Genomic DNA, 144,179 nt, shown 5'->3' with positions numbered 1-144,179 from the left:
CTGGTGCTGACATGCTAAGCTACACTTGGCTCTACATGATTGATTACTGATTCTATCTTCAGAAAGTTCATAATCATTGGTCTTCTGATCAGGATGACCATTCTCCTGCAGACTTCTCAAACAATTGCTTGTAAAACATTGTCATTTTGGCTCAGTTCAAAGGTTTGGCCCAGTCCAAGCTTCAAGGAAGAAGACGAGCAAGCAGTTCCTCTGGAATGGCTGTTCTGGCTCTATTTTAAAAGGGTTTCACTTATGTCAATTTTTCACACTGGCATTATGAATTTCTGTTAAGTGCACTCCTTTTGCAGAATTTTGAATTTGAATAACCAGCTACAAGTGTTAAAGAGCTCTATTACAAACACAAGATCTTCCTTCAATGCTATAGAAGCAAATAGGATTCCCCAATCAAAAACTGATTAGACAGGGGTCAGCCCAGTGGCGTAAGGGGTTAACTGCCCGCGCTCTGCGCGGCCCAGGGTTCGCCGGTTCGGATCCGGGCATGCACCGATGCACCGCTTGTCAAGCCATGCTGTGGCAGCGTCCCATATAACGTAGAGGAAGATGGGCACAGATGTTAGCCCAGGGCCAGTCTTCCTCAGCAAAAAAGAGGAGGATTGGCATTGGATGTTAGCTCAGGGCTGGTGTTCCTCACAAAAAAAAAAAAAAAAAAAAAAAACTGATTAGACAGAAAACATTAAAAAAATCTCAATAGCTAAAGATTAGTAAGAGATACCAATTTTGCCTAGGTATTTTTACTTCTTAGAAGTTTACTATGTGTCATCATTAGTTTGACTATTGCTAAATTTAGATATTTTTATATTTTTCCATCTTCTTTCATGTTTGTAAAAAGAAAGTAAGACCATGATGACACTGGACTAGAGTCTCTACTGAATTGTTGCTTCACTGGGTGACTTTAGGTTGAGCACTTGAATATTCCAGTTTCCTTATGTGTAAAGTGAGGATGATGAAAACTACAAATACCACACCCATTGAGCCCTCTATGTAGACAAAGACAACAACATGAGAAAAGTGTTTAGTACTAAGTACATTACGTTTGCTAGTCATTTAGCTGTTGTAGAATTGGGAGGGGTTATAATCAATGACAAAGTACTTGGTTTTGGGATAGTGTCTATTACTTTCTTAAATCCAAAGAAGACAAATAGATGCTATTTTTCTTAATTCTTATTTTGCATTTTATTTCCAAGAGTCTAATATCCATCTTGGTATTAATTTTTATTTTCACTAAATAACTCAACAGATATTTATTTAGTGCCTACATTCCGTGGAACTGTATTGGGTACTATGAGATCATGCATCTTAATAATCACAGTCTAACTTCTATATCCTCTCCTTGCCTTGTGTTTTCTTTTCCTTCTTTAAATGGCTTCTCTGAAGGAGGGGTCCTCTCTACCCTTCTACCTCTCATCAGGCCTTCATCATGTTATCCACATCATAAATCATCTCCTTCTTCAATACAGCTAGAGTTAATTTTCAACTGTATATGCATTTGATCATGTCATTCTTGTCTGGTTTCATACAAGCTTTTCTCCATTTTCTACCATATAAATCCATACTCTTGATTGTGACTATCAAAAGCCTTTATAATCTCTCTCCAAATTCACTTTCAGATTATATTTCAAAGTTAACTCTTAGTGTCAAAACCGTCAGTACATTCCTTCATATTTTTGATTATTACAAAGAGGAAGAGAATGAGGAATTACTAAAATTTAAACAAAAAAAAAAAAAACTTCAGTAAAGATTCAACTTTCTCTCAAGCTAATGTGTATGTCTAATTTTTTTCCTTTGGGAAGCTCTATACCTTCTTAAAATCTAATCCGGGCCAGTGAGGGAAGGGAACTTTCATTTCTTCAGTGTATTCCTTCCAAACATTCGTTCTATCTGACCAAGATGGACTCGTTCCCTTTCAAATGGAATGATCACATTAGGCCCATTCATTAACAGAGTGATGTCTAATTGGCTTGGCCAGACTTGGGGGCCTGCCTAGCCTAGGTAATAACACACTGCTCATTTCTTCAACTAGTAGTTATCATTTCAAAAGCATTCATTCTTTTAAATAATGAGGTAACTCTTCCTGAGAATCACAAAAGCAATTCTTGCCAGCAGGCATGTGTCAGTGAGTAATATATCACCAAAGAGATTGGACGCTTTTGATGGGTGAGGCTAATACATCATCCAGATGAAATACTGTAATGATATATTGAAGAAGATCAGGATGTCTAAGAAAGAGATTGGATCTTTTCCTTTTTCAGACGGAGAAAAGAGGAAAAGGAGGGGGAAAAAAATCTTTAATTTATAAGAGTAACGAAGAACCTTGAGGATCTTTAAATTACAGCTGTGTCATTAGTGAAGTGTAATAAAGATGGTTAAAGGAATGAGGCAATTTTTCTTTAAAAAAGAATAAAAGTAGTATCTTTCCAATTGTAAAACATTATTAAGTGAATTTCTTTAATAAGCTAGCTATATGTTAATCCTGACTTTTTGCAAAGTTACCAAGCAATACTGAGCCTTGCCTTGATGTTATTAAGCAAATAAAACTGTGTGGAAAGGCAGCTTCATAAGCAAGGTGCTCTTTTACAGGAAGCTGAGACCTTTCACCTCTGGGGGATGGATGGGGAGGCATTGTTCTTACAGGCGGAGTATGTTTCTAACTTAATAGTAGATGAGGTCTCTAGTTGCCATGGTAATGGTAAGAGTAAAATTTTTCCCCATATGGAATTTAATAAAGCCTGCTTTTACCTGAAGAACAGGATTTCAGGATAACATGAGAATCAGTTATTTGAAAAAAAGCATTTGGTTTCCAAAACATCAGATTGTCACAAAATATGCACACATGCTTACATGTGTATGTGGGTGCACACACACAGAGCTACTCTAAACCACTTCAATTTGAAAAGTTCCTGGGTTCTTAAGAGTACCCCTCAGGGCCTTCTTCCTCACTAATATGTATCTTAGATTTTAAGTGTCCCCTGCAATCATGCTATTCTTGGAGACACGCATTATAAACATCAATAGCCTAAGAGAGCAGCCAGCTTCTACACAGAGGGCTGGTAAGACCCCAAGTAAAATAAGTCACATTTCCGATGGGTGGTTTTAGGTTTCCGTTGCTCTTATGTTGTAAATGTTATGTCTGATTATTAAAAAGTTTGAAGATAGTGCTTGGTAAGGTGAAAGAAAGCAACTTGCCACAACAACCAGTTAGATACCTTCTTGAGGGATCTGAATACCAAAAAGGTAGGGAAAATAGTGCAAGAAACTGACTGAGAGAGATGCCCAGTAACACAATAGTGAGTTTCAAGACCCAGGCAATTCTTTCCTAAGTGTGAGTATAGACTTGGGATAGGAAAAAGGTCAGAAAAGGAATTTAGTCTGAAGAAAAAATTAGAGAATAATAAGATAATTTGTTTCCCTTTACTCTGTATTTCATATCTGTTCATTTTCTTGCGAGTTCAGTACCAACCCAAATGAAAATATGTATTGAGTAGTGTTACTTGTCTGACACCATACCTGGTGTTGTGAATAAAGCACAGGCCTTTCTATAAAGAGTTTAAAATGGAGTGAAAAGTGGGTATTAGGAGCAGAAAGGAGAAATACATAAAAGCACAAGGCAGAGGGAGATAAGGCAAAGAAAGGAGTTAATTAGCAGGTGCAGCAAAAGTTTCATAAAGGAAATAATTAGAATTCTGCTATTTAAAAGCTAGCTTATTGTCTTATACATGTCGGTATTACTGGCACATAGTAAAGTAACACGCATTTGATGACATTAAATGTTTAAATGAAATAGTAAATAAAAAAGCCAGTGAATATATAAATGAGCAAATCAGAAATGACTTTTGTGTGGATGTCAAATTTTGTGCAAAGTGTAAGCTTCTCTCTTTGTATCAAAAATATATTTTTATTGGGCAGGAGGGGGAGTGCCAGAAGACCCTTGTACCATTCCGCCTTTATGAGTCAAAGTGTATTTTGGCCATTTGCCATGGGACAGTTTTTCCTTTATTTATAAACAGGGAATTTTCAATTCTCACTAGGGAAACAGAGAACAATAAGGCTTAGCCTATGCTATTGGTATTAGATTATTTATAAAACATATCAAAAGGGAAAGAGAACAAAATCTTATAAGGTCTTTAAATTTTGCATTAAGTTATGAGAACATTTGCATGACTGTTTCTTGGTAGAATCTCTGTAAGAGAATAGATCAAGGCCACGTCTCAGTGAGCCAAATGAGAAAGGAAAAGTTGTGGTTGGATGTCCTCACTGTTAATTATCTTGACCATAGAAGAGGGAGGCAGGTCAGCTCCAGGTGGACACAGTCACCAGGGGGTGTCACTGGATCTTGACCATGGAGATTTATAGATATAGATATATTTATTTATCTTTGCTTAAACTTGAGGAAAGAGGGCCCTAGAACAAAAGGACTGAGCAATCAGTGTTGGTAATATCAGGTATTATCTGCTTAGTAAACTGTTTTGAATAGAAAATAAAGGAATTTTGTTGACCAACTCCTTTTGTGTGGTATCTTATTTTGGAATTCTGAAAATTTTATTCATTGCTTCATAAAAAGATCTTATCAATTAGCTTGGAGTCTTAAAAAGGAGAAAGAAGGCTCCTTGATCTTAGCGGAAAATTCCTCTAAATAGTATGCTATGAAAACAAACGAACAAAAGGAATTGGAATGGCAGGAGGGAAGAGATTCCAGCCAAAAGAATGAGTAAGAGCAGAGATGTGGAGGCAGGGAATGTGGCTTGTGTTGAGAAAACAGGAAGCACAGAGCGCAGTCCACTTTGCCTAATGTCTAATCCTCAAATGTTAGTATACAAAACAAGTGCTAGGTACCTTACTGAAAATGAAAATTTCAAAGCCCCACACAAGAGAATCTATATAGCAGGTCTGGGTGAAGCCCGGGAAACTGCGCTTTTAACAAGTATCTCCAGGATGTTTTTTAAGCATTTTGAGAACAACAAAAACTTTACTTTCAAATTTAATGTAGAGTTTCTTTTGAATACGGATTAATATTAGACACAGACCATGTATGACAGTGGCCACAACCTCAGCTGTGGATGTGGGTCTAACAGTAATGCACACATGTGAAGCATGATGAGTGTATGACAACGGGATGTGGAGAGGCCAGTGCAAAGTTGGATGCTTCAGATTCTGGTTAAGAAAGCAGCCGTTACATAGTTCCAGCCAATTGTTGACATGGTTGTGATTAATTTCCTCATTTAAACAATTGCATGTGAGCCAAACCAACATGTCGGTGGGCTGGAGACGGTCCCTGGAATGTTTGTTTTTAACCTCTATCTAGAGCTTAGGTTTACTTAGATTTGGAGGAAAGAAGAGAGGAGGCTACGGAAATTGATGGGCCTCACGAAATTGCAGAACTCAATATTAGTACCTTAATTTGGAGTCAGTGGAGAGCCATTGAAGACTTGTGAGCTGAGAAATGACACAAACATTAGTAGTTTCTAACTTGGCAATTGGCTTTCCAATTAAGGAGGTAATTTGTTGTAATGCAATGCGCACTGGGTTTAGTGACAGACACAACCTCCTCTTTGTGTCCCACTCGTACCACTTATTTCTTGATTTAATGAAGGAATGCTACTTAATTTCTGTAAGCTTTATTTCCTCTCTGTAAAATGAGCAGAGGGCTGGCCCTGTGGCTTAGCGGTTAAGTGCGCACGCTCTGCTGTTGGCAGCCCGGGTTTGGATCCCGGGCGCGCACTGACGCACCGCTTCTCCGGCCATGCTGAGGCCGTGCCCCACATACAGCAACTAGAAGGATGTGCAGTTGTGACATACAACTATCTACTGGGGCTTTGGGGGAAAAAAATACATAAATAAAAATTAAAAAAAAAAATTAAAGTGAGCAGAATAAGTTTATTGCAAGAGTTGAACCATCTATGGCAAGGGATCTATAGTTTGTTAAGTAATATTTAAGTCTATTTTTCTAGAGTTTTAGGTCAAAGGGAAGAGAGATTGAAATATCAGAAATGCATTGAGAGCATACTGTAATGGTCCAAGGAAGAGAGGGTGGCATTAATATTTGCATAATAATCAGGCTGATGGCATAACTTGAGAGGCTAAGGACGATGAGCAAACTCTCTGGGAAACCTTCTGCCATACCACATGTGGTTGACAGAGGAGAATACATGGAAAACAGACTAGAATAACAGAAGATCATCTGCTCTACCATCTAGGAGTTGCTTCAGTAAGTTCGTGGGGGATTCAAGAGTGATTGGGAGCACAAGATCACTAACGCCCACCTTCAGGCTACTATGGGCCTTTTAGCTATCAAAGTGTCCACAGCAGTGTTACTCAGACATTCAAAACTTGGCCTATGATTCAGATAGACCTGGAGAATCTTGGCTCTGCCACTTATTAGCTTAGGAAAATTACTGAAACTCTCTAAGATTCAAGATACTCATCTGTAAAATGGGAAGAATAATAAAACCTGCTTTTCAGCAGTGTTGTGAGGATTAAATGAAATGATACACATAAAACATTTAGCAAAATGCCTGTCACAAGTACTAAAAATATTGTAGTTGTTATTTATGTTGGTGAAATTGCTCTTCCTAGTCTCATTTGCATAATTTGAAAACAAAATTTCTACACACGACACACACATTTACACTCACACACTCACACACATCAGCCTTTTAATGCTAGTTAGGAGAGTTTGGGGTATTAAAGAATCAGGAAATTGGGCTGATTCATTGATAAATTTAAAGCTCACCACAGCCATGGAGTTAAATTAAAAAAGTTGGACATATATATTTTTCTATATCTCCATTCCTTGGAGAAACTTCAAAATAAGAGTAGAGGGGCTGGCCTAGTGGCATAGTGGTTAAGTTTGGCACACTCCACTTCAACGGCCCACGGTTAGCGAATTCGGATCCCCGGTGCAGACCTACACTGCTCATCAAGCCATGCTGCAGTGGCGACCCACATACAAACTAGAGGAAGATTGGCACAGATATTAGCTCAGGGCCAATCTTCCTCAGCAAAAAAAAAACAACAGTAGACATGTGTTTTAAAAAGCTTAAACCTATATGGATAAAGAAAACGAAAGAGGAGGCAGCAGTAACAAAATACTGGAAGCCAGGAAGCAGATGGACAAATAGTAACCGACTCAGCAGACAAAGCAACAAAACAAAAATATGGAAATGATTCCAATAGTGATCTTGGGAGATTGCATACACAATCAAGGTGATTTTATCATAATGCCATAAGAGTTCAGAAATTGGCAGCCCCAGAACTTGCGAACGTGAGAGTGCAAGTGGGGCTGGAAAGATGCAGTGTGGATAAAAAGACCTGTGAGAAGCAGTTAGATGCTCAGATTCTTTTCTCTATCCAATGCTTCTGGATCATTGCTCTTTCCTCAACTAGACAAAAGATTGAAGGTTGTCCTCTAGAGACGTTGATCCAGAAACTCTGGACACCAGGCACTACTGTGAGCAAAGACTCCATTCCAGAAAAAGTGGTTTGAAGTAAAGTCTACAAATTAAATGGAGGGATCCACATTTTCCTTCCCTTAGTTTACTCCCATGTTTGTAGATTGGAGATACCGTTTCAGAGGAAAGTGATCAGTTCAAGAGAAAATAACTGAACACTGACATTTGAGGGACTCGAGGAAATTGACCAGTAGATCAGCTGTATCAAGTTTACCAGTTGAGAAGCCCCCTGCACACATATAGAGCTTCCAGTTAGCTTTTTAATGTCTCTGTTATTAACTATGAGTATATATCCAAAGATCAGTAGATATTTAAACAAAGTCTCTAATGTGAAAAATATGGAACCAAACTAACAAAAAAACAGGAAAAAAGAAAGAACATAGAGGAAATAGAGAAAATTCATGGAAAGTTAAAAAAATACTTCAAAAATTTTAATTAGTATCATTAGATAAGAGAAGTGCCCGCTTCTGTGAAATATAAAATGAGAGAGAGAAATAGAATAGTTGATGGAATTAATATCACCAGTATCAGCTCAATTATCCCCAATTCAGGACCAAGACAATGCCTAAGGTTGTGGAGTAGTCTGCCTTCCATCTTCCCCAGAAGATGTCTCCTTTGTACCTTTCCACCTGGGCCAGAGGGTGAATGTAAGAATTTGAAGGGACTCCTGTAAAACTTGGGAACGGCTGGATGGAATCCCTGAGAATATGGGTTATTTTCACCTGTGGCAGCCGGGGGAAGTCATTTATCCACATACGATGAACAGACTAGGAAGAGCACATGGTCCAAACCAGATATTGGCATGTACCCATCAAAGGAGCTCTCTCCACTTGTGGGGACATGCTTTGTGTGGAACTGAGCAAGGCTAGCATCTGCAATTGTACTGCAGGGCGGGGATGGGGGTTGGGGGGTGGCGAGAAATATCTTAACAAACCTTGAGAACTTCCTCCTAAATGTCCTTCTGTGCCTGTTATCTGCATGCCTTGCTTGGCCTCTGTTCCCAGAAATCCATAGCTGACAATCAATTAATTGACAATTTAATTGACAGGTGTTAAGCGGTATAACTTAATGGAGTATACCAGGTATCTGGGAGGCACTGAGAGTATAGTGATATCACTAGGAGAGGCTGGAATGGCTACTGGCTCTCCCTCCTGCTCTGTCAGACACCAGATGGAGTATCTAGCACTGTAACAGAATAGCAGAGCAGGCAGCTACCAGCGAAAGAAGCACCAAAAAAATTGGAGACAGCCCAGGAGACAATTGTTCTTGAAGGATTCAAATAGAAACAATTATTATGTATCTCCACCACAACCTCCCAAGGTTTCAGGTTTTCCCATCTAAATAGGCAAGGGACTTCTTCCTCCCATTGCCATCACACCTTCACTCACTTTCCTTCCTGTGCTGGTCAGAGTGCACCCATTTATACCCACACCGTGAGGGCCAGGTGGGCCAGCCCAGCGTCCACCTGGCAGAATATCTGGATAAAAAGGACAACATAACCCAGGGAGCAGAGTGAAGGCAATGGATGCGTTCCTGCTGCAGCGGGGCACAAATTCCCAACCAGAAGGCGGCAGCGATAACAGGTAACATCCACTCACATTCCTGGCACATGATGCTGCCCAAATTTCTAACGGCCTGAAACTGACTGAGTAAGAAGTGAAAGAGAACTGTGTGAAGGGGTAGCCATGTTGTACTGCTCTAGACAGTTTCCCACAGTATGACTCTTTGGTCACTTACAGACAGCTAAGAACAAACGGACCCCTGCAGGGGATGGCTGTATTTTGGCATCCACCCAGCTTTCCAGTGAGTGTCCAAAACCTGGTTAGAACAATTTGTTTTTGAGTCAGCTATTTTAACATTTTATTGTTTTCATTTTCTGCAGAAGATATAAGTGACAAGGCATAGCCATTAGATGCATGCTGGGTGACTTAGAATTTTGTGGCCAAAGATTGAAGGGGTTCCATTTTCAGATTGGACAATATCTGGCTATACCAATAGGAAGCAGAGTTGTCTCCCAAATCTAAGTTTTAGAAGGTGAGGGGGCATCCACAGTTAGTGACTTGTGCTTCTTTGTCAATGCGGAGGTTATCAGATGACTCTGAAGTCTGAGGAGATAGTTGACTAGTTTCATCCAAGGGCCACGTTTTTAGATTGAATTTTATCCTATACTAATCTCAAAAGGATGGTGTACAACTTTAGTGTCCCATTTATCTCTGACTTCCAAATGGTCCATTGTTCCTTTAATATTCCTTTTGTAAATGTACTTAGTTGTCACTTTGGTTGTGGGGAGGGTCTTTCACAATCTAATATTTTTTACGGAGTTGTATGGATCAATTCATTATACTCCATCTATCAATCTAAGAGTCATAACAAAAAGCGTTTGAGGGGCCGGCCCGGTGACGTAGTGGTTGGGTTGTGCACTCTGTTTTGGCTGCCCAGGGTTCGCAGGTTTGGATCTCAAGAGCGGGCCTACACGCCACTCGTCAAGTCATACTGTGGCAGTGTCCCATATGCAAAGTAGAGGAAGATTGGCACAGGAGTTAGCTCAGGGACAATATTCCGCACCCCCCCACAAAAAAGTGTTTTGAGAAGGGAGCTATTTGGGGAGGCCCTCCTAATGGTTTTGTTGGTTTACATGGTCTCCTGTGGGGATCTCCTTCAATGGGAGGGAGATACAGTCATATTGACCCAGTGCTTAGACTTCCCTCTTCCTTGCTTCCTTTTACCAGCGCTTTCAGTGCATGAGCAACACTGTACTGTCCCAATAGCAGAAGGAAGGTCAGGGAAGTTGTCCATTTGTTTGGTCCTGTTTGGATAAGTTTATCTAACACTTTTTGAGTAAGATGTGTGTTATCATGGATCATATGTTACCCACTAAAATTTTTAAGTTGCAATTTTATTAGGAGTGCTAGTTCAGTTTTCTCCTCAGTGGAATCCATCTTCTTTTGGACAATTCCCTCCAAGACTGTCATTAATAATCAGGAGACATTATCTCAGAAGATCCATAGTGCTTCGGAGAGATATTTCCCAGGGCCTGTGATGAATTGCCATTCTGATGTTTGAAGATGACTCACTAGGACACCATGAGCAGACTTTTCCCAACCCAAAGATGGGTGTATATCTCCTTGAACCTTGATATATTTCTAAAAAACCTTGATTTTACTTTCAGAAAGTCATGGTGGCTATGCGTCCTGATGTTCTGTTTCCTTAACCAATTTCCTAGCAAACCAGGGTTAATCATTAGAGCACACACACCAGGCACTTGCTAGAGAGTTTACTGGGGAAAACACATGAAGTTAGGAACATTAGCAAGTATGTGATTCACCATTGCCATTTCATTCCAGAGTGGAACACAGGGAAATATCTAATAGGGTCATACATCAGATTCTAGGAGATGGACCTCAGCTCTTGGACTGAGGAATGTTAAGCTACGTAATTGGAAAAGCATTACCCTTACTCTGAGATCAGGGGCTGGAATCCAATAGCAATATAAAAAGGGACCTTGGCCTTATTCTGCCACTTCATCATTTGTTGGTAGGGAGAATACTAGTTAGTTTCCTGGCGTAATCATGAAGTTGAAGACTCAAGGTTATAGCAATATAAAATGGCAGAAACACTGCCTCCCCTCCTGTTGCTCCATCTCAGCATTCATGATTGGGAGAGCACCAACTCCTTCCCCGCATGACCGAGGTGTCCAAGGCCTTGGGATTGAAACTACATGTTGTGGCAAGTCATTGGCTTCTTGCCTTCATCTACTGAAAAATTAATTGCCTTAAGCACTCGATTATAGCCAGTTTCCATAAAACTATACAGGATACCCAGAGACCAGGCTGCAGAGGATCAATCAAATTTTCCTTACTTCTCACTGTCTGATCTACATCTCAATCTCAGCATGTCCAAAACAGAAATCCTAAACTCTCGCCACTAAAACTCAGCTTCTCTATAGTCTTCCTCATCTTGGTTGCTTATAATTCTATCCTTTCAAAAAGCTTGGAGTCACCTTTGAGTTCTCTGTTTCTCTCACATTTCACATCCAATCCAATGGCAACTATTGTTGACTTCTCTTTAAAAATATATCCAGAATTCAACAACTGCTCACTGCTACCATCATTGTCTGAGCCACCATCATCTCTCACTTGGTATATTAGTTTTCTAGGGCTGCTGTAACAAAGGACCACAAACTGAGTGGCTTAAAAAACAGAAATTCATTGTCTCACAATTCCAGAGGATATCAGTCTGAGATCAAGGTGTTGGCGTGGTTGATTTCTTCTGAAAGCTGTGAAGGAGAATCTGATACATACCTCTCTCCTAGATTCTGGTGGATTATAGACAGTCTTTGGCTTATAGATGCATCATCTTGATCTCCGTCTTCATCTTCACAAAGTGTTCTCCCTATGTGCACGTCTGTCTCCAAACTACCCCTTTTATAAGGACACTAGTCATATTGGATTAGGGCCCACCCTAACGACCTCATCTTAACTTCATTACCTCTGTAAAGACCCAATCTCCAAATAAGGTCACATTCTGAGGTGCTGGGGGTTATAAGTTCAATATCTTTTTGGGAGACACAATTCAACCCATAACACCTGGATTACTCCAATAGCCTCTTAACTGGTCTCCCTGCTTCCACCCTTCTCCCTACTACCTATTCTTAAATCAGCGGCCAGAGTAAAGAAGTAATAAATTCAGTAACACTGTGCGCCTCTGAGTAAAATCCTCCAATGGCTCCCTATCTTCTGCAGAGTAAAGTCAAGTTATGATGCCCTCCAATTTCCAATGTGATCTGATGAGAAAATGAAACATTTGCCTAGTATAAAGGTTTAAAATCTCAATTAACAAAGGGATCATTAATGTTTTGCCCCTCTATGCAAACATTGTCGTCATTTTGTAGTTCTTTAATATAGATAGGAGTCATCAAACCATGGCCTGCAGGCCAAATTCAGCCCATCATCTGGTTTTGTAAATAAAGTTTCATTGGAACTTAGCCATGTTCACTTGTTTACATATTGTCTGTGGTTGCTTTCAGCTACAATGACAGAGTTAAATAGTTATAATGGAGATCATATGGCCCAAAAAGCTTAAAATATTTTCTAACTGGTCCTTTATGGGAACAGTTTGTTGACCCCTGACACAGATCTTCAATGTTTTACTGCACTGGACAAGCACAACAATCCCTGTTTAAATCTTAAGTATTTTACTGAACAAATATCAGTGACCTTGTTCCAATTTGTACTCTTCAAACACTCATTTGAAATGTGTCACCTTATGACTTTTTCTGCACTGCTGAGCATCATTGCACTTTCCCTCCCTAATTGTCACGTATCCCTTGGCCTTTTCTTCTCCTGATGATCGCAACGCAAGTCCTGAAGGAAGTCTTGAGTATATTTATATAAAATAAGGCCTATAGTTCTGAAGCGTTAAGAAATTGAGGTGTCACGATCTCTAGCCCTTGGCTGGTGAATATTTTTCTTCTTCCTTTTTTCAATGTAGTTCCTATAAAGAGCAAAGTCTCACTTTTAAACATTGGGTATGTGTCCCCCTCTTTTTTTTTTGACAACATAGTCGGTCTCAAGCAATACTTCTCTGATATTCTTTCCTATTAATCTTTTCCTTCCTCAATCCCCATCTCACAACTTTTGTCCTTGCCACACTTTCTACCTGGATCCCCTAAATAGACACATGGCCTGCTCCTCCCCTCCTTAAAGTATTTACTCCAATGTCAACTTCTCAAAACAGACTTCTCAACCACACTTAAAGCTGTCGTTCCCACACCTGTCTCTCCCAAACCTGTTTTATTTCAGTTCATAGAACTTATCACTGTAAAACATATTATACTGTTTGCTTAATAGTGATTAATTGTCTTCCTTCCTGGAGTATGAGCTACCTAGCGAACTATACACTGTTCCATGTCTAGAACAGTGTAAGGCATATAATAGGCACTCAGTACATATGACTGGTAGAAATTGGAATACATCCAATTTCACATAAAATACCACTCCAAACCAATAGAATTGGAGTTTAGGATTGGGGTGTGGCAAGAGTTAAAATTTTGTTGGCGTGGATCCCTCATAAAAGGAACAGTATTTACTGAGTGCCTGTTACATGCCTGGCACTGTTCTATGAAACGGAGGATGAACAGCCTGCTTTATTTTTTCCTCAGCATTGATCACTCCCTGACCTTATATAATAGATAGTTGTTTATTGTCTGCCTCCCCACCATTCCTCCAGAGGTACGCTAGCTCTGTGGAAACTGTCATTTCACCATTTTGTTCAATGCTCTATTCCCCTCTATTCCCGGGGAAAAGTACCTGGCACATAGTAGCGTGAGTTCAAAATGTAACTGAACTCATGAGATTTGTTTTTGAGTCCCTCCCATGGATGCCCTTTCATTCTCCTCCAAACTGTCAACACTACTCCCTTCGCTTGCTCTTTCCTTCTGCATCTGAGGCTTTTTGGTTGTTTAGTGTTGTGTAGAGGTGGAGAATCTTCACCCTTTGATATTTGCAATGGTATTTTTTACAACAGCAAATAACGTTTGGTGATGAATCATTAAATCTAGAATTCTTCTCAAACTTGATAACAGCAGTTTGTTCAAATGGAAGATACGAGTGTATGCAGCAGCACTGATTTTCTTATGTGGATTGTAACTGGCTCCAAATGCTAGGGAGAAACGACAAAGCATTCTTTATCGAGGGCCCGCTGTGAGTCAGTCACAACACAAAATTGAATTGTTAACTTGCATAGCATCCTTTTGAGCTAAATTCTACTATAGCTTTTTTACTCATGAGAAACTGAGGCTCATAGAAGTGAAATTCCTGCTCTCCAAACACATAGCAGGCGGCTGGCAGAGCTGCATTTGCACCGAGGGATTCCTGGCTCATGTCCTTCCCATCATCCTGCTCTCCAATTCAAAGTTCCAAAAGCATTGAAAACCCCATGAATGTGTGGAAATAAAGAGAAGCTTATTATGTCTAATAATAAGAGTCTCCATGTGGCTTTTAGGAAACAAAATTGGAGTGTCAAAATCAAAGAACAATAAGAAAAGAATAATCACAGCAAAAAATATATTAACATGAAGTAACATACATTACAACTACTCTGCTTCCTAAGAAGTGATCTGCATAGCAGCTGTGAGAAACTATTAAAGAGAGAAATGTAGCTCTTGTATTTTAGGTCAATGTATGTCAAACATAAACAATGTATATATCCTTTTTAAAAGGAAAAAAATAAATCACTCTCTGACCTCTAGTGTCTACTTGAATTTCCTTTATTGCAGTGTTACCTAAGTGTTCTTAAAGTGTCATGTTTATTTACTTTACACAACTGAAAATAATTTAAAATATTGCAAACCATAAAACTATAAAAATAAAACTTGGTATCAGTATTTATTTAATGTGGTTCACAATTCTGTTTGATTACAGTAAGCAGTTATTCCCAATATGAATATAACTCTGATGTTCAGAGTGTAGGGTATTTTATTTGTCTTGAATATAGTACCCAGTGCTATGTAATTATTCGATTATTCCTCAACTTTCCTCTTTTGGAACTATTGCATAACCTTTGCATAGTGGCTGATTTTCAGTAGGAAAAAATACAATATTTCCCACCAAGTCCTCTTGTTTTTACTAATGTTGTTTGATTAGTTTTTAGCCTGAGACAATTGAAATGGTACTAACTGGCACTCACTCTACCATAAATGCATTTGAAAATAGTCATTGAATACGCCATCACTGGGTCATAAGGTGATTATGTAGATGATCCTGATTATGCTTATATTTATTTTAAAAATTAATAAAATAAAAAAATTTAAAATTATTATATAAAACTAAAAAATTCTTAAGAAAATTATCTGTCCCACCCTTCCCCTTCCCCCGCCTGAGTATGTCAAGCCAGTTTACAAAATACAGTGATGGGCCATTCCCAGTTCAGTCTCCTGGGTACCAGCTGCACCCACTGTGCAAGAGCCTCCAGCTCACACGATGGGAGAATGAGTTATACAAACCCAGCTAGAAGAGACTCTGCTACTTCACTTCCAATGTCATTTGAGCAGGAAAGCACCCTAAAATGTGAGCATTGACATTCACACATATGCCTCCAATCCATATTTATGTCTTTGAGTTGTCTAGAAAACCATTTCCGAGTAATACTAATGAACATCAATCACAGAGTAAAATGGGACCTTTATGGTTGCAGTGACTAGGACGTATTGATTGCTCGGCCATAAAGGAGGCTGAGACACTAGCTGGCTGTACTCACTGGGGTCACAGGGAACAACGGGGTTGCACTGAGGCTTCTTATCACTTTCCTCATGGGCAAAGGACACTGTTCAAGTGAGTTCGGTGAGGGATAGCTTTAGAAACTAGATTAGGCATAATCGCTTAAGGATATTGTCAATAGTGTTCAGTCAGAAACTCCAGAAAGAGGAAATTTAGATGGCAGTTTTCTCTACTATACATAGACAGAGGAAGGAAGGCAGGATGGAAAGAATAAGGGGGCAAGAGGAGAATGGGCAGAAAAGTAGGGAAAAAGACATTGAGATGAAATATAAAGTTGCTCATGTCCGTAAACCACCAAGATGAAAGTCTTGTTCCTTCATACGTATAATTTATTAAGAAAAGAAGGTACTTTTGTGGTTAAGAGCTCAAGTTGCAAAGATGGAGGGAATTGGATTAAAATCAACGGCTTTACCAGGTACTGGTTACATGACTTTGGAAAAAGCGATTCATCTGAAAAATGACAATAAGAATAATATTATTCTCAAAATTTTATAAGGCAATTGTCCATTCACGGGGTTACTTCTCTTGGAGAAAATACTTGCACACCAGGATGATGCATCCGCTTACAAGGAATAAACACCAATAATAAGAAATGTAGTTGAAGTGGCAAGAATAGGGGGGTTATTTCTAAAATGATCTCTCTGTCTCTTTCTACCTTCCTAAAGGAAGATAGCACAAGCTTGGAACACTTTGTATGGAAGTTTTCAGATATTGAGACCCTATTAGGGATGGCTAAGGGAGGTAGTTAGAAGGACAGCATGCAGGGTGAGGTCGTGTGCTGAAATCAAGGCTGAGAGACTGAAAGTGGGGGTGGGGAGCAGGAGTATTGATTTCCCTGCTTGATTCTTTTTTTTTTTTTTCCCAGGACTAAAAACTTTAATTTGGTAATCCCAAAATACCTCAACATTTTTTTCTTTCCCAAGGAGATTATGTATAACAATTCACAAATCTATTTCTTTTTTGTTTTTTCAATAAACATTTGTTAATGTTTGGTATTTAGTAATCTTTTTATCTGACTCCAATATATTACACAATTACAATCCCACAAAGTCAGAAGTATTTCTAGTTAAGTTATAGAGCTAATGAAATCATAAGAACCTAAGAATGTAAGGAGTATAATTTTTTGTTCCTGTCCAGACTAAATTTACAGAAGCAAAATATACACAGGGAGGTAAAGGCAATTCTTTCTGTAATAAGTTGCTTCTAACTGACTAATGCCAGCTTTGTTTTATTTTATTTTAAGTGAGAAGAAAAATTTTGATTTATGCAGATATTACCAATAAAGGACTTGGTTAAGTTGTAGAGTAAAATTAGTAATGCACTGAATAAATCTATTGACACAAATTTCATTTTTATTACCCTCAAATGATTTATTCCAGTAGTTAATGATGTTTCGCTTAGTAACTCTTTTTTGTTTGTTTGTTTTTGTTTGTTTGTTTTTGTTTATTGAAGTAACATTGGTTTATAACATTGTAAAAATTTCAGGTGTACATCATTATACTCTATTTCTGCATGGATTACATCATGTTCACCATCCAAATACTAATTACAACCCATCACCACACACATGTACCAAATTATCCCTTTCACCCTCCTCTCTCCCCCCTTCCCCTCTGGTAACCACCAATCCAATCTCTGTCCCTATGTGTTTGTTTATTGTTGTTATTATCTACTGCTTAATGAAGGAAATCATATGGTATTTGACCTTCTCCCTCTGACTTATTTCACTTTGCATAATACCCTCAAAGTCCATCCATGTTGTCACAAATGGCTGGATTTCATCATTTCTTATGGCTGAGTAGTATTCCATTGTGTATATATACCACAGCTTCTTTATCCATTCGTCCCTTGATGGGCGCTTAGGTTGCTTCCAAGTCTTAGCTATTGTGAATGACACTGCAATGAACACAGGGGTGCATGTATCTTTATGCATTGGTGTTTTCAGTTCTTTGGATAAATACCCAGCAGTGGAATAGCTGGATCGTATGGTAGTTCTATCCTTGATTTTTTGAGGAATCTCCATATTGTTTTCCATAGTGGCTGCACCAGTTTGCACTCCCACGAGCAGTGTATGAGAGTTTCCTTCTCTCCACATCCTCTCCAACACATGTTGTTTCCTGTCTTGTTAATTATAGTTATTCTGACGGGTGTGAGGTGATATCTCATTGTAGTTTTGATTTGCATTTCCCTGATAGTTAATGATTTTGAACATCTTTTCATGTGTCTGTTGGCCATCTGTATATCTTCTTTGGAGAAGTGTCTGTTCAAGTCTTTGGCCCATTTTTTAATTGGGTTGGTAGTTATTTTGTTGTTGACATGCATGAGTTCTTTATATATTTTGGAGATTAAGCCCTTCTCAGATATATGGTTTGCAAATATCTTCTCCCAGTTGTTAGGTTGTCTTTTCGTTTTGTTGATGGTTTCCTTTGCTGTGCAGAAGCTTTTTAGTTTGATGTAGTCCCATTTGTTTATTTTTTCTATTGTTTCTCATGCCCGGTCAGACATGGTGCTTGAAAATATGTTGCTAAGACCGATGTCGAAGAGCGTACTGCCTATGTTTTCTTCTAGAATTTTCATAGTTTCAGGTCTTACATTCAAGTCTTTAATCCATTTGGAGTTAATTTTTATGTTTGGTGTAAGGTAAGGGTCTACTTTCATTTTTTTGCGTGTGGCTATCCAGTTTTCCCAACACCATTTGTTGAAGAGACTTTCTTTTCCCCATTGTATGTTCTTGGCTCCTTTGTCAAAGATTAGCTGTCCACAGATGTATGGGTTTATGTCTGGGCTTTCGATTCTATTCCATTGATCTGTGTGTCTGTTTTTGTGCCAGTACCATGCTGTTTTGGTTACTATAGCTTTGTAGTATATTTTGAAATCAGGGAGTGTGATGCCTCCAGCTTTGTTCTTTTTTCTCAGGATTCCTTTAGCTATTCGGGGTCTTTTGTTGTTCCTTATAAATTTTAGGATTCTTTGTTCTATTTCTGTGAAAAATGTTGTTGAAACTTTGATAGGGATTGCATTGAATCTATAGATGGCTTTAGGAAGTATGGCATCTTAACTATGTTAATGTTTCCAATCCAAGAGCACGGAATATCTTTCCATTTCTTTGTGTCTTCTTCAATTTCTTTCAGCAATGTTTTATAGTTTTCGGTGTACAGATATTTGACTTCTTTGGTTAAGTTTATTCCTAGGTATTTTATTCTTTTTGTTGCAGTTGTAAATGGGATGGTATTCTTAATTTCTCTTTCTGCTACTTCGTTGTTAGTGTATAGAAATGCAACTGATTTTTATATGTTGATTTTGTATCCTGCAACTTTACCATATTCGTTTATTACTTCTAAAAGTTTTTTGGTGGATTCTTTAGAGTTTTCTATATATAAAATCATGTCATCTGCAAATAGTGACAGTTTCACTTCTTCCTTTCCAATTTGGATCCCTTTTATTTCTTTCTCTTGCCTGATTGCTCTGGCTAGGACTTCCAGTACTTAGTTAAATAGGAGTGGTGAGAGTGGGCATCCTTGTCTGGTTCCTGTTCTTAGAGGGATAGCTTTCAGTTTTTCACCATTGAGGATGATATTAGCTGTGGGTTTCTCATATATGGTCTTTATTATGTTGAGGTACTTTCCTTCTATACCCATTTTATTCAGAGTTTTTATCATAAATCGATGCTGTATCTTGTCAAATGCTTTCTCTGCATCTATTGAGATGATCATGTGATTTTTATTCTTCATTTTATTAATGTGGTGTATTACATTGATTGATTTGCGAATGTTAAACCATCCCTGCATACCTGGAATAAATCCAACTTGATCATGGTGTATAATCTTTTTAATGTATTGTTGTATGCGATTTGCTAGTATTTTGTTGAGGATTTTTGCATCGATGTTCATCAGTGATATTGGCCTGTAATTTTCTTTTTTTGTGTTGTCCTTGTCTGGTTTTGGTATCAAGGCAATGTTGGCTTCATAGAATGAGATAGGGAGCTTCCCCCCTCCTCAATTTTTTGGAAGAGTTTGAGAAGATAGGTATTAAGTCTTCTTTGAATGTTTGGTAGAATTCACCAGGGAAGCCGTCTGGTCCTGGACTTTTATTTTTGGGGAGGTTTGTGATTCCTGTTTCGATCTCCTTACTGGTGATTGGTCTATTCAAATTCTCTACTTCTTCTTGATCCAGTTTTGGAAGGTTGTATGATTCTAAGAATTTATCCATTTCTTCCAGATTGTCGAATTCGCTGGCATATAGCTTTTTGTAGTATTCTCTTATAATCTTTTGTATTTCTGAGGTGTCTGTTGTAATTTTTCCTCTTTCATTTCTGCTTTTACTTATTTGTGCCTTCTCTCTTTTTTTCTTGGTGAGTCTAGCTAAAGGTTTGTCGATCTTTTCAAAGAACCAGCTCTTGGTTTTATTAATTTTTTCTATTGTTTATTTGGTCTCTATTTCCTTTATTTCTGCTCTGCTTTTTATGATTTCCCTTCTTCTACTGATTTTGGGCTTTGTTTCTTCTTTTTCCAGTTCCTTTAGGTGCATTGTTAGATTGTTTATTTTAGATTTTTCTTGTTTGTTGAGATAGGTCTGTATCGCTATAAACTTCCCTCTTAGAACCACTTTTGCTGTATCCTATAAATTCTGACATGTCATATTTTCATTTTCATTTGTCTCCAGGTATATTTTGATTTCTTCTTTGATTTCTTCGTTGACCCAGTCGTTGTTCAGTAGCATTTTGTTTAATCTCCACGTTATTTGTTGCTTTTCTGATTTTCTTCCTATAGTTGATTTCCAGTTTCATACCGTTGTGGTCAGAAAAGATGCTTGGTATTATTTCAATCTTCTTAAATTTATGGAGACTTGTTTTGTGGCCTAATATGTGATCAATCCTGGAGAATGTTCCATGCGCATTTGAAAAGAACGTGTACTCTTCGGTTTTTGGATGGAATGCTCTGTATATATCTACTAGGTCCATCTGTTCTAGTGTGTTGTTTAAGGCCAATGTTTCCTTATTGATCTTCTGTTTGGATGATGTATCCGTTGGTGTAAGTGGAGTGTTAAAGTCCCCTACTATTATTGTGTTACCGTCTATTTCTGTTTTTACGTCTGTTAATAATTGCTTTATATATTTAGGTGCACTTACATTGGGTGCGTAGATATTTACAAGTGTTATATCCTCTTGTTGGATTGTTCCCTTGATCGTTATGTAATGCCCTTCTTTGTCTCTTTTTACAGTTTTTGTTTTAAAGTCTATTTTGTCTGATATGAGTATTGCTACCCCAGCTTTCTTTTCATTGCCATTTGCGTGGAGTATCTTTTTTTATCCCTTCACTTTCAGTTTGTGAGTGTCTTTAGGTCTGAAGTGTGTCTCTTGTATGCAGCATATATATGGGTCTTGTTTTTTTATCCAATCAGTGACCCTATGCCTTTTAATTGGAGGAGTTAGTCCATTGACGTTTAAAGTAGCTATTGATAAGTATGTACTTACCGTCATTTTTTAACTTTTTTTTTTTTTCCTCAGTGTTTTAGTAGTCCTTCTCTGTTCCTTTCTTCTTCTATACAGAATTGATGGTCACTTTAGTTTGACCTCTGTCTGAAAGTTGTACTCTTTAACTCCCCTCCTCCTCCTTTTATGTTTTGATGTCATATCTAACCTCTTTTTTATTTGTATCCATTACATTCTTATCATGGAAATAGATAATTTTTCCTATTTGTGGTCTTCTCTTTTCCCCTTAAATCAGTCCCTTTAACGTTTCTTTTAGCACTGGTTTCTTGTTAACAAACTCCTTTAATTTTTGCTTGTCTGAGAAATTTTTGATCTCTCCATCCATTTTGAATGATAACCTTGCAGGGTAGAGTATTCTTGGCTGTAGGTTTTTTCCTTTTAGCACATTAAATATATCGTGCCACTCTCTTGTAGCCTGTAAGGTTTCTTTTGAGAAGTCAGCTGATAGCCTCATGGGGTTTCCTGTGTATGTAACTTGACTTTCTCTTGCGGCTTTTAGGATTCTCTCTTTATCTTTAATTCTGGACATATTGATTATGATGTGTCTTGGTGTGGGCCTCTTTGGGTTTATCTTATTTGGGGCTCTCTGTGCTTCCTGTACCTGGATGTCTTGTTTCCTTCCTTAGGTTAGGGGAGTTTTCATCTATTATTTCTTGAAATAGATTCTCTGCCCCTTTGTCTCACTCTTCTCCTTCCGGGACACCTATAACATGGATGTTAGTGCACTTGATGTTGTCCCAGAGGTCCCTTAGACTGTCCTCACTCTTTTTAATTCTTTTCTCTTTTAACTGTTCAGCTTGGGTAATTTCTTCTAGTCTTTTGTCCAGCTCATAGATTCGTTCTTCTGTATCCTCTACTCTGCTTTTGAGTCCCTCTAATGAATTTTTCATTTCCAGTATTGTATTCTACATTTCTGATTGGTTCTTTTTTATATCTTCCATTTCTTTGTTGACATTCTCACTGAGTTCATCTATTCTTCTCCCCAGATCAGTGAGCATCATTAACACTCTTTGTTTGAACTCTCTGTCAGGTAGGTTGCTCATTTCTGTTTCACTTAGTACTTTTTCTGGGGTTTTGTCCTGTTCCCTTACTTGGAATGTATTCTTTCGCCTCCTCATTTGCCTCTTTCCCTGTGCTTGTGTCTAGATATTAGGTATGTCAGCTATGTCTCCTACTCTTGGATAGGTGACCTTATATAAGTGATGCCTTAGGAGGCTTCCAGTGTCCTTCCCTCAGTTCTCAATGTTCCAGGGGTGACCCCTATGTGGGCTACGTGTGTCCTTCTGTTGTGGCCTGTTTGCTCTCCCTGTAGGCATCCAGGGAGGCTGAGTTATGCTCCTGGCCAGCTGTTGTAATGCTCAGCTGCTTGTAGTTGTTGTGGGCCCTTCAGTCTCTTTATCAGGTGTGGGGAGCCCCAGCACAGTAGGCTGCAAGTTCTAATACCACATTTGTGTTGCACTATTTCTTTTAAGTGAGTAGGCCCCCAGCGTGGCAGGTTGTTAGGCTCAGGGCCTTACAATTGCTATAACCCTCTAGCCTATTAGGTCTCTTGTCAGCTCTCTGAGGATTGCAACTGGGTGGGGCTGGCCTCAGGCACAGGAGCACCCAATTGTTTCAGGCTTTGGAAGGTGGGGCAACCCCCTATGTGGGTCTTTGAGAAGCACAAGTCTTCTGCATCTGACATGCCCTGCCGCCCACAGGTCCACACACACAGTCAACACAGTCCTGCCCCGTTTTGCGTGACCCGACCTCCCGAAGCAGACCCAGTCTCTCCGTGGTGGGAGCCCCACACACTCTGCCACCGCCCCACACTCTCCAGCCGCTCCTTGTGCACGCCCTGCCCTGCTAAAGTCGGCTCAGTTGCCAGGCTGCTGAGAATCCAGTCACCAATCTACGCAGGCCCACAAGTTGCCTGAGGGCTTGTTGTTGGATGGGGCCAGTCTCTAGGGTGGGCTGCCTGCCCTGGTTGAGCTGGATTAAATCGGTGCTCTAGTGGGTGGGGCAGACCTGGGCTAGCATGCCCCAGGGAGAACTCCAATGGCGTCTGTGTCAGCACGCCCACACCAGGCCACAACAATGGCTGCCACCAATGTCCCAGTCCCTGGAGAGGTCTCACCTCTCACTGAGATGCACTCAGGGCCTATCAGGTGAGTCTCTTGTCACCACAGCACTGTGCACCTTTCTTTCTGGTGATTTTAGGATGCTTTCTGAAACGGGTGAGTTTGCGCGTGGGCCCTTTAAGAGCCGGTTTTAATTTCTTTGTGAACCAGCTTTTCTGGGGGTGCTCCCCAATGTTTTAGTAGCAGGCAAAGTCAGATATTATGCCACTCGTCTCTATTGTGCTGGGTCCACAAAATGCCCACAGCGGGGGCGCTCCCGGCTCAGGGCCCCGCACCTCCAGGGAGGGCTGCGTACCTGTGAGATGCTCCCTGGGGCCGTGAGGCGCTGCGGCTCGTGAAGCGGCGTTTTTTCTCTCCAGAAGGGAGCTTCTGCTTCTTCCACCTCAGTTAGGATTGTCCGTTGTTGCAGTAGTTCCTCTTATCCAGTTTTCAGTTTTGTCTCAGGGGTAATTTTCCATGAGTAGTTGTAAATTGGCTGTGTCCACGGGAGGAGGTGAGTTCAGAGTCTGCCTACGCCGTCATCTTGACTTCTCTCCCCTGCTTGATTCTTTTACGTCAGTCACCAGCCACCCTCTCTACTTCTATTCTTCAATGATCAAGTCTTCATTTCTGTCTTCATATGATTTGACAAAAAAAGAGTATGGAAACCCAGGATCCAGAAACCCAAGAAGACTACTTTTGGAAGCTTGTCAAGCATTCTGATATAGTCGGTGTCCTTGGGATGGATCGCCCGAAAGCAGACATTGATACAAGGATTCAAATACAAGTAATTGATATAAAAATTGAAGAAAATCCCGGGAGTGAGATGTGGAAGTTCAACAGAGAGAGGAAGAATCGTAGTCAGGAAAGGGTGCACTATAAGCCGCCTGCTGCTGTGAGAGAGAGCTTACACCCCTAGGGAAACTGACAGCCAGTGTATGCCTGTCATCAGACTTCTGCCAACGAAGGCACAAGGAGCTCAGGGTATTTACACTCCAGCTTCTGTCCATCATTTGGTGAAGAAAGCACTCGAGGAAGGGGCGCGTAATTCACTGGTACTTCTGACCTTCTGCACAGGCAGATAAAGTGGGCTTCAGAGGGCAAAGTCAGTCATTAGGAAAGAAAGGCAGGTGCTGACAGCAGAAAGTTGGGCTGGTGTGCTATGAATTGTAAGGGAGAAGCAGCAGGAGTAAGCACCAAAGACATCTGCTACAGTATAGTCAGATCCACTTACATCGCATGTTAAGTTCACTCTGTCCTGTCACTGATTCTTTGAGGCAGTGGCCATTCAAAATTACTTAAAACAATAAACTTATAAAACTGAAGGGAAGATGGAGGGACGAGTTTTTTTTTTCTCTTTGCTGGACAACTGATACTCATTATCTGCTTTCTCTACCATCCGTTCTAGATTCTCCTCACCCTTAGTCGGCTTGCCCTGTGGAGTAAAGCAGACATTTTGATACCCAAGAGGCCCTGTTTACTGCACTCTTATAGACCATGGTTGCTGAAAATTTCCATTTGCAGATACCACTATGCATGGAAGCACCAAGAGCTTCTCCCATCCCGGTGATTCTCCTGAATTCCAGAAATACTCCTCCTTGCCCCTGTTATGTTGCAGCGGATAATCAGGGTTAATTTCCCCTGCCAATATAGTCACTCTCTTCTTGTCATGCTGGTCCTCTGACATAAGGATCAATCTAAGATTTTAAGTTTAGTGGAAATACCATTATGTCCCCTGGGAGAAGTGTCCCTCTCCCTGATAACTGGGAATCAGAAAGTATCTATTGCAACAAAACCTAAAGTTGTAGAACTAGGAAAGAACAAGGTCTCACCTGGATCACTAAGATAGGAGGTGAGGGTACACTTCCACCCCTTAGTTCACAGACTTGTGGCTTCCACCTCTCAGGTACACAGCATCATATATAGGCCATTGATTCAAAATATATTCCTCATTTGGAAGGACAGTGACCATCCTCACAGTGTCATGCCCACCTGAGAAGCCTTAGGTGCACCTTTAAGAGGCTATTTCAATGTTAACTTAAACTGACAACGAATGAGTGATGTGGTATATGGTAGAACCAATGGATCCCAGGCCATTTGCCCTTTGTCCTCATTATTTTATATAAAATGGACACCTTGATGTGTAGCAATGTTGTGCAACATTCCATCACCATTAATCACATTCTCTGTAAGAATCAGAATCAACCCTGGTAAGAGCAAGTCCATACTGTCAGATCCACAGATAGCTTCATCTCTGCTACCATGCCTCTGCTCTGTTCGTGGTGCTTTTGTGCAAACTCTGGAGTGGCAAAGACAGAAGCTTGTTGATCTCCACTAGACCAGTCATTCTATTCACTGAGGCATTCACTGCCTCTGCTATGGTGGGTGCTTTCTAACAGGCATTAATATGAATTAAGATATCCACATGTTTCATACACATTCCTATAAATTCATCCACATGCTTCTTCCTCATATATCTTTGCTTTCCTATATCATCCTTTCCAGGAACCTGGCCAATCAGTCAAGCTGTTTGCCACTGCTCAGTAATCTGTGCATATTTTTACCTCAGGCCACTTCTCCCTTGAACTTAATTCAATGGAGTTCTGCCTAATGGAAGATTTCCCCCTCAACACTATGTTTCAGGGCCACCCTAGAGTGAGGCTGTAAGGTGGCAGAGGTCCATTTTTTACTCACACCAACATATTGAGCTGAATAAGCCAAGTTAATTTTTTCCCTTTTATCTTTAGCTTGTTATAGGAAATGTTCTATGAGGATACAGGTTTCAACTGAGGGGTAAGCATTTGTGTAACAGACATAGGGAGCACGGGAATCTAGACTCCGCTGTGGCTTGACTTACTTGTGCCTCCAGATCTGTTTGGGTCTTATACAATAAATCCTTTCTCGTATACTCACCTTTTTGAGTCTTTTGCCTCCCCCTCCTCAATAATCTGCCAATGAAATTCTGGATACTCCATCTCAGTTACTGTAGCCCTTCATTGTTTTTTAGCTTTGAGAAGCCATTCCAGCAGCATACAAGGTCTAGTTCAAGGTTCTCTTGCCAGGATATGAAATATTAAATAGTTAGAGACTGACCTCTTATCAATAAACTATCCCATATCCAGCTGTATAGTTTACTACCTTGGTCCAAAGACCAGAATTTTTATACTAAAGTTGGTAGGCATTTATGGCCATTCCAATTGTTAGGAAAAATTAATTTAAGTTTAGTTAAAAATAAGCAATATTCTGCACAAATAAAAATTAAATCTATGATCTCAAAGTTTTCCAATGGGTTTTTGTTTATGTGCATACTTTTAGTAGGTTAGAGATAATTTGATATTTCCAGTCGTTTCAAAATGCATTGCTTGCTTTGTTTGTTTCAATGCCCCTTAAAGTTTATTGGCACTTAACTGAAATCTACTAGCTGTAGAAAAATAGAAGCATATTTCAAAAATAGTCAGATTTTAAATACAGACTGTTTTATGTTCACAGAATCTGGTATTTGCATTTGCAAAATATTTAATAAGTTTAAAAGTCAGATTGATTATTTTAAAAACTCATGAGACAAATAAAAAATTAAGCAACTTTATTTAGCATAATTCCAAAAGTATTATAAGGAATATTATTTTTTGATATGATGCTAGAGTTTCATTTATTGGGATGTATCTTAGTATGAGGAAGAGACAAAAGCAAAAACAGGTGATATAGAGAAGGGCATACAATTAAAATGGAGGTGGTGGGGCCATTGACTTACCTCTCTCCTGACATGGAAAATTTTGTTCAATTTAAACATACGTATTGTTGGGTTTCTACTCTCCAAAAATGAATAAAATCTTCCCTTCATAAAGCCTTTCTTGACTCTTAAATGGAGTTACAGTTTTTACAGTGGAGGGTTTCTACTGTTCCCATAACTGCTTGTGGTACCTTTTCCTGTCTGCTTTTAATAATCCAAAAGCTTTTCTTATGGCTTTCCACTTGTCTTAATGCCTTTCGTAAGTGTGTTAGCATCATTCCTCATTCATATACTCTAAAATCTTAGATTGACCTATCAACTTAACTTAGTATGGTAATTGCTGAGCAGAAAAGTTTAATTGCTTTGCAAACTGTAATGTGAATTATTCAATAGAGACCCTTCCTAATTACAGTCTGGTAATTTGTGTTTTCCAATATTCACTAATTGCAGTATATGTAGTATATGAGTGTTGTAGATATGTAATAGATACACGTCTACACTCTAGATATGTATCTATTAGCTACTCTGTAGCATTATATAATTTAGTCTCTTATGAATTTTATGAAGAAGGAAGTGACAACGAAACAGGTAACAATATCTCTTGTTAACACCTCTTGACAATTAATTATTACTTTATTTCATTTAATCTGACATCACTGATTTTCAGAGTAACCATTACTTTATATACTACTAAGAAAGAAAAATTACAGCTAAAATTGACATTCTTCTATTAGATGATGCACCTCAATTTCAGGCGGCTAAAGTACTTTTCTAAATGTTCATTTTAATATCCATGAAATGTGGTGAATAAAATACTTTCCCCATTGAACAAAAATACAGCTCACGGGGGCCAGCCCGGTAGTGTAGTGGTTAAATTTGTGCACTCCACTTTGGCTGCCCGGGGTTCCCAGGTTCAGATCCCAGGCATGGACCTGCACACCACTCATCAAGCCATGCTGTGACGGTGTCCCATATAAAAGATAAAGGAAGACTGGCACAGATGTTAGCTCAGGGCCAATCTTCCTCACCAAAAAAAAAACAAAATACAGCTCAGTGTTCAACAATACATCTTTCTGAAATTCTCTAGAATATTTTCCTAATCAATCTCAGGCAGACCTACAGTAGAAAGCATTTAAACATGCTTTCATTTATCATTTATCAAGGACCTATTCTAATTAAGTAAGACTCAAACAACAAGAGAAAGTTTTCATGTATTTTTTCTGACCTCTTTCTCCTCCAGTGAAATCCTAAAGCTAAAGTCTAGCCAATGTGAAGTTGGGGGAGAATCTACTGGGCTTTCTAAAAATGAATATTTCCAGAAAATCAGGCAATTCTTCCAAGATTACTTACCAACCTCATGTTTACAAAAAAGAATGTATGTTAGTAAGCGGCAGTATTACAAGGTTTGCTTAATTTTGTTCAAGATGGCTTGATGCACAACAAAAAAAAATAAATTACCACTTGGGTAACCAGTTTTGTCTTGAATTCTGTAATCAACCATGACAATCTCTGGACCATGATAAAATCTGTGTTCTAACAGGATTTAACAAAGAATGGCACCAGAGAACAATGTGTACATAATAGTACAAACAGAATCTTGATTGAATTTCATACAACATAGAGCAGTATTGCTTTATCCTAAGTAATTCAAATAAATATTTGACAAGTAATTCTGCACTAATCAGTTACCGAACATCCAGTTATTTTAATGCAACTCTAGTTTCCAAGCCTTAGGAAGTGTTAGTCAAAAAAGGAACAAATAAGAAAGGTGAATTCCAACCATGTCTAAGCTATTCCAAAAATTAATTAAGGAAAAGCACTGTTACAAAGAATGCCATGGATGCTGTACTATATAATTACACGTTATTGAAATCAGTAAACTACAATTTTTCTGTTTGAATTTTGAATGTGCATACTTTACTAAAACAATATAGCTGTGTTATTTTTAAACAGCTCTACTGTAATTTATATGATGTAATATAATTATTCATTGTGGGTATATCTGAGTATTCTGTTAAACTGTAAGCTCTCTGTTGGAAGGAATTATGTCTTTCTTATGTAATATTTGATACATTCAAAAAATGTTAATGAATATGTATTTGTCTTAGTAATTATAAAATAAAACGCTGCAAACACACCACTCACCTTAAGAATATGTATATTCCCAAAATGATTAATGCTTTGATTGTCCATGTAGTCTCCCTGACTCCATATTTCTTCCACCACCAGTGGTAACAACTATCTTCAATTTTGTTTTTCATGCTCTTGCTGTCTTACGTTATAGTGCTATTCCCTCATGGGTGACTTCTTATGTGATATATCATTTTTTTAGCTTTATAAATTTGTTATCAAGTTATTTTTCTAACATCTATTTGTGCCGTTGCATGGAGTTGTAGCTCATTCATTTTCTCTGTTTTATAAAATCCCACTCTTTGAATCTCCCCAAGTTTACTTATCCCATTCTCCTGAAGATTTAGTTTGTGTCCAAGGTTTTGTTTGTTTTTGCTATTGTGAACAAGACACATTGTACATTCATTTGCAAGTCTTCTGGAAAACCACTGAGAGTTTCTCTATTGAACACACACTCAGAGAAATGGGGAATAGTTGTGTTGTATAACGTGTGTGTCCAACTTTATGAGTTAATGCTTTCTAAAGGTCAATCATTTACACATCTACCAGAAGTATAAAAGTGCGTCCATCTCCATACTTTTGCCAACATTCAGGATAGTTAGGATTCCTGATGTTTTTTGTTATTGTCTCCATGTTTTAACCAATCTAAGAGTATACAATTCTATCTTATTGTGGTATTAGATTCCTGATCACTAATGTGATTGTGCACAGTTTTTCTTAGGCTCATTCACATTTTTTTTCTCTTTTGTGAAATATCTCTTCATTGATTTAACTTACATTCAGGGGTGGATCATTTATTATACTGTCGGGGGAAGAGGGAGAATCTCCCTCTGCCCTTTCCCTTAAGGTTCTTCTGGCTGGCCAAATAATCAACAAGACAGGTTAGCAGGAGAAAATAATACCAAGTTTAATAACATGTATACATGGGAGAAAGCAGGGACACTGCGTTTCTCAACACAATAGCAGAAATTCTCGTCTTAAATATCATTTTCAGCCAATGACAAAGGAGGATTTTGGGGGTGGGGGAGTCAGTTACAGGAGATTACCACTAAAGCACAGTAAACAAGAGTAAGGTTTATTATACAGCCCCAAGGCCTCATCTTCCACATTGATAAGTTACTAGAAATGAGCTCACTCCCCCTTTTTCTCAATACAGAGAGGGAGATACCTTTACAAATGGAGACTTCCCTTGTAAATGATTGTCTGACAACTCCTCGCAGGGCCATCCAAAGAATGTGGCCAGAGAGACAGGACTCCTGATAAGATGGGCTTGTTGGTGCCTTTTCTATTGTAACCTCTATCCTAAATTATCTTTTATAGCAGTCATGATAATAACCCCTTCCTAAAACAGATTTTTTGGTTTTAAATTCTTTAGGCAGTTTGGGAGGGGAAACTCAAATATTTTCCTGAGCTCTCTGAGTCCTTATTGTCTTCAGCTCGAAATAATCCACATACCAGAGTGGTGCTTCCTGGGGCAGCTTGCCCTGAGCACCATCAATACATGTTTTTGTGCACAGTTTCTTTCTCTCAGCAAAATATCTTTTTGAAATTTATTCATTTTACGAGTATAAGTAGTTCTGTCCCTTCTTATTATTGAGTAACATTCAATTGTACACATGTAAGGCAAGTTGTTTATTCCTTCACCTGTTGACAGTTTCTGGCTATTATCACTAAAGCTGCTGCAAACATTCGTTTATAAACAGCCTTTGCCTGGACATAGTTTTTATCATTTCTCTTGGATAAATAACTGGGAATATATTTTAGGGATAATTTGGTAAGTATATGTTTAACATTTTAAGAAGCTGTCAAAAAGTTTTTCAAAGTGATTATACAATTTTTATATTCCCACCAGTAACGTATGAATGTTATAGTTGTGCCAATCTTTACTAACACCTAATATAGCCAGTATTTTTTATTACAACCATTCTAGTGGATGTGTAGTGGTATTTCATTGTGATGGAGAACTAATGATGTTGAGTACTTTTTCGTGTTCTTATAGGTCATTTCCATATCTTCTAGGGGAAGTGTTCAAATGCTTTTCCAATTTTAGGGTGGCATTACTACTATACTATTGAATTGTAAATGTTCTTTATATATTATAAATAAAAGCCTCTTTTCAGATATATGTATCACAAATGCTTTCTCCCACTTTGTGGCTTGCATTTACATTTTCTTAACAATATTTTGCAACATCATAAGATTTTCAGTTAATAAAACTTTGTTTTTCTTTTAAGGTTCATGCTTTTTGCATCTTATTTATGAAATCTTTGTCAACCTCAAGGTTGCAAAGATTCTCTCCTATGTTTTATTCAAGAAATTTTTATAACTTTAACTTTTATATTTAGGTCTATATGCCACATTTTGAGTTAATATGTGTCAGTATATGGTGTGAGGTAAGGATCAGGGTCCCTGTTGGTCAAATGATATTCTGTTGTTCAGCACTTTTTGTTGAAAAGACTATATATCCTTTCCCCCACTGAAATACCTTGACACTTTTGATAAAAATCAGTTGACCATTTATGTGTGTGTCTATTGCTAGATTCTCTTCTGTTTTGTTGACCTATGCAAATTTCCCTATGTAAGTCTTAAAATCAGATAATGTCAGTGTTCTCGCTTTGTTATTCTTTAGTAAAATACTTTGACTGATCTAGTGCCTCTGCTTGTCCATATAAACTTATAGAATTACCATGATATTTTTCATGCTAAAGTCTACTGGGATTTTGATTGGCATTGCAATGAATATATATATATCAATTTGTTGAGAATAGATACCTTAGCATTATTGAATCTTGTGATTCTTAAACAAGGCATCTCTCCACTAATTTAGGTATTCTTTAACCTCTCTCAGGAGTGAAATAGTAACTGGCCTAATTACTTTTTAAAATTTCAATGTCTATTATTCATTGCTAGAATATAGAAATACAGTATAGGATTGTGCGTATTGATCATGTATACTGAGACTTTAATAAATTCATATATTATATCTAGTAGTTTTTTGTAGGTTGCCTTGGATTGTCTGTATATACAATCAACACATCTGAGAATAAAGACAAAATTACATCTTATTTCCCTATCTGTATGTTTTAATATTATTATTTTATTTCCTTATTTCACTTGTGAAGATTTCCAGTAGAAGTGGTAAAAGTGGCCATCATTGCTTTGTTCCTGATCTTAGGAAGAAATAATTCTCTTTTCATTATGACTTGTGATGTTAGTACAGGTTTCTTGTGTATTACTGGTTTGATTTGTTAATTTTTCTAAAGAATTATTCCATCCATTTTCATAAGGTATATTAATTTCTAGTTTTTTTCTCTTACAATGTCTATTTATGATTTCGGCATCAGAGTATGTCTGGCCTCATTGAATGAGTTGGGAAGTATGTCATTTTCTTGAATTTTCCAGAAGAGTTTATGTAGATTTGGTAATATTTCCATCTTGAATGTTTGATATAATTCACTAGTGAAGACTTTTAGGTCTATACTTTTGTTCATGAAAAGTTTTTTTTTTTTTGAGATATAATTGACATATAACATTATAGTAGTTTCAAGAGTACAGCATAATGACTTGATATATGTTTATATTGTGAAATAATCACCAAAATAAGTTTAGTTAACATCAATCACCACACATAGTTACAATTTTTTTCTTGTGATAAGAACTTTTAAGATCTAATCTCCTAACAACTTTCAAATATACAATGCAATATTATTAACTATAGTCACCATGCTATACATTACATTCCCCAGGACTTATTTATTTTATAACCAGAGGTTTGTACATTTTGACTACCTTCACTCATTTTTCACAACTCCCACCCCTCACCTCCTGCCTCTGACAGCCACAAATCTGTTCTCTGTGTCTATGAATTCATTTTTTTTCTTTAAGATTCCACATGTAAGTCAGATCATATGGTATTTGTCATTCTCTGTTTGACTTATTTCACTTATTATAATGCCCTCAAGGACCATCCTTGTTGTTGTAGACAGCAAGATTTCCCTCTTTTTTATGGCTAATATTCCATTGTATATATATACCACATTTTCTTTATCTATTCATCCATCGATGGACACTTAGGTTGTTTTTATGTCTTGGCTATTGTAAATAATGCTGCAATGCACATGGGGTTGCAGATATCTTTTCTATTTAGTGTTTTTGTTTCCTTTGGATAAAGACCTAATTAATTTTTTGAGGAAGCTCCATAATATTTTCCATAGTGGCTGCACCAATTTACATTCCCTCATGGAAAGGTTTTTAATTAGAATTGAATTGCTTTAATAGATATAGAGCTATGAACACTATCTAATTCTTCTTGAATGAGCTCTGGTAGTTTGTGTCTTTCAAGGAATTTTCCCATTTCACCTAAGTGTTGTATTCATGAGCTTTGAGTTATACACAATATTCCCATATTTTCCTTTAAATATCTGTAATATCTGTAGTGATATCCCCTTCCTCATTCCTAATAAATATAATTTGAGTGTTTGCTTATTTTTTCTCAATAAGGACAGCTAAAGATTTCTTTATTCTCCTAATTTTCCCCATGGATCAGCTTTTGTTTTTGTTAACTTTCTCTATTGTTGTTCATTGTCTATTTCATTGATTGCTGTTCTTATCTTTATAATTATCTTTCTCCTGCTTAATTTGGGTTAAATTTTCTCTTCCTTTTCTAAATTCTTAAGGTAGAATCCTAAATTATTGATTTTTTATTTCTTATTTTACAATGTAAGCATTTAGTGCTCTACATTTCCCTCTAAGAATTGCTTTGTGTGCATCTTATACATTTTGATTTCTTCTTTTATCTATTTAGAAAAAAAATTATTTTTTTATTGAGTTCATATTGGCTTATAACATTGCGTAAATTTTGGGTGTATATTATTACATTTCACTTTATGTATAGACTGCATCGTGGTCATTACCAATAGTCTAGTTTGCATCCATCACCATACATGTGAGCCCGTTTATCCCTGTAGTCCTCCTCCCACTCCCTCCTCCTCTGATAACCACTAATCTGTTCTCCTTATCTATGTGTTTGTTTATCTTCCACATATGAGTGAAAGCATACAGTATTTGCCTTTCTCTGATTTATTTTCCTTAACATAATACCCTCAAAGTCCACCCATGTTGTCACAAATGGTACAATTTTGTCTTTTTAATGGCTGAGTAGTATTCCATTGCATATATACACCACATCTTCTTTATCCATTGCTGTGTACTTGGGTTGCTTCCACATTTTTGCTATTGTGAATAATGCTGCAATGAACAAGGGTTGCATAAATCTCTTTGAATTGTTGATTTCATGTTCCTTGGATAAATATCCAGTAGTGGGATAGCTGGATCATATGGTATTTTTATTTTTAATTTTTTGAGAAATCTCCATACTGTTTTCCACAGTGGTTGCACCAGTTTGCATTCTGACCAACAGTGTATGAGGGTTCCCTATTCCCTACATCCTCTCCAACATTTGTTATTTCTTGTCTTGTTAATTATAGTCATTCTGACAGGTGTAAAGTGATATTTCATTGTAGTTTTGATTTGCATTTCCCTAATAATTAGTGATGTTGAACATCTTTTCATGTGCCTGTTGGCCATCTGTAAACCTTTTTTGGAAAAATGTCTGTTCATATCTTTTGTCCATTTTTCATCACTTTTTCACTTTTTTGTTGTTTTTTGTATGAGTTCCTTATATATTTTGGAAATTAACCACTTGTCAGATATACGATCTGTAAATATTTTCTCTCGGTTGGTGGGTTGTCTTTTTGTTTTGTTGATGGTTTCCTTTGCCTTGCAGAAGCTCTTTAGTAAACCCATTTGTTTATTTTGCCTTTTGTTTCCCTTGCCTGAGTAGACATGGTATTCAAAAAGATACTGCTAAGACTGATGTCAAAAAGTGTACTGCCTATATTTTCTTCTAGATGTTTTATGGTTTCAGGTCTTAGATTCAAGTATTTAGTCATTTTGAGTTAATTTTTGTGTATGGTGTAAGAAAAGAGTCTACTTTCATTCTGTGATGGCTGTGGATTTGTCATTTATGACCTCTATTGTGCTGACATACTTTCCTTCTATAACCATTTTATTGAGAATTTTTATCATAAATAGATGTTGGATCTTGTCAAATGCTTTCCCTGAATTTATTGAGGTGATCATGTAATTTTTATTCTTCATTTTGTTAATGTGGTGTAACACATTGATTGATTTGCAGATGTTGAACCATCCTTGCATCCCCGGAATAAATCCCGCTTGATTGTGGTATGATCTTTTTAATGTATTGTTGTATTTGATTTGCTAATATTTTGTTGAAGATTTTGGCATCTATGTTCATCAGTGATATTTGCCTCAAATTTTCTTTTTTTGTGTTGTCCTTGTCTGGTTTTGGTGTCAGGGTAACGTTGGCCTTGTAGAATGAGTTAGGAAGCTTCCCCTCCTCTTCAGTTTTTTGGGAGGTTTTTAATTACTGTTTCAGTCTCTGCTTGTGATTGATCTATTCAGATTCTCTATTTCTTCCTGATTCAGTTTTGGGAGGACGTACAATTCTAAGAATTTATTTGTTTCTTCTAGGTTATCAACATGTAACTATAAAAATATTTTTGTTTGAAATTCCATAAACCAAATTAACCACAACAAGGAAGAGAAGAATCTGGAACTGAGGCAATCCAGAACACACATAAACACTGAGAGAATATATGAAAACTCTTCTGTGTCAATAAAGTGATTACAAAATAGTAGGTAATGAGATATATATGATTTATAAAAGATAAGAAAGAGTAATTAAAAAACTAGGCAATGATTTTAAAGAGAAAACATAAGTTTACATTTTTACAAAATACAAAGATTTAGCTATATTCAAATTAAGTTGGAAATAATCCATATGCTCTTATTCCTTAAAAAGTAGTATTTTCCTGGCTGTATTACTATTGGCTGTTTAACATTACAGCAGCACTTTGCCCCACCACCGATTCTCATGTGAAAGGTAAGAGCCCAGATGTTGATTTTCGTTAGATTGTCAGCTAAAAGGAAGCTGAGTTATTTGGAGATTAGTGAATTCTGAATCTTGAGGAAAAATAAGAATAGCCCTGGAACATCTTTATCCTACCATAAAGCAACAATATTTTCAGGGATGCAAGGAACTGTTCAGGAAAAGGAAAGAAGCCAGCTCTTCCTCATTGGATATAATTAAAATAAGTGTTTTTAAAAGGCTGTAAAAACCAAATGATAACTTGGTTACTACTGCTGCAAATCAAACAATTCTGAAATCTTAGTGATTTACAGTAACAGACATTTATTTCTTATTCATGTTACATACATGCTGCTGCAGCTCTGCTCAGCATTGTTTTACATGTATTCTGCTTTAGGGATCCAGGCTGAAGGGATAGTTTCAGTGTGAGACCTGTGCATTCTCACAGCAGAGGAGACGAGTAAGAGAGACCAGGCTACACCATAAAATCTTATTCAAGTCTATTGCTCGGATATGGCCTATGTTAGATCCATTCATATTCTATTAGGCAAAGCAAGTTGCACAGCTAAGTCCAATATTGATGAGGCAAAGGATATTCTTCTCATGGGGGCAGAGTAAACATTTGCATATAATAATGCGTTCTACCACAGTTCTCAAAAGAAAACAATCATCAAATATATATATGTACAATAGAAAATTTTAAAAATTTTTGATTAAATATTTAAAATTCAGTGCTCGTAAGCATAAGTATTCGTTTCTTTAAATATACGCCAGTTCATGAACTATAGATAAGTGTTTCATTTTGTTTTCAGTTGTGGAGATGGGTGTGGAAGTACCAATTAGTGTCAGTGTTTACTCATAATAAACAGAAATAAAGGGATTCAACCTTTATTCACCACAGGTGGTTATATCCTATGATGAAGCAGAAAGAAGTTTCAGCCATATATTTCAGATGACAAATTATTATCCCAAGGGAAGAGTTAGTTGTACTGGTTAGATTACTGAGGGATGCCTCAGAATTTAAAATTTCCATATAACACTATCTATTAACTACAATAAGATACTATTAAGGCTTAAATATACTATCAAATAAGTTGTCTGGTCAGATCAGTGTATAATAATGCCAGGACAATGGGTCATATAATATTATCTGAACAAAGCTAAGAGCAATCCTTTTATGGAACAACAACAAAAAAAATGATAAAAGTAAAATAAATGGGAAAAAAGTGGGCATAAAAAGTCACAGTGAGGACGTTCACTTTTGGGAAGATAGAGTAGACATACTTTTCCTCTTTCTCATGCTAAGTACAAATAAAACCTCAGACATTATCTTTTTAACATTATATATATATATATATATGCAGACTCTGAAAGGTGCTAAGAAGAAAGAACATAAGCTAGGGATCTTGGCACCCAAGATAGGACATGGTGGTGAGTTCTCTGAGTTTTCTTTTGCCTCTTATGTACCAGATTTAGAACTGAAGAAGCCATCAGCCTGGAAACGCCAATAGGTGAAGACAGAAAAAAAAGGCCCAACAAAAGCCTTTTCTCTCCAGCCAAAGGACAAGGAAAGGGTCAGCCTAACAAGAAGAAATTTTTTAGATAATATCTACTCTACTCCAGCCAAGCCTGAGAGAAAAACAAACAAACTGTGGCCACATCTTCACCCATGTCAACAAAGGCTGAGTGGAAGGCCTGGATTTCTGCCCTCACAAGGCATCCCCACTCCTCCCATCACAGGTAGTGTCAGAGAAGGCCAGGTAGGGACTTTCATTCCAGCCAGGTAGTAACAAGGTCCCCCCTACTTGGCTATGTCAGTAGAGACCTTATGGGGAGCTAGGACTTCCTCTTCTACCTGACAATAATGAAGTATCCTACCATCACTCCTCTGTGTGATATCAGAGGAGGTCTAACTAAAAGTCAAGAATTTTGCTACAGTCCAGCAGGATTGAAGCCACCCCCTCCACCTGTGTTGTCAGTGGAGGCTACATGGGGAGCCATAATGAGGCACTTCTATCCCTACTAGTCAAAGAGGTATCAGTGCAGGCCTAGTGAGAGGCTGGAACTCCCACCCCCACTCAGCGGTAATGACGAGCTCTCTTCCCTTATGCCAATAAGGGCCAAGTGGGGAATCAGGAATTTTACCTACACCTGGCAGTAATGAGGTGGTGTTACCCCTTCTCTTGCCAGAGTAGTGTCAGAAGAAGCCAGCTAAAAGAGAAGATATAAGTAAGAACTAGAGACACATAAAATAATTTAAAAAATGACGAAAATCAGCAGTCATACCAAGACCCAGGAAGATCTCAAACCGAGTGGAAAAAAGACAATCAATAGATAATAATACTGAAATGACAGAGAGTTTAGAATTTTCAGACATATGTTAAAGCAGTCATTATCATAAAAATACTTCAAGAATAATTACAAATATACTTGAAACCAACAAAAGAAAAAAAGAAAGAAAGTTTCAGCAAAGAGATAGATGATATAAGAAGAACCAAATAGAAATTTTGGAACTAAAGAATACAGTGACCAATATTAAAATCTCACTGGAGGGGATCAACAGCATAATTTAAGAGACAGGAAATAATCAGCAATCTTGAATATAGAACAATAGAAATTACACAATCTCTACAACAGGGAAAAATAGGCTAAACAAACAAAAACAGAGCCTCAGGGACCAAAGGGACTATAAAAGACCTAAGATTAAAGGGCATAAACAAATAGATTCAAGAAGCTTAGTGAATCCCAAACAGAATGAAGTCCAAGAATCCATGCCGTAACAAATCAAACTTACATTTCTCACAACTAAAGACAAGAAAAAGTCTTGAAAGCAACTGAGAAAAATGACAACTCCTTTTAGGGGGAAAAAATTGGAACTGTAGCCAATTTTTCATCAGGAACAATGGAGAGAAGAAAGAAATGACACAATATTTTACAAGTACTGTAAGAAAAAAAACTGTCAACACAGAATCCTATTTCTAGTGAAAATACCCTTCACAGATTAAGTGAAAAATCAAGATATTCTCAGGTGAAGGAAGTCTAAAAGAATTTATTTCCAGTGGACCTACATTAAGCAAATGAGTAAAGGAATTTTGATAACCAGAAAGGAAATGTCAAAAGATCCAGGGAACATCAGTGTGGTAGACTGAATCCTGATTCCCCAAAGATGTTCATTTTCTTGTCTGAAGAACGTGTTAATACGTTAGCTTACGTAGTAAAAGAGATTTTTCAGATGTGATTAAGTGGAAGCTATTGAGATGGGGAGATTATCCTGAAATATCCTGGTGGGGCCAATGTAATTATAAGGATCCTTATAAGAAGGAGGCGGGAAGATCAGAGTTAGAAGTAGGAGATGTGGCAATAGACGCAAGAGGTTGGAATGATGCAAGAAAAGAGCCATGAACCAATTAATACAGGTCTTCTCTAGAAGCTGAAAAAGGCAAGGAAACAGATTTTCTCCTGGAGCCTCCAGAATGAATGCAGCCCTGCCAACACACTGATTTTAGACTTCTGACTCCCAGAAGTGTAAGAGAATACATTTGTTTAATTTTAAGCCACTGAGGTTGTGGTATTTGGTTACAGCAGCAGTAACTATTAATAATCAGGAAAGCAAAACATGGTGAGCAAAAGTATGTGTAAATACAAGAGAATTTTCCTTTTCCTCTTGAGTTTTCTTAATTACGTTTGACAAGTAAAATGAAAATTATAGCACTGTCTATTGTGGTTCTAAACATATGCAGATGAAATAATTAAGATAATTATATAATAAACAGGAAGGGATAAAAAAGTATAAAGGGAGTTAAATTTTCTATTCTTTTCTTGAACTTGTAAAATTAAAAACACTATAGATATATGAAAATATAACTCTAACCAAATGTCCCAGTAGCCCAGAGGAAACCAAGAAAAAGTAAATAGAGAAACAAAAACGAACATAACAAATGCCCAAATAAAATGGTAGACTTAAGTCGTAATAGATCAATATTTACATTAAATGTGAATGGTCTAAGGCAATAATTAAAAGACAGACGGGGAGAGTGGATTAAAAAACATAACCCAACTTTAAGCTGTCTAAAAAAACTTGCTTCAAATATAAAGTAGGCAGGTTACAAGTTAAAGGATAGAAAAGGTATATCATGCAAACATTAATGAAAGGAAAGAAGGACTGGCTCAAGATAAAAAGATTGAAGAATAAAGAAAATTACCAGGGGGGAGGTGGGACATTTTATAATGATAAGAGAATCAATCTGGTAAGAGCACATAGTAATTCTAAATGTGTATGCAGGAAAGAACAAAGCTGGAAAATATGTGAAGCAAAAACTGATGGAACTGGAAGGAAAGTAGACAAATCCACAATGAGAGTTGAAGACTTTAACACCCCTCTTTTAACAATTGATGGAACAACTACACAGAAAATCAGCAGTGATGTAGAAGAACACAGCACTATCAATACCAGGATTTCATCAACATGTAGAACGCTACATTCAACAACAATGTAACAAATATTTTTATCAAGTGATTGTGGTACTACACCCAGATAAATCATATCCTAGGAAATAAAAAAGAACCTCAGTAAGTGTAAAAGAATTGAAATTACATACAGTGTGCTCTCCAACCACACTGGAATCAAACGTAAAATATTAAGAGAAATATCTTCAAACATTCGGAAACTAACAACACACTTCTAAATAATCTATGGATCATAGAGGGAGTCCCAAGGGAAGTAAAAAATGCATTAAATAAAATGAAAATGAAAATACACAGATCAAAAAATTTGGGGAAAAGGTAAAACTATGGAGACAATAAAACAACTATGATTGCCAGGAGTGGGGGATAGAGGAAAAGACGAAGCACAGAGGATTTTTAGGGCAGTGAAAATGCATTCCATGATATCACAATGATGAATATGTGTCATTATACTTTTGTCCAAATCCGTAGAATGTACAACACCAAGAGTGAATCCTAAGATAAACTATGGACTTTCGGTGATTATGATGTGTTGACGTAGGTTCATCGTTAGTAAGAAATATACCATTCTGGTGAGTGATGTTGATAATGAGTAAGGCTATGCATGTGTAGGGGGAGAGCATATATGAAAAACACGGTACCTTCCTTTCAATTTTGTTGCAAACTTAAAACTGCTCTAAAAAAATAAAGTGTAAAATAATGGGGGATACAGTTAAAGTAGTGCTGAAAGGGAAATTTATAGCACTAATGCAGATATTAGAAAAGAAGAAAAAGCTTCAAATCAACAAGGTAAGCTCCACCCCATGAACCTAGTAAAAGAAGAGCAAAATATACCCAAAGCAAGCAGAAGGAAGGAAATAATAAAGAGCAGATGATTAAATTGAATTAAAAAACAATAGACAAAAACAGTGAGACAAAGAGTTCGTTTTTGAAAAGATCAATAAAATTGATAAATTTATAGCAAAATTGACAAAGGAAAAAAAGAAAGAATACACAGATTAACCATATCAGGTATGAAACATAAGGATATCACTACAGACCCTACAGACATCAAAAGGCTCATAAGGAAATACTGTGGACTACTCTAAACATACAATATATATATATTTTTTTTTTGGTGAGGAAGAGTGGCCCTGAGCAAAATTCTGTGCCCATCTTCCTTTATTTTGTGTGTAGGACACCGCCACAGCTTGGCTTGAGGAGTGGTATAGGTCGGCGCCTGGGATCCCAACCTGTGAACTCCAGGCTACTGAAGTGGAATGCGTCACACTTAACCACTACACCAATGGGCCAGCCCCTAAACACATAAACTTGACAACTTAGATTAAATGAATCAATTTCTCAAAAAGCACAAACTTCCACATCTCATCAAAATAAAATAGATAATTTTTATAGCCCTATGACAATTAAGGAAATTAAATTCATAATTTAATGCTCCCAAAGAAGAAATCTCCAGGCCCGTATAGTTTCATTGGAGAATTCTACCAAATGTTTAAAGAAGAGTTAACATAAATTTTACACAATATCTTCCAGGAAATTGAGGTGGGAAACATGAACCAAAGTGTTTCATGGAGCTAGTATTACCCTGACAACAAAACCAGACAAAGACCATACAGAAACAGAAAACTGCTGACCACTAGCCCTCATGAATATAGGTACAAAAATTCTTCATATATTAGCAATTAGAATTCACCAACTATTCAAAAAAATAATATCCCATAATAATATCCCACGATATTACAGTGATACAAGGCTGATTCAATATTTGAAAATTGTAACCCATCATATTAACAGGCTAAAGAAGAAAAACTGTATAAACATATCCATTGATGTAGAAAAATCATATGACAAAATTCAATACCCATTCGTTACAAAAACTCTCAGAAAAATAGGAACAAAGGGGAACTTTCTCAACTTAGAACATCTACAAAAAATCTACAGCTAACATGATCCTCGATGGTGAAAAACCGAATACTTTCCCCCTAAGATTGGAAACAAGACCAGGTTGTCCTCTCACATTACTCTTATTCAACATGGGGCTGACTGTTTTAGTCAGTGCACCAAGGCAAGAAAAAAACTAAAAACTCATACAGATCGAAGAGAAAGAAATAAAATTGTCCCTACTTACAGATGACATCATTGTCTATTTAGAAAATCCCAAAGAATTTACACATACACTCTTAGAACTAACAAGTGAGTTGAGCAAGGTCAAAGGATACAAAATAAACGCAAAAAATCAATTACATTTCTACACACCACTGATATTAAAAGTACTTTTGCAATTGCTCAAAAAAAGGAAACACTTAAATGTAAATCTAATAAAATACGTACAATATGTTAAAACCTACAAAACACTGATGAAAGAAGTCAAAGAATATACAAATTAAGATCAAAGAAGACATACCATGTTCAAGGATTGAAAGATTAAGATGCTATTCTCCCCTAATAGATATATAGGTTTAACACAATTCCTATCAAAATCCCAGCAAAAATTTTGTTGATGTAGAACTTATATGGAAAGGCAAAGGAACTAAAATAACTAAAACAATTTTGAAAAGGAAGAATGAAGTGGTAGGAATCATTCTACTTGATTTTAAAACTCATTATATAACTAGCAATCAAGACTGTGTGGTATTGGCAAAGGGATAGACAGACAAATGTATGGAAGGGAACATAGAATCTAAAAATAGAACTACACAAATACACCCAACTGATTTTTGACAAATGTGCAAAAGTAATTCAGTGGAGGAAGATACCCTTTTAAAAAAATTGTCCTGGAGCAATTTGGCATTCAAAGCCAAAAAATGAGCTTCAATCAAAGTTTTACACTTTTTACAGAAGTTAACTCAATATGTATCACAGAAAAAGGTAAGACATAAAATTATAAACTTTTAGAAAAAATATAATAGAAAAAATCTTTGGTATCTCAAACTTAGCAGAGAATTATTAGACTTATCACCAAAAACATAATTAATAAAAAGAAAAACTGATAATGTGGACTTTATCACAAATAAAAATGTTTGTTGAGTTAAAGACCCCTGTTAAGAGGATGCAAAGACAAGCTACACACTGATAGAAAATATTTGCACATCATATATCTAACAAAGCACTAGTATCTAGAATATACAAAAAACTCTCAAAACTGAACTGTAAAAACAAAGGAACAATTCGATTAGAAAATTGGCAGAAGACATGAAGTAACATTTCACTGAAGAGAATGTATAGATGGCAAATGAACATATGAAATATGTTCAAAGTCGTTAGCCGTTAGGGATACCAAAATTAAAAGCACAATGAGGTATCACTGTACAATTAAGAAACTGACTAAAATTTTTCAAAAAGTGACAACACAAAATACTGGTGAGGATGCATAGAAACTCTATCACTCATATATTGCTGGTGGAAATGTAAAATGGTACAGCCCCTCTGGAAAACAGTTTGGTAGTTCCTTAAAAATCTTAACATGTACTGGCATGCAACCTAGCAATTGCATTCCTGAACATTTATCCCAGAGAAATGAAGACTCATGTTCACGGGAAAACCTGTATACGAATATTCATTGTAGTTGTATTCATTATAGCAAAAAACTGGAAACAGCCCAGATGTTTTCCAACAGATGAAGGGTTAAACAAACTGGGTAAATCCACACAAAGGATTACTACTCAGCAGTAAAAAAACCTGAACTATTAATACACTAAACAGTTTGGTTGAACCTCAAGGACTTTATTATGAGTGAAAAAAGCCAATCTCAAAAGATCACATACTATATGATTCCATTTATATAACATATTTGAAATGATAAAATTATAAGAATGCATTATAGATTGGTATTTGTCAAAGTTTAAGTAGAGGGTGGTGGCAGGAGGGAAGAGGGAACAGTTATAATAGGACAACGTAAGAGATTCTTGTGTTGATGGCAACGTTCGGTATCTGTCAATATCCTGGTTGTGATATTATACTATAGTTTTTAAAGATGTTACCCTGGGAGACATTGGTAAAGGGTATCTGGGATTTCCCTGTATTATTTTTTACAAGCACATGTAAATATACAATTATCCAAAATAGAAAGTTTAATTAAAAGAAAAAGTAATGGTGAGATAAATGAAATTCAACTAGAAAAGGAGCCATGTTGCTTGGAATCACAAGAGAAATATTCATGGCTTAATCCCTGAGGATCGAAAGATTGATAACTCAGATCCTATAACCTAAGCTGGTCAAGACAGTATAAAAAGAAGTTTAGAAAGGTAACGCAAATAAGATATCAGAATAAAAATAAAATAATAAAAACATGAAAAAATGTAGAAATGTATTAGACTTATTGTGCAGATACTTTTATAACCATTTAAGTATGCTTAATATAATTCTTGTAAAAAATTGCAATAACTTTGTCTTTTTAAGACAAAGTTTGATGTCTTTTTAAGAAAAACGAGTATATCTGACTTGTGATTATAACGAAAGACAGGTAAAATTGATCTAACGAGCTTATAAACAATGCTTAAATGTCTAGAGATATTTATTTTATTAAATTCACAAGTTTTGAATTGGCTGTTTAAATATTTAGGAGAATATCATTTAATAGGTTATGTCATTAATAAATTGAGCATTAAACAACAAAGTTTGATAGTAGTTGTCATCCTTTCCTATCATCTCAAGCTCCTTACCCATTACATAATGCTACTAATACCGAGAACTTTCTAATTTTGTAGAAGGATTAAAGTAACTTGGGACCTCAGTTCTTGTACCACTAGCCTTTTTTGGTTTTTTGGCCTGTTTTCATCTTCTACCTTCTTTCTATTGTGGGTGGACATTTCCTCCATATTGCTAATGAAATTCCATTAAGTGCTTGTGATGACACAAAAAATTGAATTGTCACATGAAAAGATTGACTCCCACGAGTTAGAGAACTGACCTCTACCAAGCTTTAGTAAAAATTCCAAGCATACCAGTCATCATGAGACATAGACAATTCAGGAAGAAGTATGGAACTGTCTACAGTTCCCAAGTTCTTTCTAGTTGCATTGGATACAGTCAGTCCAGACTAACAGACGAGTTCTCTAAGTAAAGTAAGTCTCCAAGCAATGTCCCTAGCTACATTTCGTACACAAAAGACAGTCGTTTTGATTACGAAACACTTCTATTTTATGCTCAGTAGCTAGTGTTTGTGTCATTACCTGGGAGCCATGCCCCATAAATAAATCAATTCCAAGCGTGTTTAACACGAGCAATCCTAGACAACCAGAACTATCCTGCTAAAAGTGCTCCACGATAAGGACTCTCCTGTTAGAAATATTAGTTTCTTTGCTAGGACATCTGCCATTAACAGGTTTATAAGGAGATTTGACTGGGTCACCTTCTATCTTTCCTGGGGATGTCCTCCTTGAAAGGGAGAGAATGTTTTGCACACCTGCTGCTTAATCATTTATGGTCCAGTGCCTAATATAATAGAACTCACACACTAACTTCCACACAAAGTGACTGTTCTTCATGGTCTTCTGGACCCTTCTGCCTGAGTTATCTTATTTAGTCTTCAATGCCACAAGACAATACCAGTTAGAGGTTAGCTTTAGACGACCTCAGTTTCTACCCTAGCAGCTGAAGGACTCTGTTTCTTAGGATCTTAGTTTCCTTGACTATAAAACAAGAGGGCAGTATCAGATGATTTCTAAAGAGGCTTTGATTTATTTTATGCACTTAACACATTGTTTTTTCTTTCATAGCAAGCAAATCTCTGCTACTTTGGGTCACTTACCGATGGGTTTACCTCTCACTCAAATCTTCAACAGACCACTCCTAATTTACAAGTAATGAATTTAAAAAGCATCCATCTTAGCTGCATCTCATTTCATTCCAGCAATTTATTGGAGAGTTTACCTTGATACTCTGGATTTCAGAGACTAATAAAATAATCAGGTGGATTTTTATCCCATTGCCCTGCTGTTATGTGAGTTTCTTAGAGTTAGGCAGTTTATTTCCCTCTTATTTGGCACATTCATGAAGTGGCATAAGTAATAAGAGAAATAAACTCTTAGAAAACCCAGATTTCATATTTGATAACTGATTTTTAATGTATTACAGAATTGGTTCTATTTAGTAGTATTCTCAACTATGTGGTCCTAAAATCACTATGTTAGATAAAGAAAAAAATGAAGTAATAATTATTCTGCTCTAAGGGTTCCTTACCTGTTCATATTGAAAAAAAGTGTTATAATTGTATGTGGTTGCTGATATCTCCCATAAGCATATATCATGGTGTCTTCTCTGTTAGTAATAACCATTTATTAATCTTAATGTTTATAACTATTTTCATGTACAGTCAATGGTGATGGCCAGTTAAAATATACCTGGACTAAAAATGTAGCAGGATGTCACTCTCCAGATGACATTCCTCATTACATTCAGAGTAGGCTAATTACATCCTTCCCAGACATATTTAAAAAGCTTCAAATCTAAAAACACATTTTGTTTGGACAATTGATAAATAACAGTGACAGATGGAACAGCCTGCTGGGTAGCAGTTGGAAAAGCAAAGGAGTGAGAAAAACATAAACTCCAGCCCCCTCCAAAAGAAGTTATGTGCTTCAGCCATCTCAGACTTACACCTGCTCCGCCTGAAGCTTCTGCTTTTCACTTCACGGCTACTCCGTCTCTCCTCTTGCTCTATCCAGAAACCTTGGACCTTTCTTCCTCTCTCACCCCAGATCCAACCCATTGGGGATGTCAGGGAAAACCAGGGCCAAACAGAGGTTAAAGTGGTGAAGGTAAATTTTATCCTGGACTGTTGCAATAGGGGAAAAGACACCCCAGTATGGAACTGGGCACCATTCCAAGTATAACAGGGACAAGTAGGGACATATAGCCAAGGAAGGGAAGCCAGTGTATAGAAAATTACTAAGAGACATCAGGTGTAGGAGGAATCCTGGCTGAACCAATCTAACAGGCTATCTGCTGAAGGCAGGTCAGTGTGATCAAATACCAAGGGTGGGGAGTGAGAACTATTGATCAGACATCAATCTGGTGTCAGGTATCAAGGTATCAAGGGGCGGGGATTCTTGCTAACCAGACTTAGTAGGGTTCTTGTCAAAACTAGATTTTATAAGAAAGTGCACAGATGGGCCCAGGAGAAAGTTCAAGGGGCTGACTAAAGTTTAGTTAAGCAAAGAATATTTGTCAGAAAATCCTACTCACTCTACTGTCAAAACTGGTCCAGAATTTGTAGGCTTCTCACCATCTGCACTGAGACTGGCCTTGTCTGAGCTATGTTACTGCTCACTTGAATTGCTTTGAGAACTTTCTTACTGTAATAGCTTCTTTCCTTGCTTCTCCTCTGCACAGAATTCAGATGAATCCTTTTCAAATGTAAGTTAGATCCTTCTAAAATGTAGAATGTCTCTTCTCTGTAAACTGCTCCCTTTATACTTCGATTCAAAACCCACCCCAGTCACCAAGGCGCCCCTACGTGACCCACTCCTTTGACCTCCTCAGCTGCTCTCTCCCTTCCTCTCTCCACTCCAAGAACACTAGACTCCTTAGTGATCACAGCAGGCCATTCCCATCCTAAGGCCTTGCTCCTTCCCTCCCTGTCTTCGCATCTTTGATTCAATTTCACCTCTACAATACAGTCCACTTTGAACACCCTATTAACAGTGCAGTCTGTTACAGCCCCTAGCCCATTGTCAATCCCCTTAACATTGCCCTACTTTTTCTCTTTTCCACAACAACTGCTTTTTACATACTACATAATTTATTTATATTTATTAATTATTATCTATCTCCTCCTTGCTAGAATATAAACTCCACAGGACAGGCATCTGTTCCTTTGATGTATCCTAAACTTTTAAAATAGTGTCTGGATCTCAATAGGTATGTGTTTGATGAATGATTTAACACAATTTATTTATTTGCTTCCAAACAACTACACTAAACCAAAAACATCTATATTGGACCTGGTTCCATGCTAGTTGCTAGGGACAGAAGGAGAGATAATAGGTGTTCCCTGACCTAAAAGAAGTCACAGTTTTGTGGGAAACACAGATCATGAATAAATGAATCACTATAACACAGTGCTGATGGATGTGGGGTGTATATCTTGGGAACTCATGCTGCATGGTAGAAGTCCATATTCCTCTTCCTTTTTATTCCCAGTTGGTGCTTTTGTTGTCCTCTTTTATCCCTACCATCTTTACTCCCTGGGATCCTTTTTAAGATTAGTATATGGTTAGATAGAATGGATTCTTAGGATTTAACTACTCTCAGTGGTCACCTAACGTGAATTATTAAGGAGGCAATATCCTTGGTGCAAAAATACCTGGGGAAATTTTCAAGTTCCCCATGATAATAGGAAGGTAGCCTATATTATCTGATGCCCAGAGGCAAGAAGAAAATAAAACCATGAGATGACAGGCTGTGGGATGAGAGTCTCTGTACTTGAGGTGATTGTATTTGCTTTTTCTTTCTCCTCCATTGTCCCCAGTTTATTATTTGGGGAAGTGGCCTGTTATGGAGATGATAAAACTTGGAGAGACGTAACATATATAAAACTATCTGAAAGTGCTTTATTTGAGCTGGGCTTCAGTCATTGTGGAGTAGGTTTTAAAGATGCCAAGTAGCATTGTGAAAAGCAAATAATGTACCCTTAAATATTGAAAGTCAAACTAGTCTCTGTTTTCTTCTTCTTTTTTAAGGTATAAGGATGTTTATTAAAGCATTACTCATGGTGGCAAAAACAAGATAAAACAAAACCCTATGAAACTGGAAACAAAAAGAGTATCCTTCAATTGGATAATGGCTGAATAAACTTGGGTATAGTGTCACTACTGAATATAAGGCAAATAAAAAAAAATCATAGAGGCTGGCCCAGTGACGTAGTAGTTAAGTTCGCATGCTCCAGTTTGGCAGCCCAGGGTTCATGGGTTCAGATCCCGGGTGCAGACCTACACACCACTCATTAAGCCATGCTGTGGTGGTGTCCCACCTACAAAATAGAGGAAGATTGGCACAGATGTTAGCTCAGGGACTATCTTCCTCACAAAAAAAAAAAAAAATTATAAATTGAATGAAGAAGCAGGTATGGAAATTCAATTACCTTCCATTAAGCCAGACATTAAAGAGACTTGCAAAATGTATGACAATGTCACTCTTTACACTGGTTTATGATTTTGAAAATATAGGCATTTTTATTAAATATATTAATTGTGTTAACATATATGGGTTTATCATTGTTATTTTAATTGAATTAATACACAAATATTTTGACAATAATTCTCATTAAGTGAGGATTATGAGGAAACTACAAATTTAATTAGAAGAAAAATTAGACAATTCAATAGAAAAATTGGCTAATAATCTGAGCAGACTTCACAAAAAGAAAATCCAAATGACTGATAATTGTTTAAAGAGGACTTTAATTTGATTATTAAAATGATATATAGTAATATTAGTAATATTGTACCAATGTTAATTTCCTGGTTTTGATCATTGTCCTATGACTATATAAAATGCTAACACTAGGGATAGTTGGCTGAAGGGTATGCAGGAATTCATTATACTATCTTTTTGTTTGTTTTATTGAGGTATAATTGACAGATCAAATTGTATATATTTAAGGTGTACAACTTGATGTTTTGATATATGTATATGTTGTGAAGTGAGCAACACAATCAAGTTAATTAACATATCCATCACTTCACATAGTTACCATTTTGTATGTGTGTGTAGTGAGAACCCTTAAGATCGACTCTCTTGGCAAATTTCAAGTATATGTACATACAGTAATGTTAACTACAGTCACCATGCTGTACATTAGACCTCTAGAGCTTATTTATCTTGCATAACTGAAACTTTGACCAACAAGAAACTTTTTGATGAAACTCTTTGACCAATGTCTCCCCATTTTCCCCACCTCTCAAAACCTGGATCCCACCATTCTAGTGAGTTGAGCACATTTCCATTATCTGTTGGCCTTCTATATGTCTTCTTTTGAAAAATGTCTATTCAGATCTTTCTCTTTTTTAATATAGCTATTTGAGTTTTTTCGCTGTTGAGTTGTTTGAGTTCCTTAAATATTTTGGATATTAACCCCTTATCAGATGTGTGGCTTGCTAATATTTTCTCCCATTCTGTAGGTTGTCTTTTCATTCTGTTGGTTATTTCCTTTGCTGAGCAGAAGCTTTTCAGTTTGGTGCAATCTCACTTGTCTATTTTTGCTTTTGTTGTTTGTGTTTTTGTTGTCACATCCAAAAAATCGTGGCCCAGATCAATGTCAAGGAGCTTTTTCCCTGTGTTTTTTTCCAGTAGTTTTACTCTTTCAGGTCTTACATTTAAATCTTTAGTCTATTTTGAGTTGTTTTTTCGTATATGGTGTGAGATAAGGATCCAACTTCTTTCTTCTGCATGTGGATACCCGGTTTTTCTGACACTAGCCTCTGTTGTCTTTATTATTTTCTTGTGATTCTGTGAGGACCACAGCTATTGAGGGGCAGCTGCAGCTGTGAAGAAGGGAAACAGACATCTGCACAGAAAATAAATTTTTCTGGAACTCCAGGGAGAAATGGCTAACTCAGCTGGAAAAAGGCATCTATGAAAGACTTAATGCAGGAGGAATAAAAAATAATGTTAAGATGAGTCAAGGGAAGAGGAAGAAAGGCATTCTAGAAGAAGAGGACAGCTTGAGCAAAGGAAAACAGGTAAGAAACCACATGTAGGATGTAGAGAAATCACCTAGAGGTTTGGTGTTGCTAGGGCTCAAAATCAAGCAGATAGTACAATACATAATATTCAAGAGATTGTGTGTCTTCCCATATCCCTCACTTTCCCTCCTCTCTCAAATCTGCTCTCTTATATACACTTTCTCTGGAAGATTTATTCTGTACCTACTAATTTAATGTCTTTATCTCTCATACTCTCAGATTTCTAGCATCATTTCTCACTTTTTTTGTCTTCTAGGCTCAATGATGTGAGCATTTTCTGAGCAGTTAAAAATTCTAATCCACAGTTATTACCAAGAATTTTTCTCCGTCATAATTTAATTCCCCATACCCACTGAAAGAGTGCACTAAATTCATTGATATTTTATTGGTCATTTCCCTGTAACAATTTCTTTAATTATTTGAGATTTTTTTGTAAGTACACTTTTCTTTTGGATTTATCTTTGGCTTTTTACACTGTTCTTGTTTATTTTTCCTATCTCTCTGATATTTGATTGCATGTCTCACTTTCTGGGCTCCCTGCCTTCTTCCTTAAACATTAGTGTTATCAATTCTCTTCAGACTGTCCTTGAGTTAGTTCACTGAGACTTACAGATTCCAACAAAACTTGTCTAATGACTCCTAAATTGGTGTCCGCATCTCTGCTCTCTCTTTTCACTTTCTGCCTAATGGGCATTGCCTCCTGAATATGCTGTCACCATATTAAACTCACTATTTTCTAAACTAATTTTATCATCTTCCTTCCACAATATATTTCTATCACCACCTCAGTTCTCTATTTCTGTGACTTTCAGGGCCCTTGGGCTAAATTTTGGCATCATCTGTGAATTTTCTTCTCCTCGTCTACCCTATTTATGTGTAATCAATTGCCATCTCCAGTTCCCTCAACTTCTAAATTATCTCTGAAATGTACCCCTTCCTCTTCACTTTTACCAGTACTCTATTACTTCAGTTCTGTGTTACTTCTCAACTGTGCAATTCAACATAATTCCTTTACTTCCAGTTTCTAACTTGTTCCAATTAAGGAAAATTACTTTAATAGGAGTATAGAAGATAAAATACACTGTACTTTTTTCTCACAAACTTTCCCTAGCTCTCTTTGCCTGCACAATTAAACATATATTTTAGCCTACGTCTAAAGCAAAGTAGCTGCACTCTACCATTCAAACTCTTTTTACAGTTCTTCCCAATACATGGCCTATGGTCTAGCCAAATTGAACCTTGCACACCTCTTCATGTGACTTGAACGTTTCCACCTTCAGCCTGGCCATGCTCGTGCCTCCATTTGCAATGTTGTTTCTAGTGACTCTTTGTTTCTAAATTGGGTGCATTTTTTAAAGCTCACTGAATTCTTTTCTGAATTCTTCCACCAGAATAATTTTCTACCACATCTATGTATTCTTAGAACTTATGTATAGTTTCTTAAATGTACCTACATAAATTATTTCATATTGTAATTCTTTATAAACAAGATTTATCCTCTTTCAGGAAGTGTTCATAAGCCCCTCGAAATCCTAGTCTGTTATTTTTTATTCAGCTCCTCTTTCCCTGAAAAAACCTTAGCACAATTTTTAAAAGACCGACTGAGTACATATGAAAATATATAATTATGAATATCATACACAGATATCTATGACTGAACTACTGTTAACCATGCAGAATCCATTCCGTGCACTTACAGGCTCTCAGCCATATTCAGTATAGTTAAAGTCACTTTGGGAAACATCATATGTGAATGAAATGTTCTTTAATATTCATATGAGTATTCATATAGCAGAATTTCTCAGCCTTGGCACAATTGACATTTTGGGCCAAATAGTTCTTTGTTGTGGGGGCTGTCCTATGCATTGTAGGGTGTTTAGCAGCATCCCTGGGCTCTACCCACTAGATGCCAGGAACAGCCCTCCCCTATTGTGACAATCAAAAATGTCTCCTGATGTTGCCAAATGTCCACCGGGGGCCAAATCTGCTCCACTCTAGTTGAGAACCATAGTCTCACAACAGTGTCTACCCAACCATACACCCACATGTATCAGTCAGAGTAGGTTGTGTTATGCATTGGTAACAAAACCCAACCTCATCACAATAAGCATTTCTCATTCACTCAGAGTCCAATACTGATATTCCTATTTGAGTATCTTCCCTGAGTGACCTTTCTCCAAGCAGGGACTCAAATGTGGACTCCTGTCATGTGTCTCAACAATCTCAGAAGCCTCTGCTTTCAGCTGCATGTATGTGTGTGAGAGAGAAGGTAGTGGATTGTGAAAGATAGTTCCAAGCCAGACCTGAAAATGGGTTCCATTTCTTCTGCTCAGTTCACTGACCAAAACTAGTCACATGGTGCCACCTGTACGCAAAGGAGTTGGGAATTGTAGCCTTTTTGTAAGTTGCAGCGGAAAATGAGACAGTTTGATAAACACATTGTTTCAGTCACATTACATGTATATCATTGAAATTTAATGACCAGAATTTTTGAAGAGTACTTACTGTACAAGAACAAAATGTATTCAATAACATATTTTTAGGGCCGGCCCCGTGGCTTGGCAGTTGAGTGCGGGCACTCCGCTGCTGGCAGCCCGGGTTCGGATCCCGGGTGCGCACCGACGCACCACTTTTCCGGCCATGCTGAGGCCGCGTCCCACATACAGCAACTAGAAGGATGTGCAACTATGGCATACAACTATCTACTGTGGCTTTGGGGAAAGAAAGGAGGAGGATTGGCAATAGATGTTAGCTCAGAGCCGGTCTTCCTCAGCAAAAAGAGGAGGATTAGCACGGATGTTAGCTCAGGGCTGATCTTCCTCACACACAAAAAAGATAATAATAATAATATATTTTTAAAATTTTATATGGAACCTCAACTTCTAGAGAAAGGGGAGTAACAGTGACTGGATTTACTCCACATCACCTCCCTCCCATACTCCTCAAACAACCAACAAACAGGCAAAATATATGAAACAGTCCTTGTCAAGACAGTGATCTTTAACAGAAAACAAACAAGGAAGTTTTATTTGTAATAGCTCAAACAAGAAAAAATTCCATTAACAGGTGATTGATAAATAGATTGCAGTCTAGCCATGTAATAGAATATAACTCACAATAAAAAAGAATGAACTACCTATTGATATATGCAACGATATGAAAGATTCTCAAAATAATAATAATGAGTTAAAGTTATCAGACAAAATAGATTACTTACTATATGATTACGTTGATACAAAATTCTAAAAATGCAAACTAATGTATAGTGAGAGAAAGCCCAGCAGTGGTTGCCTGGGGATAGCGGGGTGGAGGGAGGGAAAGGTAAGAGGGAGAGATTACACAAGGGCATGAGGAAACTTTTGATGGTGATAGAAATGTTCACAATCTTGATTGTGGCAATTATTTCATGGATGTATACATACGTCATAACTTATTAAATTACTTGGGGCAGGCCTGGTGGTGCAAGTGGTTAAGTGCGCCCGCTCCGCTGCAGCGGCCTAGGGTTTGCCAGCTTGGATTCCGGGCGCGCACCGACGCACTGCTTGTCAGGCCTTGCTGTGGCGGCATCCCATATAAAGTGGAGGAACATGGGCATGGATGTTGGCCCAGGGCCAGTCTTCCTCGGCAAAAGGAGGAGGATTGGCAGATGTTAGCTCAGGGCCAATCTGCCTCACACAAAAAAAAAAAACCATTAAATTACATACTTAAATTTGTGCAGTTTATTTTATTTTACTTACTGTAATTTTCATGTAATTCAATTTCGATGTGCTTTAGTCTATCCAGGGTCTCCAGAACATCAACTTCCAAGGCCAAAATAAATACAGACACACAAAGCATGAGACTCAATGCAGGCCCTCCTTTCCTATATTACGTGGACCTGGCCTTTCTTTCTCAGGAAGTAAGAATCAATATTCACAGGGAGGGTAGCTGAAAATAAATAATAAAACTTTAGGCAAGAAAAGAAGAATCCAAATCAAAGCATCTGAATTCAGGCTTCTTGCTTAGAGTCCAAGTGCCTGATTTTTGCTTCAAACCTCCTGGAATTTCATCAAAGTCAAAATTTGCTCAAGATTCCCAAGTTTGATGAATTATTTGCATGTTTATGGGATGTGGGAACTGCTTTAGCCTGAGCCATTGGAAACAGATCAGTGACCTGGCCCTCAGATACTGGCTCTAAGATGCTTCTCTGCTGCATAAGTTTCAAAGATTCAGCAACACTCTCTACCTTGTGTAAGGTCACTGACTCCCAAAGGTCTCAGCCTTATTCTACTTAAACCTCATTTCTACCCTCCAAGATCCTAAGGGAAATTTTCATCAAAAGCAGATTCAGTGCCAAGCCAAAGACACCTGTCAATGGAAAAAGGTTAAGTTTTCAACCATCTGTACCGTTGCTTTCTGAAGGAGGAAATCATTGATCTGTCTGTGAGTGCAGTGGAGAGAAATTTATTAAAAGAGGAAAATATGGCTCAAGTGTGAAAATCAATGCAGTTAAGAGAAGAAATGGACAAACGGAAACTTTACAGATATTCCACAAAGAGGGAGAGAGAAATGACAATTGACTTTCAGTGAAATACAAAAATGATGAGAAAATGAAATCACTTTGTTCACGCAGTTTAATTTCTAAGAAGAATGTCTTAAGGGAAAATATTCTATAATTTGAATTCTAATCCTAAAGCAGAGAAATATGCTAAGATTTTTTTAAAAATGACTCTCAACTTTAAATAAATAAAAGAGAATATTTTTTAACTTATATAAAATAAAAAATTTTATCCTCCAGAGTCTGACGTATTTTCATACCTATCGATTTGCTAGCTCCAAATGATTTTTTTTCAATTGGCAAAAAGATAATTAATATCCTCCACAAAGAATGGTTATACAATTACCTTTTCTTCCATTTTGAATTCTCTGAGAGTCTAGCATGGAACTTGATGTATCATCTTATAAGTGTTAGGAGTAGAGACATGACTCAAACCAATTATATCTATAGCAGAAAATATATTGTAACATCACACTTTCTATAACTACAGCAATATAATCATAAATGTATCAAGAAAGAAACATTTATGGAAATCTCTACCACATGGAAGAGAGTTGTTTTGTTTTGTTTTTGGTGAGGATGATTGTCCCTGAGCTAACATCTGTCCCAATTTCCTCTGCTTTGCATGTAGGACGCCACCACAGCATGGCTTGACAAGTGGTGTGCAGGTCCTCACCCGGGATCGGAACCCTCAAACCCTGGGCTGCCGAAGTGGAGTGCACGAACCCAACCATTATGCCACCAGGCCAGCCCTGGAAGAGAATTTTAAACTCATAAGTATGATTTAGGGCAAAAAACAAAGTCTTTGTAGCTAGAAAGTTGAGTTCAAGACTTATCTCCACTTCTAACAAGATGTGGATAGTAGACTGTAAAAATGAAAATTTCTGCTGGGATCTTAATGTGACAGACATTAAATACCAATATAAATTGTGAAACAGACCACCACCCGAGTCAGATGACTCTTGAACTCCCCATTCCCATTAAGAGTATTAGAGGATCAGGAGAAGAGCAGATTGGAAAGGTGGGGAGGAATGGATTTGTCTGGAGAAGTCCTGCTGTGAGTTCCATGGCTCCACAGGTGGAAGTTTAGGAGGCACAGGTCCCTTCTCTCAAACCTGGTGAGAAGGTCCTCAAAAAGATTAATCAGAGAGTTGTTTTTTTTTGTTTGTTTGTTTTTATAAGTTAGCCTACTCTGCAGTTGAGAGATGAGAATGGATTTGAATCCAAACCAAAAAAAAGACAGCCAGCACAAGATCAGCTTAGGACCTATCCAGTGGGGCTGCCTAGGGCAATGGGCACCCAGCAGGAAGAAGGAGAGGTAGGTCACTGAATTCTTAGTCTCTGCAAAAGTCTCTGCAAGCCCCCTGCCCAACTAGTGACAGTGCTCTGCTGACTTAAAAAAATCTCCAATAGAGATCATTAGCAATTAATTAGGATGGAGGAGATACCAGAGAACCCACATCCCAACCTAAAAAGCACCCAAACCAGGAAGAGTCAGCTTTATTTTATTTATTTATTTATTTTTGTGATGAAGATCTGCCCTGAGCTAACATCCATGATAATCCTCCTCTTTTTGCTGAGGAAGACCGACTCTAAGTTAACATCTGTTGCCAATCCTCCTCCTTTTTTTCCCTAAAGTCCCAGTAGATAGTTGTATGTCATAGTTGCACATCCTTCTAGTTGTTGTATGTGGGACGCGGCCTCAGCATGGCCGGAGAAGCGGTGCGTCAGTGTGCGCCTGGGATCCGAACCAGGGCCGCCAGCAGCGGAGCGCGCACACTTAACCGCTAAGCCACAGGGCGGGCCCAAGAGTCAGCTTTAAAGATCTTCCAGGCACAAGGAGTGCAAAGCTAAGTCAGGTAATGGGTAAGGCAGGACTGGATCTGTAAAAATGAAAAGCTGGCTGTCCTTCCCTGGATGCTCATCCTCCCTGCTTGAGGCGCTACCAAGGGAATGAAGGGTTAATGGTTATATGGGATGAGACAGTCTAATTTATAATCTGAAATTGTGCTTGATGATTTAAAGTGACCCTGCGATTTCGTATTCCCTGAAAGTAACCAAAAAACTCATGAGCTTCCTGAATATTCATCTAATGGAGCAGAGGGAACGCTAGACCCATTGACTTGTTTAAGAGAGAGAGTGAGGGACAAAAATTACTGTATTTTCCGTTTGCATCTCACTGGTAAAGCTTGTTTAAGATACTAGCTACACGGACGATTTTAGGCAATTTGTTTAGCCTCACTAAACTTCTCTTTCCTTACTATTATTAAGAGGATTAAATAAGAAAATATGTGGAAAGATTGAATATGTTAAAAATAAATTCATCTGCCACGCTTCTGAAAACCGCTCTTCAGCCCCTTCTTGCCATTGCCAGCTTCCTGCTCCCCTCCACATCTCCTTTCCTCCTGCCCTCCACATCTCCTTTCCTTCTGCTTTCTACAGCTTCTTTCCTTCATTCAATTCTTTTTCCCTCCTTTTGAGTTGCTGTCACTTTTGTTTGTGAAGTGGAACAGAAAAAATTTAGGCCTACATCAGAAAAATTCTCTTTAAAAGTGCAGAAAGAACTATCAGGGATACACAAACAATTTATAGCAGATAAAAGAATTTGAAAAGTAAAAGAATACAGGATCCATTCAGGAAGGATCAATCACTATTCACACCTAGACAGCAACAATGGAAGTTTCTAATGGAGACCCTGAATCACTGAGGAAAAAATGAACTGTGTTCATAAGATTATAATTAATAGGACTGCGACCAAGGAATCTGGAACAGCATTTTATCAAATATCATATCAACAGATAATCGGTAGTTATCACATAGTTGCCAGATGTGAAATTTAATAAAAGTTCAATGTCTGTTCATGATGATAAACATCTTACTAAATATATTAGTGATAAAAGAATCACTTAAAAATACTAGTATTAACTAGTAGTCAACAGTAGATTTAATAACGCAACAATAAAGCATTCTCATCAAACCCAGCAATGAGAGAAAGATGGCTATTATTTTCATTATTTAGTATTGATTTAGAAATGGCAGTCATCAAAATAAAACATGAAAAAGAAATAATTGGTATAATTTTTTGAAAAAGACAAAAAATTTTTGCTCTTGGAAGTAAACAATTCAAAATTGTTACCTTAAGAATGATTATAATTAATAACCTACCTCAGCAAAGTGAACTATTTAAGATAAATATACAAAAGTTAATAATTTTAATATATACAGCAATAACCAATTTGAAGACGTAATAAACAATTCCCAAGATGATTTTTAAATTGGAATACTATAACTTTAAACTAGTTAACAAGGAATTGTGAGGGGAGAATTATTAATTACACATGTGTATGAAGAGCCAAACAAATTTGCGTAAATGGAAAGTCACACCATGCTTCTAGGGCAGAAGAACAATGTTGCGATTACAGCAGATCTTCAGAAGTCAACTTATACTTTCAAACTAACCTCAATCAAATATTACAAACAAAACCCAAAGAAACTTTCATATTTACATGGAAGATTAAAGGTTAAAACAGTTAAATAGTTAAAATAATACTTTTAAAGCAAGGTTGATATGATGGGGCTTGAGGGCTCAGTTTAAGCTATAAATGACATTAAAACATGCTATAAGGCTGTGACAATTTTCAGCATGGTAAAATGATCACAGAGAATTAAAAAACAGGCCTAGGAACTAAAATAAATAGATTTAAAGAGAAACAAGAATATATCAAACATAATGAAGGATTTTAAATGAAATATCATAATAACTATTAGGGAAGGAGAAGATTATTTAACAAATGTTACTGTAACTATTAAGTCAATTATTTTAAAATATAATAAATTTTATCTTCACATATTATTCTAAAACAAATTCTAGAAGGATTACAGTTTAAAAATAGTAAAAGAAGTCACCAAGGTGAAAACCCAACAGATTTGATTTCAAAATATTTCATAAATCTGTGCTTCAAAGGTATGATAAACACATTTAAAAGATAATCAACAAACTGGAAAATTATGTTTGCAAAAAATTTAATGCCAATACAAGGTTAATAGGTATACTTTTTAAAGACTTTATGAAATTGAAATTAAATAAAGACCTTAATTTCCCAGTAGCCCAAAGATAATTCACAAAAGAGAATATACAAATGGCTAATAATCATATGAAAGACTTTCAACTTAATAATCAAAGAAATTCAAATTAAAACAATGGGATACCATCTTCACCTTTAAAATTTGTAATTATATCTGTAATATTGATAAAATATAAATTGGTACTGATCTGCCGGTTTTTCATTCATTCATCATTTTATTCATCCATTAAGCAAATATTGGTTCAACACTTGTTGTGATTAAGGCTTATGGTGTTGGACTCATACCTGCATCTTTTACCTCCAGACTTCTTGTTTGCTCTTGGCTCTCAATAAGCCTGCCATGTTTAGATGAATTCCTCTACTTCAATTGCATTTCTTTGCATATGATGGCTTTCTATCAGGCACAAAGGAATGTCTCTTGCATCGTGGAGAAGCAAAGGGATTGTATTAGTTTGTCTTGCTGCTGTAACAAATTGCAATAAACTTAGTGGGTTAAAACAGCGCAAATTTCAAATCTTACAGTTCTGGAGGTCAGAAGTCAGACATTGGTCTCACTGGGCTAAAATCAAGGTGTTGGCAGGGCTGCATTCCTTTCTGGAGGCCCTAAGGAGGATCCATTTTCTTGCCTTTTCCAGCATCTAGAGGCTGGCCACATTCCTTGGCTCATGGCCTCTTCCATATTCAAAGCCAGTTATGATCAGCTGAGTCTTTCCCATGAAGCCATCTCTCTGGTCCTGATTCTTCTGGTTCCCCCTCCCCCACTTAAGGACCCTTGTAATTACACTGGGATCACCCAGATAGTCTAAGGTAATCTCTTCATTTTAATGTCAAATGATTAGCAATCTTAGTTTCATCTGTAACTTTAATTCCTTTTTGCCATGCAATATTTTCACAGCTTCCAGGGATCAAGACATGAACATCTTTTGGGGCCATTACTCTGCTTACCACAGTGATATACTGGAAAAAAAAAAAAAAAGCATAGATTTTTAATCATATAGTTATGATTTTGGATTTTCATTCTTTTCATTTATGTTCTATATTTGCGACATTGTGCAAGACGCTGAGTCTTCATGTGTACAGTAAGAAAAGCAACCAAACAAGCTATTACAAAGGTTAAAGATATGTGTAGCACACAGCAAACGTTTAATAAATGATGCTTATTATAATTATCTAAAAACTGTACCAACATTTTAGCTTCAACACCAGTTACATTTCCACAGGGTCCATTTACATGCCTCCAATGAAGCAAATGTTTGTCTCTGTGGCATCCATCTGACCACACATCAAACAATCAAACATCAACTGCGTGCCAGCATTGTGCTTATGCCATCCAAATTAATTCCAGAAATGCAGATACCGTATTTATTCTGAACTTTAAAGATCCAATCAACTAGTTACTGTAAAAACATCCAAAGTAGTATATATCATTTTCTTGTACAGGTGATTTAAATGTAAAAGAATCTAATTTGTGAAACCAGAAAGATTATTAAAGCAATTAAGTGAAGTTGAGGAATGATTTAAGAAAGTAATTGTGAGGGAGGAGGAAATATTGTGTTAATTATAGATATGTAACGAGTTGAAGTAGCATAGAGAGTGAGATTATTAGAATTACTTGTTATCACAGATTAAAGTATGCATTTCCTGATAATAATTTCTTATTAATTTGTATGGAATTGCAGATTATTGCTCCCACTACTCATTTTGAGTTAAAGACAAAATTTTGTATTTGAGAAATATTAATGAATGCTTTACTAGTACAGTATGCTTTACCAGTACAGTACAATATAATTTCACCCCACAAAACAAGCCACTGGATGGATTGAGGAAAAAACAGACAGCATTTTGATAGGTAGAGAGAATTGGGAAAGAGTCATCTCAAGGCACAGTCATTTATTTTCTGCTTGAATGATATTAAGAACTATTAGATAGAGTCTGCTTTACATCTCACCAAATGTGGCTCTTTTCCCCAAATTCTTTTCTCTTTGTCACTAATATAGTTGCAATTATTTTCAATATTATTTTTTGCATAAAATTATGCTCAGAGACTGAGACTGTCTTTGCCAATAGTTTACTTAACACAGGCTCACTGTGGGATTTATAACAGTTTCACAAGCCAGTAGCGTACAGGACAAGGGCTCATAATAAGCCAAGAAAGAAATAATGCAACATACTCTAAACCAATGACAGATTTATCACACTATTGTTCCAGTCAAGGGGAGATGAAAGGAATAAAGTGCAAATTTAGTTCAAGGTGTATCTTTTTATAGAGAGGCACTCGGGAGAGACGGCTTGACCAACGGAGAGCTGAAGGCCAGCTGGCACCTAGAAACAAAAGTGAAAAGTCCGCTGTTGCTAGAGCACGTTGCTAGGGAACGGACGCGCCGCTGTTGGCGGGCAGGCAGATCTCCTTCATGGGGCCGCTGAGCGCCCATAAGGGAGTCGTCCTTACCACGGTAGGAGCTAATGCCCCACAGTCTTTGGAGAGTTTATTTAGGTCAGTAAAGTGTTGCTTTGCCCAGAATGAAACTCTTGGATATTTCTCCCAAACTCTGGGTATTTATAGTCTGAATGTCCCCTTGCCATAGTTGCTTCTCCACATGTTCTTACCGATAAGCCCCGAGCAGCTGGGCTACTGAGTTCTTATCAACAACAAATGAGATGGTGACATCTTGACACAATTTACTTCATTCTTATGTCAGAACAACAACTTTTTTTGTCTTTGTCATAAACAAGTGGATTAAAACAACTTCACTAAGTTGTGAACAAGTGGATTTGAAACATATCAAACCAATACACAACAACTCGTATTAGTCTTTTCTTATTCTATATTTTCATAGTCTTTATTCAAGTATATTACAGCACAGTATTATTTAGATTTACTTCAATTAACTATTACAACCCTTACATATGGGGCCATGTCTGGATCACCTGGGATTTTCCACTCCACTGGATATAGTAGCTAGTACTATTCCCTGAAAATACTGGTGCCCAGTAAATTCTAGCTGAGTCAAAGCAGATCACTGAATCACACAGACATGAAAGATCTGCAATAATAGAGCTATGAGACATAGATAAATAAAAACAGGAGATAACTCAAAAGCCTTGACATTTCATTTTATTTGGTTTTGGAACTTGGCTTTATAAAATATGTTAGCGTTGTAAATCCCCTAATCCTTGAACAGCCACCTACACTTCAGGTACTTGTGAAGCATATCAGAGAACTCCCCAGGTCCATCAACATACACTATCATACAGTCAGGTCTTTGGCCCCCAAGCCCTGTGTGGTCCCCTACAGGTCTTTGGCCCCCAAGCCCTGTGTGGTCCCCTACTCTGGAGAGCTGGGGGAGAACATTTGTCGTCTCATCTGTAAGGACTGCTCTTGTCCCTCCAGCTTCAACCTGGAGCATCTTGATGCATTTGTTGAGCCGCCCTGACTTTCCCCCAGGGAAACATTTTTCTCTCTGGCTAGCCAGAGTAGACAGAGGTTACACACTCAAATTCTTAAAGCCTACTGGCATAATCTGTGCAAAGATATGCTTTTCAAAGTCAACATTAAAAAAAAAAAAGACAACACAGGATGCATTTAAGCAGAGCATTCACTTTCAAATAGACACAAGCATTACCATTTTCTGCCAGTACTGTTCACATTCATAGAATTTCACTGGTCTCTGAATTCACTTGTTTTCAATTTCTGGTAATTGGAAGAAAGCTATTTTAAACCACTCACCTCAGATGCTCCATCGTAGTGTTCACATTGCCTTTCACCTTGATGATCGTCTTTGGAGGCAATGTGTGGCAGTGTATGTGTGTCTAGGTCTGTCTCATTGTGTCAGCTGTTTGCGAGGGAAGAGAAATAAGAGGTCTTCAAATTAGGAGATCAAAAAAACAAAAGAAAAATCAAAAAATTACCCACACATAAGAAACAGACTCAGGCTTCGCTTATACCACAGAAAATCTTTACCTTGTGGCAGCAAGACCAGATTTGTCCTCCTGATCGGTGTCATTTCCTCCGTTTCTCCTGGGGCAGGGGAGAGGTTACGCTCCCAGACTCTAGAAGTTGCTATCAATATTCAGTAGAATTCTGCTATATCTTTCAAAGCAAATAACGACTCTGCGAAGATTCAATCCAGAAGTTTTTTAAACTTCATCACTTGGGTCTTTCTCGACTCATCCATACTCTCCTCTGCCCAAGCTTGGGAAGAAGTTCACAGGTTTTCTTTGATAAGAGGATGAGAAGTAAGTAATGCATATTTTGAATCAAAAAATGCTTTTCTTTCAAATATAGATTTGCATGAGGAAATAGTATTTATTATAAATGATGCATTTTATTAAGTGCTAACTCGTTTGGCCACATAACTATTTGAAGAAAGCATCTTTAGCTCCATATTAAAGATTAATTTTTAAAAATTATTCAATTACTCATGGAGTGTCTACTATCTACCTGGTGCTACTCTGTATGCTGAGATATTACAGTTAACAAGACAGACAAAAATCCCTGGGACAGGAGTCCATATTCTAATTGGGTGAAGACAAAACATAAATAAAGAAATAAGTACAATACATAGTGAATTATTTTTCCAGATGGTGATTAGGGTTATGGATTAAAATCAAGCAGAGGAAAAAGACGTGGAATGCTAGGGTCAGGGAAGGGGGTTGCAATCTAAAATAGGTTTCTTTAGGGCAGGACTTACTGAGAAAGTGATATCTGAGCAAAAACCTAGATGAAATAATGAAAATATGAATAAGAGTGAAATACCAGAATGAAGAACATTACCAACCACTACAAATAGTAATAACAATGGAAATGTAATAATAATAATAATGGATTTCAAGGGGCTGGCCAAGTGGTGTAGTGGTTAAGTTCGCACACTCTGCTTTGGTGGCCTGGGGCTTCCAGCTTTGGATCCTGGGTGCAGACTTACACACCGCTCATCAAGCCATGCTGTGGCAGTGTCCCACATACAAAACAGACGAAGCTTGGCACGGATGTTAGCTCAGGGCCAATCTTCCTCACCAAAAAATAATAATAATAATAATAATAATAATAATGAATTTCTTCCAGAACCTAGGTCTACGTCAATCTAGACCTTGTTCTCTGAACAACTACATATTTTATTAGTAACAGTGCACACCATTCTCTAATTGGTTGATAATTAATAACTAACGGAAATTTAACAAACTCTAATTTTTTTAAAGACTACTGAACTTATTCTGGCGTTAACTGTTGTTCTGAATACTCCTTAGTGACTCTTCGGCCCCACTACTTGAGCCACACACAAAGCTTCCACTCTGCTTCGAATGAGACAGATGAGTCTGCATATCACCTAACAGAGCAGCTGGTGAAAGTCAGCATCTAGATGTTATTGCACAGAGGATGCACCCTTGATGTTTAAATGCTATCTGTGTGTAACTCCATCTACATTTACTGAAAACCAATCCATTCAAATTATATATATATGCTCTAACAACAAAGTTACAAGATATCAGTTCTCTAGTGCTTTGATGGACTTTAAAACTGTCCTCAAACTATTTTACTTTGGTGTTTCAGTATAGCATTACCCTATATTGAGTGAATTGAGAGACACTTAAAGGTCCCAAAAGAATTAACATATTTTCCACTTCTTGACCTTTTCAGGGCCCTGAAATCTCCAGTATCAATCACTCTTAAATTAGCATTAAAAAACCATTATCAGTCACTAATATTTTAACAAGTAAGATGAAAAAGGGAAATACAACATTTATTGAACCCATATTTGATAACAAGACCTTTACACCTTTACAAGTATTACTTCATTCTAATCCCCTCTAAGAAGATAAAAAGACTTTAAGTTATGTATTGTTTTCTCCATTTTATAGCCAAGAAAAAATAAGATTCAAGGAATTTAAGTTACTTGTGAAAATTCACAGAGCTGAAAGCCAAGAGAAAACTCTATCATATTTGCCTAATCTCCATTGTGTAGCAAAGAACACCATGATTGGGATTTTAAATAACATCCAGAGTTGCATAGCTAATAAGTGACAGAGCTACACAGTATCCAGCCCCAGTCCCTTTAATTCTCCAAGACACCAAGCTGTCTGTAATAAATTCAGAAGAAATAGGAAAGAGACTATTTCAGTGGTGATTAAAGAAAAGAGAGGATTCAAAGCATATGATGCTGTTTAGATGGACTGGCCCCTGGAGGCAGATCATCTACAGAGAGCCCCATGAGGCAATAAGAAGTAAACCTCCACATGAGCAGTGATATTCTACACACAATGGAACTCGGGTTATTAGGAGAATGGAATATGCTGAGACGGTTTCTTGGGGAAAGTGTAATTTAATGGAGCCTGGAAACATGGAGAGGAATTTCATAGTAAAGAGGACTGGGAATCAGGAAAAAAAATGGCAGTGTGGCAAAGGCTGGTACTAAGAGAGCATCTCATGGCGATGCAGGGGCCCTGAAAAAAGAGTACGTCTACCTCGCTTGTTTTCCTGGTGCCAGCCCTGCTTAACGTTGATGGAATCATTATTAGGGCCCAATTATACAATAAGCCATAGTGATTTACGATGCTCTACAACCAGCACTGAATCAACCTGTCTCCATAGCCGTAAGGCTGCATAAAGTTTTAATTACGAACATCATAAGTTGGTCAGAGCATATGGAGAAAAATGGATTATGAATTTATGATGCAGTGAATTTTCCTGCTGAGCGGCTCTTCCCCCTATCAGGGCCTAGTGACAGGATGACAAAAAGCACGTAGGAGAAGCCAGATGCTTGACAAAGCATCCATTCCCTTTTAAAAGTGAGACTAGGGACTGAAGCTGTGGGAGTGTGCCAGAGGGAATGTCAAGGGACATCAGCTGGCTTTGTGACATTCCAATCCTGGCCTCAGGTGAGACGTAGCTACCAGGGCTGTGACAATGACATACTACCCCAGATTGGCAGATGACAGGGTAGAATTGAGCCGGGGGATAGTCTCAGCTTGCTTGACAAATCTTTCAACACTCCTTATATGAGAGGATTTCCCGAATTGATGAGCTATTCACTCTATTTTCTCTTTAGGATTTTATGGTTCAATAAGCACTTATTGAGAGATTACTATGTGCCAGACATCCAATGACTGGTCAGTGTGGGTGTGTAGAGGCCTGGATGCATGGCCCAACTGGGGACAACTTTGCAGGGCCATCATAGATGCTGACTTCCCTGAGGACGTGGCCGAGTCTTTGTGACTGCAACACAGACCAACTTCTCCCTCTGCTCCTTCCTTCTCCCTTCACTTCCCCTACAAGTGTTGGTCTGGAGAGCATTCCCCTATAAACTTTTTCCATGTCAATCTCCATCTCAGAGTCGGCCTCCCAAGGAACCTGACCTTCGAAACTCAGCGTATCACCTGTAGAAACCTCAATTTCCTGAGTCAGCACCCAGAGCCTTATATAAGATTTGGCAAAATGAAAAAGTATATTCATCTGGTATCCACTAATCATTTATTTATTCAAGGACATGTCCTTATAGTGCTTACTCTGTAGCAAGCACTGAACTAGGCTTTAGGAGTACAGAGGTAAAAGAAAGTTCTGCACTGCAATAGTTGGCAGCCCAGTCAAGACAGACAAATAAGCAAAAACTGCTTAGTGTGGTAAACAGCATGATCTAATCAGGCACGGGGAGCTATGGGAACACTGAGGAGGAACACCTACCTCAACGTGAATACTGGGGAGAGAGTCAAAGACGTCTCTGGAAATGGTAGCAATTGAATCAAGTGGGAGTAGAGGCCATATGCTCTTCTGACTGGACGCATGCTGAGGGAGGTAATCAGCAAGGAAGGAGGACAGGCTCTGCCAGCTGGTACTAACACCGAGCCGACGCTCACATATGCACAGTCAGACAGAAGGCCCTGCACCAACACTCCAGGAAAATTCTGCCCACCTCCTCCGGCCGTCGCCTGTGACTCACCTTTGAGTCTCATTTTCTGGTTTCTCCCGGATTGAAATTACAACAATCACAGTGTGGAACTGACACCTCCCAACCCCAGAGTTTCAGAGGGATCATCTTGTCTATACCTAATAAACAGGAAAGTTGACAATCTCTGCAGCAAGGTCGCTAAAAACATGTGGTTGAATAGTGCAAACACCTCCAAACACCCAGGGCAAGAGCAGCACATGGCTATTGACACTGATGTCTGCCCAAAAGGCCTCACCTGGTGGGGTTAGCAAATCTGCTCATGCTTCTCAAATCAAGATTCGGAAGCAAGTACTTCTTCACACTGCAAATTTAAGCTGATGGTGAATTAGTAAACAGAGCTTAGTTTGAAATGATGGGCAGAGCTTCAACCTCCCTTTCAGCTATGGCAGCTTGAAAGATACACCTCTAATTAATTTATTTTTAAAAATTTTAAAGTTCTTCCATAATGAAGCCAGTCTGATCCTCTTTCTCTGAATATATGCATAAATACATGTGTATATGTGTAAATATAAACCAGATAGGTAGATATTCAGAATGATTACAGCAATCACACCCCAGCTCAGATGGAGCTCACTTGAGACAAAAGGCAAGAGCTAACAGACTAAAGAGCATAAACAATCTAATGAACCACATGATGTTCTAAAAATATACTGGCTTGGAAGTCTGGAGATCAATTCTTCTAGCTTGGTTTCAAACAAACAAGTAAATAAAAGAACTCACTAGTGTTCACACTGTTAGAGAACAATTAAAGTCGTTTCGCTTCACAATATGTGTAGGCAATCACATTTCTGAGTTAAAATTATTATGTCTCTGTAATATGTAGATAGATATTATATTTGATGTGAGGGCTGGTAAGTGTTTATGATGTATAGAATAGACATAAGACAAAATACCAATAGCTAATACATATAACAAAAATGTTAAATATCACTAGTAAATTAAAAGTAAGAAATGCAAACTAGGCAAATAAAATCCAATTTTAAACTATCAAACTAGCAGACATTATGCTCAGTATCATTGACTGTGAAGGGACATGGGCCTTCTTGTGCTCTGCAAATGTGTGTGTAAACTGATGACACTGTTCTAAGGAAAACTTTGTGCATGTGTCAAGAGCCCTAAAAAGTACATGTACATTCACTGACCAATTGTGCTTCTAGAAATTTATATTAGAAAACACACATCCCCCCACCAACAACCTAGAACAAAATTTATATTAAAAATTGTTTATTGTGAAACTTTTATAACGCCAAACTAGAATGATCATACATATCCAATAATTAGTCAAAGGATATCAGTAGACAATTCACAGAAGATCAAATCCAAATAGTCACCAAACATATGAAAATTTGCTTAAATTCAATAGTAGTCAGCAATCTGAGAAATAAAATAATACATTTTTGGTGTCAGAATTGGAAATGTTTAAAAGATCCATTGCTATTAGAGAAATTACTGGAATTCACATTTAAATGTATCTGATCAAACTGTGAATGGTCCTAGTTACTTTTCGAAAAGAGATCTGATGATGCTCTTAACATTAAAAATGCATATATCCTTTGACCCAGCTCTTCTACCTCAAAGAATTTATCACATAGAATCAACAACAACAATATGTAAGATATAGTTATTTATTGCAGGATTGTACAGAGAAGCCCCAAAAAGTAAGTATCGATTATAGGGAAATAATTGAATGAATTAGTGTATATCTACACAATGGACTATTTTGTAGCTGTTACAAAACAAATTATATAGTATGATATTGTGATTTAGAATAAGAAACCTACATTTGGTCTTCATCTCGGTTTCTGACACAGAGCTCCTAAAATCATTGGAATTTCCTGTATTGAGAACAATAAAGGTGTCTCTTGTTGTGTTAATGAGGCGACTTTTGGACACATCTAAGGATGGGGGCTGGTTGTCAGGGGAACCAACCATGATTGCAGAGTTCAAAGTTTCAGTCCCACCCTCCTGACCTCCAGGAAACGGGAGGGGCTTGAGGTTGATGCATCACTAATAGCCAATGATTTAGTCGATCATGCCTGTGTGATAAAGCCTTCCTAAAAACCCAAAAGCACATTCGAGGAGCTTCCAGCTTGGTGAACCAGACTCTTCCAAGTGCTACTGTGCTGGGCCCCAGACTCCACAAGGACACAAGCTCCTTTGTTCAGTACCCCTCCCTGTGTATCTCTTCATCTGGCTATAGATTTGTATCCTTTAATATCCTTTGTAATAAACTGGTAATCTAGTGAGTAAACTGGTTTCTGAGTCCTGTGAGCCGCTCTAGCAAATTAATTGAACCCAAAGAGAGTGTCACAGTGTCCACACAAGTAACCGATAATCAATCTATAGATTAAAAATGGAGTGACTTTATTGTATGAGCCAATTCTGAGGACTATAGCTCAGGAGAGCAACCTCCACCAGGGAAGGAAGCACTCCAGAGAAGTGAGGTATACAGCATGGTTATGTACTGTTTTGGAACAAGGAATACACATCAAATATGACAGGAATACTTCTATTTTTTTTTATTACGGTCATAAGATGCTTTGCTACATATAGCAAGTCAATCTGACCCTGGTTTCTGGGAAGGAATGTTTATCTTTAAAGAAATGCTGCTATGGGAGGGAGGCATTCATCCCTATGTTTAAAAGCAGCATTGTTTGCTTTGGAATACTGTAAATGTTTAAAGCAGACGTAAAATGCGTGCTTGACAGGCCATGTCAGGCCATTTGGGAAAAACAAGGTCAGGCCAAATCAGTTTTAAACCAAAATGGCTTCTTCATCTAACGCAATATATTAACTTTCTTTACTGCTTTTCCGTCAGTGGAAAACTCTGATTTATAGCCAGTCTGTCAGAAGTGCAGGTAACAGACTGGCTTTTGATTGGCATCTGATGTGCAGAATAGTCTTGTAGGCTGAGTGCTTAATGCATGGAATATGATGCTATGTCTGGGTAGATAGGGTCAGAATTGATATGAATAGTAGGATACCTAGCTGTTGTCTGAGAATTGCTTGGTGGTATGCAACCCCTCCCTACTCCACACACACATGGGAATTGGTTCCAGAACCCTTACAGTTATATCAGTTAACTTCAAGATTTCAATGAAGTATTGGTTGGCTGAAGAAAGAAAGATGTAGAAAAATATATATAATATGACACCAGTTTTGAGAAGTTATGACTGCACCATATGCATATGCAACCACATAGGGCAGTAAGGCCAGTGTTTATATATGTATGTCTACGTGAGTGTGCGTACACACAATGGTGATGAAAATATGGAAGAATACATCCAAGGTGGTTAAGATAACTTATCCAAATAAGAGTGGAGAGAAGCAAGCACAGAGAAAAAGATTGCAAGTAAATACCAAAGACAACATATATGATATGATTTCATTCATACATTTGTGTAAATTATGTGTATGTAGACTTAAAAAGTATGTATTTTATTTATTTATTTATTTATTTATTTTGTGAGGAAGATCAGCCCTGAGCTAACATCCATGCTAATTCTCCTCTTTTTGTTGAGGAAGACCAGCTCTGAGCTAACATCTATTGCCAATCCTCCTCCTTTTTTTCCTCAAAGCCCCAGTAGATAGTTGTATGTTGTAGTTGCACATCCTTCTAGTTGCTGTATGTGGGACGCGGCCTCAGCATGGCCGGAGAAGCGGTGCGTGGGTGCGCGCCCGGGATCCGAACCCGGGCCACCAGTAGCGGAGCGCGCGCACCATGGGGCTAAGCCATGGGGCTGGCCCCAAAAAGTATGTATTTTAAAGCAAGAATTAATTTTCACAGGACTCATTTGGGTAGATGAGTGAAGTACATCTTCCTAGCTTTTACTCCTAGCCATGTTTGGATTGAGGCATGCAGAGCTGTGTGTTTATAAAGAAAGCTGGTGATTGCATACATACACAACATGTAAACACAACATGTATTTGCATTATTCTTCATGACTTCAGGCAGAATGCAATGTCTCCTTTTTCTTCTTCAAAGCCCAATGTCCCCTAAGAGCCTTGCCGATGTCTGGTTATCAAGATTGGGGAAGCACCTGACCCAGGACTTGCTTCCAGAGCTGGGATTACACATCTCAGCCCCATCAACGTGGATGTTTCCTCTATTCAGGTCCTCAATTCCACTCTGCCTCCTTACCCACATGGCTGACGTATCTAGCAAAAGATTACCTAGTAAAATTGTACTCTGTCATATGCTTTAACCCTGTTGCAAAGTGACGGTTGCTCCTGCAAATTACACGCTTCACAAACATTTGTGGAACTCAATTGCAAACAGCCTCTTGCAAAACACCTGGCATATGGCAGACACTCATTACAATAAAAAATTAAGGTTTTGGTGAAACTGAGAAAACAGGCAGTCCCCAATGCAGTTCCTGCTTCTTACATCCCCAGTTTTGCTGTTAGGATCCCAGCAAATCTACCCTCACCGGCTCCAGTGGCACAGAGGGAAGCCTCTGAGCTGGGGAATCAGAATATCTTTTTTTCACTGCTGGTGAATCCAGAAGAAAGCATGGGCCTATAATCAAGCATAAGATATTAGACCAATTAGCAATAAAAATTCATTTACTGTCAAAATGATCATTCCATCACAAAATCTGAAGTTAGGAAACTATTGACCTAGTGTCATGTTTTGCTCTATATCCAATCATGATCATGAGTTTTCAACATTCACTGGTTTAAAAATGTTCCTTTGATTTATTGAACTTAGTTTCTGCCTTTAAGAAGCTTACACCCTGGTTGAGAGGCCAAATCCATTTAAGTGGAGTCACAAAGACATATGTCAATATACAAAAATTTAGTAAAGTACAGACACATCCCGTTCCAAAGATAGTTCCAAAAATTGTTTGAGCAGAGGCAATGTAGTGGCCATATGTATACAGTCCCCCAAAGAGCCTTCTTTGATGACAGCACAAGACATTTGGATAACTATGTTCTATGAAATTTAATAATCAGTTGCATGACTTCATAGTTATACTATACCTTTGTGTACCTGTGTGCATACATATTTTGAAATCATTTTCCCTCTGAGAATGCAAGATTTGGCACCATTCTCCTCACCATCTGTATGCCTTGATTATATCTATTTTAAATGTAAATTCCTTGATGTAAGGAACAATATATTATGTTAAGTCTTAGTACAATGCAGTCTGATGGAAGATTATTATGGTTAATAATAAAAATTACATATTAGCAAAAAACGTATCTATGTTTCTGTGAAATTAACATGGGAGTTACTTGTATATTTTAATACGAAAGAGTGATGGTAAGACTGTCAAAAGCAAATAGGGTCATTTCTATAAAATTCAGGGCCATTTTTACAACTGAAAAGTGACTTGCTTAAAGGCATAATAACATATGTGGGAAAAATGTTACAGTCAGCAGTTACCAGAGTCTCCCCAATGAAGCGGCGGTCTGGAATGGTAGTGAGGCCAGAGGACATTCAGAAGCAGCAGCTTACTAACTGTCTCTGACATTTAAAGTAGATTAAGTTTTTAACATTCCCTTCCTCTATAGGACCAAGCCGTTTTCAGTATTCATCATGAAAATAAATAATAATAATCAGAAAAGAAACTTTTATTGAATTTTGCTTATATGGTCATGGCAGTAAATAATAATAATAATTACAAAAAAGTTATAGATTAGTCATTTTAATTATATTTTTTTCATAGAAAGGGAAAAGAGGACGTGAAAAATGCTTCTGAAAGAGTGAATTCCTCAAAGTTCACAGAATTATTTGCACCTCAAATGCCACAATTGAAGCAACTCAAGTTCTATTTCTTCGTCTTTACAGTTAGTATGTTATCATTGTTTATTTCAAGTTTGCTCCCTAAACACGGAAACACGTAATACAACAGTGGCGGGAGACAAGGACCGCACCTGAGACAAGCCTGAACGATTCTGGACTGTTTACTTACTGACTCTTACTGCTTACTGTGAAAATGAATGTGTGTAGCTTTGAGTCCACGTAGGTCAAGGGCCAATTTTATAAGCATGGATTATTCAAATTAACTTCCAGAAGAATACAATTGTTTATTAAAGGATATATATTAAAGGTGTGTTAATTTGGGGCTTAGGTACATTTTATTAAAAACATCACAGTAATCCTAGTACTTGTTTCACATTTAGATCAACAAAATACTTTTTCAGGGAGAAGCAGTTTTCCACTGACATTGTTTAAAATTGCCAGAGCATAGTGAAAATAAAAACTAGCCCAACTTTTAGATAATTTTAATTTATTATTTTCAGGCACGCACCCGGTTATCACCTGCACTTGGGGGGACCGCTCCTTGTTCCCTGCCTCTGCACACCTGCCCTTGGAGCCCCTGGGGAAGGCTAAATTGGGTTCCAACGTGTAGCAAAGTACTTTAATAGAGGACATAGTCTAGGCTCTTTTTCAAACTGTAAAATTTTAAAGAATGTTGCCTCTCATCCCCGACCATATACAAAGAGCCGCGGACAAGTTCACAGATGTAAAATACTTAGCCCTTACTTCCTCTTCTTCTACGCACGGCAGACATTCTTAATTCATCACAGGACTTCTTTCTCAGTGAACTGGGACACCTCTTTGGAAGCCTTATAAAACTGCAGTCTATGCAACCCACACAATCGTTTGGCACTGGTGTGAAAGCTGAAAACTATTTGCATTCCTGAATTAAATCTCTGGCACTCAAGGGAAGATTATCATCAGGGTCTATGAGGAGGGTTTGGTGTCCTGTAGGTGCTCAGGCTGCCATGCTCGTGGACGGAGTGTGCTGCATGTATGCATTTGTGGAAGTGGAGTGCAGGGAAAATGACTGAGAAAGCTAATCTTCACTCCTGTTAAAGCATGAAAAAATAGTAAGCCCTTAGTATTCTCAAATGATAAGAATGAATATTTATCGATTATTTATTATAGTCCAGTCACTATTACAGGGCTTCAAGTGTATTAACTATTTTTATCCTTTCAAATTCCCAGTGAAGTAGGTATTGTTATTATCATCCCCTTTTCACAGATGAGACCCTGAATCAGAGAATGTGAGCAACTAGCCCAAGCTAGTGCCACACAGCTAGTCGCAGAGCTGGGAAGTCAACACAAGTAAGTCTGCAAAGCCCCACGGAGAAGCACGCTCATGACCGCATTCTGATGTACTGGTGTCCATTTCAGCTCTCTTTGAGCCACTCCAAAGTCCATGAGATATTTTGCAGAGGGTTAGTTTTGATTCAGCTTGCTATAAGGCCAGTGTGAGAGAGTAATTAATTAGTCAATGTGATAAAAGGAAAATAAAATATTAAAATCATCTCAAGATAGCTTTAATGTTTTATTTTCATTATGACATAAACAAAACCTTTAATCAGATGGCTTAAATGCTTTATTTATGGCGGAGTGGCTCTGAAAAGAAAGTCAACTACTAAAGAAAGTCAACTGCTTTATATTCACTAATTCAAATAAGCTTTGCAACATTACTGAAAGTTAAAGATTATTCATTTTCAAAAGAAGGAACTAAACTTAGAGAGGTTAAGTGAATTGCTCAGTGAATTGGGAAGCTGTCATTTGAACCCAAGTCTCTGTAATTTTAGGGCACACATTTCACCATTTGTAGGTGTTCCTCTGCAGATCCAGCTTGCTAATTAAGACATAGCCTTTCCCAGGCCCTCTTCAAACAGCTCTCCCAGGCTGTCACTCATGTGAGAACACTTTTACATTCCCAAGGATGGAACTTTCCACCTGTTGGTCAATAGTCACTATAGGCCAAACTTCACACTTTCATTGCAAAAAGGAAAAAGTAGAAAGAGGGAGGAAGAACGTCTAATTGCAGGATGTGCTACTGCCAGCATCAAGATGAGCTGGCACCAGGCCAGCATGAATTTATTCAGTAAAAGTTTGTCAGTCCCCTACTCACCACCAGCTCCTGTGCTGGGCTTTGGGCTGACAGAAAGACAACATCATACCCCTGCCATCAGACCATATTTCAAGTTTCTGTCATGAAGACAAATTCAGAAAATACTCTTTTAAAGAATTAGAGCATTTTGGGGGTTGGCCCCATGGTCTAGTGGTCCACTTCAGCGGCCCAGTTTCGGTTCCAGGGTGTGGACCTACACCACTTGTCAGTGGCCATGCTGCAGCAGCTCACATATAAAATAGAGGAAGATTGGCATGGATGTTAGCTCAGGGTGAATCTTCCTCAAGCAAAAATAAGAAGATTGGCAAAAGATGTTAGCTCAGGGACAATCTTCCTCAGCAAAAAAAAAGAAAAAGAAAAAGAATTAGAGCATTTTGTTTAAAACATTTTTGTTATTGTTGCTAACGAAATAACAAGTGTTGTGTCTAAGGTGCTTTCATGCTTTATGCATCATGTTTCAGGAAAACAAAGTGCCTCTTGATTCACCAGCAGTTCTTGAGTCTCATAAAATCAAGCATATTGTGATTCTAAGAGCTCCCTACCTACGCTCTGCCTTCCTTTCTCCAGGGGGCATTTCCGTCGAAGACAGTCTGATGTGATCATCACAGGAATGAGTGGGTGCTCAAAAAATTGTGAGCTTGGTAAATTTATTCTTGTTACTCTTTCTCCCAGTCTGTACTTCTTCCCTCCAGGTGTTTATGGTGCTAACGTTGCCTGAGGGTCATCTGCTCTGGACTAGACAATGCGTGAATAATGAGACTGTCTACTCGCCGTGGAGATGGGATTTGAAGCCAGACTTGATCGTGACTTCGTGTTTTGCTATTTAAGACCTGTTTGACCTTTGGCAATGTTTTTTAAACCTGAAAATGGGAAGCCTAATTGGTATATGTTTTTTAATCCCTTCATTTTAGTTACCCTTATCTCTAAACCAGTGGTTTTCAAGTGGGGGTGTTTTCACCCCCTAGGAAACACCTGGTTATGTCTGGAGACATATTAAGTTGTTATAACCGGGAGGAAAGGGGTTGTGCTACTGGTATCTGGTGGGTAGAGGCCAGGAATGCTGCTAAGTATCCTACAATGTGTGGGACAGCCCCACAACAAAGAATTATCCAGCCTTGAATGTCAACAGTGCTGATATTGAGAAACCCTGCCTTGATCTCTCTCACACTCAGATCCCCAATCCCCACTAAAGCCTGACCATAAAGAAAGTGGGTATGATGGAGAGAAAGTGGAGCACACTCTTTCCAGCCTAGATGTAGCAGGAGATACCTCAAACAGAGAGAAAAAGGAAGTGAAAGACTCCACCTCCACTGCAGAATCAGGACTGTGGGAAAAGAAGGGAAACAGGACAAAGACAAGCAGGCAGTCCAGTGTTGGCTTCAATCTCCCTCTCTTTGGGCAGATATTCCCAGAGCGGGAGGTACATTTGATCAGTTAAGGGGAACCTCAGTGTCAGAGAGGCTGCTACCCACATCAGGATATGTTCCAGTACTAGCAAGCGCTTAGGCAAGGCTGAGTCCAGAGTGCAGATGAATGAGCAATGAGGAGAGAGGAGGAGAGGAAGGGGAAAGGAGCAAAAGAGAAGACGGAAAAGAGAAGAGAGGAAAGGAGAGGGGAATGCAGAGGGGAAGAAAGAAGCGGAGGGGAAACATTACACGAGCTAGAGCTAGAGGCTTCAGCAGCATTGGCCAGCAGAGCAGCCAGGTGCCAAGCACAATTAATTTAAGCTACATTCCTCCCCTACAACCTCAGCTGACACCATGGAAAGGAGAAAGGGAAGGGAGGAACTCTGAAAGACTGCATTTTATTAAAAAGTTACTGAAAAATTTTACCTAAAGAGAATTTTGAATTATTGGTTCATATTAAGATTACTGGACTGAACTAAAATAATTTAGTTGTACAGGAAGATTTGATCAGCTCAAGGAAAAAGGTGTACATTTTTTCCATACTTCTGAAGGTACTATATGAATTTTTTACTTTTTATAGGTTAACATTAAATTCACAGGCTTGCTGGAAGGATGAAATAAAATAATGCATATAAAGTATATAGCAAAGTACTTGGCACAGGGTAAGAACTCAGTAATCAGGAAGGAGAGAAAACTTCTTTTCTATTTAATATGTGCAGCAGACAGAATTTCTGAAATGATCCCCCAAAGATGGCCCTCCTGATCACCAGAACCTGTGACTATAATGAGATATTTCTCCCATAATTATGTTATGTTATATGACACAATTGATCTTAAGACAGGGAAACTATCTAGGTGTTCCTGATCTAATCATAGAGCCGTTAAAAGCCAAGAATTTTCTCTGGCTGATGGCAGAAGGAGTGGAAAGAGAAGTCAGAGATATTTGAAGAAGGAGAAGAACTCTGCATGCTGTTGGCTTGAAGTTGGAGAGGGCCACTGAGAAGGCACACAGAAGGCCTCTGAAAGTGGACCCAGGGCTGACAGCTAGCAGGGACATGGGCATCTCAGACCTACAGCTGCTGGGAACTGGATTGTGTCAACAACCCGAATGAGGCTGGAAGTGGATTCGTCCACAGACACTCCAGATAAGAGCCCAGTCAGCCAATGCCTTGATTTTGCCCTGTGAAACCCTAAGCAGAGAACTCAAATGAACTATGCAGGACTTCTGACCTATAGCACTGTGAAGTAATAAATACTTGTGGTTTTAAGCTGCCCAGTTTGTGGTAAATTATTATGCAGCAGTAGAAAATGGAGACAATATGTGAGGTTGTCTGATTCTGTAGAATAACAAAACAGAAAACTGATATCCCCTCTCCTTAGTACAAAACGTTTGTCTCCATGTCTTTGTTGTCTTAGTGCCTCAAAACCAGGTACTCCAATGTTCTCCAGCAGATGGTAGGTTTTTCTTGAATCTAATGGAGCTTCAAGGCCCCTCATTTGCATGAGCCTTTTCCAAGGAAGGGATTCAAGCAATGAATTTAAATAACCATATATTTTTAGAAATTTTGCAAAATATGACATTTTAATTACAACTCATTAAAACTCCTGGCTTTTTCCAGTCTTTCTTGCCCCTATTTGCACTTGACACTGAAGTGACTATGGGTAATTTTAATATGTGGCCGAGATGAGGTTGAATTTAAGAAATACTCAGTTTCACTTCAGTGAGATATTTTTATGCGACTTACAGGTACTTCTCTGTAGCCACAGTAGTGTAGGAATATCTTTCAAGAATATCCCAGCATCCTGCTGTGTCATGACTGGGTGCAAGACAAGAAGTCATATCACTATATGAAAGTATCTTAGGGTGCCAGGCACCGGAAGTTTTTGAGTAGCAGAGGAAGTACAAAGTTTGAAATGTATAGAACTACAACTGTGGAAACTTATTGTAATCATGAGCTGTATGAACTTTTTTTTTTAATTTGTTTGCTTTTATTTTTTATTTGTTTATTTTTTTGGTGAGGAAGATTAGCTCTGAGCTAACATCTGTTGCCAATCCTCCTCTCTTTGCTAAGGAAGATTGGCTCTGGGCTAACATCCGTGCCCATCTTCCTCTACTTTATATGTGGGATGCCACCACAGCATGGCTTGATAAGTGGTGTGTAGGTCTGAGCCCGGGATATGAACCCACGAACCCTGGGCCACTGAAGCAGAGCACGCAAACTTAACCACTACACCACCTGGCCGGCCCCTGGATAAACTTTTATAAAGAGACTTCAGTGATCATTCATGACTAGAAAAAATAGTTTCCTCCTGTCCAGAAAATACTTAATAGTGCTATGTAGATCATTATTCACATACTATATATTTTCCTATTTGATAGGAATCAAATGAAACAGAATATATCAGAATTTCTCAATTTGTAAGACATAAACATGTAACAGTACCACAAATTATTACATTTGTGTGTGAAATTTTGTCTCTGTGCGTCCCCACATTTTGGATCACATCTTAGTGTGCCAGTGCATCTTGTCCTGATGAAATCTCAAAGTGTCATTGGAATGGCACACTAGATTGCCTTAAGAGCTTGAAGAAATGAGTGTTTCAGTGACAAAACTTCTGCATATATTCACCAACAAAGGAGGGTATGTAGTATAAAAATAGTTTTATTATTAAAATATGTAGCTTAATATAACATACTTATTTGTTCAAAACTAATTTGGATTACTCATGTAATTTCAATTTCAGATTAACTTTCTGTTTGTTTCAGAATCATAAGCCCCATCAAAATCCAAATATAACAAGAAGGAATGTTTAAATGCATATTAAAATCCAAACAAATTAATTATAAATAACTAGTCTTCAAATTGAAGAACATTATCAATAATAGTAATAAGCCATCAATAACAATATTAAGCATAATAAAATTTTGATCCATCATATTAAGACAATTGATTTACCTTTCTATTCTTTCTAAAAGATATTACAAAATCATTGTATTTTTACATGAAGAAGTAAATAGGATTATCCATCAAAAGAAAGAAGTAAAAACATAATGTTGAGATGTGTCATAAAGTTAATCAATAAAAAATACATTATGTTATTTTTCTAGAATTTTTACATTATATGGTATTGTCAGCTTTTTTATATTTGTTATTTGTCATGATTTTTTTATTCATTCTAAATAAATATTCACTTTTGTACTTAATTTTGTGTCTGTATAATGTATTCTTTTTCTTAAAGCTCTCCAAATTGCATAAATTTCATGTCCCACTTCTGTTTGCCACTGCCCCAGGTGTGAACTCAGTCCAGTCCAAGTTGATCAGTCCAGGCCGGCCAGGACAGGCTGTACACCATGGTCCCAGCTGCTCCTTCGTGGGAGACTTAGAATCAAGTTGCTTCCCTTTTCTCCTTTCTGAGAGTAGCTTTGGGACTCAATGGGTGAAAAGTATTCCCTGGATGCCCATGCAGTTTGAAATAGGTCTACTGCCTGCCTCAGGCCAGTGTTTAGGACCAGGTTTAGCTTCAGTTCAGTTGGGCCATCCTACAGATGGGGCGAGAGTCCTGACAATGGGCTATTCTGAAGTGTCTGTGGTTGGAAGCCCATTGAGATTTGTGACTGAGACCTACTGACTACATTCACATAAGACAACATTTACTCCTGGGTAAGATCCCCCCAGCCCTCACTCTTCCCACAGAAAATGTGTTCATCCTCTGCAGGCTTCTTTCTCTTCCTCTGTCCCCTGTGTTTATCCAGCACATACTAGACTCCATATCAAGTACCATCCTCTAGCATACCATCCAGAAGGAGACATGGAGAAAGTCTGCAGAGATCCTGTTTTAAGTCAAATGTTGGGGGCAGAGGAGACTCAGAACCATTGGTGCATTTGGAAGTTAGTCACAGACTTGTTCTAGTGAGTGAATGAGATAATTTTCCTTACAAGATTTTGAAATAGTGGTAAAATAGAAAGAGGTAGAAAAGTAGCAGATGGCACTGATTTGAAATAAGACTGTCAAAATCCTAATGATCTCTTTATCTGTACAGTAAACCTACAATTATTTCTCTACTGATTATTAAATAGACATTTATTGGATATCTAATATGTGTAAGATACTGTCTGAGATACCATAATCCCCTATTTACTTATCAGTATTCACCACTTTAAACTCCAAGAAGGAAGTAGATTGTTCATATTGGTTCTTCAATATCTATCAATACCTACATATATGGGTGCTCAAAAATATTGATTGAATGAATGATTTAGTTCTATTTCTATTAGAAGTAAATCCTTCACTTGTCAAGTAAAATGTACTTTTCTGATTACAAAAGTAGTAAATAATAAATACAGAAGAGTATAAAAAAATTGATATGATTTGGGTATATTTTTCTCATAATTTCCTGATAAATATGTGTGTTCAAGTATTTATGTATCATTTATCAATGAATTTGTATTAAAATCGGGTGTTAATACATACACACTTCATTTTTTATTTTTATCATTGAATACTATGAGTATTTTTAAATTATTTAAATATTATTCAAAAATGTTTCCAAAATTTTATATTGAATTCCATCATATGGGTGTACTATAATTTATTTAACCAATTCAGTCTTGAATGATATTTGTTATTCCCTGATTTTGTCTTTACTAATAGTACTGTGATGAGGACCCGTGTGTGTGTGTGTGTTTGTGTAGCACTGAGTATGATTAGGTCAGCATAAATAACCAAATGTTGGCATGAAAAGGTATAATTGTAGGAAGGACTGAACTGAGTTGGGGCGTAGAAATGGCCTACAGACAGATCCAAGGTTAGGACTTAACTAGAGCTGAATGTTCACGGTAATGGGAAAATTTAGAAACAGAGATCACAATTCTAAAAGGATGTATTAAGCATGCCTTTTTAATTTTCTGATGCTCTGACATCTTGGAGCCTTGCTATCCCTCCCAAGGTTAGCTAATTCCTAGAGATAGCAAACAACTTCCATGGATCACGCCTTTCACATGCAAACCAACAATCCAGAGCCCATCCTCCAAGGACCTCGCTGTGGGGCTTTCACAATGAACACCATGATTCACCTGCCCTAATAACTGACGGCCAAGTATCAGACAACTAGGGACAGCCCCTATGCCCCAGAGCCCACTGAAATTACTCAAACTAGCCAATCTGAAATCTACTTACCCTGCTTTGCCCAGTCCTTCCCACAGAAGCCACGATAAAGGCTCTTGCCCACGTTTTCCCCTCACTCCCTCTGCTCTTGACTCATTGACCCTAGTGCTTCCCCAAGTAGCCCTGTGTGATGCGGCATGCCTCTTGTTCCTAGGGATTTGTTAGTATAAAAAACTTCTTAGTCCCTTCAATGTCTGTGTCTCTTACCATATCTGATTAAAACAAATCCTGGGTCATACCAGTACTCCTCTGTGACAAAAATAGAAATGGAATCAGAAATAATAGCCGGAAAAGTGAACCCGCTCACAAGCATAAGTCACACTGGAATGAAAAGAAGTGCATGCGTGGGGCCTTGGCTAGAACGTCACACTTCTTGTTGCTCTAGCTGGCTGGTTTACCCTGCACATTGAACCCACGGAAGTTTCTGTCCCTTATAAGGGTATCTTAAAGGTATCAAAATAAGACATGCTCATATGAGACACACTCTCCATTATTCTCTCAGAGTTTCTGATGCTTTGCACACAGGAAACACAAAATAAATATTTGTTTACTGAATCGATGACAATGGATCTAGGAAAACAGTAACCTAACTTACTACACTGCAGTTTGAGAAGAGATATGACGGAACTAGAACGAAGTGTGGTGGAATCGCTTGGGAAGAAGGACTGATCTAATTTATGTTTATGCTCCACCCCAAGCCTTTCCTTTTCTGCTCTTCTGAGCCTTGCCTCTCGTCCCTTTCACCCAGAAATCCCTTCAGTCCCAGTGTCTCCAGGAGCAGGCAGAAGGGGTGAAACCGGAGAGGGCAGCCACACCTGCCTGCCCGTCATGAATCTCACCACAGAAGCTTTATTAAAGAGAGGAGTTGAAAGTAATCATTAAAATGGGTTTTAGGGATTACCCTTGGATTTCATTTATCCTCAAGTGCTCCTTTCCCCATAGGCAAGAATAATGAGTTGCTTGCACTTTTATTCTCAGAAATTCAATGAAATTCTGAACTCTAAGAAAAGTATATTCCCTCAGAATTAGAAGAATATATCAGATAAATTGTCCAAAGAAGAATCTGTCCAAAGTTAAATTTTTGAGGCAAGTTTGATTTATCTTAGTACAGGGGAATATTATACTTACATAAGATATTCATATGATTAAGGAGAAAATTGTCTCAAACTTGGAACAGTTTAGGCTCTGAGGAGAAAGTCTTGAAAAATTACACTATGAAGATGTTTCTCTCTTAGGGATTTAAAATTCACATAAAAATTTTAAAAGAAATATACTTTTAAACTTTCCAGAAGATGTGCTCAATTACAGACATTTTTAAAACCACAAAACAAGGGATCTAAGGAGCTAAGAGTAAACCTATTTTCTATCCAAGTCTAACAGCCAACAGTAGAGTTGCCATAATGTTTTAATATAGAGTTAATACTGAGAGGATTTTTTTTTCCTCTGCTGCTTCATATATGTGTTCATATAATATTTCTAAAAAGGTATACAATTAAATTACAGCTATGAATCACCTTCATATTGCTAAAGGGAAGATCATGGAAACAACATTGTCTCATAAGACCTACATAACCTAATGCATTAGGCACAAAGTAGATGTTCAATAAACCCTTATTGAATGAATAAAAGAATGAATGGGTGAATCTTTCCTATTTGTTCACAAGCCATCTGTTTAACACCCGAGACTTTTCTTAGAAAGATTTATAATGTTTATAGGTCTCTAGTTACTGAAAATTAGGCAATATTCATCATTCTCATATTATGCCATATATTTACCATATGGTAGAAATTCCTGATAATGTTTCTCCCATCTTATTTCTGAGGTAAGGTCATCTTCTGGGGGATTTATTTAGTGCTTCATTAATGAGATGAGTTTCTAGAACAATCAGTCCCAGCTGACAATTCTTCTGTAAATTAAAGAAGGACATAATGATGCTCTAGTTTGCCATTTGTGATACGCACAGTGCTAAGAGGAATGAGAAGCAGGAAGATGAATGAGTCTTCATCTGGTCTGAAAAAGTCTGTATTAAAAAAATATTAATTACTTTGTTGATCAACAAAGGTTGAGATATTGACCATCCAGCGCTCAAATTATTAAAAAAACGAATGCCTCCCCTATGTTGCATTGTTCCTACATATTAAATTGAAGTTAATTTCTTACACTAAGTGATAATGTCCAGTAATCCTCATAGCAAAAGCAAAGAAAGACAAAACAGCAAGACTGTCTCACCGGGGTTGCTATGGGGACAGAATCAAGAGAGAGGCAAGTTCTCTGAGATGTACATGAGATGCCAATTAGGAGAGCACTTCCCGCTCCTACCCTATCCTCTTGCATCCCAGCAGCTCTGTTCCCAGAATTGGCTCAAGCCTGCTCCTCTGTAATGTAGAAGGATAAATGACAGATGAAAAGAAACCAATGGTACTGAGGACAGTGGGTAAATTCAGATTCTGACTGTGAAGAAGGCAAGTAGTCAATGGGAGAAAAACAACTGAAATGTAAAAAGAAGTTTCAGCGGTGATGGTGTCCAAAAGAGAAACACACTTTGTTGTCTTTAGAAATAGCAGTATGCAGTCATAAGGCCTAGAGCCCAGTTTCTTGTTCTCATCAGTGAGAAATCATCGTCAACTGTATAACTTTGGTATCTCCCTTGACATGTCAGTAGATGAGCATCCAAGCAATGTGAATACTGACTCAGACACATAGCTGCATTATTCATTTCTTTATCATCCCCTGTTTAATTCTTCTAATAAATGAATTGAGCATCGAATAGGTACTCATAATTGTTAATTAATGCTTTAAATTGGTATGCTAGGGACCGGCCCTGTGGTATAGCGGTTAGGTGTGTGAGCTCCACTGCTAGCGGCCCGGGGTTCGGATTCCTGGCACGCACCACTTGTCAGGCCATGCTGTGGCGGCATCCCATATAAAGTGGAGGAAGATGCGCAAGGATGTTAGCTCAGAGCCGGTCTTCTTCAGCAAAAAGAGGAGGATTGGCATGGATGTTAGCTCAGGGCTCATCTTCTTCACACACACAAAAAATAAATAAATAAATTGGTATGACAATACACGCAAATATATACCTGTGTGGATATGTGTATAGATGTGTGTGTGTGTGTATGTACTTTTCCATTCTATATGTACTTAACTCACCCTTTTCTATCACATCGACCAATCCAGTATTCAGAAGCAAGTGTGTACTTTAGGACATGAATTTGAATATATGTCCATATTTTACATTCGTAGAGTCTTTTTGAGAGTACTGCTGCCAGAGTTGAAATAGATGATGAGCTATTTATAATTCCTCCCCAGCAGGGTAAACAAATCTCCCTCAAATCTTTCAAAACCTAAATTGCATTCTGGTTCCTCACAAATCCAGTATAACAAATGTGTATTCCCTTCCCATCTCCTCACCCTTCCCTCTTCCCTCACAGTTCTTCATTCCTCTGTCAGCAGCAGTACTATATCCCTACACTCGATGGTGCTTCGCTACATTTCTCTCTCAATTGAAATACTCTTTGGAGACTTTCTTTGAATTCCCCCTTTTCTTTTCCCCTTTGACTTCTTTGTTACGTTTCCTCTGAGATCAGATTCTCTGTTATTTCCTCCTGGTCCTCTTTACTGTGGCTTTGCTTGGGAACCTTCTATTCTAGGGCAGAGGAGAGAAGTAGCCCCTCTCCTTCTGTCCTCATCTTCCCTATTTTCCCTGTGTCCTCTCTCCTCACTTCCGCTCCCGTGGCTCTCACAGAAGCCTATTTTTACTAAAACAGGCCCTGCCTCTCTCCCTCAGCAGGAACTAGCTTCTCCCTCCCCCACCCCTGGCTTCTCTTTCTCTATCTGCTGTTCACCTCAGCTACTTCACGCTGCATTCGGCAATCTTTTCTATCTACAGTCTGAAATCCGCCTTCTTTACTTTTTTCCCATGTCTACTTGGCACTGTCTTTCAACGCCTCGCTGTCCCCCTACTGCTGCATTCCTTGGGGCAGTAGTGACCAGCTCAAGTCTTTGACATCCCCTTTCATTTTGAGCCCGTGCAGCTGGCCCGATGAGGCTGCCTTCCTCCCGGCTGACGTGCTCATGTGCATTTTGCATAGATATGGCCTTTCTTATTGCAGAAGTTACACACCATTCACTTTCTGCAGAAGGCCCAGTGAGGCTTTGTTCTCCACACCTGGAGCACATTTCCTGACTGCATATTATATTCAGATGCTTTCTTGAGCTATAGTGGGCTTTTAGCTCTTTCCTGTAAAAGCTATATCATTAGTAACTTCTAAATAAAAATGTCACACTCGGCAGATGGTTAGCCCTATCCTCCCCTATTTCAAACTTGTGTGGTCCACTGAAATCCTAAACATGCAGGCTGTTTTCATAAGAATTAATAGAGAGGGGACGGCTTGTTCCTGGTAGAAACAGGATTCCAGAAATTCACAATAGCCTTTTAATTTGGATGTGGAGGGGTAGAGGAAACTTTGAGAAACATTTACTTAACCTTGTAAAATAAATGAGGTAGAATGTCACAGGTAATTAGAGGTGTTTCTCAAATCTTCCCTAAATATACAGCCCTACCTCTGTGTGTGATGTTTTCCTGCCCAGGGACATCCTTTAGCCCTTTTTGGCAGTGGCTCCAATCTCCCTTCCCTATCAGAGGTAGGAATATAGTGCAGGAGTTGGCAAACTATGACCCATAGGCCAAATCTGGCCCATCATTAATTTTTATAAATAAAGATTTATTGGAACAGAGTCACATTCATTTGTTTATATACTGCTTATGGCTCTTCTGCACTACAAAGGCAGAGGAGAGTAGTTGTGATAGAGACTATACAGCCCGCTGTATTAGTCAGGGTTCTCCAGGGAAACAGGACCAATAGGATATATAGACACATATGTAAGAGGAGATTTATTATAAGAATTTGCTCACACGTTTATGGAGGCTAAAATGTCCCATAATCTGCTGTCTGCAAGCTGGAGAACCAGGAAATCTGATGGTATAGTTCAGTCCAAGTCAGAAGGCCTGAGAACTAGGGAAGCCAATGGTGTAACTTCCAGTCTGAGGCTGAAGCCTGAGAACTGGGGTGTGGGGGGGTGCTCCTGGTGTAAGTCCTGGAGTCCAATGGCCAGAGAACCAAGAGCTCTGATATGTGAGGGCAGGAGAAGATGGATGCCCCAGCTCAAAAAGAAAGAGAGACAATTCATCCTTTCTCCTCTTTGTTCTTTTCAGGCACCCGATAGACTAGATGGTGCCTCACATTGGTGTGGGTGATCTTCTTTGCTCAGTCTACTGAATCAAATGCTAATCTCTTTCAGAAACACCCTCACAAACACACCCGGAAATAATGTTTTGCTAACCATCTGGGCATTCCTCACTTAGTCAAGTTGACACATAAAAGTAGCCATCACACCGACAAAGCCTAAAATATTTAATATCTGTCTTTTTACAAACTCTGCCAACCCCTGATGGAGTGCCAAGACTGTGTTGCTCCATCTTCTTGCCATTAACTTTATTTTCCGTCTTTATTACAACTCCACTCCTTCCTTTTTTCTAGTTAATCTCAGCAATTCATTCGTTCCAGTTCCTTTGACCTCATATACCATTTAATCATTGCCACGATGCATTCACTGGAATCACTCATAGGGTGTTCTATGCAGTCTTGGTACTTTTTCTCCTGATAGAGTCACCAGAATCAATCTAATTTGTCTGCTGATCTGAAAATTCACCTTAAAATCCTTAATTCCTGGGATTTTGGTTACTGAAGATAATGTTCATTGGGTGTTCATCCTAATCTTGTGCTGGGAAGTTGGCTCCAATTCTTGCCAAGTTTATTCTCCTGCTCTACTTATTAAAATTCCATTTTTTTTTCTGAAGAAGATTCGCCCTGAGCTAACATCTGTGCCAGTCTTCCTCTATTTTGTATGCAGGTCGCCACTACAGCATGGCTTGACAAGTTGTTTAGGTCTGCGCTGGGGATCCAAACCCACAAATCCAGGCCGCCAAAGCAGAGTGCATGGAAATTTAACCACTCAGCTATGGGGTCGGCCCCAAAATTCCATAGTTTTTAATATACTTTTTGCATGTATTTCTTCCTTCTATATCAACTGCTATAGAACCTATGGGAGATAGCAAACCAAGAACATTTTATTTCTTTCCCTTTTGCCTCTATCTTATTATTTTTGTATTCCTTTCTCTACTCTGCCCCACTTTTTCCATTTTTGGCTAGCCTTGACCCTGACAAGTGTCGCTGACTACAGCTGGAAATGGGTAACCAGCCCCTAAATTAGTTCCATTTTCTATTACTCCTATCATCTCCTTTTACTGTGACAGTCCCCGTGACTTCTGCCTCCTCCATACACTCTTCATCTCTCCTCCTCTGCTGTCCCGTGGTCCGCCTGACTGAGCTGCCACCATAACTCTTACAATTTCCGCCTCCTCTTCTTACTTTCACGTCCATACTGGCTTCTTGTAAGTATGTGCCACTCAGTCCTAAGTTAACAAAAGCTGCCATCCACAACAAGGTCAAAAGATAAAATGATCCCATTTTACAGATAATGAAAAACTGAGAGAGTAATGGAAATATCCCAGCTAAACCTTGAATTGTTATGTGTTTTTCTTTCTGTAAATTCCACTTGGAGGTGTTCCCTAGAAGGAGAAGAAGGAGGAGGAAAGAAAATGTGCTGACTCCCTAACGTGCGCCACACACTTCTGGATGCTTACATAAACATTATTGAATTTATTTCCACTACAATCCTATAAGACCAATACTATTACTTCTATTGAGGGTATAGACAAGTAAGAAACTGGCCTCAGGCTACATAAGGTCACATCACAGGGATTTGATCACACAGATGTCTGACTCCAAAGCCTGTGATCTTTTATACTGCAGCACGTTGTTCTGCATTGTCACTTATCTTTTGATATAATCGGTCTTGTTTCCGGAATAGGACAGAAACAAAGCACCATCCATTTTATTAGCTGTCACAGAATTTAGGAAAGCATCCTCTACATTCAAATTACACGTGAATTATCTGTGGATTGGCTGTCTTACGGCTATAACAAGTTAGGTGCTTGCGCTGCTATGTTACAATGCTTCAGGCAAAGGAACAAACAAACAAAACAATCAATAGCAATAAACACAACACTGAAAGGCAATGATACCATTTCAGTCTGGGTACCAGCCAGAGAGCCATAGCACATTCAAACTGGGTATTCGGTGAAAGTTTAACTAAGGAAATTTAACAGGAATCAGAAAAGCTGGGTTGACACAAAGGATGGGATGGCCAAATCAGGCTCATATTAATCAGATGCTGTATCCAGGTTCAAGGCTATAGGCAGTTACAAGACATAGGAGAGGCAGAGAGATCCAGGGCATCAATTCTGCTGTTCCAGATCCTTACATCCTGGATTGGCATGCATTCCCTGATCCAGGTTGAAAGATGGTGTTTTTACATGAGGTATCTGCTCTAATAGCAAGGGGTATTTGAGGTTATAAAATATCTCCATTTTGTGCCTAGATAATTCCTAATTTACATTACCTTTCCAAGAACCTGTGTCCTCAAATCTGTAGACTCTAGGTTTGTTTACCTGAAGTAATCATAAACTACTATGCTTAAAGCAGTCTATATATTAGTCTATCAAGAGATTGATTATCATCATGTTTACCAGATGATTAGGTCCCCTGCCTTCACTATTTTTCCAAGAACATCCCATCATTAAAGGGAGAGAAATAGGTTAAAAGATAGCTGCTTAATTCCTTTTTTTCCCCGGACCAACAAGGGAGCCATTAATTATCCCCAGGGTAAGGAGCATGGCGAGGGAACTGGGAGGTGTTGTAGTGTTCATAGAAGAAAGCAGTAACCTGGCAGGAGAGAATTGGGGGAGTAAACACACATGACTTCCTCCTACCCTCAAATCTCCAGGGCGTGCCTCCCAGCAGACCAAACCAACTAGACATCAGAGGGCAAAGAGCCCACTGTTACTGAGCATCCATGCCTCGGGACACACAACAGAGTGGAGAAAGGTAAAGAGCACATCTGGAGGCCAAACAGAAATTATCCCTGAACAGATTTATTGGGAGAGGAACTAAAGTACAATAATAAGTGGCCAATTCTTACTAAACTCTATCAAATCATAAAATCAAGTTCAGGACTTTTTTTCCCCACAAACAATCTAAAAAGAATATGCTACTACTTCTATTCAGGGGATTTTATGACTTTTCACTGTATCCCAACTGAAAGTTTAAAGTTCTTACCTAGATCTCCTAATCCATCTTGTTGCCATTTAAATACTTTAATTATTAAAGAAATAGAACAGCTAGCCCCCTCCTCCAAACACCATTGATATGTGACAAATTTACTATTGAGTCGTTTATTATCAGAACAAGGAGCATAGTTCCCTGACACGTAACCATTTCACATACTACCATAACATTGGTCCTACATTTCAATAATTTAAAATCAATTAACAAGTATGTATTAAATAATTATTTCATTCCCAGGTCTGTCTTAGGTAAAATGAGGTTACAGAAGTACGTGTGTGGGCAGGGGAGGAGTTGAGAGGAGGGAGAGAACGTCATTCCCATTTTCAACTTTTCAGAAGTCTCCAAATATCTTTATTGAAATAATGTAGTTGTATGCAATACATTATTACAAGTTCACTTGTAATTGGCACTCAAACATTTTAGCCCTTTAAAGGAAACACATTATAGATAGCCTGCCCCATTCTTAAAATTGAGTCAATTAATAATATCAATAATTAACAACAATGTTCTAATTGTATAAATTTTCAATAAAAATATGGAACATGTCTTTATAATTCTTTCTCAAACTTAGAAGCTGCTTCTGGTGCAAATGCCTTTTCCAACTAGTGTTTTTCCTTTCGTAAATTTCATGAGAGACTCACAAGTCATAGATGAGATTGGTGATAGTCAACTAATATTTACTGAGGACCTATAAACATGGCCTTATTCTAGGCATCATGTGACTACCTTTTCCCCTTACTAATACTGAGATTTTATTTCTGCTATTTAACTTCTGAGCCTCCATGTCTTCATTGGTCAAGTTAATTTTTGTTTCTACCCTATATGGATGGGAAAGTGTTTTGTAAACTATGGTGGTATACAAAGTTAGTTTTTATAAACATGAAAACTTATGATCTATCTCATGGAAATTCAAATTTTCCATAACTGTTCCACTTAGAGCTGGTTGGCTTTTTTCTGCCCTTGATGGCCCTGGTGGAGTGGATGGGAGAAGTCAGCGAGCTCCCAGTGAGGTCATCATGCTTTTAAAAAGGGCTTGTGTGAAAAGTACCTTGAATCAAGACACACCACCATGCACTCATCTCTGGACACCTGCTAGCATGATAATGAGAGAACTTGGCTGCCCTCAAAGTTAAATCAAAACACTTCACACTTCTTCCATTAACGATTGGGATGTGAAAGCTTGAACTAAACTTTCCCTTGAGGAGTAAGCTTTGCATAGATCAGGAAAGAAAAAAAAAACCTAGAAAAAACATAAAGTAAAAGTTGAAAAGCCATTTAACCCAAAACAAATCATTTTTGAACTTGCCAGAGTGGAAGGATTATCAGAAATGATTGTTCGTCTACAGTTTTATCTCTCAGGCTCCCATCCTTTCATCCTTCCAAAGTCTGGGTATTTTTTTCATGTTCAACTATCATTAACCCAACAAAGTCACAGCTGCCACTCTGAGACCTCTGTTTAATGAGAAAATAAACTAAAGGCATTTTGGGGAGTATTTTAAATAGAATCTCATTAATTTGTTGTTTCAGAAAGCAGTCACCATTAGCAATCACTCCATTGCTTCAAACTGCAGAGAAGTTTTATGCAATCCAATTTATTATGCCCTCTCTCTATGGGAAGTGGCCTGGGCTAATGTCATAACTTGCCTTGTCATTCTGACTACACTGCTACATTTCCTGGAAAACTGGAGGCATTCATTTTCTTTCATTTGCTAATCTACTTAGGAGTGATTTCATATTTTATTTAAGCTGGAAAGTTGCCTGTAATATATATAAAGGAAATGGTTGCCTCATTGGGATCCTTCTAGTCACTTGATCCCTCCTCATGGCATCCGTGTAACATAGGACTCATAGATTTTGTTTTGTATTCCTGGTTTTGACCCACTGCTCCCAGGATTACCTAACCTATAGATCCTAAAAGTTGTTATTTTAGTTTCAGTTCCTCTGAAGCAAGAATTTGCCTGTTGGTAGCTTATTTGAGAGGTGATCTTAGGAAGCAGAAGGGAAGGAGTGGAGCGAGTTAGAAAGAGAAAGGAGAAAAGCCAACAATACAGAGCATGTTATCGAGCTTGTTTTCCCTGTTGGTAATTGGAGCTCAGGCTCACAGAGGGCGCTGAGATTCTTACTGCTGAAAGATAGGAGGCGAGGTTCCCTTTGGTGGAGCGTTGACCCCACCATGCTAGCCTCCCAACTCTTTTGGGCTGTATGTTCGCTTGGGCTGATCTGCCTCTCTTTGCCTCAGAGAAAGCAGAAAAACACAGCAATGTGAAGAGAACTGTCCAGCCCAGCTGTGCTGAAATCAGGGTCCCTAAGGGAAGGGGCAAGTCACTGTTACAGGTAAAGCACGGGCGTCTGAGAGGCATCAATGGCTGCTTATGCAATATATCACCACATTTTAGTTCTTTTGTAGTTTTTTTTTTTTGCCTCTTTTCAGCCAATGGAGTTGCATATAATCAAATTCAAAGCCATAGTCTTAATTACATTGCGCTGTGCACCAGACAAAGCAATGTCCAGTTCCAGTTCTAGTGGTGTTACACTGTTCATGGATAGAAAGGCCTCTTTTTTCTTAATAACACTATGGAGATCTTGGCTTGACATGGCATAAATGTAAAGCAGGAAAAAATCATCCTGACCTCTCCTTTTTTTTAATGTTTCTCATTGATATTTTTTCCTCTCATTTTAGAAGCCTCGTTGTTTCACCTTATTCTTCATCTTCCCTCTCTCAACATCTTTTCTTTTGTTCTTTTTGTTTGTTTGTTTACCACTAAGAATGATTTGCTACAAGCAATATAAGATAAAGGAAAATTTGCAAATTCTAAAATGGAAGGTCATCTCTTAATAAACAATTCTTGATTCTGAGCACATTATAATAAAAAAAAAGGAACCCAAAGAGTTTTGGAGTCAAACAAGGCTGAGTTCAAAGCTCTTTGGTCCAGTTATTAGTAATGTGTCCCTGGGAAATTTAACCTCTTGTTTTTTTTTTTCTAGTTTTTCTATTTTATTTATTTTTTTTACAGTTTTATTGAGGTATAATTGACAAATAAAATTCTATATATTTGAAGTGTACAATGGTGTACAATTTTATGATTTGATGTACATATACTTTGTGAAATGATCACCACAATCAGGTTAATTAACACATCTATCACCTCACATACTGTAGTTACTATTGTGTGTGGTGGATGTGTATGTGTGTGTGTGTGTGTGTGGTGAGAATGCTTAAGATCTACCGTCTTAGCAAATTTCAAGTTCTGTTATTACAATACATAACACAGCATTATTAACTATAGTCACAATGTTGTACAATAGATCTCCAGAACTTATTCATCTTATACCTGGATATTTATACCCTTTGACCAGCATCTCCCCATTTCCTCCCTCCCTCCAGCCTCAGGTAACCATCAATCTACTGTTTCTATGAATTCAAATTTTTCTTTTTTTTTTTTTAGATTTCACTCATAAGTGAGATCATATAGTATTAATCTTTTTCTGTCTGACTTATTTCGCTTAGCATAAGGTCTTCTAGGTTCACCCATGTTGTTGCAAATGGCAGGATTTATTTCATTGTTATGGCTGAATAACATTCCGTTGTGTATATATATCACAGCTTCTTTTTCCATTCATCCATAAATGGACACTTAGGTTGTTTCCATATCTTGGCCACTGTGAATAATGCTATTATGAACATAGGAGTGCAGATATTTCTTTGAGACACTGTTTTTTCGACCTCTTTTCTTAGCAATAAATTTATTATACTCATTTCAATTAAGGTGTGTGACTTGTTTGGGAAATATTTGCATCTACGTAGGAGGTAAGAAGCTTCAATATAAATGGGTCAAATTCTGTTTGTGAAATTTCAGACTTTAGTAAGCTTGAGGGAGAGATGATAAGAGGAGACTAATAGTTATAAGTCAGTCGAGCACTGATCGGGAACATAATCTCCTACTCTGGTGTCTGGTCAGAACTTATGGAAATTACATTCCCTAACATTATGCATGTTTGAAAAATACTTCTAAGTTACTTATATTAAAACAAAACAAAACAAACAAACCATGGATAGATACAATATCTGGGGAATTGCATTCTTTCCCTAATGGCTTTTTGGGTGTTGCTCCTTTATTTATTAGCATTGCATGTTACTTTGAAGAAATCTAAGATTTCTATATTCTTCCTCAATTGTATCACTCGATTTTATTTTTGCATTAATGTTTATAGAATTTTATTTTTAAATTTTGTGGAAATAAATTTACTTGGCAATGTCTTGTTTATCATCCTTTATTTTTTTCCTGACATAAATATAGTTTACTCTTTCAAGCTTCCAATATCTCTTTGAACATTTCTTCTATTTTATTGTTCTGTTCTCTTCTTTAGGGACACTAATTAGACTTTTGTTGACTTTCTCTGTCTCCCGACTTCGACCATGTCCCTCTATACTCTATGATACTCTTTGATGTTGTCATTTCACTTTGTTAAGTTTTCACAAGTCTGTCTTCCATTTTCCTGATCATGTTTTAGATGTGTTTTTGGAATGGTGTTATATTTCCTTTGCATTTTTCTCTAAACTCATCAGTTCACTTTTCTTCTTTCACTAATAGAATCGTTTTTTTCTTTGAGATATTGCATGTCTTCTTTGAATTTTTATTTTAAAGAGGTCAAATTTTCATTTTTGTTTTGTTTTATGGAAATCTCATTATAATTTTACTTGTTTATTGGGGAAAAAACTGGGATGCCAATTGACAAAGTTCACTTTCATTTTTTAGTGTACATATTCTGGTATATGATCTTTATCTGCCTTTGATTTGTCAGGGAACTTTTTCCTTTTTTTAATATTTTGCTCAAAAGCCATTTTGATTTCTTTTTTAATATTTTTAATTAAGATACAATATACGTACTATAAAATACATAGATCTTAAGAGTTATATAAAAGTTACAGTTTGGTTAGTTTTGTCAAATACATAAATGCCTCCATCATGAAATGTACTCTCATCAAGATATAAAACATTTCCATCGTCAGAGAAAGTTTCTACTTGCCCCTTCATAGACATTCTCTAACTCATCCCCAGAGGCAACCACTGTTTTGATTTATTTCGCTCTGGATTAATTTAGTCTGTCCTTGAACTTCATAAAATGGAATCATATAATATATTCTCTTGTGAGTCTGGTTTCTTTCACTCAGCGTATTTTTTTAATTCACCCTTACTGCAGGCATTAGTAGTTCACTCTTTTTTATTGATAAGCTGTATTTTACTGTATGGATACACAACAATTTGCTTATTCATCTTGTTGATTGACATATGGGTTGTTTACAGTTTTTGAATATTATAAACAAACAGCTATGATATGGTTATTTTTAATTATTGCTCATTAAATGGAGGTATTTCCCAGGCCTGATAGTTAAGAAAATGGTGTTGAGTAAAGTATTAGTCACAGGAGCTTAAATTTTGGTCCCTGGACTGATGATTTTCTCAACAACACTTGACCTAGAGGGTATAACTCTACTTTGAGCTATTGTGAAGTCTCCAACGCTCAAAACGAAGATCTATCCCACATCCACCCACGTTTTGTCAAAGTACTTTATGTCGTGCATTAGTCTTTATTTTCCTGCTGATCAAGAACAGCAAGGCTTATAACTCACAAAATGTCTCCTCTATTCTGTCATTCCAACAGCTTGCTTCTCACAGAGATGTTGAGCCTGCAGATTTCCTCATTCTGCTCTGACTTTCTTGACACTATGACATTCAAAACTGCTCAGACACTTTCTAGTGTTTGTCTTCCTCTCATCAAGCTTGCTATTCTAAACTAGCATCATTGGCTTTGCCCCTCAAATATGTGACTTCCTCAGAAAACTTCATGCTTCATCTAATCTACAGAAGAGAATAATAAACATAGTTAACTTTTGAGTGCTTACTATGTGACAGACATGGTTCTAAGCACTCTGCATATAATGATTCAATTAATCTTCACAACATCCACGTGAGGTACTGACTAATTATACCCAGTTTACATACGAGGAAACTGAGGCACAGAAAGTGACTATGTAACTTTCCCAAAGTCCCATGGCTATTAAGTGAGGAAACAAGGATTTTAACTAAAGCACACTAGCCCTCTTGATCATGCACTGCCACTTTGCAGAGCTTTGTGGTACAATTTGTGTAGCATTTGGAACTCCTTTTTTTTGGACTGTATTTCTGAGATATGGATATGTACCTTTTTCTTTAAAGATAGAGTTTTATTTCCTGTTTCTTTTTTATTCTTTTGTTTTAGATAATATCAAAAAAAAAGAGGGGCAACTATAGTCTGCCGTTGTTAAACGGCAGTCTTCAGAATTTATTTTTAATGGCAGCTTGAGTCCAATGAAAGCGTTTTTCAGATTGCTCAAAGGGGGCCGTCATTTTTTTAACTCTCTAATTGGGGCCCACGTATTCTGTGTACAGTTATTGGCAGGTTAAAACCCAGAGCAGAAAGGGAAGTGCATAGCTACTATTCTCTGGTGCTTATATTCTTTCTACAACAACAAAGAATTGTTGCCCAGAACACAGCAGGGGCCACAATGCAAAAAGAATTCAGAAAAGGCAAACCATAAGATCCAGTTCATAACCCTCCCAGTAAATATTTTCTCTAAAACTGGTGGACCATTAGCTGAACTCATTGAGAAATGTGGAGAGAGGTCCCGGAGTGAGGGATCTGAATTCTCCAACTGAAAATTGAACTAAAAAGAAATTTCAACACATCAGAAAAATAGGCAAAAGCCAAAAAGCATCTGAGAATGGAAATAACTCAAAGGCCAGAGTTAAGATTCTGGATTCTACTCCTCAATCAACCATCATCTCACAGTGTAAACTTTGAGAAGTCTCTGCTCTCTACAACATGGAGGTAATATTATTTGTCCTACTTAGCTCACAGAAATCATGGAAGTTAAATATTACAGATATGAAAAGCCTTCAGAAAAATAAGAGTTATAATTTTTGAAAGGTATGTTTTAGTTTACAAAGCATTTTCAGATACATTATCTCATTGGGGCTCCGCAAAATACCCTGTGAGTTAGGGAGACGTAAAGTAGAGGAACACCTGAGTTATGTGGTAGCACAGAGATAGAAATGTTGCATATATATGATTAACAGAATCTTGCTTATTTACATTATGTGGCCTGCACTGTATAGGGAAGGCTTCTAATACATGTTGAGAGTCTAGTGTATCATGTGTCAATGATAAAATTCCTCTAACACAAGCACTCCACGTACATTATGTGAGTAACTCCCACAACTATGTGATAAGGCTAACACTGCTGATCCCATTTTACTGCTGAAGAAACTGAGGCTTCAGAAGTGGAGCCAGTTACAGATGCATCAACTGAGCAAGTGATAGCACCAGGCTGTGAACTTGGTTCTTTCTGACTAAAAGTTAACCATGTTCCCACCATATCTTGATTTAGGATTTGATTTTTTCCTTGTAATAATAGAATTTAGCTTAGTGCGGTTTCCTGATCTCCAGACACTAGAGAAATTATCTTCTCCTTCTACGCTCATCATTGAACTTCATTTTTAGTGTCTTTTGTCACTGTTCATTTTTTAGAGAAAATGAATCAAACAAGTAGAACTTTCTCCATATTATTTTAGCAAAAGAAAACCCAGAATCAAAGAGAATTCAACAAGATAACATACCAGTTAGTGAAAGAGTTTAATATGGTCTCTTTTGTAGTTTAATTAATGGGTGTGGTTTTCCTTTAACTGGCAAGCTCATCTCTGATAATGAAGGAAATAGCTAATGCTTTCCTGTATGATAATTGAAGGATAATTTTTTTTCTAGTATATCATGTGCTGCTGATAAAAATCCTCTAACAGGATAAATATAATTTACTTGATGTGGGGTTAGATTCTGGTATCTCTTACAGAAATGAATGCTTGTTTTCACAAAGAGTGTTTACTTAACAAGTGATGTAGGAAAGGTAACCAGACAGGCTAAATTTCTTATTAACACATAAGTTGACTGGAGTTGAGTGCTCCAGATCCCCCAAGGTTCATGGATCCATGGCTCATGCACTTCTGAAGCATCAGTAACAGAGAGAAGGAAAACCTCAAAGAATGTCAAGCTGAACACTAACGATGCTCCAATTTTCCAAAAATGTGAGAAGGAACCAAGAGGGACACCAGCTTCTGTTTGGAGAGGTGGAATTTCTCAGAGGCTGGGGGGATCATTAGCTTAAGAAACTTGGAGAGGGGACTAAATGAAGGCAAGGGAAGCCTGGGAAGGGAGGGTCACAATGGTCACTAAATATCCCTATGTGGGATGAACATAGAAATGGAATTGTGTCACACCCAGTTCACACTTTGTAAATGAAGATTTTAGTAAATTTTACAATTGAAATAGCATATTGAAAGCACTTACTGAGTACTTAAAATTGGACTGTTTGCAAAATGATGCTAAAGAGGTTCATAAAAGAGAAGCTGATTATTCCCAAACTAGAGCAGAGCTGTAATACCACTGAAAACATTACTTTATTTTTTTCATCTTTCATTCAAGTCTTGACCAAGAGCATGGAGAACAATTTTCTTCTTAATACCCTTTTCATTTACTATATGGAGTACAGCACAGTGGTGCAATTTTCAAAATGGAAGCTACTCAAGAAATCATTAGCATTCAACTAAAATGTCCTCTTTGACAGAATATATATTTGTATATTCAAGAAATATAGTTTATGCTAAAACAAATAAGGAACAAAAATTTAATCATATATCTGTATATTGTTTTACTTACTATCTTCTAGTTATTTATTACAGAGATTTATGTAGGTTCTATATTTTAATACTTCAGACACATGACTGTATCACATAGGTTAACCAGGTATTATTAAAAACAGCAATTGTTGGGGCTGGCCCCGTGGCGCAGCGGTTAAGTTTGTGCACTCTGCTTTGGTGGCCCGGGGTTTGCAGTTTTGGATCCCAGGTGTGGACCTATGCACCGCTTGTCAAACCATGCTATGGTGGCATCCCATATAAAGTAGAGGAAGATGGGCATGGATGTTAGCCCATGGCCAATCTTCCTCAGCAAAAAAAAAAGAGGAAGATTGGCAACAGAAGTTAGCTCAGAGCTAATCTTCCTCAAAAAAACAAAACAAACCAGCAATTGTCAGCTAAAGTGTTAAAAATCCATGCCTCATAGCCAGTTTAGAAAAGCAACGATCTTCAAAATTGTAAGACAGTGCAACTCAGCCCATTTTCTTATGAATAGGATGTGGACACTTGCGAGAATATACTCTTGATATGAATCCACTAACAATTCCAAGATCAACAGAATGTTTATCATTAAAACAAACATAACATGTGGCAGCAGCAAAATCACCTCAGAATTATCATCAAAGGCCTAGATTATAGTCTGTGTATAGCACTTACTTTGCCTTGAACAAAGTCACTTATCTTTCCTGAGCTTCAGTTTCCATGCTCAGAAAAGGAAATTCTTTCTAACCCTGATTGGTCACAGGCATTTCTCAAAGCCCAAATAAATAAATAATAAGCTTACCCTACACAATATTCTAGTAATAGAGATATGCTCAAGTTGGGAAAGGATATTCTTTATTCTCCAAACTATATGTTATTTTTCATAAATTTCCTAATATTTTATTTTACAGTGTTACCAGGCAGACACTTATTCAAAACAATTACCCTTTTGTGCTTAGAGACTTACACCTGCGAGAATGATGACTAGAACCACGGCTTCTTCGGCAGATGCAAGGAACCAAAGCCTTTGGATATGGAACATGTTTGGTGACGCCATGGATGTTAATCAATTTATTTAGCTGAAGAGAGAAATACAAAAATAGATATCTAAACTACTCTCTGGAAAAAAAAGCAAGAAAATTTTTGCCATTAATACACAATAGTACAGTAGGCACGTAGAGTACTTCTTCAGCAGAACATTTTGCTCTATAGAGACACGGGGAAAATGTATAGTGACAGATTCTAGAATTTCTTCCTTTCAAAAAAATTAGTGGAATATTGGACTAGTGACAGTGAGGTGAGGTCATTATTATAATGGCTATTAGAAAAAGCAACAGATAAAAATGTTTAAAACTAAAACTCCTATCAAAGTTTTATGAATTCTCTGAAGGGCTAAAATTAAAGTAAAAAACTAAAATCATCATCAAAATGATAGCTATTAGTTACTGAGCTCTTTCTCAGTGACAAAGAAACAAGGACTTCATATGTATTATCTCTTCTTGTGACCACATCTCTGCGAGGTCGATATTGTTATTACCTCGTTTTACAGATGAGGATATTTTTCTCAAGCCTGGAGCATTTGGTTCAGGTCAAATAATTAATAAACAACAGAGGTAGGATTTTATTCTAATTCATTATCTGAATATTACGTTATATCCCTATAGTCATACTCTGAAATAATAATATCTCTAGTTGGTCTCTAGATGGTCATAAACTAAAACAGAAGGTAGAAATTTTCCACAAAATTAGGAAATTCAGAACAGATTTTTCACTCCTTGGTTGCTTAAACTACTCATCAGTCAAAGACAACTACAGCAGAATAAAAAATTTAGGTACAATGAGAATACGAAAGAAAAAAAAACATTCCGTAGTTTGCCCGAAGAGTCGATGTCTCCATAGGAAATAAATAAATAGAAATCTGAGATTGGAATAGCTGGACAGCAAGGCCAGAGTTGTTGAGAACCATAAGTAAAGTCCTGGAGAACTGGCAAAGCAGACATGGCAATGTGGATTATTCTTGGAAATTAGAAGAGAATAGAAAATGGAAGATATGAACACCTGAAGCAAGACAGATGAAAGTCTATGTCCACGAATTCTTAGTGTTTGTTTCATGTCTCCTGGTACATGGAGTTGGGCTGGGAAGGGAAAGTTAAATGAGGCAAATGGCATTGAGCATTTCTAGCTGTCACAAATCATCAGAAAGTGAAGACAAATATGAGCTGATTGATAATCCTCTGAGGCACACACATGTGGCTACAAGGTTTGTGGGAGCTTCAGCCTTCCAAACCAGTCATTGCATTTGCCTGAGTGAGAATAGGAGCTCAGCTTCTACAGACTCAAGATCTAGAATCTGCTTGTCTCTTCAAAAAACACATTACTAACCTTTCATTATTTCCCGTAGTTGTAGATAAGCCAGTGTTTTAATTAAGCATGTAGATTTTTTACACTGCAGTGTCGAGTTTCTATTGTATGGCTGTAGTGCAGTATAAATACAGCTACTGAGATACTACATACACACACATAATGCCTTTTAAGTGTATTGGGAATGATGTCTTTTATTTAATCAGTTTTATAATTAATTTTTCTATTAATGTATTCAGAGTCATCCAGTCAACACGAGCGACTTCTGTGGGCAAAAAAGAAAAAAATATGTATTTAGTCTCACCAAAAACATGTACAGACAATTGCAATTTATGTTTTATTCCTCTGGAATGTTTATAACTCTGCACACATTCTATACTTAAGAGAAAAATCTTTCTCTGGGTCAATAAAGAAAATTAATATTAACTCTCCAAATTCAATCCAGGGATAAAAATATTAAAATAAAAACATGCTTTCCTGGTGTCGGGGGAAGAGGGAGAATCTCCCTCTGCCCTTTTCCTTAAGGTTCTTATAGCTGGCCAAATAATTAACAAGACAGGTTAGCAGGAGAAAATAATACCAAGTTTAATAACATGTATATATGGGAGAAAGCAGGGACACTGCGTTTCTCAACACAATAGCAGAAATTCTCGTCTTAAATACCATGTTCAGCCAATGACAAAGGAGAATGTTGGGGGTGGGGGGAGTCAGTTACAGGCGATTACCACTAAAGCACAGTAAACAAGAGTAAGGTTATTATGCAGCTTTAAGGCCTCAACTTCCACATTGATAAGCCTCTAGAAACGAGGCCTTCCCCCTCTCTTCTCAAAACAGAGAGGGAGATACCTTTACAAATGGAGATTTCCCTTATAAATGTAAATGTTTGTCTGGCAACTCCTCGCAGGGTCATCCAGAGAATGTGGCCAGAGAGACAGAACTTCTGATAAGAGGGGCTTGTTGGTGCTTTTCCTATTGTAATCTCCATTCTACATTATCTTTACAGCCATCATGATAGATCTGTTCCAGGAAGGAGCCACCATGTCAAATTCTTTAGGCAGTTAGTGGGGGAGGTCAAATGTCCCTAGAGAAAACAACCAAGGTAAAGAGATAGATTTCAGGGTGGCCAAGTCTTGATCTCTCACACTGGTATTCATGCCAAATATCCTGTTTGCTTTTTCATTAGGACTAGAGACCATTTGCAGCAAAGCTATCTGAATGAAGCACCTGGAGGCAGTCTGTTCATTGTCTACAATTGTGCATAGGTGCTGCACTGAGATTTAGCATAGAAAGAATATGTCTCTTTCTCTCCATGGTTTGTCTTTATTGTATAATGGTAACGATAAGCGTTGTTATTACAACTGCAATTAATTGAGTGTCTACTAGGGACTTAACTAGATCCTTAACACATGTTACTTCTCCTCTTCCTCCGAATATGATTAGGGCCATTATCTCCATTTTACTAATGAAGAGAGTGAGTCTCTGACCCATTAAAGAAGTTTCTCAAGCTGAGAAATGGCAGGGAAGCACCAAGATTTGAACCCAAGTATGAGGAACCCCACACCTCTCCCTTCTGCACTGTCTCATGCCGCAGAGTGTGGCTGTGGAATTTCAGAACTTGGGTTCACTGATCTCTTTGAATGTGATGCATGACACAATGGAATAGAAATAATAAATACTATAATTTTGTAAAAGTAATAAACAGAATCTCATAGCCACACCTTCAAACACTACTCTCTAATATTAGCACCAAGAACAATTTGCTTCTTCATTTCCTTAAGAAAAATTGTCTAAAGAAAGAGGAGTGGAATTGTTAGTCTGCCTTCTTAGCCAAATAGCAGATAGATTACTGTTTCTTTGGTGTCATTTGTATTATTTGGGTTTATTTTGTTTGTTGCATATGTTTTCAGAGGGTGATATAACTCAAGTGCAAAGTAAAGACAGAATGGCGTAGCTCATTCATTAATTTTCACAGCAGTTGGTTCTCTGCTGGCATTTAAAATTAAAGTAAGGAGAAGTTCAAAAAATTTAGCTCCATTTCAAATCACATCAACATTCTAGAAATGCTGCAAACTGATTAAATTGAATTAGTGTAAGATAATCATCCAGTAAAAGAGAGAAATATTAAACACTATATATCCCAGCCAATTTCAAAGGCCCTGCCATTTAGTGTTTAAATGTTATATGGTATCAAAGATGACATTCCAGTTAACGCCATATGATGACAAATAAATTGGAACAGCAATGATAAATAAATGATAGCTCATACTGTGGAATAATTCCTTGGACTGGTCTTGTCAATAAAAAGCGTAATTTACAACTGTATATATAAAGAAAGCTTGGAAAGTTTAAATGCTGTGTTGAAATTACCATCCTCACAAAAATAAGGAAGAGAAAGTGAGAGAATATTTTTTGCTCCGTGATCAGGTCAGAAGAGCGTAGTGAAAGAGAGACTGCTGAGTGAGTATACTTATTTGTGAAAAAATTGAGAGCAGCTCTTCAAATTTTTTTGAGGTTCTTCTATTAGAATAACTGAGACCCCTTTCACCTTGTAGGATAAGTCAAAAAAAATAGTTCTTTTTCTTCTGACTGATTCAAATCCATGGACAACACAGAACTTGATTTATTTGACAGAACATTTGGATACCAAAAGAACCTTGAACTTATTTATTACCCCAAATATTACAAAATAATTTTTAATAATGTTTATTTCACTGATGCAGTCCATCTGAACCACCTCTCTAAGTCCCAGTTAATTAAAATGCTTGCAACTTTCATACTGGTGATAAATTATCAAGTATTCCTTACAAAATTCTTATGCCGTCTCCATGCCATTTCCAATTTTTCTATCCAATGCTCAATTTCAACTCTAGATTTTATACTATTTTAAATAACTTTTTTACTTTTCTTCTTATCTTTGATTTTCAGTTAAGTTTCCCTAGATAAGGAGGTGTTATAGAGAGGGCAGAACGGATTCCAACTTCAGTATAATTCTGCATAAACACCAAATTTCACTGAACATTCAACTGCAGAACACCTTTCAGTAGTTCTTGTACTCAGGAGCTCACAGTTAGGTGACACATCGATGGTTCTAAAATACAACCACAGGTTACATTCAAACTGTATCTAAAAAGGCCCAGGGAAATAAAGAGAGGAGACAATTATCTAGATAACTCAAAATAAAATTTCTACTGGAATATAAAAGTTTCTAAGGGCTTCCAAGTAAGATAAATATATTTATTAAGCTAGTCAGGGTCAAAAGTCTACTTACTCTTTTATTGGCTAAAGTTGATTCTTACAAACCTTCGTTCCAACCTCCAGAAGTAATTGCTCGCCCTCACCACTGCAGGGAAATGGAAGGCATGGAGTGGAGTGGCTGTTGCACCGATGCTTATCACTGTATGCCCGATGGAGGACCAGTTCCAGGAATTTCAGACTCCTAGTTCCCATGGAGTGTCAAGGCCTGTGGAATCTATGGCCCCAGATGCCCTTGAGTCTGCCTGAAAGATGGTCTTGGCCTTCCTTTTCTCTGTCTATATTTGGTGAATCAGGCTGTGATAATTAATTTTATGTCAGGTTGGCCAGGTTATGGTGTCCAGTTGTTTGGTCAAACACCCATCTAGATATTGCTGTGAAGGTATTTTTTAGATATGATTAATATTTAAATTAGTAGACTTTGAGTAAAGCAGATTACCATGCATAATGTGGGTGGGTGCTATCCAATCAGTTGAAGGACTTAAAAGACTGAAGTTTCTCCTAAAAGGAAGGAATTCTGCCTTGAGAAAGCCTTCAAACTCTAGCTGCAACATCACTTCTACCCTTCATACCACTCCGCAATCCTGCCTTGCAGATTTCAGACTTGCTAGCCCCAACAATCACATAAGCCAATTCTTTAAAATATCTCCGTTTCTCTCTCTATATATTTATATCTATATTTATTAGATATCTGTATCTACCGATAGATATCTAATAGATATAAATATCTATATCTAATAGATATAATTATATAGATATATGTATCTATAAATACAGATAGATATAGGCGTCTAATTGCTTCTTCTTCTCTGGAGAACCATGACTAATACACAGACATTCCACCTCTGAGCTGGCCCAGCCCTATGCACAAACTTTACACTCTATTCAGGCATCCCTTGAATGAGATTCTTACAACATTACTGGGTCCTGGTTTCACACAGCTATCAACTCCTCTGAGCTTTCAGGTTATTCTACCATCTCCAAATGGCCCAATATCCAGAAGCTCCTCTAACTCTTCTGTGCTCCTACTCTCTCGGCCAGTCTTCATCCTTTACCCTCAGTAATCAACATGTAGTTTCTCTCCTACAGCTCTGCCGAAAAGATATTTGCTGACCCACTGAGCCTCCTCACCTTTCAGCTCAAAGCCCTCCAAAATGATCTTTCCATTGGGACTTTGAAGATTTTAACAAAGGAAACCTAAATATAGCTACGATGATACCAGAACTCATACACAAGTACGTACATTAGAACCAAACAGTAACGTTGGCTTATAATTTTATTGTAATTAACAACATTCCTTTGGAAGGGAAGTAATGGCCCACATTCACTAAATGGTTGCAGACATAATGGTAAAACTAGTACTAGGCACATAAATATATACATATATCTTAAAATTAAAAAAATAACTTTTAACCTCCAAATTTGAAACTGCTATAGAGGTTAGTTTTATAAATGCTACAGCCTAAGACTTACTTCTTCATCTTTGGTTTACAATAGAAAAGTCAAAAACTTGAAAACAAGAATCTGTAATCTAAATATAAACGTGATTTTGAAGAACTCAATCCCTATAAGAATAACTAATCTTAATCTTACTTTTCAAACAAGTATTTTTATCTTTGAAGATGGCTTAGTATTAGCTTATGATGATGATGATGATGATGATGATGATGATGGAGGCTCCTTATGCTTATTTGTATGGAGAAAGAAGGAAAAAATAGTGAACAGATAAGAAAATTGACGAAATGATGGAAATGGGTAATAATACTTGCTGAGGAATTACCATGGGCCAGGCTTTTGAAAACTTCTGATGGCCAGGCCTCACTCCAAAACCATTAACGTGAATTCTGTGGGGAGGGACCAAGAAAGGCATTAGAGTTTTTAAAAGTGCTTTGAATAGTTCTAATGTGCAACCTTTTGACACTGTGGAACCCTGAATCTTGGAAGCATAGAGTGTATGTCAGAAGATGCTTTTCCTCTGAGGATAGCATGTGGAAAGGCCAGTGGTGAACGGCGAAACCTGGCCATGATGAAGGTGTGTGGATGAAGAGGTCTGCTAAGCGAGAGATACTTTAGAGGATGCCGATGATGCCCTTGTAACAAGGGAGGTGCTTTAGAGATAAAATGTCAGAACCCAGATCCAGTTGGGCAAGTACAGACAGACGGATAATTTCCTCAACAAGCCCTGTAAGAGGAGAAGGGAAAGCTGTGATATTAGAAACACTTATCTAGTGAGGCAAGGTAGGTCAGGAAAGCACTAGAGAGAACTGGGTCACTGCCTTAAATATTGACATTTCAGAGCCAGCAGCCTATCTGGAATTAAACTCCGTTCTCATCAAGGCAAAAGATTAACTCAAAACATTCACAGCTGTCAGCCAGCTTCTGACTAGGGAGCAAGGGTATCCACAAGAGGGTACATCCAGATGAGAGTGACTGGGTACTTCTGCTCAGCACGTGCTCCCAAAGAGGTTCCTTTCAACAATATATAGATAATATGTTGAAATAATGTTTAAGGTGATAATTAAAAGTTAACTGAAGTGTGAATAAAGGTCAACTAATTCACCTTATGATTGAAACAACAACAGTTAGACCTTGAGATATGCAGAAAAAGAGTTAAAAGGTGGTGCCTTTTTAATGTACTAGCTTTTCCACCAACCAGCTGGGAGGGCTTGCCATCCCCTACTCCAACTAGCTCCACTTTTAAGCTTTCCAATTTAATGTTAGAAGATTAGTTTTCTTCTGGAGATATTCTGATTGTATAGCAAATTTAAGAGTTCACTGGGTCTCTGCCGTGGCACAAATTTGAGATCTCACAAGACTTCCACTGACAGAAAGGAAGCCTAGCAAAGCAAGTGTGCATGTGCCAGCAATGATGGCCCTGGTCTGTGAAATTCCCAGGTGGAGATGGTGACTAAAAGCTTATATTGAGGTGGTAACCACTCCAGTGGCAGCATTACATCCCAGCATCAGTGAGGAGAGGCCTCCACAAACCATCCAAAATCCCTCTGGGCTACTTCTCAGAAGAAGAGCGGAAATTGCATGGTTCTGAGTGGATTAGATGCAAACTGGAAAGTCTGGGCACCCATTACAGGGCATCTAGAAAGAGAGTGTGATCATGAATCAAATAAAAATCATGTCTACAAAGTAATTTAAACACATTAAGGACATGTTGATGCTACCTATTATACCGAAAAGAGAAGCAAAAGTTTTTGAAGAATTTCCTTCCTTTCTTTGCTATTACAGCTCGCCCTTCTGTGGACTGATGCTGAGAATAAAAGGAATTCATATTTATAGATGCTGTGGGCATCAATTAAAGGTCATTGCTCTGGAGTGAAGTTTCGCAGTGTGGGCAAGACAAGTGTTTATATCTCTTAAAAGTCACGGTATCAATTTCAAAAGAACAATTGTACATATTTGGCACTCATCTGCTCAATTTCAGGAAAATGTCATATAAAGGAAGTCCTAGGTGTTTAGGAAGTCTAAAAGTTATAAAGGATTATCACCATGAAAAAGGACATATGAATGTCCAGAGACTAATATCACCACCCACAGGCAGTATCCAAGTAGTGTGATTCTATAGCAATTTGCAAATATACGCACATATTTGGATCCATTTTTGTAACATTCAATTTAGTGGCAAATGTATAAGTAGACTCATTCTGATATTTTAAAAATTCTAATTAATTGGCATTAGCTTCTCTAATCAAATTTTAATACAAAAATGATTTCTGTGTAATCACATTATCCATCAACATCTAATATTGATGTAGTGTTGTTACTAGCCACAGCACAAGACGGTTCCTAAAGAGAAAAATATCCTGCCTACAAAGAATTTATAAACTAATTTGGAATATATGAATAGCAGATTCGAAATACAAGCTCCAAATCACAAAAAGCATCATCAGAGGAAGAGTAGAAACATTCCTAAACCTCAGTGTTAATAGCAAGGGATGAGTTTCCATAAAGCAAAAAAGAGAATGATTATAAAAAGCATTTATCAGCATTGACTTTACAAAGTGAAAAGACATAATGGAAAGAAATAAACATCAATGAGGTGAGGGAAATTGGACTTTATCCATTAACAAACTAACTGAATAGTATCTAACCATGCATATTTATATTTGGAATCAGGAACCTAAACAGATTTTGAATCAGTAGTCACCAATAATGTATATTTATTTAAATACAGTAAAAGGGCTGTTCAAGCTATTAAAAGATTTGGGTTGATAAAAAATGTGCCATTTATGCCTTATATGATTAAAAACTTTCAAAGAATGATATCACCACAAATGAAATTTAATAAACATTTATCTGAGCTTATGGTGACCATCTTTGGATAAGCTCAGCTCCTTAAAGTCATTATTATAAACACAAGAACAGCAGGAGTTATCAGTCTTCCTCAGCACTTTCACATGAACACGCTTGTTTGCTATACAGTACAAACAGGAAGATGTGGATTAAATAAGGAATTCTCTTGAATAACAGCAAATTCCACACATTGCTATTATAATTTTTTACTCTGCCTAATTAAATAAAAATCAAGGGTTGGCAAAAAAAAAAAAAAAGCATATGACTAAATGAGAGTTTTTTGTTATCAAGGTAATTATAAACATATTCTTTACCTTTTAAAAAATATAATGTATTTTTTACAGCTGTTTTAGATTTGCAGAAAAACTGTAAAGATAGTACAGAGAGTTACCATATATCCCACACCCAATTTCCTCTATCATTAATATCTTACAATAACATGGTACCTTTCTTACAATTAATGGAATAATACTGATATATTATTATTAACTGAAGTCCATTCTTTTTCACATTTCCTTAGTTTTTACCCAATGTCCTTTTTCTGTTCCAGGATCCCATCCTGAATACAATATCACATTTAGTTGTCGTGTCTCCTTAGGGTCCTCATAGTTGCGACAGTTTTTCAGAATTTCTTTATTTTTGATGACCTTGATAGTTTTGAGGAGTCTAGGCCAAGTATTTTGTAGGGTGATCCTGTATTGGGATTTGTTCCAGGTTTTCTCAAGATTTGACGAGGGTTATGGGTTTTGGGGAGAAAGATCACAATAAAGTGCTCTTTTCTTCACATTATGTCAAGAGAACATACTATCAACGTGACTTATGCCTATTGATGATCACTTTTAGATAATAAGTGCTCTACTGCAGCCATAGACTGCAGAAATAAGCTGTGGCCCAACCCTAACCATGCCAGCAAATGCTGAGTGGGGAATCTAGACCTCCACATTGGCAAATGTGTAATGAGATACCCCAATACTCCCATTGATATGGTGTCAGAGAAGGCAAAGTAGGGAGTCAAGACTTTTATCTCCATGGCCAGTAACAACTCTCACTCCCAGCAGTTTCAGTGGAAATCACATGGGAGCTTAAACTTCCACTCCTACTCAGCAGAAATGGAGGTGCTCTTTCTACATCTGGCTGGGACGATATAAGAAGAGACCTACTGTAGAGTCAACACTGTCACAATCATCAAGCAGTAATGAGGATCCCTTCCCTTGAGTGTTAAAGGAGGCCAGGTGGGAAACCTGGATTTTTACCTCCACCTGACAATACAGCACAGCACCCTCTTTCTCCTGCTGGACCATTATCAAAAAAAGCCAACTAAAACAGAAAGTTTAAATAAGATCCAAAGTTTCATAATATTATCTAAAAATAGTCACATTTCACTCAAAGCAGAAATATCTCAAACTGAATGAAAAAGACGATCAATTCATAGATGCCACCCTCAGATAACAGGTATTTTAGAATTATCTACCAGGGATTTGAAAGCCAACTTCATCAAATTGCTTCAACAAGCAATTATGAACATGCTTGAAACAGATAAAAAAATAGAAAGTAATAGCAAAGAAGAAGTCTCAGCAAGTAAATAAAAGCTATAAAGAAGAAGCAAATGGAAATTTTAGAAATAAAAGATACAATAAACAAAACGAAAAGCTCAGTGGACAGAGGAAAGAATCAGTGAACCAGGAGAAGGAACAATGGAAATTACTCAATCTAAACAACGGAGAGAAAACAAGCAGGAAAAACATGAACAGAGGCTATGTGTGTGGAGATATAGGATATATGTGACTATAACTAAATGTCTAGCATTTGTCTTTATCAGAGTTCCAGAAGGAGAAGAAAAAGGGGCAGGGCTGTAAAAGGACTGGTTGAAAATTTCCTGAAACTGGCAAGAGACATAAACCAAGAGATTTAAGAAACTAAGCAAAACCCAAACAGGATAAACCAAAATAAATCCATGCCAAGACACATTATAGTTAAAATTCTGAAAGCAAAAAACAAAGAAAAAAATCTTGAAAGAAGCAAGAGAAAAACAACACCTTATCTATAGGGAAAACACATTTTAAAAGACATCAGATTTTTCATCAGAAACCATGGAGAACAGAAGGAAGTGCAGAATATTTTTCAAGTGTTGGAAGAATTGTCAACTCAGAAGCCTATACCCAGCAAAGATATCCTTTAGGAACAAAGGACAAATGAAGACATTCTCAGATAAAGGAAAATGAAAAGAATTTGTTGCTAGCAGATGATATAACCTAAAAGAATGGCAAAAGGAATTTCTCTAAACAGAAAGGTAACAGTAAAAGAAAAAAAATCTTAAAACATCAGAAAGATAGAAAGAACATAGCAAAAACAACAGGCTTTCCATCTTATTTTGTGTTTTCTAAACTATGTTTGGTGGTTAAGCAAAAATTATAATATTGATGTAGGTCTAAATACCCGTAGAAGAAATATTTAGTGTTATAAATGGAGGAGGGTAAAGGAACATAAACGGAGATAATTTCTATACTTCTCTTGAACTGGCAAAATAAAGACACCAATAGACTTTGATAATTTAAGTATAAATAACATAATATCTAGAGAAACCACTAAAATAACTGTTAAATATGCTCAAAAGGAATATAAATAATCAAAATAAAATTCTAAAAAATGTTTAGTAAGGCAGGAAAAAGAAAACAGATATACAAAATCAAAGAGAAAAAACAGAAAATCAAAAATAAACTGGCATACATAAGCCCCAGTGCATCAATAATTAAATTAAATGTAAATGATGTAAATGTACCAATAAAAAGACAGAGATGGGTAGATTAAAAATATCACCCATCTCTGTGCTGTCAACCAGAAACTCACTTCAAATATAATAACATAGGCAAATTGAAATGAAAAGTAAAAGGACATATTACACAGAAATTAATCAAAAGAAAGAAGAATGACGATTTAATATCAGATAATATGGACTTCAGAGTAAAGAAAATCACCAAAGAAAAAGAGAGACAGAATAGAATTAATAAAAAGTCAATCCACCAAGAAAACACAGCAATCCTAATTGTATATGCAACAAACGACAGAGCCGCAAAAAATGTGAAGCAAAAATTGATAAAACTGAAATGAGAAATAGAAAAATCCACAATTATAGTTTGAGATTGCAATACCCCCTCTTGATAATTTATAATTTATTAAACAATTAGACAGTAAAACTACAAGAATATAGAACTCGACAACACAATCAACCAAGAGGATTTAATCAACATTTATAGAAAGCTCCTTATACTAATAGCAGAATATACATTCTTTTTAGGTGCCCATGGAACATATACCAAGATAGACCATATCCTGGGTCATAAAACAAACCTCAGTAAACTTAAAAGGATTGAAATTACAGAGTTTGAACACAATGGATTCAATCTAGAAATCAATAAAAGAAAGATAATAGAAATATCTCCACTTATAAACTAAACAACACACTTTTAAATAATCCATTGATCAAAAAAGTCTCAAGGAAAATTAATAAATACATTGAACTGAATGAAAGTGAAAATACAACATATCAAAACTGGTGGGACATAGGTAAAACAGTACTGAGAAAGAAATTTATAGCTCTACATGCATACATAAGGAAAGAGGCAAAGTCTCAAATAGATAATCTAAGCTTACATGTCAAAGACCCAAAAGGAAACAAAAAGAAGGAAATAACAATAATAACAACAAAAAACAGAAATCAATGTAATTGAAAACTGAAAACAAGAGTGAAAATCAATGAAACAAAGAGCTGATTCTTCCAAAATATCAACAAAATTGACAAATTTGTACAAAACTCACAAAGAACAAAAAGAAGACACAAATTACCAATATTTGGTATGAAACAGAGGCTCATATTTCAGCCCTGCAGACATCAAAAGATTATAATAGAATCCCGTGAACAACTCTACTCATATAAATTTGGCAACTTAGTTGAAATGGATCAATTCCTCCAAAAAACACAAACTGCCACAGCTCCTCCAGTGTGAAATAAATAATTTGAATAGTCCTATAGCTGTTAAGAATATTGAATTCGTAATTTAAAAATTCCCTCAAAAGAAATCTCCAGTACCAGGTGGTTTCACCTGAGAATTCTACCCAACATTCAAAGAAGGATTAATACCAATTCTACACAATTGCTTTCATAAAATAGAAGAGACAACACTTCATAATTTATTATTGTTACCTTGATAAGAAAACCAGACAAAGACAATACCAAAAACAAAAAGAATATTAAAGGCCAATACCCCTTATGAATACATATACAAAAATCCCCATGAAAATATAGCAAATAGAATTCCGTAATATATAAAAAGAATTAAACGTCATGACCAATTGGAGTGTATTCCAAGTATGCAATACAGGTTCACTATTCAAAAATTAATCAATATAATCTGCCATATTTATAAGCTAAAGATGAAAACTTACATGATCATATCAATTGATACAGGGAAAGTATTTGACAAAATTTAACACATATTCACAATAAAAACCCTAAGCAAAGTAGAAAGAGAAGGGGACTTCCTCAAGTTGATAAAAGCATCTACAAAACCTTCAGCTACCATTATACTTAATGGTAAAAGACTGAATGCTTTCCCCCTAAAATCAGAAACAGACTTTTAGGTTTTTGCTCTCACCACTTATTCAACATGTTACTGAAGCTCTTCAGCTGGGACAATAAGTCAAGAAAAGGAACTATTAGGCATAGAATTTAGAAGAAAGAAAGAAAGAATCTTTATTTGCAACTGACATGATTATGTACATAGTAATAAAGAACATAAAAGGGGTTGCCATGGGTTAAGAATGGGGTGGCAGCAGGAGGATGTAGCTATAAAGGGTAACATGAGGGATCCTTATGTTGATGAAATATTCTCTTTCTTAACCGCATCAATCTCAATATCCTAATTGTGGTATTGTATTATAGCTTTGCAAGATGTTACCATTGGGGAAAACTGAATGAAGGTTACAAAGAATCTCTCTGTATTATTTTACAGCTATCTGTCCATCTACTATTATCTCGAAATCAAAAGTTTAAAATATTTGTCCATATTAGTATTTAGTTCTATAAGTTTTTACAAATGTTTATAGTTCCATAATCACTACCAGAATCAGGATACAGAATAAGTCCCTCATCTCCAAAATTTCCTCATGCCCCTTTGTTATAAAGTCTTTCTTCCCCCTGCAGCCCCTGACAACCATTGATTCTTCTTCTGTTCTATATTTTACTATTCCAGAATATCCTAATATCTTATAAATGGAATCATATAGTATATTGTATTTTAATTCTGGCTTTTTTTTTTACTTAGCATTATTCTTTCTCTCTCTTCTTCTCTCATTTTCTCTCTCGTTCTCTCTCCCTCTCCCTGACCCTCTCCTCTCCTTCTCCCTTTTCTTCTCTCTTTCTCACTCTCTCTCTCTCAGCCGGCAGCAGTATTTATATATGTAATTTAGCCTTCCATTACTGAGATTCTATATAAACAATCAGCATCTCAAGTTTATTTGAGGTGTCTACACAAAACACTTTGATTTGAAATAGTGAATGAGCACATTCACTGGAAGGTGGATTTTATTGATTTTCACCATTTAAGAATCCCCCAAAAGACTTAACAATATGGCTTCTCATCAATGCTAAATATATTGCTGACTCCATTCCTGAAAGTAACATTATTTTACATTAAACAGATCCTAAGTCATTTTTTTTGTGTGTGTGTGAGGAAGATCGGCCCTGAGCTAACATCTGACAATCCTCCTCTTTTTTTTTGCTGAGGAAGACTGGCCTTGGGCTAACATCCATGCCCATCTTCCTCCACTTTATATGGGACCACGCCACAGCATGGCTTGACAAGCAGTTCGTAGGTGTGCGCCCAGGATCTGAACTGGCGAACCCCGGGCCACCACAGCTGGAGTGCGCACACTTAACCGCTTGTGCCACCGGGCCGGCCCCCCAAGTCATATTTGATAGGGGTTAGATTTCTGAGAAATGATCCCTCTACATCTACATTTTTGAATATATATTTGTAGAGGTGTATATTTTTAGAAACCACTTCGCTACTTGGTACATCCATTGTGTTTTTCTATGACATGCATCCTGTTTGTTGAAGATATAGAACTTTACATTCAAAGTTCTTAATCAATTTGTTACAAAAATTAAATCTCAAATATGTGATTTTAATCAAAAGCAGATCATAAATTGATCCACAATTATATTTAATGGCTTTATTCATATTTCATGAGGTTTAGTTTTTAACTCAGTATTGCGGACACTGAGCACTACCTTCAACAAAACGCTAGGGCCCAATCACTAGCAGATGTTCGCAGGTTCGGAGCACAGGTGCAAACATATGCACTGCTTATGAAGCAGTTCTGTGGCAGACATCCCACATAAAGTAGAGGAAAATGGGTACAGAAGTTAGCTCAGGGCCAATGTTCCTCAGCTAAAAGAGGGGGATTGGCAGTGGATATTAGCTCAGGGCTAATCTTCCTCACCAAAAAAAAAGAAAAAAAGAAAAAATTCTTGCTTGTCACTGGGTTAAATATCTCAAATCATCTTCCAAATACTCAAATGCATTCAATTTACATTGAAGGAATTGATCAAACAGCAAAATCTTTGCTAAATATGAAAAGTGGCTGGAGAAATATAGATAGAAGACTCAGTGTCTGTCTTCAAGGAGCTAATAATCCCACAAAGAAGAGAAACAAGCAAACAAATAATTTACTGTATTTTCTGATGAGTGGCAGATGTTTCCAGGGGAATCTCAAATAGCACAAAGAGACTTCTAGCACCATATGCTAGCTGTCATATATTTTGGATCTGATACCGCTGCACTGAAATGTGACTCATAATAAACAGAAGGAAAAATTATTCCATGTAATAAAAGAGAGCATGAGCAAAATCTGAAACCTCCAATGACTGGAATACACAGTGTTGAGAGGATAGAGAGAACTTGAAAACCAGGGAGGATGATGCTATATGAAGACATAGGATCTGAAAGGTGCATTGATGGCCTGGATGAGTTTGGCAAATATTATTTTGATATGATTACACATTTCATAGCAATGTGAATTTTTTTGCATCAGAACTCAGCAACCTAGACACAGGCACACAGAAGAAAGATGATGGGAAAAAGTAGCGATAGAATTTTTATGTTGATTAGTTGGCTAGTTGGTTAGTTAGGAAAATGAATTGTAAATCCCACTGCATGAGGTCAATCTCATGAGATGGGAACAACACAATCCATTGCAGTTGGTGCTTTGCCATCTTTTTGTAAAAATATTCTTTCAAGACTGTCAATCCCTATATTTCTTAGAAACAGGCTGACCATACTGTCTAAATCACTAGTGATAATGCGAAGATCTCTGGTTAACTCTAGAAAGAATCAACTTTCATCAATTCCTGGGTATGGTGGTGACTCAATAATCTAGGGCACAGACATTAGAGATAAAATAGAACTAATTCAGGCTTCCTTTTGAGCACCGAAAGTGAACAAGAAGAAAATGTAGAAGCAGAGTGTAGAAAACAGAAAACACACACTCAGAAACAGACAAGAAACAAAAATGGAAAGTGGACAATACAAAATAGAAATTGCTATCTGATCCAAATATCAGAACTGACAATAGAGAAAATCTTATTTGAAAACTTGGTTTTGAAAATTTTCTTTGATATAGTTAATTTTGTTTTGTTTTGCCCTATTTTTGAGGAATGCAAAGAAACAAACTATATGGGTAGCTAAAAAATTTGGATGGGTTAGGATTCTGTACACCCTAACATGACAGAATACGTTATCAAGCATATGTTACTACTACCTGTAATTATTAATACAAAATATTTTCTTCTCTCTGAAAAAGTTCAATCCTGGTGATACAAGCATAAGTGGAGTTTAAAGACTAGTGAATAATTTTTGGTAGATGATCATTATTTTATAAATCTTTACCAATCTTCAGAAACTGTAAACTTTTTGGCTTCTAGCATAACTAGAGAACAGTTTCTCCTTGATAAACTGGCTGTATGAAAACTAATTTTATATGTTGGATAGGCAATTTCAATTTTCAGAGGATCAGAATATAATAAATAAGAAATTTTGACAAAAAATAACACAGTGTTTAATTAAGCCATTTAATGATTCAGAATCCACTCTCTATCTTGCACTACTTCATGTTTATTATCAGAGATATCAATTAATATTGTACTGGAAAACTGCAGAAAAAATAACCCACAGACAGTTTTAATTGAGAGGACATTAGCTAAAGTACAAGGCAAGTAAAGTAATTTGGCAAGGAATGCTTCTTATTTACCCTTGTGCCTAACACTGAACTTCAAAGATAAGCTCTTAATTAGTCTGGTGACCTAAACTCATTAGCAAAAATCAAAGTATGTACATTTGAAAGTGCTATTAGCTTATTAAAATGGAAGTGGATGAAGGAATTTCTTAGGAGATGAAATAGTGCAAAATATCCTGTTAATTTGTTTTGTCCTCAGTGATATTGTTAAAAAACAAAAGTCAGCATGGACCAACAGGATAAAAAGCCGATGATACTTTTTATGTTAGCTGATAGCTAGCAATATGGAGAATCAGTACCGCCAAATGCCTAATCAAGCTTGGAACTAGTGGAGGACTCAAGGTAAGTTAAACCTGTGAGGCTGCATTTTATGTGTGAGCGCTACAGGTGGAATCTCCATCTGGAAAGCCTATGGTAAAATACTCAACTCAAAAGCACAATGACCTCTAAAGATATCCAATAATGAGTGTTCCTCTTGCCTCTACATTTTTACTTTGATTCATGTGCCTAGATGTTTCCCAGGAGATCTAATTAAAACATAAAAAGCATAATAAAATTAAAATGTTTCTACAGAAATGCATTTGTTTCTTAAAACACAAAAACTCTATACAATAATAGGTTATATGTAAAGTACCATTAGAGAAGGGCACAGGTTCCCAGCTTTATTAGGCAACAGTGGGAAGGGGCTAATTATGTTGGCAGTTACACAGTGAGTTTCAAATTCATGTCTAAATGCATTTTAATAATTAGTAATTTAGCAATTATTTAGGAAGACAAATGAAAGGATCACAATTATTATGGCTATAGAAAATATTTGAGTTTAATTTTGAGGAATATGAATTTTTGTTATTAATAATAATTGCAATTATGGCAATAATAGTAAGCATTCCATAGCTGTGGAAATCTTTCTGCTTCAAAAAGACACATCCATCTTATTTGGTTCTCATAATACCCATGTAGTAAGCCTGTAAAACCATGTCCCGACCATTTTACACAACTCAGAAGGACAGGCATAAGGGTTACAGAACTAGAATCCTGCAGCAAAAGATCAACTTGTCAATATTCAGCCTTGAAGAGTCCTTGAGACTTCTCTATACTTTGAAGGGAAGAGAGTAGAACGGTAATATTGCATCTGTACTTATAAGGAAGAGAAACATTTTTTGAGTTAATTCCCATCTCTTCACTGAGAAGCCTGTGGTTCCACTACTTTGTTCCCATCACTTTCTTGGAAATCTTCATGTTTTCTGTCCTCCTCTTCCTCCTATCAGGCTGTCATTCCTTTATTATTTGGTTAATTCATTAAAAAATAATCTTGAGTATCCAGTTTGTTCTGGGCATAGGTCTAGGTCGCAGCATGAAAGCATTGGAGAGACTATACTAAGAAATTTAGCTCTTCTTCACCAAACTCATGCCTTGCGACCATCTCAAGCAACTTTCCCTGTTCTGCCAGACAAAATTTCATCGTCTGCCTATCAGAGAGAGAAGTCAAGATGGGGGCATAAGCAGACTCTGAACTCATCTCCTCCCGCGGACACAGCCAATTTACAACTACTCATGGAAAAATTACCCCTGAGACAGAACTGAAAACTGGATGAGAGGAACTCCTGTAACAAAGGACAATCCTAATTGAGGTGGTAGAGGCAGAAATTCCCTTCTGGAGAGAAAAACGCCGCCTTCACAAGCCACAGCGCCTCACGGCTGCCCGGGAGCAGCCCACAGGTAGCAGCTCTCCCTGGAGGCGCGGGGCCCTGAGCCGGGAGCGCCCCCGCTGTGGGCATTTTGTGGACCCAGCACAATCGAGACGAGTGGCATAATATCTGACTTTGCCTGCTACTAAAACATTGGGGAGGACCCCCAGAAAATCTGGTTCACAAAGAAATTAAAACCGGCTCTTACAGGGCCCACGTGCAAACTCACCCATTTCAGAAAGCAATGGTAAAATCACCAGAAAGAAAGGTGCACAGTGCTGTGGTGACAAGAGACTCACCTGATAGGCCCTGAGTGCATCTCAGTGAGAGGTGAGACCTCTCCAGGGACTGGGACATTGGTGGCAGCCATTGTTGTGGCCTGGTGTGGGCGTGCTGACACAGATGCCATTGGAGTTCTCCCTGGGGCCTGCAACCCAGGTCTGCCCCACCCACTAGAGGACTGATTTAATCCAGCTCAGCGAGGGCGGGAGGCCACCCTAGAGACTGGCCCCACCCAACAACTAGCCCTCAGGCAACTTGTGGGCCTGCATAGATTAGTGACTGGATTCTCTGCAGCCTGGCAACTGAGCCCACATCTGTGGGGCAGGGCGAGCACAAGGAGCAGGTGGAGACTGTGGGGCGGTGATAGAGAGTGTGGGGCTCCCGCCGCGGAGAGACTGGGTCCACTTGAGGGGGTCGGGGCGAGCACACGGGGCAGGACTGTGTTGACTGTGTGTTTGGACCTGTGGGCGGCAGGGCCTGTCAGCTGCAGAAGACTTGTGCTTCTCAAAGAAATAGGGGGTTTGCCCCACCTTCCAAAGCCTGAAAAAATTGGGTGCTCCTGTGCCTGAGGCCAGCCTCACCCAGCTACAATCCTCAGAGAGCTGACAAGAGACCTAAAAGCTGGAGGCTTGTAGCAACTGTAAGCCCCTGAGCCTAACAACCTGCCACGCTGGGGGCCTACTCACTTAAAAGAAATACTGCAGCACAAATGTGGTATTAGATCTTGCAGCCAACTGTGCTGGGGCTCCCCACACCTGATAAAGAGACTGAAGGGCCCACAACAACTACAAACAGCTGAGCATTACAACAGCTGACCAGGAGTATAACTCAGCCTCCCTGGTGTGAACAGGGAGAGCAAACAGGCCACAACAGAAGGACACACGTAGCCCACATGGGGGTCACCCCTGGAACATTGAGAACTGAGGGAAGCCAACTGTAGGCCTGCTAAGGCATCACTTATATAAGGTCACCTATCCAAGAGCAGGAGACATAGCTGACCTACTTAATACGTAGACACAAGCACAGGGAAAGAGGCAAAATGAAGAGGCAAAGGAATACATTCCAAGCAAGGGAAGAGGACAAAACCCCAGAAAAGGAACTAAGTGAAATAGAAATGAGCAATCTACCGGACAGAGAGTTCAAACTAAGGGTGTTAAGGGCTCACTGATCTGGAGAGAAGAATAGATGAACTCAGGGAGAATGTCAACAAAGAAATGGAAGATATAAAAAAGAACCAATCAGAAATGAAGAATACAATACTGGAAATGAAAAATTCACTAGAGGGACTCAAAAACAGAGTAGAGGATACAGAAGAACGGATCTGTGAGCTGGACGAAACAATATTAGAAATTACCCAAGCTGAACAGGTAAAAGAAACAAGAATTAAAAAGAGTGAGGACAGTCTAAGGGACCTCTGGGACAACATCAAGCACACTAACATCCATGTTATAGGTGTCCCAGAAGGAGAAGAGCGAGACAAAGGGGCTGAGAATCTATTTCAAGAAATAATAGATGAAAACTTCCCTAACCTAAGGAAGGAAACAGACATCCAGGTACAGGAAGCACAGAGAGCCCCAAACAAGATAAACCCAAAGAGGCCCACACCAAGACACATCAGAATCAAAATGTCCAGAATTAAAAATAAAGAGAGAATCCTAAAAGCCACAAGAGAAAGACAAGTTAACATACAAAGGAAACCCCATAAGGCTATCAGCTGACTTCTCAGCAGAAACCTTACAGGCTAGAAGAAAGTGGCACGATATATTTAAAATGCTAAAAGGAAAATACTTACAGCCAAGAATATTCTACCCAGCAAGGTTATCATTCAAAATGGAAGGAGAGATCAAAATTTTCCCAGACAAGCAAAAATTAAAGGAGTTTGTCACCAAGAAACCAGTGCTACAAGAAATGTTAAAGGCACTGATTTAAGGGGAAAAGAGAAGACCACAAATAGGAAAAATTATCTATTTCCATGATAAGAGGGTAATGGATACAAATGCACAAAAAAGAGGTTAGATATGACATCAAAAACATAAAATGAGGGAGGAAGGGAGTTAAAGAGTACAGCTTTCAGACAGAGTTCAAACTAAAGAGACCAGCAATTCTGTACAGAAGGAAAAAGGAAAAAAGAAGGACTACTAAAACACCAAGAAAAAAAAAGAAGGTAAAAATGGCAGTAAGTACACACTTATCAATAGCTATTTTAAACATCAATGAACTAAATGCTCCAATAAAAAGGCATAGGGTGGCTGATTGGATAAAAAAACAAGACCCATATATATGCTGCATACAAGAGACACACTTCAGACCTAAAGACACTCACAAACTGAAAGTGAAGGGATGGAAAAAGATACTCCACGCAAATGGCAATGAAAAGAAAGCTGGGGTAGCAGTACTCATATCAGACAAAATAGACTTTAAAACAAAAACTGTAAAAAGAGACACAGAAGGGCATTACATAACGATCAAGGGAACAATCCAACAAGAGGATATAACACTTGTAAATATCTACGCACCCAATGTAGGTGCACCTAAATATATAAAGCAATTATTAACAGACATAAAAACAGTAAGAGATAGTAACACAATAATAGTAGGGGACTTTAACACTTCACTTACACCAATGGATAGATGATCCAAACAGAAGATCAATAAGAAAACATTGGCCTTAAATGACACACTTGAACAGATGTACCTAGTAGATATATACAGAGCATTCCATCCAAAAACCAAAGATCCAAGTTCTTTTCAAATGCACATGGAACATTCTCTAGGATTGATCACATATTAGGCCACAAAACAAGTCTCCATGAATTTAAGAAGATTGAAATAATACCAAGCATCTTTTCTGACCACAATGGTATGAAACTGGAAATCAACTATAGGAAGAAAATCAGAAAAGCCACAAATACGTGGAGATTAAACAAAATGCTACTGAACAACGACTGGTCAATGAAAAAATCAAAGGAGACATCAAAATATACCTGGAGACAAATGAAAATGAAAATACGACATGCCAGGATTTATGGGATACAGCAAAAGCGGTTCTAAGAGGGAAGTTTATAGCAATACAGGCCTATCTCAACAAACAAGAAAAATCTCAAGTAAACAATCTAACAATGCACCTAAAGGAACTGGAAAAACAAGAACAAACAAAGCCCAAAATCAGTAGAAGAAGGGAAATCATAAAAATCAGAGCAGAAATAAATGAAATAGAGACTAAAAAAACAATAGAAATAATTAATAAAACCAAGAGCTGGTTCTTTGAAAAGATAAACAAAATTGACACACTTTTAGGTAGACTCACCAAGAAAAAAAGAGAGAAGGCACAAATAAGTAAAATCAGGAAAGAAAGGAGAGAAATTACAACAGACACCTCAGAAATACAAAAGATTATAAGAGAATACTATGAAAAGCTACATGCCAACCAATTTGACAATCTGGAAGAAATAGATAAATTCTCAGAATCATACTACCTTCCAAAACTGGATCAAGAAGAAGCAGAGAATTTGAATAGACCAATCACCAGTAAGGAGATCGAAACAGGAATCAAAAACCTCCCCAAAAATAAAAGTCCAGGACCAGACGGCTTCCCTGGTGAATTCTACCAAACATTCAAAGAAGACTTAATACCTATACTCTTCCAAAAAATTGAGGAGTGGGGGAAGCTCCCTAACTCATTCTACAAAGCCGACATTACCCTGATACAAAAACCAGACAAGGACAACACAAAAATGAAAATTACAGGCCAATATCACTGATGAACATCGATGCATAAATCCTCAACAAAATACTAGCAAATCGCATACAACAATACGTTAAAAAGATTATACAACATGATCAAGTGGGATTTATTCCTGGTATGCAGGGATGGTTCAACAATGGCAAATCAATCAACGTGATACACCACATTAATAAAACGAAGAATAAAAATCACATGATCATCTCAATAGATGCAGAGAAAGCATTTGACAAGATACAGCATCCATTTATGATAAAAACTCTGAATAAAATGGGTATAGAAGGAAAGTACCTCAACATAACAAAGGCCATGTATGACAAACCCACAGCTAATGTCATCCTCAATGGTGAAAAACTGAAAGCTATCCCTCTAAGAACAGGAACCAGACAAGGATGCCCACTCTCACCACTCCTATTTAACATAGTACTGGAAGTCCTAGCCAGAGCAATCAGGCAAGAGAACGAAATAAAAAGGGATCCAAATTGGAAAGGAAGAAGTGAAACTGTCACTATTTGCAGATGACATGATTTTATATATAGAAAACCCTAAAGAATCCACCAGAAAACTTTTAGAAGTAGTAAACGAATATGGTAAAGTTGCAAGATACAAAATCAACATACAAAAATCAGTTGCATTTCTATACATTAACAATGAAGTAGCAGAAAGAGAAATTAAGAATACCATCCCATTTACAATTGCAACAAAAAGAATAAAATACCTAGGAATAAACTTAACCAAAGAGGTGAAAGATCTGTACACCAAAAACTATAAAACATTGCTGAAAGAAATCGAAGAAGACACAAAGAAATGGAAAGATATTCCATGCTCTTGAATTGGAGGAATTAACATATTTAAGATGTCCATACCTCCTAAAGCAATCTATAGATTCAATGCAATCCCTATCAAAGTTCCAACAACATTTTTCACAGAAATAGAACAAAGAATCCTAAAATTTATATGGAACAACAAAAGACCCTGAATAGCTAAAGGAATCCTGAGAAAAAAGAACAAAGCTGAAGGTATCACACTCCCTGATTTCAAAATATACTACAAAGCTATAGTAACCAAAACAGCATGGTACTGGCACAAAAACAGACTCACGGGTCAATGGAATAGAATTGAAAGCCCAGAAATAAACCCTGACATCTATGGACAGCTAATCTTCGACAAAGGAGCCAAGAATGTACAATGGAGAAAAAAAAGTCTCTTCAACAAATGGTGTTGGGAAAACTGGATAGCCATATGCAAAAAAATGAAAGTAGACCCTTACCTTACACCATACACAAAAACTAACTCCAAATGGATTAAAGACTTGAATGTAAGACCTGAAACTATGAAACTTCTAGAAGAAAACATAGGCAGTACACTCTTCGACATCAGTCTTAGCAACATATTTTCAAGCACCATGTCTGACCGGGCAAGAGAAACAATAGAAAAAATAATCAAATGGGACTACATCAAGCTAAAAAGCTTCTGCACAGCAAAGGAAACCATCAACAAAACGAAAAGACAACCTAACAATTGGGAGAAGATATTTGCAAACCATACATCTGATAAGGGCTTAGTCTCCAAAATATATAAAGAACTCATGCATAGCAACAACAAAAAACTAACAACCCAATTAAAAAATGGGCAAGAGACCTGAACAGACATTTCTCCAAAGAAGATATACAGATGGCCAACAGACACATGAAAAGATGTTCAAAATCATTAACTATCAGGGAAATGCAAATCAAAACTACAATGAGATATCACCTCAAGCCCGTCAGAATGGCCATAATTAACAAGACAGGAAACAACATGAGTTGGAGAGGATGTGGAGAGAAGGGAACTCTCATACACTGCTAGTGGGAGTGCAAACTGGGGCAGCCACTATGGCTGTATACTAAAACAGTATGGAGATTCCTCAAAAAATCAAGGATAGACCTACCATATGATCCAGCTATTCCACTGCTGGGTATTTATCCAAAGAACTGAAAACACCAATGCATAAAGATACATGCACCTCTGTGTTCATTGCAGCGTTATTCACAATAGGCAAGACTTGGAAGCAACCTAAGTGCCCATCAAGGGATGAATGGATAAAGAAGCTGTGGTATATATACAATGGAATACTACTCAGCCATAAGAAATGATGAAATCCAGCCATTCGTGACAACATGGATGGACATTGAGGGTATTATGCAAAATGAAATAAGTCAGAGGGAGAAGGTCCTTCATTAAGTAGTAGATAATAGCAACAATAAACAAACACATCGAGACAGAGATTGGATTGGTGGTTACCAGAGGGGAAGGGGGGAGGGAGGAGGGTGAAAGGGATAATTCAGCACATGTGTGTGGTGATGGGTTGTAATTAGCATTTGGGTGGTGAACACGATGTAATCTATGAAGAAATAGAAGTATAATGATGTTCACCTGAAATTTATACAATGCTATAAACCAACGTTACTGCAATAAACAAAAAATTAAAACAAAAATAAATAAATAAAAATATTTCAGGTAAAAAAAAAAAGAAGAAATTTAGTGTTAACATTAGAAATTTCTACATTTTTTTCGTCCACATCAAAGCTCTAAATATGCTAGATTTTCATAACCCTCAATATGAAAGTATATTCTATTTATATTTTTATATGAAACATGTTTTAAATGGTAGTTTGAAATTTGTGTGTCCACGTGTTTCAGTGTGTCTACATGTGGAAATAAATAACAAAGGATTAAACCTTACTTTTCTCCCATATCTTCCTTTATGATAATTTTTTCCAATAAAGAGAAAAAATAAAATTGTTAACATCAGTGTCTCTAAAATTTTATACTAATATTTTATTATTAACAATATCATTTAGTATTAATAATATCTTATTAACAAAAGTAAAACAATTATATCTTTAAAAATGTGTGTCATACATTCAGAACGAAAATATATAGTAAAAAAGAGATATAGTATATCATTCTCTAAGGAGAAAAGAATGTTCTTTATTTGAAATTTCATTCTCTGTCTCTGTGCGTGTGTGTGTGTATTATATATGTATAAATGTGTGTATGAATTTGTATTTATTTATACACATATATACATGTATAATGTATATGCACACATACACACATATTATATAGCAAATTAAATGCATAGGATTTTTCTATTTCGAGATCAGTATAGCTAACTCGTGACTCTCTGGAAGGTGAATATTCTCATTTTTGGCCCATTTTTTCTCATTCTTTCTCTTATTGTTAGGCATTGCATTTCTTCCCCAATCAAGAAGATTTACACAGAGAATAAGGAGAGAAAAATGAAGAAAAATGTGATGCTACTATAGGTCTACTTTTCTACTTCTGACAAAAATTTTGAAGCTAGAGAAGTTGGACATTAGAAATACAGTTGAGCTTTTATCTGTAGTTGGCGTTTATCTAGTCCCTATTAGTCCCTCCTTTCTATAGATCACAAAAAGGAAGAGTCTGTCCAAAGCTTTCTGGATATCTCTCATCTCACTACTTCATTTATTGGTCTAAAACTGTAGCTTTAGGAACTGGGAAGTACATTCTAAGATTATCCAATAATAGCTGGAAATTTAGGGCCACATTTTTCATTTGATATATTAAAGAAACCACAGCAAACATATCTAGCCCTGAGTGGTGGGTTATAAGTAAAGGAGGTGGTAGCAATTACATAAATTCATTGCCGTCAAGCCCCAGAAGACATATAAGAATTTTTCCTAAGGAATAATAACAACTTTAAAGTTATTATAAATATCATCATGAAATTGCTGAGAAATTAGGTTACAACTTTTTTTTCATAATTTTCAACTTCCCTGAGAATATTTTGGTCTTTAATAATGTGTCTTTGTACACAGTGACCTGCAATCCTAAGTCTTTTGTAAGTTTTTCTACATAATGATGTTTTAAGATACTTGTATGAAAGGTCCTTTGGTTAACACAGTAACATAAATCTCTTTAGTTGAATCTCCTCAAGTGGGCCTTATCATTTTCTAGAAAAGAATAAAGTATTAATTTTCCCAGGATTGTCTCTTAAGAGTATTTTTGTTTGTTTTATTTTATTTTTACCATTGATTTTGTTTTTGGATTGGAATCCAAATAAGGTCCACACATCAAATTTATTTATAATGTCTCTTACATCTCTTTTAATCTTTTGTTTTCTTGCAATTTATTTGTTGAAAAAAACATGGGCTGTTTGTTGACAAGAGTTTTCCACAGTCTAAATTTCACTGATTGCATACAAGTGAGGTCATGTGACATATTTCTCTGTCCTCTGTATTTATTATACGTAGGTAATCAGAACTAGCAGCTTAATCTGACTCAAATTAAAAAAAAGTTTTTGCAACACTCCTTTAGAAATGAAAGTTTACGTTTATATCAGAAGGCAGATAATGTCTGGATGTGTCTTATTTTACGTTAATGGCCACTAGAACCATTGCTTTGATGGATTATTTCATTATGGATTTTTTAAATGCAAATATTCTGGGACCAACATATGCTTTAATAATTAGAAATAACACTATAACAACATCATCCTTGGCTCTGCAGCTGCTGTGGGAGACTCCCCTTAACTGGAGACGCGAAGAGAGAGAGAAACACGTTAAGTCACAGCATTTCTTAGCTATTAGGAGCATATGTGAAGCATAAACTAAGTTTAATTATAAAGAAAGAAGAATTAAAACTTTCCATTCCAAGAACTATCTGTTTGGATGCTGTTTGAATTTGACTACTTGAATGCTGTGTGTAAATATCTTTGAACATGTGCAGAAATGGGACAGTTTAAAGAATATTTCAGTGAAAGATAACTCAGGAATATGAGGAGGAAAATCTTTACGTGTAGTAGTTTTTTTTCATAAGACGATGAGACAATGCACCCTCACTATTTTTCAAGACCTTCCAAGAACTTAAATTCATTCATTCATTCATCCATCCATCCATGCCTTCAGTGAATATTGAGATCTACTGTGTACCAGGTACTGAAGATATAGCAATGAGCTGATCAAGACAAAGTCCCTGGCCTCATAAACCTTACTTACATTCTGATGGAAAAGAGAGTCAATTCACAAGTAGAAAAAAATGTAAATGAAATAACTTCAGGTAGTGATAAGTGTGATGAAGAATAATAAAATTGAGATGAGGGAGTATCATTTGACATCAGGATGCCAGGGAAGAATTCTCCGGGAAGATGACATTTAAAACAGAACTAAATGGGGCCGGCCCTGTGGCTTAGCAGTTATGTGGGCGCGCTCCGCTGCTGGCAGCCGGGGTTCGGATCCCGGGCCCGCACCGACGCACTGCTTCTCTGGCCATGCTGAGGCCGCGTCCCACATGCAGCAACTAGAAGGATGTACAGCTGTGACATGCAACTATCTACTGGGGCTTTGGGGTAAAGAATAAGTGAATTAAAAAAAAAAATTAAAAAAAAAAACAGAACTAAATGATATGCAAGGCCAAAACATAATATCTGGGAGAAAAGTTTAAGAGATGAAATTAATTGTAAAATTCCCAAAGTAGGAAAGATCTTTGCCAGAGCTTGGACTTTACGTTGAGGTCACGAGAAAATGGATTATTGGTGATGGCATTTATTGAGATAGGAAAAACTGTAGGAGCATAAGGATTAACAATGGGGGAGAGGGGATCAAAAGTTCACTTTTAGAAATTCTAAGTTTGGGATATGTCTTAGACATCCAACTAGAAATGTGAAGTTGGCAATTGGAACTCAGCATTGAAGCTGGAGATATACATTTAAACCAATCCTGATCTCAAGCAGTTGGAATTTAAGAAATTCTAGACTAATATACTAGAATAGAACTTCAAGTCACTGTTGCTGCAAGGATGACTAACTTTGCACTCCGGTTCCTACCTTGCTCCCAGCTCAGGTAACTAGGTTCTAATCTTTGTCCCTTTGCCTGAAAGCTTGAGTGCATCATCTACCTTTTACTCAAACCATTTCGGAGCTCAGATTTTGCCAAGACTCTATGGGTATTGTCCCTAGGACAAGAGGCTCTTTTCTAATACGCTAGCCTTGCTTTGCTTTAAACAGTGGATCCTCCCAGCCCACCTCTATTGAGGATCTTGAGGAGAGTGACGGAATTTCTTACCTACAATCTCATAAGATAGACCTGTAAGTTTAATTCTTGATTCTGGTCAAAGGAGAGTTCTTAAATTCAGCCATCAGAGAAAAGGAGGGGGATATAGCGAGGAGAACATTAGAGCTGAGGTGCTGAACCAAACATGAAAGGGCAGGGAAGGAGATGTTGAAGAGCAGCTAGACAAAAGTTTGAATGTCAAATTTCAGAGACAAGAAAAGAAAACAAAAAGTCTATAGCTTTCAAAAAAAAGCTAATACTTTTTTTATAAGTTGGGACAGGTATGAGACTGTGAAGCACTCCCAATAAAAACTGCACATTTCCTTACTTCTCTCCTTAAATATCACCTGCTTCCGTATGTCCTTTTGCAGAACTCCACTCTCTGGTAGGGCACTCTGTTATATTTTGAATTATTTTCTTGCCAAATGATATGCTAGATTCTCTTGTTGTCAATAGCCAAACCATATCTGTGTTTCTTAAAATTTGTCCTGCGGGAGGTAAATCCTGTGAGATATTCCAGGAAAGGGTTCTGTGGTTAAATTTGTTCAAGAAACACTGCTTACATTACCATCACTTGGAGCATCCCAACACCCATTAGAATGTTAATAAAGGTCATCTCAGAAGCCCACTGAGTTTTGTATAAAAATTCTTTTTATAGGAAGCACCTATTAACCACCAATGGAAATTGTCCCTGAGAAGCAGTCTTAGAAAATGCTACCATAGATGAAGCAGCCAAAAAAACTAGTCTTTTCCCACACCTGCAGCTGGATCAGAGAGCCTAACAGCCACGAATCTCAATCAGAAAGTCCCCATGTTGGTTCCTCCTGTCATGATACTTTAATTGACTGGTACCCATTGATTTCATGAGGTATAACAAGAGTACTGCTAACATAAGAATCATAATGCTGAGGGCATCTGAAGAAATCACATGTCTGCTCCATGAAGCCTTCACTGAGAACTCTGTCCTCATTAGTTTTTCTCTTTTCTAAACTCCCATGATACTTATAGCTCCCATAATACTCAAGTATCAAATGGCTCACTACTCAATATTTAATTGTACACAGGCTTGTATTTCTGGCTCATTGCTTCTATCCTTAAAACTAATCATCCTCCACTTCTATGCGTGTGCTCCATGTGTTTCAGACACAGCAAACTCTCCGAGTCCCCAAGCATGCCTGGTTTTTGTTCAGTTCTATGCTTTTAAATGAGCTGTTTGGGATATCCTTCTCCCTTCTGCCCATTCTGACCAGTTACCACCAGCTCTTTAAGGCCTTTGTCAAACATCACCTCAGCTGCAAAATTTCCCCTGACACAGGGAGTCACGCTGCCTCTGGGTTCTTGTGACATTTTGTATAAATAACACTGTCATACTTAACATGTTTCGCTATAAAGGTGAGATTCCGTGACTATCCCCCACTTCTTGCTAGAAAAGGCAGAACTCCGTCTTATTCAACCATGTATCTGTTTTGAAAGACTTCTTCTGGGAGATTCAACTCCTCAGAAAAAAAAGAAACCAACTGATTTTGGGGAAAAAAAAAGAGCGTGGTCTGTCAATGTTTGTTGCTTTTCAGTGACAATTCTCATTTTTAAATTAACATTGTACGGAGGAAGAGGGGCTTCAGATCATAAATTTTGGCTCACAATGCCACTTAGACATTTGAAATAAAAGGTAATTTCTTTGTTCTTGACTAAACTGAATATGTTCTTTTATATAAGTCTTCGTACCCCAATTAGCAAGGAAAAAATTACTAGATATCTAATCTGGACTAAATTTTAGTCCAATTCAATAATTAAACTTCCCTAAGGAGGAGGTTTCAGTATCTCTGGCATGAAAGAGCTCAGTCTCTGGAATAGCTCCCCCATCTCCCGGACTCTTTTGCCTGACATCTAAATGTATGGTAAAGCAGGTTCCATGCGCTTCAGGAAGTGAAAGGTAGGGCTTCTCTAACCTCTTGCCAACCATTGGATCTCCAGAATAATATTTTTTTTGCATCTCTCTGGTCATTGCATGACAAAGGTGGAGAGATCTGCAGCCAGTTTAACTCATCGTCTGGTCTCTCTAGGATGCAGCAATAGTTTTGGGATACTCCCTGAGACTTCACTTCAACTTAGCTTCAATTGGTGCTTGTTCCTGGTCCATCCTCTATTTTGTCCCCTGGAGTGGACGTCTACCCACATCCTTCAGTGAGAGGACCCCTTGTTCTTCCACCAGTGCTCTCTCACAGCAGGCCACTGGCAAACCAGGACGGCAGATCATCATCTATACTACACTGGAACTGAGAAGGACCAGGATGGCTAAGCTGCTGCAACCCCCTCTGCCTGACCACACTGCCCAACACGATTGATGGAACAGGAAAGTTTATGAGCTGATCTTTCAGTAGCCTAGCAAATGATTTCTCGGTGCTCCTCTCACAGTATCTAAGGCAGCTTCCCCTCTCTAAGTTAGATATTTATCTGGCTTTTTCATTTTCCTCCCTCTTTTCTTCTTTTCCTTTTCTTAACACCTTGGTTCAGGAAAGGGTCTAACTTTCACCTTTCTTTCTATTTAGCTTTCCTTATGTAAAATCTAATCTGACATTCCTGTCTTCTAATATACTTAAAAACGAAAACCAAAATAGAATTTAAGCAGTTCTTTCTCAAGAAAGTAGCCTAGATTGAACACAATTGTCTTGCTGCAAAATCCTATTTTTGAGTATAAGAGGCTGAAGACTAATATTCCTAATTTTCTCTCTCCTTCGCACATCCCAGGGATATGGATACTGTGGGTCAACTAGGGTGAAAGTCATGTACTCAAGAAATCTAAGGGAAAAAAATCACATTAATAGTTGTTGAAACATTTTTCCTGTAAAAAAAAAGTGAATTTTCTCTCTTTGGAGAGATAATCTCTGGACCAAATAACAATGATTTATTGTGTATTCATTCAATAAATTTTACTAAATACCTACTGTGTATTTGAACTTTGTTAGATTTCACTTTGGGGAAATCCATTCTATATGAGTTATTCTAAATATAGGCACATTCCCTCTCTCCTACATTTTAATCTTTGGATAGGATTCTAACAAGAGAATAAGCAGCATAGATAGAATATCATTCTATCAATCGGTTTTACTCATAACAGGTGTTAGATAAACATTTGTGAAAAGAAGTTGAAATAAAAAAGATAATGACTGTGTTTTCAAGATTGAATACTGACTCAATTCCACCAATCCTGAATTTGTTCTTTGGTCTTTTGCAGTTCAAACTTCTAAACTCTAGGCTAAATTTCCCAGTGTCATTTCTGTTGTGGCATCATATGATCCCATATAAGGCAAGGGCACTCTTACTTCTCATCTCTTATGTCACTTAAGTGTTTGTCCATTGCATCTCAGAACACAGCTTGAAGAGAACTGGTGAGAGTATTCCATGAACCTACAAGGGAGAACTGGTCTGTTATTAAACGTTTCTTACAAAGAAGTTTTTATAGACTGAGAACTAGGCTTCAGAAGAAAACTCAACCATAATAGATTCCATGCATAAGCCAACACTTGTTTCTGTGTGATTTACAGTTTTTTGCATACATTCACCTATATTTATGTTTGCATTATAATCCGATTCTAGCTTTGATAAAGAAAACCATTAGCTCTCCTCACCCCATTTAAAAGGGAGTTTATATGCGACAAAGACACCATTCAGAAATGTGTTAGGAACTGATTATATCTAAAAAGCAAGTGAGGTAGTCTAAAAAGTAAATTACATTCTTGCAGAATTTTCTCATTTCCATTCAATTTGTACTGCTTCCAAAATGCCATCTTCTTTTTATTTTTTTCTATCTGCTATCATCTAGCAATTAGGAATATATGTTTGCAAGTTGTGAAGAAAGTTGTTATTACACAAATGCAGTAGAAGATATTGTTAAACTAAGTCAAAGGGCATCAGAGTTCATTCATAAAGCATCTTATCACCTTGGTAAGTCTCGTATATAGCTAGAGCCAGGTATAATAAAGTCTGCAAAAGAAACTCATTACCAGGTCAAGGAAATTTTGATTTTATCACCATCCCAAGCAACCTTCTTTAGAGAATAAACATCTTTTCCAGCTCTTGCTCCTCACTATGATTAATGTACTCTCCATCTCCTGTGCCCCTCTCTTCCTACACGGCATTCTCATGCTAACTCCATTTCCTCTCTAGGCAAGTCATTCTTTCAGATCCTTTAACTATGCTCAAGTCTCTCTTATGTTTTCACCTTGTGAAAGGAGTAAATTTTTAACATAAAAAGGAAGAAACTGGAGGGAAGTCAAGATGGCAGCATAAGCATACTCTGAACTCACCTCCTCCCGTGGACACAGCCAATTTACAACTGCTAGTGGAAAAATTACCCCTGAGAGAGAAAAAGGTAGAAAAAGGAAAACCTCCTGATGGAATTCAGGGCAGGCCACCCCAAGATGCACCTCGCTGGTATGTGGATTATTTTGAGCTGAAAACAATAAAGGCTCAGAAGACTCAGGAAAAACATTGGAGCTCCTCCCAAACTGCCTAAAAGAATTTAACATAGAAGGTCTGTTCCAGGAAGGACCCACTACCATATGACAGCTATAGTATAATGTAAAATAGGTGTGATAAGAAAGGCGCCAACAAGCCCATCTTATCAAAATTCTGTCTCTTGGGCTGGACCACATTCTCCACAGGTGGCCCAGTAAAGAGTCTTCTGACAAACATTTGCATTTCCGTCTCCATGTAAATTGTCTTTCTCCTCTCCGAAATCTCAAACCACTACCCCCAACACCCTCCTAGTATTTAGCTGAAGATGGCTTAAACAAGTAGCTTAGTCACAATGGCTGAGTTGCTCAGTTTTTTTTCCCTGAGTTTCTCCTACGTATACATGTTATTAAAATTTGTTTAATTTTCTCCTGCTAACCTGCCTTTTAAATTATTTGGCCAGCCATAAGAATCTTAAGGGAAAGGGCGATGGAGGTGGCGGGGAGATTCTCCCTCTTCCCCAGCACTCCACAATCTCAGAAGGTCATAGGATTGTAGCAAGCTAGGCTTGTGCTTATGAATGTGTCTATCTTGGATTATTCAAAGAAACGATAAAAGGAGGTAAAAATAAATAAAGGTAATTTACTGATACCAATTTTATTTCCAAATATTTGACTTTCATTTTTCTTTATTGAGACATAGCACTGACATATTTTGTTCATTATGTTAAACAAATATATTTGGTGTACTATTTTAATTCCATTTGTTTTTTTAAATATATTTTTAAAGTTATTTTCTTAGGAGTTGGTCTAAGGATTACAATATAGATCTTAATTTATCACAAGTTAATTCAGGTTAATAATTATGTAATTCCATAACATACAGTAACTTTGTTCTAATAATGATCCATTTCCTACTTCTTTTGTGCTATTTAGGTATATATCATACATCTATATATGTTATAAACCCAACAGTTGAATGGTATGTTTATTGCTTTATAAAATCTCATATTTTTAAAACAAATTCAAAAGAGAAATAAAAAAATTTTTTGAAGTACTATGTTTTATATTTACTTACACATACCTGCTATTTCTGATGATTTTCATTTATTTTGGTATATTCAAGTTACTGTCTGGTGTCATTATTCACATTAAAGGTATTCCTTCAGTATTTCTTGTACAGCATGTCTGCTACAATGAATATTTTTGGTTTTTTGCTTTATTTTGCTTTTATTTTTATTTTTATTTTATTTTTTTTTTTGTGAGGAGATCAGCCCTGAGCTAACATCCGCCAATCCTCCTCTTTTTTCGCTGAGGAAGACGGCCCTGGGCTAACATCGGTGCCCATCTTCCTCCACTTTATATGGGACGCCGCCACAGCATGGCTTACCAAGCAGTGCGTCGGTGCGCGCCCGGGATCCGAACCAGCGAACCCCGGGCCGCCGCGGCGGAGCGCGCGCACTTAACCGCTTGCGCCACCGGGCCGGCCCCTATTTTGCTTTTATTTTTGAAAGATAGTTTTGTTGGATATAAAATTATTGGTTAAGTTTTTTTGGTTTGTTTTCTTAAACCTTTTCAATATGTCATTCTGCTTCTTTCTAATCTCCATTATTTCTGATGAGAAGCCAGGCATGAATTGTATTGTCATTTCTCCTGTATATAATATCATTTTTCTCTTGCTACTCTCAAGATTTTCTCATTGTCTTATCTTTTAGCCATTTGACTATAAAATGTCTAGAAGTAAATGTTTTGTGTTTATCTGACTACTTGTTTATTAAGCTTCTTTGATCTACAGATTATAATTTTCCATAACATTTGAGAAGTCTTTGGTCATTATTCCTCCAACTACTTCCTTTTGTGTGTGTATGTGAGGAAGATTGGCCCTGGGCTAACATCTGTGCCCATCTTCCTCTACTTTACTTGTGAGATGCCTGCCATGATAAGCGTTGCGTAGATCCGCACACAGGACCTAAACCTGTGAACACTGGGCCGCGAAAGTGGAGTGCATGAACCCAACTACTACACCACTGGGCTGGCCCCTCTTCAACTACTCTTTGTACCACATGCTCTTCTCTTCTTCTGGAATTCCCATTACATGAGTATTGATATGTTTGTTGTTGTCCCACAGATCTCTATGGCTCTGTTTATTTTTCCTCAATATTTATTCTTCACATTAAATAATATTATTGATCTATCATCAAGTTCATGTGTTCTTTCTTCCACCATTTGAATATTTTGTTGTGCACACCAAGTGAAATTTTCATTTCAGTTATAATTTTCAACTCTGGTGTTTCCAATTCATTTTGTAAAATATGTATTTCTACATTCTTACTGCTCTTCCCTGTTTATCAAGTTATCATCATCATATTTTCCTTAAATTATTTGAATAGGGATTTATTTATTTTTAATTTATTCCCATTAATTTTTTGAATATAATTATGTTTTGCTGAATCCAACCTCTTATTTTCCATTAACTGTTTGTTTGGTTTTTTCCTTGAGTATGGATTACATTTTCCTTTTTCTTATCATTTGTCATAATTATTTTATTATAAACCAGACATTTTAGATAATATATTATAGCTACTCAACTCTGATTTCCTCCTTAGGGAATGTGTTTTTGTTATTGTTGTTTGTTTCATAACTTGCCTGGATTTAAACTCCCATGATGTATGGCCACTGATGTCTTTGCTCAGTTATTTTATCTTTATTTTTGTTTTTTAACCCAATTATCTGAGGGCCACCCCTGTGTCATTATGATTTAGTGGCCAGTCAATATTTTGGGCAGAAGTTGGCTTGAACACATTGATTCCACAAGGTTTTCATCCTCTGCTGAAAGACTGTGTCTGCAGAATGCATTCAAAATCCAGCCAGTTCTCAAATTGACCTAGACTTTCACTTTCTGCTGGCCTCATTTTGATCTTCCTTGCACGTGTGCTTATTTCCTCAGTCAGTCAGGGAGGTATGAGGAGCTGATCTGGTCCTTCTATGGCTCTCCCATCTCGAGGTTCTCTCCACTAAATTTATGGCTTATTGACATGTTCTCAACCTTGAGCTGACAGACGTGCAGATTTCTCTGTTCATTTCATCCTAATACTGTTAATTTTACTAATACTGTGAGCATGATTTTTGGCCTTGACACCAAATCAAATCAGCCCCTCTGGTAGCATGGCTACTGATTTTTAGAGCCAGCTGCATCCTGGAAAAACTATCCTGGACTTTGTCCTGGACGGGACAAAGGGAATAAGAACAGCCCCAGGGAAGAAGGCTGTAGCTCCCACTGTCCTGACCAGGGTTCTAGTAGCTTTACATGAGTAAGTGCTTCTCAACTTGTTATTTGCTTTTGGTTGACTTCCAGAGCCCTAAAGTGATTGTTTTGGATCATTTTCCCAGTTTGATATTTGCTGGAGAAGGAATATTTTGATCATTTCACACCACCATGCCAGAATGTTCGCCCCTGGATATTGAGATTTCAAATATTTGTGTGTATGTTACTTTGACAGCAGGAGAAGAATAGTCTTCATGGCACTGATCTCATTCTGTGAGGGGTACATGATCATAATATTCAAACTTATATAGTATTTACATGTATCCTGAGTAACAATAAATAGCTGTTGATGAAAGTCATGTTTAATCTGCAAATGAGAGTGTACACACCAGAGAGAATAATCAGTAAAGGATTAGAAGAATGGGGAATCTGAAAGGTACCCCAAACAAACTAATGTTTTTGGTTAATATCATTAGGAGAACTTTACCCTATTTGGCAACTCAAGATAGCCACACCTCAAACCTGCCTAACTCCAGGTGACAGGGCCAAAGTCTCCATAGCTGATGAAATGCTCCCCAGATATGTCTGATGTACAAAGCTTGGTCTCTATTCGAATATTTTCTAGCCAAACTGTAAAGTCCAAATGCTGAAACACAAAAAGGAGGCACAAAATAAATCTGATGAAAGCATACTTCATTGCTAGAGGTAGGTTAAAAAAAAAAGAAAAAACATGACAATTTGGAGGCCGAAGGGGAGCAGTTAAGAGGATGGACTTAGTCCTCAAAAGACCTATGTTTAAATCCACTGCTTAGAATCTGTGTGACATTGAACAATTTAGTTATTCTTAGCTAACTAAAACTCCTTGAGCCTTATTTTTTTTCATAGAAACTTGGGAAAATAGTATGTATTTTATAGGGTCTTTATAAAGATTAAATGAGTGAATCCATATAAGGTGCTCACTTGGTACCATGTGAAGACCTCAGTATGTGGTAACTGTTATTGATCATGTTTCTTTCTACTGGTCTGTACATCTTTCTTTAATTGTTAGTTTGTTCAAGTCTTGGAGAGAAAGTACTGTGCCATTCAAGAAGAGTTGTGATATCAATAAATACACATGGGGTATGAAAAAAGTTCAGACAGTAGACAGAATGTCTGGATTCTTTGTTACGACACTCCTCTAGAAATTCACATGCTGGAAACACCCATAACCTTTGGCACATCTTCAAATCCTCTGAGAAGATGAGAACATCATTGTGTGACCTGTGAGTATAGTAGAATTTTAAGACCTCCTTGTCAAAGTACCTCATTGAGATAAAAAGAATTGAATCAACTAGCTTTTCACTGTTGGTAGTGATAGAAGACATAGAATGAGGGAAAGATGAGACACACAAGTAATACAACCTTTATTCCAGCTAATTATTACAAAATCCTTTCTTATGAACACAGGTGCCTGCATATAATTTTAAAAAAATGCACTGTTGTTTCCCATATTTTAGAACTCTTATTCTGTCTATATAGATAATATAAAAAAAGATTTTGTAAAAAAAAAAGAACAGAAAACAACTCATTTTATCTGTGTATGTGTGTTTTTTTGTTAACTGAAAAATATGATGGACATTTTTATTATTCATTCCCACAATATAAATAATTTATTTGAGTGCTTTGTAGTGATCTTTACTGCCTCTATAACACAGCTGTAATTCTCAAAAAAATATATACATATTAAGTCTTTAGTTTTTATTCTTTTCTCTCTCACTAACATTTCTATACTCTCATGTAATAGGTCAGTGGATGAATACTCAAGCTGCTATTATTCAAGTAACAAAAGATATTTGCATATTTAATTCTTTGCTTTCAATTATGGTAGGTCTTTAGAATTTCAAACATTATTGATGTCGATTTCTCTTTTCTCTTGCTTTTAGCTAATTGTTTAGAATTAACCTTCATCTATCTCATATCACTGAATACTCTTCTAAGACACATTAAAGTATTAGTTTACTTAAGCTTATTTTTTACTTTACTTCCTACTTTTATCAGTATTCAGAAAAAGTGCTGTAGTAGAATATTTTATTATTTTGGTTGTCAAACATCCAGTCTCCCTTCATATTTTATAGAAATTCTTCACTGCTTATAATATTAGTGGGACATAATATCTTAACTTTCTAAATAGAAATTGAAGGTTGGTGTTCTTTTGTCTCCCTGGAAGAAATATTTGACCCTTCCTTTGCCAATCAGATGTTCCCACTAAAGTCTATGACTCTAGATCAAGAAGCGCAGAGACAAGTGAAGGACTGGAGTTCTTAGTGCCGTGGAGTCCGTAGTGAAGGCAGCAGAAAATCCTGGTCCAATTGCTCTTGCTGCTAAACTCTTAATTCTTTTTTTTTCCAAGCCTCCCGCCAATTTTAAATTCTTACAATAAATCTCCTTTTAATCTCATATAACCAGAATTGAATTCTATTTTAAAAAAGTCTGGATAATAACGATGTTCTTCTCAAAACTATTATTGTTTGTTCAATCAAAACACTGCCTAAACTCATAATACTGCCTGTATAGCTTTCCTCATTCATCCACTCATTTACTTATATAATTTGGTTCATTAATTTACCAAGTATCATCATGATTTGGCTTAAAGAACATGGGTTTTACTATTAGGAAGATCTGGGTTCAGATTTTGACTTCAACAGTTAATACGTAATCTTGAGTAATATGTGATGTAAACAAATGATTCATTTAGAAACTCACTGTATAAGAGAAAGAGCAATGAATTTAAGATCAGAAAATGCACTGCTAGCTCTGCCTCTAAGCAACATTTTAATCTGGGGAAAATAAAATACTCTAATCTTATTGACCTCATCTGTAAAGAAAGTGTTGCCCACGATGATTTTTAGGACTCTTCCTACTTCTAAAATTCTACAATTCACATAAAATTCAGTTTCAAATGTCAAAGTTGTGATTGTATTTTGCAATCTTCTGTGTTTGTATATACATGTGTGCACAGGCACTAGATGATGTATATAAACTCATTGTTTTTTGAAAGTCAGTCCTAGATAGGTATCACTATCATGGCATTTCATGGAAAAGGCCATTTAAACTCAGAGAGATAAGCAGCTTGCATGGGCCACAGACCCTGCATGTTCTGGGTATACTAACCACGCCTGCCCGGGGAATCCCACATGCTGTTTTTCTGTCTGGAACTCTCAGCACTTCTTTGCATCTTGTCCTTACCTGACTTGTCTTTAATCGATGCTTTCAAGTGTCCTCTTAAATGTTATTTCCTCAGGGAAACCTTGCTAAACCTCTCCCAGCCTCTCCTCTTAACCTAGGTTAGGTTTTCTCCTGATAGGCACTTTCAGCAGGCTCTTCTTCCCTGTAGCACTCGTCACAATTGTAACTCAGTAACTACTTTTATTGAGGTAACATTGGTTTATAATATTACATAGATTTCAGGAGTACATTACTGTATTCCGACCACTGTACACACTACATTGCGTTCACCATCAAAAGTCTAGTTTACATACATCACCATACAAATGATCCTTTTGCCCTCCCCCCGCTCACTTTCCCCTCTGGTAACCAGCAACCTGTTCTTTGTATCTATGTATTTGTTACTGTTTTGTATCTTCTACATATGAGTAAAATCATACAGTATTTGTCTTTCTCCATCTGACTTATTTTACTTAGCGTAATACCCTCAAAGCTCATCCATGTTGTCACAAATGGCAAGATTTCACTTTTTACGGCTAAGTAGTATATATAGTACATACACACACACACATATAATACATATATATACACATATATACACACATATATAGTGTGTGTGTATATATATATGTATATATAGTGTGTATATATACACACACTATATATGTGTGGTGTATATATAGTGATATTTATATGTATGTCACATCTCCTTTATCCACTCATCCATTGATGGGCATTTACGTTGTTTCAATGTCTTGGCTATTGTAAATAGTGTTGCAATGAACATACATATACCTTGTTGAATTAGTGTTTTTGTATTCTTTGGATAAATAACCAGAAGTGGATGGAATAGCTGGATTGTGTGGTAGTTCTATTCTTAGTTTTTCTAGGTGTCTCCGTACTGTTTTCCATAGTGGTAGCACCAGTTTAACATTCTACCAGCCGCATGTAAGGGTTCCCTTTTCTCCATGTCCTCTCCAACACTTGTTATTTTTTGTCTTTTTAATAATGGTCATTCTGATGGGTGTGAGGTAATATCTCATTGTGGTTTTGATTTGCATTTCCCTAATAATTAGTCATGTCAAACATTTTTTCATATGCCCATTGGCTATCTGTATGTCTTCTTTGGAAAAATGTCTGTTCAGATCCTCTGCCTATTTTTTAATCAGGTTGTTTGTTTTTTTGTTGTTGAGTTGTATGAGTTATGAGTTCTCTAGGTACTTTGAGTATTACCCCTTTGTTGGATGTATGATTACCAAATATCTTCTCCAAGTTGATAAGTTGTCTTTTCACTTTGTTGATGGTTTCCTTTGTTGTGCAGAGGCTTTTTAGTTTGACATAGTCCCATTTGTTTATTTTTGCTTTTATTTCCCTGGCCTCAGGAGACATACTTTGTTTGCTAAGACCAATGTCAAAGACTATACTACCTATTTCTTCTAGGAATTTTAGGATTTCAGGTCTTACATTCAAGTATGTAATCCATTTTGAGTTGATTTTGATGTGTGGTGTAAAATAGTTGTCTAGTTTCATTCTTTTGCATGTGGCTGTCCAGTTTTCCCAACATCATTTAGTGAAGAGACTTTCCTTTCTCCATTCTCTGTTCTTGGCCCCTCTGTTGAAAGTTAGCTGTCCATGTGTGGGTTTATTTCTAGGGTCTTAATTCTGCTCCATTGAACTATCTATTTTTTTTCCAATACCATGCTTTTTTGATTACTCTAGCTGTGTAGTATACTTTGAAATCAAAGAGTGTGATACCTCCAGCATTGTTTTTTTTCCTCAGGATTGCTTTGGCTATTCGGGGTCTTTTGTTGTTCTGTATAAATTTTAGGATTCTTTGCTCTATTTCCATGAAAATTGTTGTTGGAATCTTGACAGGGATTGCATTGAATCTGTAGATTGCTTTAGGTAATATGAATATTTTAACTACGTTAATTCTTCCAATCCAGGAGCGTGAAATATCTTTCCATTTCTCTGTGTCTTCTTCAATTTCTTTCAACATTTTCTTATAGTTTTCAGCATACAGGTTTTTACATCTTTGGTTAAATTTATTCCTAGGTATTTTGTTGTCATTGTTGTGATTGTAAATAGGATTGTTTTCTTGATTTCTATGTCTGATAGTTCATTGTTAGTGTATAGAAACACAGCTGATTTTTGTATGTTGATTTTGTAATCTGCAAATTTACTATATTTATTTATTATTTCTAATAGTTTTTCTGTGGATTCTTTAGGATTTTCTATATATAAAATCATGTCATCTGCAAATACTGACAGTTTTACTTCTTCCTTTCCAATTTGGATATCTTTTGTTTCCTTTTCTTGCCTAATTGCTCTGGTTAGGACTTCCAATACTATGTTAAGTAACAATGGCAAGAGTGGACATCTTTGTCTTGTTCTTGTTCTTAGAGGGATAGTTTTCAGTTTTCCACCATTGAGTATGGTGTTAGCTGTCTCTTGTCATATACGGCCTTTATTATGTTGAGGTACTTTCCTTCTATACTCATTTTATTGAGAGTTTTTGTCATAAATGGTTTTTGTCATAAATGAATCTTGTCAAATGCTTTCTTTGCATCTATTGAGATGATCATGTGATTTTTATTCTTCATTTTGTTAATGTGGTGTATCACATTGATTGTTTGAGGATGTTGAACCATCCCTCTATCCCTGAAATAAACCCTACTTGATTGTGGTGTATGATCCTTTTAATGTATTGTTGTATTTCATTTGCTAATATTTTGCTGAGGATTTTTACATCTATGTTCATCAGCATTATTGGCCTGTAATTTTCTTTTTTTGTGCTGTCCTTGCCTGGTTTTGTTATCAGGTTAATGTTGGCCTCATAAAATGAGATAGGAAGTGTCCTGTCCTCTTCAGTTTTTGGAGGAATTTGAGAAAGATATGTATAAATCTTCTTTGAATGTTTGGTAAAATTCACCAGAGAAGCCGTCTGGTCCTGGACTTTTATTTTTTGGGAGGTTTTTGATTACTGTTTCAATGTCCTTACTAGTGAGCACTCTATTCAGATTCTCTATTTCTTTTTGATTCAGTTTTGAAAGGTATATGATTCTAAGAATTTATCCATTTCTTCTAGGTTATCCAATTCGTTGGCATATTGCTTTTTCTACTATTCGCTTACAGTCATTTGTATTTCTGTGGTATCTGTTGTAATTTCTCTTCTTTCATTTCTGATTTTATTTTTTGAAACTTCTCTCTTTCTTTCTTAGTGAAGCTAGCTAAAAGTTTGTCAACTTTGTTTATTGTTTCAAAGAACAAACTCTTACTTTCATTGATCTTTTCTGTTGTCTTTTTAGCTTCTGTTTCATTTACTTCCATTCTGATTTTTATTATTTCCTTCCTTCTACTAATTTTGGGCTTCATTTGTTTTTCTTTTTCTACTTCCTTTAGGTGTAGTGTTAGATTGTTTACTTGAGATTTTTCTTGTTTCTTGAGGTAGGCCTGTTTTGCTATAAACTTTCCTCTTAGTACCGTTTGCGCTGCATTCCATAGATTTTGGTATGTCATAGTTCACTTTCATTTGTCTTCAGGTATTCTTGGATTTCTTTTTTTATTTCTTATTGATCTAATAGTTGTTTAGTAGCACATTGTTTAGTTTCCACAAATTAGCGACTTTTCCAGCTTTCTTCTTGTAGTTAATTTCTAGTTTCCTCCTGTTCCAGTTGGAAAAGATGATTGATATGATGTCAATCTTCTTAAATTTATGGAGACTTGTTTTATTTCCCAACATATGGTCTATCCTTGAGAATTTTCCACGTGCATTTGAGAAGAATGTGTATTCTGCTGCTTTTGGATGGAATGTTCTATATATATCTATTAAGTCCCTGTGATCTAACGTTTTGTTTAAGGCTGATGTTTCTTTCTTGACTTTCTTTCTGGATGATCTATCCATTGTATTAAAGTCCCCTACTATTATTATGTTGCTGTCAATTTCTCCCTTTAGATATGTTAATAATTGCTTTATGCATTTTTGTCCT

At 37.2% G+C, this 144,179-nt stretch overlaps 2 long non-coding RNA genes across 3 annotated transcripts; both read right to left on the bottom strand.

Annotated features, from left to right (window-relative positions):
* Positions 1–61,551: 61,551 nt before the first annotated feature.
* Positions 61,552–67,760, bottom strand: LOC131410666 (uncharacterized). Its single transcript, XR_009221378.1, has 4 exons — positions 67,588–67,760; positions 63,874–64,128; positions 63,640–63,745; positions 61,552–62,234 (listed from the first exon to the last, which is right to left on the bottom strand). It is a non-coding gene; the product is annotated as an uncharacterized LOC131410666 (long non-coding RNA).
* Positions 67,761–67,768: 8 nt separating this feature from the next.
* LOC131410664 (uncharacterized) lies at positions 67,769–119,582 on the bottom strand. 2 transcript variants are annotated; one of them, XR_009221377.1, is made up of 5 exons: positions 119,466–119,582; positions 72,283–72,371; positions 69,184–69,226; positions 68,088–68,166; positions 67,769–67,950 (listed from the first exon to the last, which is right to left on the bottom strand). It is a non-coding gene; the product is annotated as an uncharacterized LOC131410664 (long non-coding RNA). The 2 variants fall into 2 exon arrangements; XR_009221376.1 differs by having other exon boundaries at positions 67,769–68,166.
* Positions 119,583–144,179: the final 24,597 nt, after the last annotated feature.

Source organism: Diceros bicornis, chromosome 10, assembly GCF_020826845.1.
Source record: "Diceros bicornis minor isolate mBicDic1 chromosome 10, mDicBic1.mat.cur, whole genome shotgun sequence".
Taxonomy (NCBI): domain Eukaryota; kingdom Metazoa; phylum Chordata; class Mammalia; order Perissodactyla; family Rhinocerotidae; genus Diceros; species Diceros bicornis.
Note: the sequence above shows the minus strand (reverse complement) of the source record. Positions and strands in the feature narration are given on the sequence as shown.